This window comes from Cydia pomonella, chromosome 17, assembly GCF_033807575.1.
Source record: "Cydia pomonella isolate Wapato2018A chromosome 17, ilCydPomo1, whole genome shotgun sequence".
NCBI classification, from domain to species: Eukaryota; Metazoa; Arthropoda; class Insecta; order Lepidoptera; family Tortricidae; genus Cydia; species Cydia pomonella.
In genome coordinates this window covers 20,061,123-20,205,301 of record NC_084719.1, presented here as the reverse complement: position 1 = coordinate 20,205,301, position 144,179 = coordinate 20,061,123, and the positions used below count along the sequence as shown (strand labels likewise).

At 36.6% G+C, this 144,179-nt stretch overlaps 2 protein-coding genes across 2 annotated transcripts; both read left to right on the top strand.

Moving 5' to 3' along the window:
• The first annotated feature begins 34,599 nt into the window (after positions 1–34,599).
• Positions 34,600–142,012, top strand: LOC133526805 (limbic system-associated membrane protein-like). The gene is made up of 7 exons (XM_061863592.1): positions 34,600–34,769; positions 57,703–57,895; positions 64,981–65,117; positions 84,407–84,617; positions 96,540–96,639; positions 131,453–131,610; positions 137,343–142,012. Exons 2-7 carry the CDS (start codon positions 57,856–57,858, stop codon positions 137,606–137,608), a joined length of 912 nt encoding a protein of 303 aa, XP_061719576.1. The 5' UTR covers positions 34,600–34,769; positions 57,703–57,855; the 3' UTR covers positions 137,609–142,012.
• Positions 124,663–130,922, top strand: LOC133526796 (uncharacterized). Its single transcript, XM_061863576.1, has 2 exons — positions 124,663–125,314; positions 125,532–130,922. Exon 2 carries the CDS (start codon positions 125,532–125,534, stop codon positions 130,524–130,526), a length of 4,995 nt encoding a protein of 1,664 aa, XP_061719560.1. The 5' UTR covers positions 124,663–125,314; the 3' UTR covers positions 130,527–130,922.
• Positions 142,013–144,179: the final 2,167 nt, after the last annotated feature.

The window sequence follows — 144,179 nt, the reverse complement described above, 5'->3', positions numbered from 1 at the left end:
TAGGACCGATTATCTTTGTCTGGTATTCGTTTGAGCTGCTAAAAATAGAGCGAGTACACTACTCGCTCTAATTTCTTTGTAAAACAGTTTTTAGCTACGAAAACTAGTGTATATATATTTATATCTATGTTTATATTTCTATTAATAAATTTAAATACCCATATGTATAATTATAATATAGGATACAAGTTTCAATTATTTACTTGCGTAATAATTGAACCATAGTTTACTTTTTTGTACATGTGTTTGTTTGCATGTCTTACTTTTTTTATTCTTAATTGTCCAAATGTTTAGGAAGATATCCATTTGAGAGAGAGAGAGAGAGGGATAAGTTCTCCTTTGTAAATTGCAAATATTCTGTTTTCTGTATCTTAACTTGTCTACATACATACAAAACTAGTAACAGTACTCTAATTTTAATTATAGGATATGAATTCGAACCGATTCATGTCTAAACATTTTATTTATTACACCTTTTATTTCGGAATGTTTTTAAACGAAAGCATAACTTTGATTGTATGGTGGATGAGTTCATGTGAATGTTAACTGCTGACAAGAATGTAGCACCACAAAACATTCTCTTGACAGCTACATGTGTATTGAGTTCCTCAACTTCATTTCGAGTTAGTAGAACTTCGAATTGTGACGTGGGTAAGACGTTTCCTAATGTGAGACCTATTTACATTCCTGAACACCATTTGTATTAGGTACACAAGGTATTGCTACGATCTTGACAACCACAAATATTTGGCTATGAGAAAATGTAGTGTTTCATTTAAATAATTCAAGTTATTTATTACAAGTTTAGTAATTAATTACACACTTTTAAAACTGTTAATAAAACTAAACTAATCCTATCTTAACCTATGGGGTCTAAATTATATCTACAAATGTCTCCTTTGCCGCTACCATTTGGTAATGTATAAGTCTGGCCGCATTTTTTCGATTTAAAGCATCGTATGGTCCTGTAGAACTAAGATGGTCGGCTCTTTATCATTTGTCACCATGCCTGTCACGTTCTAACAAGTATGTAAGCGCGAAAGTGACGGGTATAGCGACAAGTGATAAAAATGGAACCATGCTGCCATGGCTGGTTTTGATATATTATGTCCCTGAAGACGCTAATTGATGCATGCGAAATGAAGTCTGGAAAATAATCTAATCTAATGAACAAACCCAGCTCAACGTTGCCGTCAATTGAAAATTAGGGTTGACGAAAATCTTCTTCTTCTTCAACCTAGTGTTTTCCCGGCCTAGCACCTGGGTCCGCTTTCCTACTTAATCTTCTCCACTTTGCCTGGTCTTCGGCATCCTCATGTGTGAGATTGTTCTCTTCCATGTCCGCTATCTAACGTCCAGCCAGTGCTTCTTAGGCCTACCGCGGCCGCGTGATCTAGGGCCTTGGTCAGTGACGTTGAGGCATCTATTTCCAAAATACGTACCTTAAATTTTAGTACACCTTTACTAACGTTAAAATCAATATCTTTGATACGATTCGTTCAAAAATAGACTCTTTTTTGATCCTTCATTCGGTAGGTTAAGTCATTAATGTTTGCAATTAAAAATCAATAATTTTTTATATAATTTAATTTAATGTATCAAAATATTCTTATAATTAATTTCATTCAGATTGCATATTTTTTAATTAAAATATTCAATGAAATGTTTAATTCAATCGTTTTTCAATGTCTCTATGTTCTAATTTAAATATGGCAATTCTGTGTTCACAACTTTGACAGTTTATAGAGCTTTTAAAACTTACGGTTGTTATCCGATTCCCCAACGACTATTCACTTCGCCATTTTTTTTGTATTTCTTGTAATTTGGAAGTAAACCAGCGTTTATACTACAGTCCACTCTTATTTTACACCTTTACAACACCTGAGACCAGCGAAGATTTTACAATCTTGGATACCGAGCATTGCACGGAAAACATACAAAAACTCCAAAAATGCGCGTTTTCCCAGAAATAATACCTAGATCGATTTTTCGCCCCTGAAAACCCCCAAATAGCAAATTTCATCGAAATTGTTAGAGCCGTTTCCGAGACCCCTGAAATATATAAGAATTGCTCGTTCCAAGGTATAAGATGATTCCACTATACCTAACTTGTATCATAGACTTTCAGTAATTAAACTTTTAGGGATAAGGTTTAACTATAATTTTCATAATAAATAGACAATAGAAAAATTTGGCGGCGTGCGTGATACCAGCTTTTGTGCCGCTCCTTCGCCATGCTGCGCGGCACGGCGGTGCCACGCCGCTGCATGGGTTCTTCGACGAACAGTTTTTAGTTAAATGTAGTGATCATAGTCTCCTAACCATGTTCTACCTAGTTTTTGAAATAATTAAATTACAAATTACATTAATTAAGTAATAGAGGGCTTACCGCGAACGTGTTGCCTCTCTGTCGCACTTGTAAATTGGCACGTAAGTGTGACAGAGAACACGCCGAACGTGGTTCACGGTAGGCCCTATGTTAACATTATTTCACGAAGAACACAAAATCGCAGTATTTTCCGAAACCATTAATGTTCGCTAAACGTATATGAGAATCAAATTAGCTTTTAATACCTTCTTTTAATTGTTTTCGTTCAATCTACATTAAATGCACTATAATAATGTACAATCGCATATTTAGCAGATTTTTTTCATCACTTTGAGTAGCTTACATTAGAATTTAACTTACATCTTCAGTTTCAATTAGAGCGCTCCGAAACGATTCCTCTCCTAGTATAAGTTCATTTCAATGTTTTGACGCGATTACATACTGTATACGCTGTAGGTATACATTTTGAATGCTTAAATGCCTAATATAGCATATTTATATAAGTTACTTAAATTAGTTCGTTCCCTCAAGAATTAGGTATACCTTCTACGAATAAGAAGGTGTAAAGTGCTTTGCCGTACGCCTCAATCCAAATAGCGAGAATAACTAGTTATGATACTTTGTGTGATAATATCGACACGTTATTAGGTAAATTAAACTTTATTTTTCTATATAAATCGTTTTTATTTGAAATTTATGTCTCGTTATATAGATCTTTTATTTTTGTAAATAATAGACTACGAATTGAAAAGATGGAATACTAGGAAAACTTAGAAATTAAATTATAGAAAAAATATTGGGATCAAGATTGTTTATTATAGCTCAATACACTTTAGCTGCCAATTTTATTATCCTATTGCGATAACATTCATCGGCGCAAATCATTTTTCATCGACCATACATAATAAGCGCGTCGATGCTCGTTAAAACTTGAATGCTGTCTTTACTAGGTAATGCTAAGCGTGTAGCTTACAGATCGTGTCATTCACGACGACACAAGCCTTGACTCGTAATGTCATTTATTTTCATTTTCATTTATTAATTGCATTCCATGGTACATACAGATGTTATCTTAAATTAAATTTTCACAACATGGACCCTGAGTCGGGTATAGCAAGTTAACCTTATTAACTAAATACTTAAAATTACCTTACAAAACATATTATTACCTATTGCCTAATATCTAAATTTAGTAGTCTACGTATACTTCCGAAAATAATTTAAAATACATTACAATTATTCGTTTTAATAGTAGTTATTCAATATAAATAACTATACTAATAATAATAAAACGGATTAAAATATTATATTAAAAAAATGCAGGGATGTCAATAAACAAATAATAATAATCGAATTTAAAATGTCGCGAGTCTTACTAACACTAATTTCTAATAATAACTAGCGTGTAATTAGCTAAATAATAATAATGTCAATTCATTAAATCATTCCATTACATTGAGACAAAGGTAAAAGATGAAAAAAAAATAACTTTCAACAACTTTAATAGAATCTGGGATTTTATTATATATTTTTATTGACTGGTAATAGGGCCCGTTTTAATAAATAGTTAATTTATGTCATGTAATTAAAGGTTAGATTTGACAAATCTGCGCGTCATCGTGGATGACACAATATATATACTCGCTTACATGCGCTGAAAGAACGCCAAAGCACTGCCATGGAATAAGTAGACAGCGCTGCCCGACATTCACTTGGAGCTGTTCGGCGTACCGTAAATAATCCTCTTGGGTCAACAAACAGCGCCCGCTCCATTTTTGTTTGATCGACTTTTAAGATATTCAAAAACTCCGAAACAAGGCTATCTGTGTGTCACGTGAGACAACAATAGCACGGAAACATGTTCCAGTACGCACGACCGCACAATACTGCCCGATATGGTGCAGCCATAAGCTACTGACATGTTGCGCCAAAAAGTCCTATCTCCATACACGTTTGCATATACTTGTGAGCTTTTAGGTCCAGATGAGACGTCGTGTCATAAAACCGTTGCTGAAATGAAGCCACGTACAGACCGCGAAACTTCGTTTACGGAGCGTTGGTGAACACGAGGTCTAATTTACTTATTGTTACATACGTATGGTGTAGTTTTATATTAGGTTTGTAGTTCGAATGTTTTTCGGCCGTCTCTTTCTCGTTTTCACGACAGATGGCACTAGTGACCGTCTAAGCTAAGTTTTCATCGACTTGAATAAAACAAAATGAAGGAGTGGCATTATAAAAGTCATATTTTTATAAAAATTTCACATGAATGATGACATTGCCACAATTTGTGATCAGAGTTAGCTTTGTCCGACTTTAAGACAATACTGGCCTATCAATGATTGGTTCACCTTTATTATGAACCACTTTACTTATTACATGCTACTTTATTCTTTAGCTCTTAAATGTCCCATGACTGGTGCCGTTACCATATCTTGGCTGCTTTGTTTCGATTTATTTAAAGGGGACATAAAATAACAATAATAACTTATTACATTATGTCACAAACACATTTGCAATGTCAGAAATCTATCTTCTCGATGCTCCGAAACATTTTTCTCCGATTCATTTGCCTAAATATCATTTGTCCAAATGCATTTTTTCCAAAAGCATTATTCAATCTAAACCTTAGAAAATTATCTTCTGAAATCAGATTTAAACTAATAGTCGAATGAAATATCGGATAAAAATTCTTTGGAAGTATGATTTTTAACCGAAACAAAATCTATTTGGTGTAACAAAGTGGAGATTCTTTTGAGGGCATCTCACGTTCTGACTATAGGAAAAAGTAGAAGAAATTTTATTTTGAAACGAAACTAATGGTTTTTTCTGTGAGGCAGGTTGTCCAAGTTGGCCAATCCATACAAAGGCCAAAAAAATTTCACTTTATGAAATTTTTCTTCTAGGTTTTTCTATTCAGTAGGGCTAAGATGGCCATCTCTTTATCAGTTATCACCATGCCTGTCACGTTCTAAAAAATATTTAAGCGCGAAAGTGACGGGTATACTGACAAGTGATTAAAATGGAACCATGCTGCCACCACAAAACACGACACCTAATATGCCCCCAGTATTTTTGTTACATACTGTGTTAATGAATAGGTTATATAGGAACCATAGACATGTTAACCAGCTAAAAAGCAACGAGAAGATAAACTTCATATAATAGCAGCAGCAGACGTTGCGGCTTTTACCAGCGAAAGTTTTAACTGCGTGCCGTTTACTCAAAATGCAAATTACAGGCTTCATACGGGGGAACGCCCCCCGGGATGTGATACAGAGGAACCCAATATTAAACCACACGATTACGCTATAAATTTCAACTCGGTTCTAGGTTAGTTTAGTGCAACACGTTTATACGTTTTTAAGCACCTGTACATAGTGTTGGTTAAGACTCGAGTCCTTTGCTTTGAAACTCGACTCAGTTTTTCTGACTCACATAATAAGTATAAACCCGAGTTCTTTTAAACTTGTTCGAGACTTGAGTCTTGTAGGGACTTGAGTCCTTTTCAGCGAACTCTCAATTTTTTGTTTGCAAATATTTCGAAATTCTTTGTCTTTAAGTATTAAGTTAGTTATAGCACACAAATAATACAATAACGCAAAATTTCTTTACTTTTATTTAGGTTAAACCTATGAAATTTTTGACGGAGTCTTTATTCGCAGGCTCGAGTCCTTAAAATACTCGGAAGCCTCGGGACTTAAAAGTTTTTTAAGCGCCGAGTTTCGTAAAAACGAGTCGAGTCTTCAAATTCAGACTCAGAAGAGTCGAGTTTCTAGTGTTTCTACCAACACTACCTGTACACTTCCAGAAGTTGTTAAACTGTGTACAACAAGTGGGGTTCGGGGTCTAATGGCAAAGCGGGAAACGAATATATTGCTACTTTTGTGAAAAACCTTTTGTACTAATTGTGTTAGTATTTATTTGAATAGCCTGACGTATAAATGAAGCAATACGCGTAGATATTTAAGACAATCAATTGTTGACATGACAGAAAGTGTTAAACATTTATTGTCAGTTAAATTATTATTTTAAGATAGATTTTTTGTTTGGTAAATGAAAACAAAAATAAATATGAAAAGTTTTGTTTTGGTTGGAAAAGTGGTATATTTTTTTCCGGCGTTCAAACGATATAAAGATCGCTTTGATTACATAATAGATATAAATTGAGGTAATACGTATTTAGAAATCTATTAATAACTAGCTTAAATTAAAAATAGGCCCTTAATGTTAATTGCTTTAATGTAAAGTACCAGCTCTTAAAATATCGATAGCAAATTTATCAGCACTTAATATCAAATTATCCATATCCAGTAATTAATATCAAATTCTGACACAAAATACAACCAAGTAAAAATAGGACTTTTGAAGAGTTTGTAGAATTACAACGATATTCTGCCGAAAACTAGTAGTTGGTTAAATATTAGTTGTATTCTAAGTTTGACGTGAAAGCGATTACTTATCATAACAACTTAAACAATTTATCAACAAGTTCAACAACACTTCAACACGATTTACTTATTTACCTACTTAACGGCTACCTGTCAAGATTATTACGTAAGTGCTTTCTTATAAGTTAAGGCGAATACATCAGTAAAGTGAAATATTTTGTGATTCACGTTCGATTATAATTGTATTCTTTGTTTAAGGTTCCGTACCCAAAGGGATCGTATTACTAAGACTCCGCTGTCCATCTCTCCCCAAACTGTATCTGATGAACTGTGATAGCTAGACAATTCAAATTTTCACAGATGACGTATTCTTTTGCCACTATAACGACAAATACTAAAAAGTACGGAACCCTCGGTGGGCGAGGCCGACTCGCACTTGTCCGGTGTTTCTTGTTAGCTTAGATAAATACTCGTCCGACCTAATTAAAAAAGCAAACTTTCATCCAAAACAAAACATATAACATTTTATTCTCGTAAGTGATAACTTAGGCGATGAATGAGATTACTTTGATAATAAGAGTATAAAGGCTTCAAAAGTCAAAAGTCAAAATATTCTTTATTCAAATAGGCCTAGCAACAAGCACTTTTAAATCGTCAAATTTTACAAATATCATCTTAATCTAAATATCAGAGCAATTTATTGATGCAGTTATTATTGTTCTAAAAAAAACATTGTACTATTATAGATATGGTAAACTTAATAATAAGAATTTCACAAAAGGATCGTCAAACATCAAAATTGTATAAAAATACTAGTCTAGAACCTTTCTAGAATAAAATCTAAATGTCAAATAATACGGTATATATATACATTGAATTATCAATTTCATCATTAATAACATAACAATAAATAATTCATTCTTTACAATCACACTTAATCCCACGGTGTTTCATCATTCATGTAGTCTTGTGTGCTATAATAGGCTTTAGAGATAAGCTTACGTTTTACATAATTTTTAAATTTACTAACAGACAATTCAGTTATAATATTAGGAAGTTTATTGTAAAATCTTACACAATTACCCATGAATGATTTCTTAATTTTATGGAGCCTAGTGAAGGGCACTGCGAGCTTATGCTTATTTCTAGTATTAATATTATGTATTTCACAGTTTTTCTTAAAAATGTCAATGTTTTTATGTACATACAGAATATTCTCATAAATATATTGACAGTGCACTGTCATTATGTTAATGTCCTTAAACTTATCTCTAAGTGTGTCGCTATGGTACATTTTATATATTGCACGAATAGCCCTCTTCTGCAGAACAAAAATGGTATTTATCTCTGAAGCACTGCCCCATAGTAAAATACCATATGACATAATGCTATGAAAGTAACTAAAGTAAACTAATCGAGCTGTTTTCACGTCTGTTAACTGACGGATCTTGCTCACTGCAAAAGCTGCAGAACTCAGTCTATTCGAGAGATTAGCAATATGGGGACCCCATTGTAGTTTAGAATCTAAAGTTATACCAAGAAAAACTGTGCTATCTACTAGTTCCAATTCCTCATCCTTGACAATGACACTTGTTTGCTCATTCCTTATGTGACTTGTAACAAACTTAATGCACTTAGTCTTTTTCTCATTTAACAATAAATTATTAACATTAAACCAATTTACTACTTTAGAAATAGCATTGTTTACATCACTGCAAGCTTGTTGCTGTCGTTTGACTTTGAAAATAAGTGAGGTATCGTCTGCAAACAATACTATGTCATGGTGGGTCTTTACAAGGTAAGGCAGGTCAATAATGTAGATAAGGAACAGGAACGGCCCCAATATTGATCCCTGCGGTACACCCATAGAGACCAATGACCCCGGTGATCGCTGTCCACTCACATCAACCCTTTGTATTCTACCGTGTAAGTAAGACTTTATTAAATTCAGTGCCGAGCCTCTTACTCCATAATAGTGCAGTTTCCTGATCAATGTTCCATGACAGACGCAATCGAAGGCCTTAGATAAGTCACAGAAGATACCTAAAGCATCCTGTGACTCCTCCCAGGCATCGAAGATCTGTTTAATTAGCTCAACACCAGCGTCGGTTGTTGAGCGACCCCGTGTAAAACCAAATTGTTTGTTGTGCATTAGATTATTAATGTTAAAATGTTTCAATAACTGACTCAAAACTATTTTTTCAAAAATTTTGCTGAATGTTGGTAACACTGATATCGGTCTAAAGTTAGTGGGGTCGGATGTGCTACCTGATTTAAATAAAGGAGTGACTTTACTATGTTTCATTAGATCAGGAAACTCACCGCAGTCAACACTGTTATTAAATATAACTACCAGGTCAGGCGCTACAACTTCTATTAAGGATTTGACAGTATGAACGGAGACTCCCCAAAGGTCACTAGTTTTTTTTACATTAATTGATTTAAACGCCTTTAATATATCTGAGGCACTCACATGTTCAAAATTAAGGTTTCTATTACATTCTGGGACATTCTCTTCTAACAGTGTATCGGCAGACGAGGGTGATGAATTTAAGTTCTTAGTTGTGGAAGCTGGTACCTCGGTGAAGAATTTTTCAAATTCTGTTGCTACATCTAAACTGGAATCTACGATTTTGTCATCAATTTTTAGTTTAAGATCTTTCATCCTCTGCTTTGATCTACCAGTCTCCACATTAATTACTTTCCACGTTGTTTTAATTATATCAGAGCTAGTTTTTATTGTTTGACTTAAATAATTACGCTTAGCGACATGGCAATCTATTTTAAACTTCTTCGAATATTGTTTAACATATTCCTTAAATTCATCACTCGTATTGAACCGCCGTTCCTCATACAAGGCATACAATGCACGTCTTCGTTGATGTAACTCTGCAGTAGCCCACTCACTAAAAACTGATGCATCACTAACCATGACCGATTTTGTAGTAAATATCGCATTATAATTTTCCATAAAAGTGTGAAAGAATGAATTATACATATCATTAGGACTCATGTTGGAAGACAGAAAGGGTAGCGCCTGAATTAAACTTTGTTTCATTCTTTCCACGCGGTCAGAGGTTACTGGTACAAAAGTTATTTGTTTTCGCAAGGTATTTTTCCTTACAGCCTCAAAAACCATTAATTGGCCTAAGTGGTCTGATTCTAACTTGCTGATTACATTTTTAGCGGTAGGAAAAATATCAGTGAAAATATTATCTATACAGGTGGCACTAGTGGCAGTCACTCTAGTAGGCTCCATAAACATGTGGTTGAGATTACATGATTTGAAAAGATTCAACAATCTACAACTTACTGTTGAATTTTCCAAAATATTTACATTATAGTCGCCGCATATAAGTAATTTCTTACTAGAAGGTGATATTTTAAGTAGGACGGATTCCATTATGCTTTCAAATATTTCAAAATTACTTAAAGGCGGCCTATACACACAGACAACAATAAATTGCTCCAGTTCTACTGCACTTAGTTCTATAGTCCGCTCAACAGACATGGATACAATGTCCTTACGTTCCTTAAATTTTAACTGACTATTTAATATAATTAATGACCCACCATGTATGGAACTAAATCTGGTAAACGAACTGCCCACCTGGTGATTATTAAATTGAGGCATTAATTCATTATTATTCAACCAATGTTCAGTAATACATAAAATATCAATATTATAATCATTCAAAAAAAGTTCAATCTGTAAATCTTTTCCTCTAATACATTGAATGTTTTGATGCACCAGGTGGATGTACATTCCATGTTTGCAGTATTTTTCATCAGATTTACTAAAAGCTAAATTGCCAGAGACAGATTCTTTTGTCTTAAGAGCTAATTTAAATTATTGGTTATGACTGGAACCAAAACCAAGTTCATACCGGTCTGCTCAATAGAAGCAGGATAAACTGCCAAATTTTTGGCAGAAATGTCAAACAAATATGATAGCGACAAAGCTATTTGTCTTTTATAATAATTTGAAAGGTATAACTTACCTTTAGTCCAAAAAACCATAGGCATATGGTATTTGCTAACAAATTTGTTAGTGTCAATTATACTAAACTTATCACTATATGTACAAAGATTATATAAAAATATATTTAACTTACACCTAGTGTTATTTTCTGCCTCTGACATTTGATCACAATAGGGGAATGTGAAAATAATAATTTCATTCACTATAAGTGTCTTTAATTGTTCAAAAATTTTTATTAAATTATTTTTATTCACATTACCCCTATTCCCCATAAGAATAAGCAGTGTTGTCTTTGAATTAATAGTACTATCATTTAAAATTCGTTTTGAGAGATTTTCAAGGCTACTATGAGGCAGACAATTGTTGATTGTACTAAGTCCCTTTAAGTAATAGTTTAAAAATGTGCTCATATTGCTTCCAATTTCATCACAGTACATAATGACATTAGGTTCAGGTGTGCTTTGTTGTGTAGTGTGGAAGGAGCTATTATCATTTTGTTGTGATGGAGTCAAACTGTCACACAGGTTCGGCTCGAGTGCTCCACTCGACGAATGACCATTCATTTGCATACAAGCACATGACTGGCCATTGGTCAGAGACTCAACCCGCTCTGAATTTTGCCTAATTTGGGATATTAAATCATCCATGGCTAAAGAATATTCATTGATAACTTTTTTTGAACTCTCATTTATTGCATCTAAGGATTTAATTGAATCCTCCAAACTCTGAACTTTTAATTTTAATGTCTGTGTGTCAGTTTCATATTGTAATTTACTATGTTCTAACTGAGCAGAGTATAAATCTAACTTATCCACTAAGCTTACATTAACTTTACAAAATCTCAATTTTTTAAAAAACAATTTATTTATTTTTGACAGCTTTTGTTTTTTTTTAATTTAATATATTTCTTTAGTTTGTTTCCGCTGCAACTTACTAACCTTGGTGTGGTGGTATCATTGGCTAAATCTGTAGTGGCCACAGGGTTTTCAATTGGTGCGGTAACCAACTGAGAGTCGGGCCGAACCAGTTCTTCGAATAAGGTCCGAGTGTGTGCTGCTGCTATATTGTTTTGGGCCTCCTGTAGCTCGTAGATTTGTTCGTGGGCGTCGTGCAGTGCTCTCTCCAATGAGTTGATATCCTTCAGGGCCTGCTCATAGGCAGCACTACACTCAGTGAACCTGTCAACCGTCTCCTGAAGCCGGGCCCGCTCTGAATTTACATTATTATAGTCAGTTTCTAAAGAACACAGTTCTTTCATGCAAATATATGTTATCACGAAATGGTAGTTTTACCAAGCTCGAAGTCCATTTTTAGGGTTTCGTAGTCACCTGGAAAACCTTATATGTAGTTTCGCCATGTCCGTCTGTCCGTTCGTCCGCGGCTTTGCTCCGTGATCGCGAGTGCTATAAATCTGCAATTTAGCAGGGATACATGAATCATGCAATGTAAATAGACCGGTAACACAAAAATAAGAAATTTTTAGTGTACCCATACATTTTTTTTTTTAATTTTCGCATTAACCCAAGGTTGTGGAGTATCGTTGGAAGGGTCTCCGAAAAGGGTTTTCAGAGACCCTTATACGTTTCGGTTTCGATAAAGTTAATATTTTCGGAAAAAATCGCTCCGAAATAGAAAACTTTAGAACCATGAATCAAAAAATCGTGAAACAAAAGCTTAATAAATACTTTCAATGAAAACTATAGCGAAAAAATCTCTTCTTAGTAAAAACACGTACAAAGCGCTGCAAAGGTACTCCTTTAGTCCTTTATACTTGTAATGTACATAATAATTAATAATATCCCCCGTTTGACCTATTCTGACAGAATGGTAACTTCGAAACCCTATACTAAGCATGGTCCGACATGCATTTGGCCGGTTTTTATTATCTTTTAGTTAGACCACATATCAGAACTTGTACTTTTGGTGCGTTGTTTCATCCACTTCTATTGATGCTGACTGTACCTACGTGTAGATGCTTTGCGTATAATAATCTTCCTTTTGATTTACGAACCATGACGAGATTGAGGATGCGTTGCGAAAAAATTCTTCAGCGATATAAAAATAAATTTAACTTGAGAACTCCCGTGAGACTTAGATAAATATATTATGTTTTAAACACACAAATATTAAGAATAAATATGAGAAAAAAATTATGACGGTGTAATAGTATATGATTTTTGAGTTATCGAATTTTGTTTCACACCTAGAAGTAAAAAACCTTCTGTCAATTTTTTTAGGTGGTTGGATCAAGGGTCAGATGCAGAAGGCGGTGATCTTAGAGACGGCGCGAATAGTCCGGCGGATCCTCTCACTGCGGCCCTGACCACCGGCAGCTTGGGCCCAACCTACTACCGGCGGCACCCTAGGTTAGGTTGCTCCCGGAGTGCAACCCGTTGTTTTTTTTTATATTTTACTTTTATATTAATATTATAAATAACCTAATCCAAGATATTAAATGAATAAAGGGAAAAAAATAAAAATTACCGAGCCTCTCACCAAGTTCCTTAATGTGTAATTTATTCTACTTTTTCATGACCATTAATCTATTGCCAGATAAAAGTAAAACTGATATTGAATTCGTGTATAAAAATTGTATTTCCAAACTGGGAAAATCTGAACCAAATAATGGGAGAGGTATGGGCATTGTGAATGTCATCTCGCTTTGTGTGGTAGGGCACAGCCGGTGGATGTCATTCCAGATCTAGAGCAGAGCCCAACTGGGGAAGTACCTCCACCTTACAGAAAACAGCAGCCAAATAACACTAGACCCTACTCATAGTGTTGTGTTCCTGCCGGTGAGTAAGGTTGCCAGAGCTCAACGAGGGGGGGTCGGGTTTGGGGTCGGCAACGCGCATGTGACTCCTCTGGAGTTGCGGGCGTACATAGGCTACGGAGACTGCTTACCATCAGGCGGGCCGTATGCTTGTTTGCCACCGAGGTAGTATAAAAAAAAAATGGGAATTTGTTGACCAAAATTCATACATTAATAATATTGATTAATGTAAAGAGAAGGTAACGCAAAGGTAAATGCCTTATTTTCTTATGAAATCGGAAGACAATCAAGGACTATTAAGTTACTGTAATTAAGAATAATGACATTAGTTATTTATTGAACAAAGCTATCGGGATTGATAGTCTAATTAAGCCTCTTTCTCTATCACAATACAGACAATCAAAATAATGGTATTATATTCTATTCTAATATATATATATAATATGTATTTTGTATTGTATGTTTGACTTCACGTTTAATTTTTTCATTATTATTTGTTATTATTTTTTCCTGCACCAACATACACAAATGTCTCTGTTTGACCCAATGGTTGACTGGTAGAGAATGCCTTTTGGCATTAAGTTCGCCATTTGTACATTTTTCTTTATGTGTGCAATAAAGTTTAAATAAATAAAAAAAAAATATATATGTATGTATATGTATTTATATATCTTTTTTATTTGTATATGATATATTGTTTAGTTTTGTGTTTATTCTGTGCTAGACTTCTATTATTGCATCTGGGACACCTACTGACATAACATTTTTTTTTTAATTCCGCTACCTAAAGGTTGTCTGGAAGAGATCGCTTTTTAGCGATAAGACCGCCTGTTGTTTACCTCTTCTTTATGTGTTGTATTATTTGTACTGTTTCTGTATTGAGGTGCGCAATAAAGTATATTTGTATTTGTATTCTAAACTAAGCATTTTACGAAGAAGTGTCAAAAACTTATTTACTACAAAAATTATAATGGCGCTAATAAGTGTTTTTTTTACTCTTTATTACCACAGAAGGAAATTTCTAGAAATACCGCTGCGCTGTTTAGTTTTGGCTTCTTGGCGTATTGAGTCAAACGAACAATGAAAACAAAATATTTCGGGTAACAGATGCTGAGAAATGGTGCATCTAGATTGCCTAGATTTTATTTATTTTATTATAATACTTTTTGTGTTGTCTTAATGTGCCATGTGTGTGTGTGTTTTATGTTATTTGTAAATTCTATGTCACTAACCCCAATTAATTTTAAGATTCGATGTACTGTACTAACACTATATGGATCTCCCTAGATTCGATACAAATAAATAATTGAAATTAATAATTACAATTAACGAATAAAAAATCAATTAAACAATATATTTGAAATGACAAAGAGTTATCTAGATTTAGCTTGACGTCATATTATTATGTCGTCTATCATTGGTACCAAAGTTACACCCTATTTTTATATTTAAAAAAAAAGTAAAATAAGCAGTGTTCATCCTTAAAAGTAACGATATTCAACAGTACATCGTGCAACGAGGGGGATAAGTGAAATATAGGACACGAGGCAGGGTGATAATTCCTGACAGCCGCAGACTGGAGGGAATTATAGTCCCGAGTTTGCAATATTCTGACCGCCGGAGTTATAGCTCCCTAAGGAGTTATAGATTTTTTATTCACAATCCATAACTCCCACGGGAACAAGATACCTAGGCCTTTGTTCTTTAATACTCCTGCATGAAATACGATCTGTTTCGAGCAAGTGTGATGAAAAATATTTTAACCTAGCTATTTAAAAACCTTAAGTTTTAAATTTTAATTTTAATTTTAGTTAAATTTTATTTATTAATTTATTAATAGCTTAAGTCTAAATGTCTTACTGTACTTATATTGTTCATCCTAAGATACTGGAATAAGCTGTGGTTACCTATAATTGGACAAACATCTACCCTTAATGTTATGTAAGCTACAGATTATTTTTTCTCTGATGTAATTGTCTGTTGGTGATCCTAAATAAATTAAAAAAAAAAAAAAGTGTTTTTGTTACTTTTTTTATGGAAAATAAATGCAACATCCTCAGACTATGATAACAAGGGAATCGTAACATATGTGCTTAATTTGTTTTGAACTACCTACTTATATAAAAACTGCGTCAATCAAAACTTTCTTTTCGAACTTTTCCCTACGACGTAATGAAGATGAGAACTTGTTATTTGTATTTATATCGTATTGAAAAAACACACCCTGAACAATGGGCAAATTCAACTACTTCTTTGGTAAGGACTGGTAACATGACTGACTGTATTTTGCTCTCTCTCTCTCAACTTATATTTTATCCTAGTCGTGTCCTCAGGTTATGAATATTATTTGGATCTGTTATAGAAATGATCTGTCGCTGTCAAAAATCCAGATCCAATTCATATCGTGTTATTGCAATCAGAATAAGCCTTCTGATGCTGTCACTAGGTGGAGCTGCAACCATCCAGTCATTTTTATAAAAGATATCGATATCATAGGCAATTAATACCATTACTCCAAAGAGTGGATACAAACATAAATTTCCTGATAACCAGCCATATAAGATCTGGAGCAGATTTAACAACTTGTTACTCTTTTCATCTTGAATATTGCTTGAAGAAGATGCTGATTAGTGCTTGCGAAATCAAGTGAAATTAGTTTGTGAAATGCGCTCCTGTCACCAAGTTTATCGTGAAGGTCGTATCATAATTAGTTCAAAACCTTGACACATTGTTATAGAAAAGAATAGAAGAAGCTTTATTAAAAAACGCTTAATTTAAACTTAACTAAAAGCACTAATATGGTATCATTATAAAGCGTCACTGTAATGGTCTCCACTCAGCTACATGTCAAGGAACCTTTGGAGACCCCGACGCTGGTCTTCCGTGGAAACCCTTCCGAGAGAGCGCAACTAGAATACTACAAACTATACTAATTAAATATAATTGTATGTGAATTAATTTGCAAGAAAGTTAAATTATAAAAATATAGTTTTAACACCCACAATAAAACTGTAACAACTCTTGATGTTAAAGGGTTGCATTTAATGAATCTGCAAAATATTCCTATTTTGCTGAACAAAAATATATATTGGTTTCTGTAAAGGTTGCAGTTCTAACCATACCTAACCCACGGCCCGATTCAAAGAATGAGATACGATAACGATAAGTTCTGGTTTAGATAAGTTCTCATTTAGATGTCGTAGAATTGACAAAATCAGCTTGATTCGGTAAACCAATGTCACATTGACGTTAGAAATATCGTAGATAGATCTTATTGGGATCACAACAGAATCGAAATAAACGTCAATTTTGACATGTCATTTAGTTATCGATCGTTTAAAGATATTTCTAAGATCTTAAACGTGTCTTAATCATTCTTAGAATCGGGCCGCCACTTTTCCATTAGCAGTTGGTGTCAAACAGGTAATCATCGGATGAGATGCATGCACACGATTAGCTGGTTGTGTCATGTGTACTGATTTCGCTCCGCCTGCAACTCTGCCAATTTTTCAAATCAAACGTAACTTATTATAATACATACATACATATAATCACGCCTATTTCCCGAAGGGGTAGGCAGAGACCACGGATTTCCACTTGCTACGATCCTGACATACCTCTTTCGCTTCCTTCACTTTCATGACATTCCTCATACACGCTTGTCGCTTTAGGGTGCTCTTGACCTGGCCCTTCTTCAGGATTTCCCCGATTTGATCAAAGTCCGCCGAGGTCTACCCCTTCCAGCTCCCTCCTCTACTCCTCTCTTATACACTCTCTTTGTTAACCTTCTTTCACTCATTATTTCCACTTATTATAATATATCAGACTACCATTCCTTTAATATGCATACCTCTCAATTAAACTGCTTAAAGACATATTTTAAGTAATTATTTTGCAGCTCGACTATTTATTAAGCAGATAAATTATAACAGAAGCATATCGATATTGGTTATAATGTTGACCATTTGTGAATTGTTTGCTAAACAAGATTTGTAGCTTGATTTTTATTTATTGTCAGCAAAATGTTTGTATGCTGTCCGAATGATTTAAAGGTATTTTTTTTTCAAATCAGTTTTTAAAACGGCTGATCTTTTTTTTATAGAACATTATTACACAAAATCGTGTGTAATTATGGCTCAATAAGGCTTGTGCTGAGGGTAATATATAAATACTTATTAATACTTACATAGAAAACATCCATGTCATGAGTGTTTTTAGTCATGACTCAGGGACAAATATCCGTGCTTAACACACGAATAAATGCCCTTACCGGGATTTGAACCCGGGACCATCGGCTTCATGGGCAGAGTCTCGTACTTCCCATTATTAAATATCAATCGGGCTCATGCTTTGACTGTTTTATATAAATTTTCTAACGTTGATGTCTAAAGTAATCTACTACTAAAGTATATCGCGATTAACAGTTTTCTATTGAAATAATTAAAGTAAATATTTTAATAATATAAGTAATACTTGTTATAAGAGTCAACTTGTATATCTTTGTTAGTTCGCAAATAGTTCAATAGATTTAAAACTAGTACTAAAATACACAAAGCCTAAGAATTACTTGAGAGTTTAAGTACTCAAAGAGACAATGCGATAGGTATACTTCAATACTCAACTTTCTTTTATGTTACAAGATCTGATTTATTATTACTTATAAGTAAAGGTTTATATTTTTTGTCATAAAATCTTACAGATTTTACCTATTGTTTCCCGATTAATTGTTCTTTTGTCTGAGTATTGTTGAAATTAATAAAGAATAAATTGCAATTTACAATTATAAAAATACTTTATGATTTGCTACTTTTTATAATTGATGACGAAGAAGACCGTTAAAATATTAATGTAGATAAAGTAAGTATGTTTGGTAATTAACGTTAGAAGGAAGTATTTACATACAATAACAATATACATAATGGATATAACTGTACTAAGGATTACTATTACTAGCTTAAATCTAAAATAGGCCCTTGAGGCATTGGGGGCAAAGGATGCTGGCGGCAGCGGCACGGAGTTTCCTCGTTGTATCGCAATGTACATTGTGCGAGGAAGTCCCCTGCTGACTTATACAGACTACTTGTGCTGTAGGTACATTGTCTGCCTATTGATGTCGATGGTTCTGGGTTCAAAACCCGATAAGGGCTTTTATTTGTGTGATAAGTATTAATATTAATTTGTTCCTGACTCATGGGTGTTTTCTATGTTTTTAAGTATTTATATATATATACATATCATCGTCAGAATAGCGACAACAAATGCCTTATTTAAGGTAGAAATTAGTCAATTTGTGTAATTATATTCTATAATATTTATTTTGAACCTAATGGCTGCTAACTATATTAGAAACGATGGAAGTACGAATAGAACAGTAAAAATCTTTGAATGTCTAAAGAAGCGTAAATGTACGAGTACATATTATTGTTACTTCGGCAAAAACCTTAATCTGTCGTTTAAAAGAAAGGACTTAAGCGACAAGCAATTGGTAATCAATTACGACGTTTTGTCAAAAGTCTCAAACTACTTCCCAATAAACTGGGTAATGCTTCGAGAAACTTCACTAATGTCTCTAATTTTGATGTAACTCCTCTGGAGTTGCAGGCGTACATACGCTACGGAGACTGCTTACCATCAGGCGGGCCGTATGCTTGTTTGCCACCGACGTAGTATTAAAAAAAACTCGGTTTCACAAAAAGTATCTGTGCAGGAATTGTAGTCAGTTACCTACTTTTTTCCCTACAAAGTTTGTAGTTACAATGTCTTTATTGATTGAAAATAAATGCATTTAATTCCATTTATGTTCATTAATTTCATAAATCTTTATACCGTATAGGCTGCACTCTTTAAACTTACCAGTATTTGTTCAACGACTTTTAAAAATAACTTGTATTTTGATGTTTAGTACACTTTAAAGCTTATTTTCAGACGCAATGTATTGACAATTTTGTTATGTTTAAGGCGTGACAAGCAACGTCAATTTCAATGAAGCGCATCATGCTTACTTGAATAATAAACTATCTTTATCTTTATGATGATGGCGTACATTGAAGATAATGTTTAATTTGTATGAAACATAGGATGTCTGAAGACTGTTAAAAGTTATAGAACAGGAGTGTCACCATTTGAGGAGCACAATCTATGTTTTAATTATTAAATTTGCTCGTGTTACACGCCCCGCTCGGTTTATTTCAATAACCCTAGTTTGTGGTAGAAGCGTTGTTAATAGAATCGGCACGTGAAATATCAAGGATATGCTCAGCTAAGATCAGTTTCAACGTAATTAAACCTAGTTAATGCTATAAACTAAAATTAGCTGTACCGATTAATATAAATCCGCTACACGCCATGGTATGTAGTTATAATTTCATTAAAATATTAAGCTTTACGACGAAAACGCTCGAATAAAACAGCTATCCGATACATTCAATTATATTGTAATTTGATGTATTATTTAATAATACAAAAGTATTACTTTGCTAATCCGTGAAATAATAACGTTCTAGTCATCAGTGCTAACCCGTTATACTTACTTGCGTGTTTTTGCATGCAATCTATGTTGCCACCCTCCCAACGCAAAAAAAAACACCGCCAAAAGTACAAAACTCGACACGTGTTTCGCCTCTCTACGGGCCAACAACCATACCCACGATACGACGTAGTATCGTGGGTATGGGTATGGAACCCTCGGTGGCCGAGTCCGACTCGCACTTTTTAGTACTTAAGACTCAAATAAAATTAATGCAGGTACCTAACTTATTTATTTATTTATTTTAAACTTTATTGCATAAATACAAGTAAAACGTACAATAGGCGGACATAATGCATTATGAGGCTTTGTCTTCCAGTCAACCACTGGGCCGAACAGAAATTTGCTGTGTGTGTGAAAAGAAAATGTTCCAAAATTAAATATTAAGTCTAAAACTAATAGGCCAATACACAAACTGATAGGTAATATAATTATATATATAATACATTTATAAACTATACAAATAAACATTATAAATCTTCTTCTTCACGTACCATCTCCGTCCAGGAGGTTGGCGACCATATGCTTATATGTCTCTCTATTTTCAGTCATGCGAATTAATTTATCTATGCTCTTCACTTTTAACCAGTCTATTTTTAGTCCATGATGTGCGCCTTCTACCACGACCACGCTTCCCTTCAATTTTTCCATCAATTATTAATTTCAGTAGGTTGCATTTATTGTTCCTATATATATGTCCAAAATACGCTGCTTTTCTTTTCTTAATTGTTGACTACTTCTAGATCTTTTTTCATGATTTCCAAAACTCTGATATTAGTTATCCTATCAGTCCATTTTACTTTGAGCATCCTTCGATAAATCCACATTTCAAAAGCTCTTAGCTTGTTGACTAAATTCTTTTTCAAGGTCCAGCTTTCGGAACCATACATAAGAATTACATAAATACATATATAAATAAATTAATTTAATTATCCCTCCCTGGCAACGGGAATGCACATATTTTTTGGCCACCGTGTATACATAAATATATTTACCCTACCGGATGCGCCATATAAACTTGTAAATTATAAACTTTATGAATAAGAAATAGAAAACATCTTTGTCGTTGCCTAACAATTCCAATTTAGCTATATTGTCTCTGCCACGTGTTTCTACTTACACCAGCAACCTACTTACTTGTAAATGCTTGTGTTGTTTCTCTTTCCTTCATATTGCAAATGAAAATGACGCAGCTATTGGTGCAAATACAAGGGGGATGTGTGTAAACGTGAGGATAATTACCTGTACCTTTCAGACTGAGATGGAAAATGTTTGAATAATTCTTTGTTCTAATAGTGACTTTATTTAAAAAAGGAATGGATTATTTATTTTGGGTGAATAACCGACAGGTTTTTTTCTCTTTGTATTTCAAAACAATAGGAAGTCAATTTAAATGAGAAAAATAAATTCAACGAATATTTTGATTTTGCGAACAATTTTAAGATAAATATCGTTTTAACAAATAAATAAACAAAGCTTTTGTATCCAGAATTCGCGAGTAAAGATTTACTTCCTTTATTCATTGTAGGTCTTAGGTTTGAGAGTTTTTATAATATGAATATAAACGTAAGATATAAAAAAAAACTGACAAAAGAATACAAAATACATTCATACATATAATCACACCTATTTCCTGGAGGGGTAGGCAGAGAACAAGGATTTACACTTGTTATGATCCTGGCATACCGGACGACCGGTTTGGCCTAGTGGGTAGTGACCCTGCCTACGAAGCTGATGGTCCCGGGTTCAAATCCTGGTAAGGGCATTTATTCGTGTGATGAGCATGGATATTTGTTCCTGAGTCATGGGTGTTTTCTATGTATTTATGTGTTTATAAATATTTATATATTATATATATCGTTGTCTAAGTACCCTCAACACAAGCCTTATTGAATTGAGCTTACTGTGGGACTTAGTCAATTTGTGTAATAATGTCCTATAAAATTATATTATTTTTATATTATATACCTCTTGCGCTTCCTTCACTTTCACAACATTCTTCATACATGCTCGTCGGTTTAGGGACTTTAGGGTGCTCTTGACCTGGCCTTTGTTAGCCTTCTTTCACTCATTCTTCCCGCGTGTCCAAACCATCTCAACATACCTTTCACAATTGTATTATGAATAAGAATAAAAATAAGAAAGTTTTTACTGTCCATCGTATAGGTATACATGTAGATGATCTGTACCCCTAGTGTAAATAAATTCGATTTCGAAACGTTACGTACGCGTTTGCGTTTAGTCTCATTTTGTATTGGATTTAGAAACAGCGCGCCAAGCGGGACGTTTTGGAAACTCAAAATCCTATACAAAATGAGACTTAACGCAAACGCGTTCGTCACGTTATGATGTCGATAAAATTTACACTAGGGGTACTGTACAAAAAAAATGGTATCCGCAGCTGCCCTTTCCAAACGTACTATAGAATTATTAAGACGCTTATAAACTAAATACCTAAAACTACATTACCTACAATATTTACTTTTTTTTATGTAGTAGGCTGCAAACGAGCAGACGAGCCGCCTGATTGGAAGCAGTCATCGCCGCTCGTGGACATAAGCAACATCGGAGGAGCCACTTATGCGTTGCCAACCTTTGAGAACCCTAAATACCAGCAGATATCTTGAAGAACCCCATGTCATAGCGCAAGGGAAACACCTCAGAAGGTAGCTCATTCCACAACTTGCACGTTCTGGGAAAAAACGAGCGAGATGCCCGCTTGTTCTTGATTTGCCACGTGTCGAGAAAGTGAGGATGAACTTTGTTGCCACATGCTTCATCAAAAAATTCTTTAAGATTGTAGTACAGTTTCTCAAACAGCTACCTATACTTTAAAATATTACCTGTCAACATTTTTTATTCATTAGGAAGTTCATTAAAAACACGTATTGCCTTTAAAAATGTGCTCTTCTAAATACATCGTATTGTTAGCAACTGTTATCATTCATGATTCTCGAATAACAAAATTTATTCTTATTACTTACACGAATAAATCTATCCCATCCCTACCAGGTACCTGATTACATAACTTGATATCTCGTAAACAGATTAATCCCTCACCAGCTTGAGTTAATGCTCTAATGAAAATAGCAACCCTCGCTCGTTTATATCCCTATACGGGTTATATTGCTTCTTACGACGTGTGATATATGTCTTATAATTATATATTTAGGTGACGGATGATTTGAAGTGTAGAAAATCCACATTGTGATGTTAAGTCAAAGCACGTGTTACGGGATTAGTACATTTTATTTATACATGTATACTTATTGTGTGTGTGTGTGTGTGTGTGTGTGTGTGTGTGTGTGTGTGTGTGTGTGTGTGTGTGTGTGTGTGTGTGTGTGTGTGTGTGTGTGTGTGTGTGTGTGTGTGTGTGTGTGTGTGTTGTATGGACGCACCAAGGAGGCCGTGCATAAAATCCGTGTAGCACAGAGAGCCATTGAGCACGCCATGCTCGGTATCAAGCTTCAAGATCGAGTAAGGAATGCTGAGATTCGTCGCCGCACCAAGGTGCGAGACGTGGGTTGCGTCATTACCAAACTAAAATGGAGTTGGACGGGACATGTTGCTAGGCAGAGTGATGGCAGGTGGACTAAAATGTTAACGGAATGATGGCCGCTTTCGGATGAAAGAAGCCTCTGGCGTCCGTTGGCTCGTTGGGTGGACGACATTCGGAAGATTGCGTGTCACTTCTGGATGAGATTAGCTCAGGACCGGGATAAGTGGCGTACTGGAAGAGAGGCCTATGCGCAGCAGTGGGCGATAAAGGGCTAATATGATGATGATTATCTGTGTCGCAAAATATGTATTTTAGATTTAAAAAAACTCTAATGTAAACATTGTTTCTGACCACGCTAAGCTTGCACTTGCACCGAATTAACACTGAAAATCGGCCCAATTCGAACTTTTAGATATGTGTATTTCAGTGTCAAAATTGACGTTTTTGGTTAAAGATATGTCACTTTTGACACTGACAGATCAGTATCATATCGGAAAGAGATCGAATAACTAAAACTCAAATTGACCTGTTACTCACTTTTATTTGTATACGACATTTTTTTCAGTTTAAATGTAAGTGTATTTAGGTATAATGTGAATAAATCTAACTATTTTAAGGTTTCAGTGGATAAATTTATATAAATATGTGACTTAAAGAAACACAAATACCAATATTTGGTATGTTCTAAGCTTGTGTATTACACGTACTAAAGTCCAAACGAAACAATTCCCTCCACTGTACTAGACCGAATTATTCCTTACTGATTCTGGTCTTAGTACAATTTAGTACACTACACGGGAAACGGAACGAGAGCGAGAAGTGATATTGACAGCACAGCGATCGCAGAGATCCGACCGGACTATCGCCGAGCGCGTGCAATGAATAGTACGAGTATCGAAGACAAAGGAGAAGTTTCTCTTGTCTTACCACAAACTACGCAGATGCTCCCTCAAATACGAAGCATACAAACTGTCAGGCCCTTTGTACAACATGTATTAGTTCATATCAACTTAAACCGACCTTAAGGAGGCCAACTTAAACTTACATTTACGCGTCAAAATGATATCTAAATGGTGTACCTATTTCTGTTAGCATTCACACGTGCGAAAAAAGTACGAGCAAAATTCACACGTAAATAGACCGCAGGCCAGGAGCATATATCGTCGTCATCGCTTCCCGGTTGATACTCTGTCAGATGATAGTTTAGAATCATATCATGAATTAAAAAAAATAGTCAGCCGGTTGTATCGGAATTGAAAGTCCGTCAGTTGATCACATGAACATGTGAAAAAAAAATCGGTCATCGTCCCCCGATTGATATTGTATCAGGTGAATGTTTAGATGCTATTTTAAATTAAAAAAACCGTCAGTCGGTTGTATAGCGGTGGAAAGACCGTCAGCTGGTCGCATTAACATGTAAAAAATACGCGCTTTAACATTTATATCGGCAAAGTATGCGCATTCCGTAAGGCCTTTATTGAAATGCCTGATGGAATGCTACATGCAAAGTTTCATGATTTTGTTATGACTATCATAAGAAGGTAAAGCACTTATTTTTTGCACGTTTATGCGAGCAGCTGAATACCTTCCCACCGCGATGTAACTGGCTGAAGATTTTTTTAACTCACAAATAGCATCTGACAAAGTATCAAACGGGATGCGATGACCAATTTTGTTTTTTTTACATGTTTCGGTGGCTGCCATTCTTCAACCCACCAACGGAGCAGCAGCTGACATACATGAAGAATCATCATACATAGCCGTTAAGCACAATACGAGTTATCACCCGGGAGACGATTAACCAATCGCGATTGGTCATGGAAATCTTTTCCTGGCTCGCGGTCTAAAATAACATCATTTAACATTGACAAATATTGACTCATTGGGTTACTTACGTTCGTATTGACCTCCAGGTATATTGTAGTCAGTTTCGAAGGCGACAGTTTACCAAAAACATGCTTTTATAGTATAATTATGATGTAATTGTATGTTACACTAATATTAAATGAGTGTATAATTAAATGTTACACTAATTATAAATGAATGTAAATGCGAATGAGGTGAAAAGAGACTTTTGTAAACGAATTGACTTGTTATTTTATAATTTTTAAGAAAAAAAACCGACCTCAATGAGGGAGACCGGTGAAAGAACAATTATTGTTGAATTTGGCTTTCATACAATAAAATTAAACAGACAGCGTCCTACGCCTAATTATGTAGAAAAGGAGGTAACATGTTTTTTTTTGTCACTGCACCCACCTTGACACATTTTAGGTAAGAGTTCCATTCTGATCGTCATCAGCAGTTCCACTTCATCAAATGTCACTTTTTTAAATGTTAATGCTTGATTTGTTAAAGAAAATACAATAATCAATACATGTATGCATTTCACATTTGAAGAGTTCTCTCGATTCCTCATGGATCTCATCATCAGAACTGAGTTTTGGCAAAAACGGGACCAATTTGTATATATGTAGATTTAAACAAACAAATAATTTCCAAAAAAATACATACGTACCGAATTGATAACCTCCTCCTTTTGAAATCTTGAAGTCGGTTAAAAATACAATGTAAAGTATTAATATTATAAAAAGATTATGCATACAAACAGGGATCGGAAACCGGTATTTTTGTATGGGAACGAAAACGGTATTTTTTCGTTCTTTGTTAATTATTTCATTCCTAATCGGGCAATCTAATAATACGAAGTCGTTATCTAAAAACACAACTGAGTCCTACATTTTGAGTATAAAATAAACCGAAATATATGGTTATTTCGATGTTTTTGCAAAAAACCGGTTCCGATCCCTGCATGCAAATGATACCTTGTTAAACAAAATTATGCTAGAATAAAAGGCTTTTTTCATTTGATTGTTAATAATAGAGTCCGAATATAGGAGGATGGGCAGACAACACGTGATATCGTTGCTTTGTAATTAAAATGACAGGTTAAACATATCAATTGTTATTTTTTTACGTCAACCTTATAAACTCGGTACTACATCCAATTAGTGATATGAGAGGCCGATGCTGATTCAACAATTATGTTAAGGTTTTGTTTGATCTTACATTTATATTGTTTGGTACGCGCAAAATGCACTGTTTGTCGTATCATTAGCTGTCTCGCTTGCACTTACTCCGACGTGCGAATCGGACGCAGTATGCCATGCCCCTACGGTTGCTTGTCTGTTGTTGTTCGCAAGACTCAATTGCGTATAGCAAACTTTATGCAACCGTGTAACTATTCAGTATTGTCACTAGTTGAAATCCCGGTTCCGATAAACTACTAAATATGTAGTTAATTATGTTTGCACAAAGTTGGCTCGATCGAGTTTATAAACTTGACGTTTATGTACGTTCCTTAGGACAGTCCACAGTACAGTCACGTCTGAAAATATAGAAACGGACGAAAAAGTGCCAAACAATTTAACACCTTAATATAAGCGCAATAAGGTCGTGTATATATATTTTTGGGACTTTGGTCGTATCGATATTTTCAGTCGTGACTGTACATTGTACAAGATTGCCTGTCAAACTGTCAAATATCAAAAGTGCGAACAAAATCGGAATGATGTAAAATGTCATTGGAAGCATTGAATTCAGAAATAATATGCTATTGTGTAAATTATTCGCTGTTGTTGCTATAAACAGTAACAGCAGTATATTCCAAGATATATTTATTTATTTAAAAAATTAAAATGAGGCCTATATAATAATAAATAGCTCACAGACTAAAATATATACTTATGCATTTTATAAACTTAAAACTAAACAGGTAGGCGACAAAACAGCGTGGCTCCGTTAAATATTCTGGTCTTGTGTTGGATTCAGCAATATGCCACGGAACCTCCGTCGGCACACTCGATGGTGCGCCTGCTGCGCTATCGGCACATGAACCACAAAAAAGTTACATTTAACTTTGGCGCGATCGAAGCTGCAACGCCCGCAGCGAGGAGCCGGTCTTATGCTTGCGGTGTAATTAGGCACCACCATTAACCACCATATATCCTGAATACGATCAGTGCACTAACCATTCGTTTTGATCACGTAGCCCCGTTTATTCATTTGTAGTTCACTTCTTTCGGACTCATGAAATGTTCATATACGTGCATTGATTTATTATTGTTACTGGCACGGAGAACCAGTATTTTGCGCCATCAGCACCCGATTTTCTTTACATACTCAATGTCGGTATCGCCCGGAACGCAAATCTGCACCCTAGTCTACTCCAGCTTACACACGATGATTTTGTGGCCATCCAGCTCTACGAAGTCCTGACTGATTTTTAGTGTCACGAGTATTTAAAAAAAACGGAAAATCAATAATATGATGCAGCAAGATGATAAACACTTATGAATGTTACGGTTTATTCATAACATTATAATATAAAGACAAAAATGTAAAAAAAAACGGACTAATGGCCATTGTCTAATACTAATCGACCATGGGGTTAAATAGAGATATGTTAATATGGTGCAAGGACTAGGAAAAACTATAATTATATTGCTATAAACTATAAATTTGTACAAGGCTATTAAAAACTGGTTGCTTGTTTCAACATTTCCAACAACAAAGCCATAGTTTGGTCATTAATTACGTAAGAATCCTAGTAAAGTCTCATATAATGAAGTCAATCAATCGTTTTAATTAACCGTGTCGGGTCAAAGGTATGCCATCAAAAACATTACTTGTAAAAAACAAGTTTCGAAAAGGTAAGCATTTGACCCACAATCTCACCTGGTGATAAGTGCTGATGCAGTCTAGGATGGAACATGCGTATCTAAAAGTCTATTCACTCTCGATAAAAAAAAACTAAGTTATAGTAGACTGGGAATAGATTTGCAGAAATTGAATTTCACTCCTTAGCCGTTCGCATGATAAAGCAGGATGCGTAGCGTATAGTGCGAATCAGCGGCAGAGTAACCACCCTTAGGTGGGTGATATTTGAGTATTTCCTTGATTAATATACTAAACACTAATTTTATTCTAAATTTGAAGCTTCTATGTCTGCTAAAAGTACCTTAGAGTTTTGATGATCGGTCAGTCAGTGAGTGAGTGACAAAATTAAGAAACTTTGACTAGTTATAATTCTTAAACTACTGGTTCAAATTGAATGAAATTTGAAATTTACTGATATTCAGCTTAGGTACTGTAAATTGAGGCTTCCTTTTGTTCACAACGAAGTTATAGGGGGGCCGAAAATGGCCTGAACTGCTTCAAGAGATGATACGGCCATGCTTTTCTTTTGCACGACTTGGCGGGGGCACAGCCCAGCCGTGCCTCCAGATAATAAGTTGTTAGGTATAAAATTTCTTCAAAATATTAAATTATTTCATAAAAACATTTGCCCATGACAAGACTGATTGCAAAAAGAAAGTCACTGACAAGTAATATATAAGCTACAAATATTTAACTTATCTTTAGGGCTAAGATGGTTGGTTTTTTATCATCTGTCATCATGCCTGTCACGTTCTAACAAGTATGTAAGTGCGAAAGTGACGCATGACATTACAAGTGATAAAAATGCGACCATGATACCGCCGCTGAATATAAAAAAAATAACACTATTGGATATTTAATTATATGGTAACGTAAAGAGATTGCTTGAGGTAATTTAATAATGAAATTACCTCAAGGAGAGTCTCTAAATTATTAAGACACTTACCCTTTTATTCATAAACGTGTACTAAAGTTACGATGCCGCTAATAATCGTTTGTCCCTTTCCGACGTATTGGTATGATGGAAAGGGACAAACGATTATTAGCGGCATCGTAACTTTAGTACACGTTTATGAATAAGGGGGTTAATATTTTCTTCGGTTACCACAATAGTTACTCATGAAATTAAATAAAACTATTTTAACGGACGTTTCGAACACTTAACAATTTCGTAGTCAATGGCAGACAGGAAAAATACGAGTATATTCAACTCTGTCAAAATCACAATGTGCAAAAGTTAACCAAAAAAACATGAAAAAAAAGTTGTAAGGCTGGTTATACATATATGTATATAGCCATATGCAAAATACGCTCATAAAACTACATACAAATATTTTTATTTCCATTATAAGATGGACTACTGAATACCAAAATAGTTTTATTTTATCGCTATACTTGTCGTTTTTTTTTTATATGAACGACTTTACCAATTTAGCATCAACATTATTTTTAAATTTAGTAGGTAAGCGCGTCTATGCGTGGGATCGGACATTAGACTATAATGATATAAGTCATTTTCTCCTAAATGTCAAAACGTTTTGTCATTTAAGAGTATTAAAAAAGTCTGTTTCACCTTTGCATGACGTCATAATATAAAGCTAAAGGAGTCAGACTAAATAATGACTAGATTGATTTTCTTTATGACAATGTCTGGTGGGCACTGAAGGTGAAGAATGAGCCACAAGTCTACATTGACATTATCCTAGACATGTACCGCGATTTGTTTTCTGTAAGGACCTCCGTTGGTGACACAAAACCCTTCCCGATCACAGTGGGTGTTCACCAAGGCTCCGCTCTAAGTCCCTTTCTGTTTAGTGTGGTGCTTGACGTCGTCACGGCGGAGATACGAGACCCACCGCCATGGTTGCTCATGTATGCAAACGACATTGCACTGACAGACGAGGATAAACAGGTATTAGAGCGAAAGGTGAACCAGTGGAAGGGTTCGCTATAAAATGGAGGTCCTAAGCTAAATGTCGCAAAGACCGAGTACATGGCCTGCGGAAGTACGGATTCCACTCCCTTCAATATACACTGAAAAAAATAGATAGCCGAACTGGTTTTGTAACTTTACTAAATAACTAAACTACGGTTATAAGAAAATAAACTTTGCATAAATTTACAAACTTATTTTGTAGTGTATACCCAGTACCTGAACACTGATAGCCAAACACGGTTTTGTAACATATAACACATAGTTCGCAAGTCCCAATTTTTGTGTAAACAGTAACCAAAATTTTGTTACAGTTATGCAAACATTTCTTTCAGTGTAGGGAACGTGCCTGCCGTGAAATGGACAAATTTAAATACCTGGGATAAGTACTGCATGAGTCCGGGACCATTGATCACGACATCAACGCGGCTTGGTCTAAATGGTGGGAGGTCACAGGAGTCATCTGCGATCGCAGAATACCGCTTAGACTCAAAAGGCTAGACTTTAGGCGCCGAGACGTGCTTTTAGATAAAATCAAGAACGTTCTTATGGTGTTATTAGAATAATGATGTGTCTCTGGTATATTGTGACCAACGCTATCAGTACTCAGAGTGAACAGTGATCCAGTGAGGCTAATATGAACTTAAGGTAAACTTTGTGTGAGGAATGGGGTCGCTATAAGGGGAGGTTTGGAGGCGACTATTAACCTCAAGAAACCAGGTGGATAATCATGTGATACTCATGTTATATGTAGGTCATACAGTCGGACACCAGCACAACTCATATCGTCATCTCACTAACATCCAGGCCTCGTATAGGTATGTAGTACATTTACATATCGCTTTCCAGTATCCGTAAAAGCATTAGCTCATTCGATAGGTTAATAAATATGGTGAGCTTGATGACACTTTGCGTAACAGAGATGAAGATGCTGCGGTGGAAGTGTGGTGTAACGCGCGCTGACCACATTCGCAACGAATACATCCGTGGTAGTCTTGCAGTCCGTGACGTAGCGGAGAAGCCCCAAGAATGTCGCCTCCGGTGGTTCAGCCACGTTTATCGCAGGCCAACTGACCACGTAGTAAGCATGTGCCTTCACCTAGCCCTTGACGGCCCCCGACCCCGTGGCAGACCAAAAAATCGATGGCTTGATGTCGTGAATGCGGATATGAGCATAAACGGGCTCACACGAGAGGACGCCCAGGATTGCGCAAAGTGGAGGAAACCAAGTAGGAAAGCGGGCCCTGGCAAAGGCCGGGGTAACGCTAGGTAGAAGAGAATGTCCGATCCCTAATAGTGTAGGCAGTCTGCACAATATTAAAAATAAACTAAACTATTACATTATTCTATTTCTAGTCACATCTGCCATTAATTATCTTTGTGAATACTTTGAGTTTTTGAAACTTATCTACCAGTATCACCACTGCTGTTTTATTAAAACCATTTTAATTATTTTTTTATTACAGTTTTATCATCGAATAACCAGCTCGAACTCTAAAATATAGCATTTAAAACGGGCAACATAAAAATAAATTCACGTTAAAAAAGTTTACGACAGACGATCAGTTCAAGTTAAATTAAAACTTGTGAAATATGTCTGCTCTTTGAAGCCATGAAACTAAGCTCTTTAACTGGTTTTATTCACTCAAATATGTTACTTTTAAAATGACGTAATAGCCGCTTAAATTCTATGATATTGCTGTGTTTCAACGACAGGCAAAAAATAATAATGGCCGTGCAGTTGCAAGGCGTCAAATAAATCCATAGTAATTTAGCGTTTCCGTAAAACATGAAACAATAAAAAAATTACAAGCTTTTTAAAAGGGGCTTATACGAAATTGTAGTTTTATATTGAATTATTACACTTTAATTATTACATTTTAATAAAAGGCAAAGGTCATGAAAAAATTCACACAACTACATTTGCAAGGGCAGACTAACCATAATCTTAAAAGATTAATGTTGGCTCGATAGAAAAAAGTCACAATTCCATTTATTTTCAGTTATAAATATATCGTTAACCTGCACATCATAGTATTTTAATATATAACAATACAAAATATATAATGTCAACATTACTGTTTGTAACCATATTAAAGTCTTGTGAAGTGGCCGCTTGAACTAGTTTAAGTATTAAAGACAATACAATTTTATTCCGTCACATGTACCGAGTACAGTGGCGAGAGAGTACCTCGGCCGAGTGCTCGGTTCGTGTGTACTTTGTGACGAGTACTCGGCCTAGCAAACTGACAAGCGAGTCACTTGGACCTTGTTTTGTTGACTAGGCCGAGTGCCCCCGCACTCCTTTCAGTATACCCCGCGCCAACTCGCTCGCCACTCGACAAGTAAGAATACGACCACACGTTACTTGCCGGTAGGGTTCGGCGAGGGGCGATTTTGTTTCTTTTTGCTATTCATGTTGACGGACTGACGAATCGCTCGAAAGTGATTGAGAAGCAAAATGCGTGTAAACACCTGCTCAGCCACCCTACCACACCCCACTCTCTCGCCCGAGTACCAATTTGCTGTCTCGCCACTGAACTCAGTAAATGTGATCAGCGGTGGCAGCATGGTTCCATTTTTAGGGTTCCGTAGCCAAATGGCAAAAAACGGAACCCTTATAGATTCGTCATATCCGTCTGTCTGTCCGTTTATGTCACAGCCACTTTTTTTCCGAAACTATAAGAACTATACTGTTCAAACTTGGTAAGTAGATGTATTCTATGAACCGCATTAAGATTTTCACACAAAAATAGAAACAAAAAAACAATAAATTTTGAGGGTTCCCCATACTTAGAACTGAAACTCAAAAAATCTTTATTCATCAAACCCATACGTGTGGTGTATCTATAGATAGGTCTTCAAAAATGATATTGAAGTTTATAATATCATTTTTTTCTAAACTGAATAGTTTGCGCGAGAGACACTTCCAAAGTGGTAAAATGTGTCCCCCCCCCCCCTGTAACTTTTAAAATAACAGAATGATAAAACAAAAAATATATATATGATATACATTACCATGAAAACTTCACCGAAAATTGGTTTGAATGAGATCTAGTAAGTAGTTTTTTTAAGACGTCATAAATGGTACGGAACCCTTCATGGGCGAGTCCGACTCGAACTTGGCCGCTTTTTTATCACTTGTTGCTATGCCCGTCACTTTCACGCTTACATACTTATTAGAACGTCACAGGCATGGTGACAAATGCTAGCCTTACAGGGCATAATGTCTCGCAACAGTAATACAGCTGCAGTGGACATCTAAATGTTAATGGTTAATTTTGTGACATCGATCGTTTGAGATGTCACAAAAGTCTGCTGAAAGTATGTTAAAGTAATTAGCCCCTGCAATTCAACTATAATATCAGATTGCTTTAAGAGATTTAGAAGTAAATCACTTAGACAAGTTTCAGGTTTGGCTGTGAAACTTACCAGACAATATTATCTAATCGCAAACCCTGACTAAAACTTTATTTAATTTAAACAACTGTAATTACATTAGGCTAGGTAAATTTTTGTGTCTATGTTAACAAATCTTATTTACTTTTATCCTTAATTTACTATTAACCTAATTATTTTAAATAGGATACCTAGAGCAAAATTAAGATTCCACAATTTGTTATGATTTAAAACTGTTTTTGTATCAAAAGCAGTTCTAAATTGACAGACCTTGACGATCGTTACTTGATTTCGTATGCACCAATTAGCGTGAGCGATTTTCAAGATCGTGTCAAAACAAGTTCAAAATCATAACTTTGACGACTGTTCTAGCCGAGTGGGTAACCCTGTCTATGAAGCCGATAGTTCTGGGTTCAAATCCCGCTAAGGGCATTTATTTGTGTGATGAGCACGGATATGTTTCTGAGTCTTGGGGGGTGATTTCTAAGTATTTATATATTATATGTATTGTTGTCTGAGTACCTACAACACAAAGCCTTTTTGAGCTTACTGTGGGGCTTAGTCAAGTTGTGTCATAATGTACAGTCGAGGAAATTGATTCTTTAGCAGTTAACGTGTCACGTTACAATGGACAGCTCTTACCATAAGTATGTACAGCCAAATTTACTTGAACCGCAAGTTGCTAAAGAATCAATTTCCGCGACCGTACATTAATATTTATTTCCATAAAAAAACTAATTGCTAAATCTGAATCCGTTTCCATATTTTTCTGAAATATTAAACGGAGGTCGATTTTATTTTACCCATATCGAATAGAACTATATACTCATAGCGGTGTCTACATTCGGATGATTAACTTATGACGTAACTATAACATATATTATGGTTACACAATTACATAAAATTCGCTAGATTGAAAACTGAATCGTAAAAATCTAACCTTACCTTAATCTACTTGATGATTGCTCACAACGAGCAACCAGAATTATAATCCCAGACCTTTTTCTTCGCTCGAACAATCGTAAGGCGCGCTTCACAATGGTCATAAGGGATGCTTCGAAGTTCGAAAGGCGCATGCACGGCCCGCCGCCCGCGGCCGCCGACGCCAGTTCTACCGCGATCGCGAACCGCGTCACGCCTCCACGTCGCGAAATGTAAACAGTTTAACCTAAAAGTGCGAAGTGACTGGTGAAAAAGTTTAAAACCAGGAAGCTCACGGTGCGTACGGTTAAGTAAAACGTTGTGTATGAGTAACGTTAGCGCTCGCTAATTAAGCGTTATTTGTGATGATTATTATTTATATTTATTGGAGTCTACTCGTATTATTTATATAAATATGGGCTATTTATATTAAGATTTAATTACAAAATAGTTATATTGCAACCAGTGTTAAGCGGATATTTAATAGGTAATTATTTTACATATTTTTTTTAAATCCTACGTCTATGAGTGATATTAAATTTAAATTGAAAAAAAAAATGGGAAAATTCATAGCTTCTGGCAAGATTCGAACTCGCGAACTTTCAGATCGGTGTTTCGGAAGGTCGTGAGTTCGAATAATAAAAAAAATCGTTTAATATAAATAAAATAAAATAAATTGTTTTACTTTTTTTTTTTGACAGGTTTTGACTATGTTCCTACCTATTTCAGATAAAGATATAAAATCGATTTATTTATGCATTCACTACAACAGTGAAATCACATTTCTTATCATTTTAAATGGCAAAAAACCGTAGAATAGCCCAAAAATAAGTGGAATAATAATGGAAAGCCAACATTAATCAGCAGTTATCACGCGAGCTTGTTCTTCAGCCGTGATGGCTCGTTTGTTAATTTTATCGCGTTTGTCACTGTGGCTTTGGAACATTAATAGGAGTAGCGTATTTTTATCGGCCGTTGCCATAAATCTTGGTTTATTACACGTTAAGATAACGCTCCGAAGGCACGGTAGGTATTTAAACAATATTGTAAGCAGCCATTTTGATAAGTCTACAAACAAGTTACAAGCTTATAACCGGTCTATATAGGTGTTTTTTTTTTTCACTGGCCATTCTCTGCGTAGTGAATAGGTTATACTGAACAATTTTTATTATAGGATCAATGTTGAAATCGATTAAAAAAATTGCCAAAATGTGTTAAACAGCAGTGGCGGATCGTTCAAAGAACTCGAATCCCATCGGCTTGTCTAATTTCAGCCCGTTGAGTAGTTTCACGATCGATTCATGGAGAAAAGGAAAGCAAAATTAGCTCCGGGTTCCCTACGAATATTTGTGACGCACCGCCACTGTTAAACAGACAATTTTTTTCGCGATTTCGGCATTGGTCTCATAGTAAAAATTGTTCAGTATGGCCTATAAATTCACTACGCAGATTTTGACTGATGAAAAAAACTACAGCCTTTATATACTATACTGCTCACAACGAGTATACTGCTCTGACTTGCTGCATGAGTTGCGTTCTCGCGCGCGACTCCATACATCTAGCGCGACTTCAAGTATGGACTCGCGCGCGAGAACGCAACTGATGCTAGCCGGTCAGATGGGTCTGGGTGTAGGTGAAGACTCTTACAAGAAGGTTTCACAAGTCCCCATGCTAGCGACAAATTACTGCAGATTGCTGCATAATAGCTGCGGCATAGATTAATATATGTTATTACTGAGCTGCAGGTTAGGGATAACACACAAACCATTTCACAAAAATAAACAGGGAAAACGCAATATCTCACCACTATCTCACTTATACTTACAAGGTCCATCTATAAAAAAAACCGATCGATAAGATCAGGACCAGATGAGCTGCTTGTTATTGTTGAACGTACAATTATTTTTTGTTCATTTGCAAGATTAAATCCAGTTCAAATTTAAAATTAAGAGGACAAGTAGATGATTCTCCATTCAAAAAACATCCGCATTTTCATCTCTGATTTACAAATAAGTATAGAAAAAATAGCGACCGAATGAGCACCACAGATCAGCCGAGGCAGAGGCAGGCCAAAAACGAGATGCCGAGACGACCTGGACTCATTTTGTGGCGACTGGCGGGAGCATGCACAAAACCGTGACGAGTGGCGGAAGACAGGGGAGGCCTTTGCCAGCAGTAGGACACAATGTAGGCTATTAAAAAAATATAAAATATTACAAATTCATATACCGGGTGTTTCCTGTAACAGGAGCAGGTACTCCTCAAACTGACCAACATTTGTTCAACAACTTTGAAAAATAACTTAAGTTTTGATTTTTATTACACATTGGATTTAATTCTAAGACGCAATGTATTGCGAATTTTGTTATGTTTAAAGCGTGACAAGTAACGTCAAACACATTGATGTCGGCGTACATTGACAATAATATTAAATTTGTATGAAAAACTTGAAATCTAAAGATTTCATCATTTTTAAAAGTTGTTAATCTAAAGTTATATCGTTTTAGGAGTACAATATGTGGTTTAATTATTTGCTCGTGTTACAGAAAACACTCGGTGTAATCTAACTATGCCCCTTTGATTCGATAATTTTATGGAAGCTTCCAAAAATTGTGTCGCTCTTAAGCGATAACCAATTATTTGAAACAAAATCAAATCACGACAACTTAGGACAGTTTAACACAAATGCTGATCCTGAAATTCACATTCACATCAAAACGACGTTAACATTACATATTGGCAAAATGATTTATCATACTTCAGCCAAACTACTGCTTTTGAAAGCCAAGCCTTTTGAATGTGAGATGAAAAAGGCAACAGGAAAAATATTGAAAGGTATTTTCAAGGCACTTTCGGAAGGTCCGCAACGTCATATAATTTTGCCTAATATGCCAAGAATATTTTCTCAAATATTATTTTCTCTTTTGTGCTGTAACTGTGAACATTGTTTTTCCATTTACAGACTGTCAATATTTTTGTTTTCTAATATAATCATGATTTTGTTTTTAATCATCGTCGCAAATATTTAAATTCATAAATAAGTATTTTGATATTTATTAATTAAGAGACGGACGAACAGCGGAGTCTTAGTAATAGGCCCGGTTTTTCCCTTTGGGTACGCCACCCTAAAAAAGATTCGTTTCGATGTACCTTCACTCATATTTAGGCTGCTTTTCCACTGCGGTGGAGATGAGCGGAAATGAGAAGAGGCGTGCGGGAAGCAATATCATGTTACTTTAGTTCTGTTTTAAGTGTTTTATTTTATTGTGTTTTATTGGGTGCTGGTGGCCTAGTGACTTGCAATCCGGAGGTCGCGGGTTCAAACCCCGGCTTGTACCAATGCGGTTTTCATATCAAATATCATTTGATATTACTTATCTGTTTCGTTATTTATAAGATCGATTGGGTAACTTGTGTACAATACGAATATTTTCTTTGTTTTTGTCTCATTAGATAATCGTCGGAACTTTTAGCTTACGTGACTGTGGGGAATAGAAAAAAATATTTCGCGTGACAGATGTTATTATTCTTGTTAACATTATATAATTCTCCAAGAGGAGTAAAAATATATTAAATAAGCCCTGCAAATCGTATTTGTCGAGTATTCAAACGGCGTCTCGCAGATCTTCGTGGATAAAATATTCAAGATTTCCGGATCTTCGTAATAGTCTGTTGGTTATTGAAGTACCAACTTCGCAGTGGTATGACTTTTGCTCACAAGACTTGAGATTACTTTAGACGCTATACTATCGAAAACTTTACTTTTTGCAAGCTGTGTACATTTTTACTTCGCTGTACAGCTTGCAAAATAATTATGATTATATGATATTCATTGTTGACTACTTAAATTAAGTAGGTAAGATTAATATATTTTATTTACAATAACAGTATAAATAATGGATATTATATAGAGTGGTGTTACTGTAACTGAATTAAATCTAAAATAGGCCCTTCTGGAATTGTACCAAGGATGCTGGCGGCATTTTCTCGTTGTATCGCAATGCTGATACGATGTGCAAGGAAGCCGCTAGCTCTTCGGTCACCAATTACGTCAACCAGACGCTTCGCGATTTTTGCAAAAAACTTGTGCGCGCTAGGACCCCATGGAAGGGGCTCTTACCGAGGCTCTTATATTTATTACGTTTCAAAATTTCGGCGTTTTCTAGCACTGCGGCCGCTTTTACATTAATCTGTTGAAGCCAGTGTATCTACGCAGATATCATCCCACACTAACAGCCGTCCCAGGCTCCAAGGAGCCAAGGACACCCCATCAGGTCTCTTACCATCATCCCTGATAATGTCAGTCGGATCAATAATAGCAGGCACATTGATGGTGGCAATAGACCGACGGATTATTTCATTAAGCGACGCATGTCTTGAAAAACGACCTGCACTTTTTTGACAAGATAATCCAAATCTCATATTTATTTCATAATACTCACAGTTTATATCACTTGCAACAGTAGTATATAAATATGAACCCTGCACTGCGACTAGCGTCCAAGCAAAATCAGATTTCTTTCATTTTAAGAACGAAGCATTTCTCTTTACAGGCCAATTCGAACGTAGACTGACATCAGAATGATATCAAAATTATCTCATTTAGTTATCCCGCGTCTCGCTCGCGTCGCACCAATACTTGAACGGACAAGACTTGTACTTAGTACGATCGGAATGCGCGATAACTAAATAACATGGACCCGGGTCGCTTAAACTGCGTCCAAAAGAGAGGTCTGGCATTGTAAATGTCACCTCGCTTTATGTGGTAGAGCACAGCCAGTGGATGTCATTCCAGATCTAGAGCAGAGCCCAACTGGGGAAGTACCTCCACCTTACAGAAAACAGCAACCAAATAACACTAGACCCTACTCATAGTGTTGTGTTCTTGCCGGTGAGGAAGGTTGCCAGAGCTCAACGAGGGGGGGCGGGTTTAGGGTCGGCGCACGTAACTCCTCTGGACTCGCAGGCGTACATAAGCTACGGACACTGCTTACCATCAAGCGGGCTGTATGCTTGTTTGCCATCGACGTAGTATAAAAAAAAACATCATTTAGATATCATTCTGATGTCAGTGTACTTTCGAATTGTCCTGCTAGTTAATCCCACTTCAATCCACAACTTTTGTTTTGAGCTTAATACGAAAGCTGGAGCTTTATAACCCGGACCTTTGCGATTTATTTTTTCCCCTCTTTGGGACACAATTTGTCTTGTTTCCAAGAAAGTTTATGTCGGTCAGTCGTTTGACCCTTAATAACTGCTACATCTAAGTCACATCAATAAAGTAGAGACGCTCTGGCCTAGTGGGTAGTGACCCTGCCTATGAAGCCGATGGTCCTGTGTTCGAATCCCGGTAAGGGCATTTATTTGTGCGATGAACACAGTTATTTGTCTTGTATTTGATGACCAGTACCCCTAGTGTAACTTTGATCGACATTATAACGTGACGAACGCGTTTGCGTTAAGTCTCATTTTGTATAGGATTTTGAGTTTCCAAAACGTCCCGCTTGGCGCGCTCTTTCGAAATCCAATACAAAATGAGACTAAACGCAAACGCGTACGTCACGTTTGGAAATCGAATTTAGTTACACTAGGGGTACAGTTTGGCCTAGTGGGTAGTGACTCTGCCTACGAAGCCGATGGTCCCGGGTTCAAATCCTGGTAACGGCATTTATTTGTGTGATGAGCATGAATATTTGTTCCTGAGTCATGGGTGTTTTCTATGTATTTAAGTATTTATAAATATTTATATATTATATATATCGTTGTCTAAGTACCCTCAACACAAGCCTTATTGAGCTTACTGAGGGACTTTGTCAATTTGTGTAATAATGTCCTATAATATTTATTTATTTATTATTATTTGTTCCTGAGTCATGGGTGTTCTCGAATAAGTACTTATATGTATTTATCTGTATACGTACGTACGTATATCGTCGCCTAGGACCCATAGTGCCAGCTTTGCTTAGCTTGGGACTAGGTCGATCTGTATAAGATTGCCCCCAAAATATTTATTTCCATATAGATTTTTGTACATTCGTACAGTCGCATAATTATACAGGGTGATTTCTGGGTCGTGATCCAGAACCACTTTTTATGACTCTGTAAATGATCCACATTATCATATAGTAGTTTCGAGTCGACAATTGGCGAGAGGTCGCACAGGACCGAGAAAAGTGGCGCTGTCTTGTGTCGGAGGCCAAGTCTCATTTTGGGTCGCTGAGCCAACGGAGTAAGTAAGTGGATTAAAAGATAATTAGTCAAATGTTTGTTATTTTTTAAGTAAAATTAATCTTATACTAAGAAATCATGATCACATATGACTTTTGACATACGCTGTAGGGTAATTCCACGAGACTGTAACGTGAGTTACCAATTCTTTCGTGTGTTTTTACAGCTCTCTTGAGCAGACCGAGTAATCGAATGAGTGATAAAAGTAAAACGGTTATTATTTAATTATTCAATCTGTACCTTTTTCTGTGCCAATGTAATAAATAAGTAAGTAGATAATCCAATCAATATCGAATTGAAATTGAAATGGAAAATTTAACTTATTTACGGCCTCCCTTTCACCCTTTTAAAGGATACTCAGACAGAGTTCGGAAACAAACATCTGTTTGGAAATTATTGTAATTTTAAATAATTAGGCGCTTTCCTTTCGGTTAACAACCCAATTTAAGGTTACGTTCGAATATAGACTGTATTATCGTTGCGGTTGCTGTGAGGCAACAGGAAATGGACTATTGACATTGTCAATCCAAAGAGATTGTAAAATTAGTGAGAGTTTTGAACGATCCAATCCGGACAGCAATGCGGCAACAACAACAACGCAATTAGCCGCCCGTTTCAACCTTGCAGCAGCATACTTCTGCCATCAACACTTCATTTTATTTAATTAAAGCAAAATTTAAAAAAAAACATCTCTTCAGGCCAGACTCGAACTTGCGACCTTTTGGAACACCGGGCCAACCTAACGATGCACAAGATTTGAAACCACACTGTATAAGAAAGTAAATACAGCCTAGAGATTTCATACGAGTAGTATCCTATGCATTATTCTCGAACTTAACTTTAAAACGAGGCTCTCCACTGTTTGCACCCAACGTGTACTTGGATTTTTCGGCCATCTGAGCAGAAGGCCAGTCTGGAGAAGCTTATAATCACTGGCCACATGGGAAAGAAGCGTATGGCTATCATCGTTAGATGAGAAGAATAAAGTTAGGGACAAAAACCACATTATAGGCGAGCATACACACTGGGCCCAAAATAGAGCGGCTTGGAGAGCACTGATGAAGAGTGTCCACAGTTATCACGTCATTCAGCCATGAGGATAGGACAAAGGAGATATCCCATATATTATTGAAAAAGAAATATCGGTACAATAATGTTTATTTTTGTCAACACAACTGAACAATAAACATATCGATTAAGCAATAAAAAAGTCACAAACCCATTTAAAAAGTATAAATTTCCGTGTCAAAAACAGCTTGAACTTCAACAATCTCGTTCCTCAACTTAACGAAATGGCTTTAAAATGTTTAAAGACGTGGATAAGGCGTCACGTGTCAAACAAATGGGAGTTTTCGTTACAAATAGCACTTCCGTGACCTCATTTGTAAGTCGACGGCCAAGCGTCGCCTAGTCGCTTCTTGGATGAGACTTGGTGGCCTATTCAGACAATAATTTCTTGTTATACAACGGTTTTTTTAATGATATAAGAGGCAGGAACCGGTTTATAAAATACCGGTAAACACTGTTTTTTTCAGGTTTCCTCCGAACTTTTATAAGAACGCGAACGTTTTAAGTACTATATTGTAACGTAAAAAAACGATTTATTCGACGAGCAACGAAACGGTCGGTCGGCCTGGTGCTGTGGCACATAAATATAGACACCGACATAGGAAGAAACCGGTTTTTATTGCTCTAAATCGGTTAATTTTATAAGAACTGTTCTCATAAAAACCGGCTTAACAATAACAGTTTTTCGAGCGAAACCGAAATTAAAAGTGTGCAAAGTAAGCGAATGCGAATGCGAATACGTCAGTAGATGACGTAAGCTATGTTAGTTTTCTCGGCGTTGAATTAGATACACATTTAAATTGGAAGGCGCATATAAATAAGAAAAAAAAAAAAAAATTCTAGTAGATGCTATGCTTTATCGATATTGTCAGAAACTTGCTCCGAAAAAATTGTTATCAGTGCATATTATGGAACAGTCTACCCATTACTTACGTATGGAGTAATTTTTTGAGGAAATTCTGTTGATGTTGATAAAACATTTATATTGCAGAAAAGATGCTTAAAAACTGTTATTAGAATGTACATGGATGAATCGCTACGTGAAGTGTTTAGGGAGAAGCGCTTTTTGACCCTTACCGGTATTTATATATTAGAATTAAGCCTATTTGTAAAAAAACACCCTCAATATTTCACAAAGCGTTCATGCAAAGAAAATATCAGATCACAATATAAGTACAATATGGTACTTCCGAGAACTAGCACCTCGATATATAAAAAAAGCACGTTAATATCTGCTATTAATGTCTTCAACCATCTGCCAAACGAAATAAAAAGCCTCGAAGGAAATACTTTTAAAAGATGCTTAAAAAACTTTTTAATAGACAAAGTCTTCTATAATTTAAAAGAATTTTATAACTATGTAAACCTAAATGTATATTAAAATATAGTTTAAGATAAAATATTAAAACCTAGTTTAAGTTAAAAATAATTGTATACCCGAGAAGGGTAAAACTGTTGATACTCATCAAAAAATGTACCTAATAGTCATATTCTTGTACCTACACAGTTTGCACAATAAATATTTCTGATTTCTGATTCTGATTCTGATTTCTGAAAGTACATGATAACGTTAAGGATTTTTTTCCGGTTTTCGAGCCTAGATAATTGGTAAACTAGCAGACTAATCGGTTGATGGTAAGCAATTTACCGTAGTGGGTTGCCGACGACGTCGTGTTTTATTATGAGTCTATTAATCATACAATCAAACTAATTCTAAAGATTTGTGGAGCGATGGAATACACCACTGCCCACTTTTATTATTTGTTATATAACTTATATATTACTCATAAAACTTAGGGGCTTAGCTCAAAGCTAAAAACGAACGACCATTACCCAAACCAATCGCCAAAAACCGCTAACGTATTAAATCTAGTTTATTAATGTTTGTGATAGATTTACCAACTAAGCTGGGAGTCAAGTAACCATGACGAGAAAATGTTCAACGTGATCGATCTTTGCATTTGATTATATAAACGGCTTTTTTTTTTCCTTTGCATAAGTTACCCGTAACTGAAATCGAGGTGATTTTTTAATATTACACAAACTTTTTTGCTAAATTTAACTTTTATTAACATTTTTGCCGGCAACAGGATAAAACGTTCGAATAATGATTCAGAACTCATTCGGCTCCGCACAATGCCTCGTTTGCACTCTCGTGACTGATAATAGTGATAATTATTATTTTTTCATTCCACAAAAAAGAGAATTTTACGGCCAGTCATAAAAACCCTCGATTATGCATGGCCCCATTTCTAAATAATTGTATTTACATAACACTTGCCGAAAATTGTTCAAGTTTTATGCGTTGTGCGTGTGAAACCCGATAATACCATTTAACCACTTTTTATTTAGAATCGCCACTATTATTGTATATCACATTAAGTCTAGTTTAAAGAAAAAAAGGATAAAACAATGTAAAACATGTAAGTATATGTACAAAGGTGTGGTGAAGTTATCCCTATATATATATCTCTTCCAGTTAATCTTTCAGAAATGAGAAAGGAACAAAAACTAAGGTGAGAAATAACTGAATACTATTTTTTAGTTCTCATGCTCTGAAAGATGGTCATTGTTGTTTTTGAAAAAAGTGAAAAAAATGATACTTTTCTGCACCAGAGCATTTTACTTTCGAACTACGATTTTTGTACCGTAAGAAATTGAAATTGGTCTTAAATGAATTTGTGATTCAATTTCCATACTGATATTTAACTCCCCATTCCATAAATAACGATAGTATTATCTAAATGGTCAATTGAAAGTATCCTCAAAAAATGCTTAAAAATATACTTAGGGATGTTTAAAAATACATACATATTATTTTACTTTCCTCGTATTCGAAATTTAAAGCAGAGTACTTACTCAAGTGAAATACATCATTTCAGCCTCGGACTATTGGCGCTCTCACTGCGTTTGGGCACTAAACTACATCGCCAGAAATGAGTGCCTTTCATCCCTTGGTTAACAATCTACTATTTTTATATAATGAAAACAGACAAGTCTACCTACGATAAACATGACTAAAAATACACTTAAAGTATTAGTATACGAAAGTAAAAGCTCCTTCATATCATTTCCAATATTTTCCATTCCCCCTTTGATACGAGTATCATATTTGCAAAGTACATTTTCATATCACGCAAACACGCGAGATGTATTGTCGTGGTTCTTATAAAAAGCTCACTTGGTAATACGATTTAGCTGGTTTGCTACACTAAAGAGCTGAGAGTTGTGTAGAAATAAGAAAGAAATTGGTAGTGACGTGTATAAATAAATATTTGGAAAAAAATCTTAATGCTTTTACTATGGGTACTAGGCGATAATATACTTAAATAGATACCTTACTTAAGCTAATAAAGAGAATATAAGGGAGGGATCTGGAAGGGGTAGACCTCGGCGGACTTTCTCTGATAAAATTGGGGAAATTCTGAAGAAAGGCTAGGTCAAGAGCAACTTAAATGGGCGAGCGTGTATCAGAAATGTTATGAAAGTGAAGGAAGTGAAAGAGGTATGTCAGGATCGTAGCAAGTGGAAATCCGTGGTCTCTGACTACCCCTCCGGGAAATAGGCGTGATTATATGTATGTATGTAGATACATATAAGAATATATTCAAGAACAAATTTTCGTTATAAACAGACAAACAAATGCTTACTAAGATTCAAACTTTAGTTAAACTAAGTAAATATTTAATTGTCTCTTATGTATATTGAAAGAAGTCTGAAGTCGATTTTTTTGTGTAAACGTGACAAAACAATTCAATTAAAAAGGAATAGAAAGTAAAACGCTACTTAGTTGTACTGGTAATTGGCTGCAGAGTTTTCTAGACATTTTATTTCATTAAGTTAATTAACGTGTCTTTCTAACAAAATAATTATAATATATAATAATTCAGCCTATATACGTCCCACTGTTGGGCACAGGCCTCCTCTCATGCGCGAGAGGGCTCGAGCTATAGTCCCCACGCTAGCCCAATGTCATTTGATATTTACCACTAGCTTTTCGGTGAAGGAAAACATCGTAAGGAAACCTGCACACATCTGCGAAGGAATTCAACGGTGTATGTGAAGTCCCCAATCCGCATTGGGCTAGCGTGGAGACTATAGCTCGAGCCCTCTCGCGCATGAGAGGAGGCCTGTGCCCAGCAGTGGGACGTATATAGGCTGAATTATTATATATTATAATTGTTTTGTTAGAAAGACACGTTAATTAACTTAATGAAATAAAAAGTCTAGAAAACTCTGCAGCCAATTACCAGTACAACTAAGTAGCGTTTTACTTTCTATTCCTTTTTAATTGAATTGTTTTGTCACGTTTACACAAAAAAATCGACTTCAGACTTCTTTCAATATACATAAGAGACAATTAAATATTTACTTAGTTTAGGTATGGAATTTAAATTATTTTAAGCAACAGATATTAATGTATTTTTTTGGTATTCAATTTTATCTTATTTACAGACATAGAAGTTTTTGTGGCAAAATAAAGTGTTTGACAAAATGAAATATCGACGTCTGTTATCGATGTTACCTTAACGTTACCTAATACCTATATTTTATGAAGTGAAGCAAAGTACACAACACGTTCAATATCTTCTTTAATATTGGTTGTTTTTTATTCTTTTAGCACTGTATACTACGGTTTATGTTTTTATATCTAAGTACAAAATAAATGTAATAAAGATAATATTATGTAAAGATTTGTAATAAATTTTTATTCTTGAAATTTCTCGGTAATTAACAGCAAGTAGAATTTACATACCTATCTTAATTATTAATCTATGGCTGTCAGTATGATAACAGATTTATCGATGTTAATTTTTTTCAAACACTCGTTTTTGCCACAAAAACTTCTATGTCTGCTCATTTATGAGCAAGTTGATTTTAAAATATAGATTTATGCATAGTAATTCAGGACAGACTGCATAGTTATCTATGTAACACCCAAGCTAGAATAAGTTTAAATGAATAAATTGTATCTTATCTTAGTAAATTTTTATTGCCATTGGACGGGATTATTTAAATGTATTAGTTAAATTTTCAAATTACTTTCCATCCTAAGGATTTAAGTGGCACTTTCCACTCGGGTGTTTGTATTAGCAGTTTACTTTCCGAGAATGAGCGATGGAGCGAACGCTTCGAGTGTCGATAGATGAATAAAAATGAAAAATTAAGTACGGGTTTTTTTCTCTAATTAATGTTTTTTTTTAATGTACAGTCAAGTGCACATATTTTTGAGTAAGATGTGTACACCCATATTTTTACACTTGACTGTACTTCTGACAAAAACTTATAGCATTCATTAGGTTACTGGCTTGGGATTAGATGTTTTCCTTCACCGAAAAGCGACTGGTAAATATCAAATGATATTTCGTACATAAGCTCCGAAAAACTCATTGGTACAAGCCGGGGTTGGAAGTTTTGAACCCGCGACCTCTGGATTGCAAGTCACACGCTCTTACCACTAGGCCGCCAGCGCTTCCACAAAATACAATACTATAGAACCTAAACCTAAACCTACCTAAACGTTGTTTGGAAGATATCGCTTTTACACCGATAAAACCGCCTGTTGTTTACCTCTGCTCGTGTTGCTGTTTCCTTTTGTATTGCTTCTTCTATTGAGGTGTGCAATAAAGAGTAAAACTAACCATGTAATAAAATATTCCGGTTATTTTCCACGTGAAACAAGAATAGTTCACGAATCTATCGCAACGTTTGCTTTATTCACTTCAAACGCTGAACGACTATTCGAATTTCCCGCACAAGCGTACAAAACAAACGTCGAATCCGTAAGAAATTTAAAGAGAATAAACGGTTCATGTCACTTTCACCTACGTTTATCGATAACTTCATACGGCTGCGGTTTTATTCAATTGTTTTTTTTTTTTCACGGCGTCGCGTTTATTTTATGAGATTGCGTGCACATAATACGTTTTAACTGTTAAAATTATGTTAGACATAAATCGTTATTCTGATTTGTTTATTAGTTTAAAAAGATTAGGAACCTGAGGCATTTATAAAATATTTTACCGAAAAAGTTTTATTTTATTTGGGGTGATTCCAAACATTTCCTTGTCATGAAAAAGTTAAGCACAGATACACGATTGCATGTTAGGGCGTACCCCGAAAGCGACGTCCAGGTGAAGGATGTATACACTAATGCGAATAAGAAAGAAAAATATACTAGGGCGTTCCCCGCAAGCGACGGACTAAGCACACAATGTTCGCGTACCATTGACAACCTAAGGATCGCTACCTGGAATCTAGGCTCATTAACTGGGCGCAGTAGTGAGCTGAGCGAAATCCTTCGAAGAAGAAATATCCACGCCTGTTGTATACAGGAGACAAGATGGAAAGGTTCAAAGTCGAGAGATATTGGACTAGGGTATAAACTTATTTATCATGGCCTAGATGCAAAACGAAATGGAGTGGCTATCGTCCTGAGTGATATCCTCAAGGATAGAGTAATAAACGTAGATAGAAAATCAGACCGCCTTATCGCAGTGAAGATAGCGCTGGACAGTCAGTTACCAATAAATCTGCTTATGCCCCTCAAGTTGGATGCTCACTAGAAGAGAAAAAATCGTTCTGGGAAGATTTTGATGATTTATTAATGTCAATAAAAACTGGAGAACACAAGATAATAGGAGGCGATCTCAATGGCCATATTGGAACCACGGTGGAAACCTACAAGAGCGTGCATGGTGGCTATGGTTTTGGAAGTATAAACCCTCAGGGAATAGAAATACTAGATTTTGCAACAAGACATGATCTACATTTGGTAAACACATATTTTAAGAAGAAAGAACATCATTTAATAACTTATAAAAGCGGCGGAAGGACTTCACAAATAGATTTCATACTTGGAGATAAAAGTCTAAGACGTTGTTTCCGAGACTGTAAAGTTATACCTGGTGAATCTTTGACCGCACAGCACAGATTATTATTAACAAAATTTAAGCTTCCCAAACCTATCCGACATATAACCGATAAAACAGAAAGAGTCAAATGGGTAAATCTGATCGGCGAAAAGGGCGGCATACTGATTAAAACACTGAATAATTATTTAGAGGAAGATATAAATGTAGAATATAAAATAAGTTCAGATATGTGGCTCAAGTTTGAAGAGAAGTGTAAAGCACAAGCGAAAATTTGTTAAGGTGTCTCTAAAGGTATTATCAAAGATAAAGATCCCAGTTGGCGGAACAGAACCACTAAACAAGCTATCCAAAACAAGAAAGACCTTTTTAAGACATGGCAAAGTAGCCGCTCTAACGAAGACCATGAAAACTACAAAAAAGCTAAATTAGAAACTAAAAGAACGGTTGCACAAGAAAGAGCTGCTGCCAGGGTGGGTTTCTATAACAAAATCGAAACGGCTAAGGAGGACACTGAACTATTCAAAATTGCAAAACAACGTTTTCGAAATACTTTGGATATCAAAACTAATAAATATATCAAGGACAAATTAGGGAACCTTCTTACCTCTGATGAAGCCATAAAAACGCGGTGGAGGGATTACTTTGATGAACTCTCAAATGAAGAATTTCCTAGTGAGGCACTACCAGATTTAATACCTACCTCTGGACCGATTCCAGCTATTAGTGAAGATGAAGTGATACTCGCAGTAAGAAAGATGAAGAATAGGAAAGCAGTTGGCCCCGATGAAACCCCGGCCGAAATCTGGAAAATGCTGGGTAATATTGGAATTAACTGGCTAACGAAATTATTCAACCTTATTCTCTCAATTGGTAGTATTCCTAATTCCTGGCGAAATAGTTACTTGGCACCTTTTTTCAAAAATAAAGGAGATGTTAGCGAATGTGCAAATTACAGAGGAATCAAATTAACATCACACACCCTCAAAATTTGGGAGCGAATTATAAGTAGACGTATACTAGACCAAATAACACTATCTGAAAATCAATTTGGCTTCACAGCAAATAAGTCGACTTCAGATGCTATTCACGCATTGCGAATCGTTATGGAAAAACACAGAGCAAATAAAGAGAACCTGCATGTTGTCTTTATTGATTTAGAAAAGGCCTTTGACAGAGTTCCCCGAAAATTAGTGTGGCAAGCGATCAGGGCGCAAAACATTCCCGAAAAATATATCAGCATAATCAGGGACATGTATCACAACTGCACAACTCGAGTCAAAAGCCCAGCTGGCCTTAGCGAACCGTTCGAAGTCCAAGTTGGTGTTCATCAGGGATCCACTTTAAGCCCTTTACTGTTTAATTTAGTAATAGATTATTTAACCAAGGATATACAACTGCCGGTGCCATGGTGTATGCTATACGCGGACGACGTAGTACTCTTAACCAAGTCAGCTGAAGACATGCAGACCCAACTTACATCCTGGACTAAGGCATTGGAACAAAATGGCCTCAAGATTAGCAGAAGCAAAACCGAGTACATGCAATGCAAATTTTCTACCGAAGTCCAAGACGACAGAGACGTGTGCATCGGAGAACATCCTGTACCTAAGGTAACAAAGTTTAAATACCTAGGATCTGTCATCTCATCCGATGCCAATATAGATGCAGACGTCTCCCACAGAACACAAGCGGCATGGCTCAAATGGCGAAGCTTATCAGGGGTTCTATGTGACAACCGTATGCCCATTAAAGCGAAAGGAAAGGTGTATAAAACGGCCGTGAGACCTGCCATGCTATATGGCTCTGAGTGCTGGGCCATAAAGAAATACCACGAGCAAACCCTTCACGTAAATGAGATGAAGATGCTACGCTGGGCTGGTGGTGTCACAAGACTAGACCGGATAAGAAACGAGTACGTTCGCGGAAGTTTCAAAGTGGCTCCAATTCAAGACAAACTCCTTGAATCTCGTCTACGATGGTACGGCCACACTCGAAGAAGAGGAAATGACCATATAGTAAACATTGCGCTAAGCCTTCCCGAACGCCCTAGAGGAAGTGGCAGGCCAAAATCCACATGGTGGTCCAATATTAGAAACGACCTGAAGAACCTGAACATCGAAGAACAGACAACCCAGAACCGACCACTCTGGCGCAAATTGACAAGGAGACCCGACCCCACATAGGTGGGATAAGGGAAGGAAGAAGAAGAGGGGTGATTCCAAACAAATGACACCGTCCTGTCAATGATTCTTTTTTGTTACGTAAAACGGGATTTAATTTTATCGCGTTGTCGACGTCTAAATAGGTTTTATATATTTTTTATACCTATTGTCTATGTTTTACTTATTGTATAATGATTTTGTTTGTTAGTTGTCATAAATATTTACTGGAATCCGGTTGTTTCGTTGCTCTCCTCAGCTGTCCGTAAATAATGTTCCCTATTCCCGGACACGCGTACAATAATTAATAGAACACTTTTTTTCGTTGTCGGACGCCCATCTCCAGCATCTTCTAATGATGCCTCGTAGAGAGGCGAATCAAGTGTCGAGTTTTGTACTTTTGGTGGTAGTTTGTTATATTTCAGCGCGATTTTTCTTACTACCCGCAATTGATTTTGTTTATCATCTTCAACGTACTTCGCACTATTATGGTAGTCTTTCACACAGCCCACAACACTCACATTGTGTAGTTTTTCAACCAGCGATATTCGTTTACGCTTACGTTTAGAAATATTGCTTGTTAAGTTTTTCTACACCAGCACTTCTTTTTATCAACTAAACGCGCTTCAATATAAGATCATAATAGCAGTGTTATTATGTTTTTTATTTTTATTTATTTAGAACACAAACAGTCACATATACAAATGGATTTGAAGTACAATGTAGAGTACTTAACATACTTAAGAATCATAGACCTGGAGGTTCATTATTAAGTACATAATGTTAACATACATACCAACAGCATAAAGAAAATGAAATCATGAGCCATACTTACTTACTTATGAATATTCATACAATACACTAAAATTGTTGCATTTTTTTAATGTTGATTTCTACGCAAAGATCCACAAACTAATTTAATTTACTGTTGTGTAGGTATTCAGTCTTTTTTTTATCATTTTAGGTATTTGCTTGCTGTCTTAGAATAAATATTGTGCGCAACGGTTATACATAATTTGATCTTAAATCAATAGCTAAAGATACAAAACGAGACTAGTCGAGAACTCTTATTATATACCTGTTGCACAAAATACTATAATATTCCTTCACTAGTATAATGTATAAAAACGCAAAAGTTGAAATCAAATTAAAGTATTTAAACTTTTTAAGGGATATTTTATTATTCGCCCATTATTCATTTCCAACTCAATTCAAACTCCAAGTCCGCTTTATTGGGCAGATAATGCGGTTGAATGAAATAACATGAAATGAAAAATCTTTATTTTCTGGCAACTATGGGCCCATAGATACATACCTTAAAACTAGCATACATATTATAAAATATATCTTTATAAACTAAAACACACATTATGACTGCGATACATACCTACCACCAATTGTATCGGCAGTGACATAAACGCTATCGAGAAGATAACTTACTTTCTATGCATCTCGCTCGTACTCGTATATAAGTGCGAGCGAGATGTATAGCAAGTAAAACGTTCTCGATAGCGTATATGTCAGTTTTGACACTGTCAGTGACTCATGGTACGGGTACAGCGAGCCGGCACCCTTCGCCAAAACTCCTCCTTTGTGTTGTTAAGTCACTGAGTTGTGGGTACGTTGTTGAAAATACATTACTTTTCAAATTTGAATCACCAGGTGAGACAAAATATCATATACATCTACAAAATAAATAGGAGCGGTCCTCACAAACTTTTCATTTGATCTCAACTATTGGAAAGCAAAATATAAATTGCAAATACCGCCCTTGATCATTCATACGTAAGTTATTGGAACGAATTGGATTTGATTTTAACGGTATCCATTTTATAATAACGGATATTTCATTAACTAGTTGCAATTGAAGTGCCAGGTGAAATATATTTGGATCAGATTAATTATATTATGAAAACTGTAGCGTGCAGTACAACAACGCGAGGCGGGCGCTGTTCCGCCTGCCCCGCTGGTGCAGCGCGAGCGCCATGTTCACGCAGGGGCGCGCGCCGGGCTGGGACGCGCTGCAACGTGCGAGGAGCGCCACTGCCAGAAAGGCCATCTACGCCTCTTCCAACACGCTACTGTCGGCGGTTAGAGAGTGGGACACCAGCACGAGCGCTGGAGGGGCTACCACAAGCCTGTCGTGATGGGTTCGGGGTGATCCGGGTCGCAGTCCATTAATTTAATTTAATATGTTATTTAAAGTGTGTCTCTTTATTGAATTGTTTTGTATTATATAATGTAATTAGTTTTAAATATGTATGGGAATTATTCATTCATTCATAATCGAGAGTTAAGTGGGTTAGATCTACTATTTCTTGACGTTTTTCTGTCGCTTAGCTTATTAGAAGAATTTGTATAGGTACCTTCTACTAACACATTTACGAAAGGGGCTTATAACTACCACAAAATTTGTGGTACACAAATCAACACACACACACACACACACTCACTGCTAACGACCCGTTAGGGGAATACTCTGTTCGTAGGCGCTTGTCGCTACTAAACGGAAAAACAACGTTCTCGGCTACGTTCGTAGCGCTCGCAGTGAAAGCACTAAAAGGCTTAAAATTAGGTTTAAAAGAGTGACTCAGGAGCACCCTAATAACTTCAACTAAGTATAAAAAGCACAAATGGTATAAATTATAACAATATGGTTTGGAATGCAATGAAAAAGCAATACTAGATCACGTGTCACGTCAAATGGAATAGGCCGGACAATCGATAGTTATATAATATCAATTTGAATGGCCACTACTAGGTTGCGTGGACTTATCATAAATTCATATTTGCATCGTAGACAAATTAAGCGTTGCAAGCAGCTTTTTACTTTTTTGATTTAATATTGAAATATTATTTTAAATTTTACGCAGTTATAATTTTCTCAGCTTACTATGGTTAAAGTATGGAATTTGACGAATGCCTCTTACACTCCGGCCGAGTTCCAATCCGGAACTTAGTACAAGCTTTTATTTGACTTGCCCTGTTAGTATGTATGGGACAAATCTTGCGAGTTAAATTTGACTTACTTCCCGGTTTCCGATGAAGCTGAAAATTTGCATACATATGTAAGTCGGTTAACAATGCAATATTATGGTACATATATATATGGATCAAGCTGATCTGATGATGGAGACAGGAGGTAGCCATAGGAACTTTGTGATAAAACAACGCAACCTAATTGTGTTTGGTATTTTTAGAATTTTCTCGATGAGTATTAGTTGCCTGTGAAAAAAAAAAGTACAGTCAGCGATAAAAGCTTGTACCAAAAATGAAATTTTTGCCAAAAACTTATTTACATTCAAACAACAATAAAAATATTGACAACTAACCCTTTAAATCCCTAATGCCCGTAGCGTCAAAAAAGTTTACGGTATACTTTGCCAAAGTAACGCACTCTAACGCCTTGATAATAGAGGCGTGTTCAGATATTTGTGAGCACATTGGCCGCTCCGATATATCTGATGGCCGTACGTGCTATTAAAGTCAAGGTCTGAATTTGTTAATTTATCTATGCGTAATATTTTTGGTTATGAAAAATGTGGATTAATGTAGACTTGGATATTATTTTATCTTATAATTATCGGGGGCCCTTGGGGATACACTTCGACCTAGGTATAGAGATTTTTTTTGTACAATTACCCCCTTAGGAAAGATCGATCAACTACTAAAGAGCTTTTTCGACCAGCTCCATGTGCCGGATGATGGAGCTCATGGGTAGCATTATGACTTCCTTTGGTTCCAGATAGCCTACTCCAAAGTCCCATTCTTTGTCTGGCGAGGGCGTGACATTCACATATTAGATATAGACTTGGATATGACTTCCTGTTTGAGCGCCATTTTGATAATCACGCCTCGTGATTAATTACTTTGTTTTTTGCTCATTAATATTCTTTAAAGTGTAATATCGATAGCTTATTATACAGTAAACTAATGTAGTAGTGTGCAGTGAATGAAGAATTAATCTTGAAACGCGTTTAACCACCATTTTGGAGTCAACGGCCGGTAGTCCACGTGCTACTGGTAAAGCTCAGCTATCGCTTTACAAGTGCTGATGAAATCACCGTACACTGTCTTGTACTAACCGTACAATTTTAGTCACTATAACCGTACAAAGCTCCTAATACCTTGATAATGGCGAAATAGTCCCACTGGACTGAAGCCATATTTTAAAGAAGAAGAAAAAAGACTTGGATATTCAATAGTTATTAAAATAAAAATAACAAATTACGTGCAATAAATATTAAGCTTAAAATGCCTTTTTATCAGTGTAAAATTTTAATGTGGTAATACAGCGCAAAACATGAAAGAGTCAAGTGGTCGCTGTGGTCCGTGGAGTGTTTGCTGAACATGACGTGGGGTAAAAAATGGTTGTAGCATGTAAATTTGATTTTAAAAATGGCTGCTTTGCAATGTTTCGTGAATATTTGTGCGATCGTCGACAGGGCTTGCAGAATATTTGCCATTTATCGGGTCTTACGGGAATATGTGACTTAAAAGGGTGTGGTATTTTGGCGGTTTCGTGGGAATCTGCCGAATTCTAGTTACATCAGAACATGCGACATAACAGAAAACTGTGTCGCCAAAATAATTTTAAGCTTTATTTTTTAGTCTGTAAGGGCCTTAGTTGCCTGATAATAAATTGTATTTAATTCTAATTAAATAAATGAAAATGCCTTTGTTAATATAATGTACGTAAATACTATTGGATTATCTAAATATATGTTAGAAGAACGTATAACATTTATTTTTCTTCTAACAAATAGTGCTACTATTGTCATGTGAACAACGACCCGGAATAACATAACAAAAAACCGGCCAAGTGCAAGTCGGACTCGCGCACGAAGGGTTCCGTACCATTATCTATAAAAACGGCAAAAAAGAACACGTTTGTTGTATGGGAGCCTTCTTAAATATTTATTTTATTCTGTTTTTTAGTATTTGTTGTTATAGTGGTAACAAGAATACATCACCTGTGAAAATTTCAGATATCTCACTATCACTGTTCATGAGATACAGCCTGGTGACAGACGGACGGAGAGCGGAGTCTTAGTAATAGGATCCCGTTTTACCCTTTACGTAACCCTAAAAAAAATACCACCAGTATACGAGTAAATTAACTGCTGGCTTAATGGTACGCATCTATTAGACTTCTTTACAAACAAAGATTTACTTAGCAAATCCTTATTTAATAAGGGAACTTTTACCTACATGTCAAGCTGTTTTAAAGTAATAAAAAATCATCGAATATTATAAAATACAATTATTAATATCAATCCAATAAAATATTAATACATAATTATAATTATATAAAAATATATTATTGTTAATCATGTAGTAATATTTAATTTAATTGATAGTATATAATTGTATTTTATAATATTTGGTGACCTAAATAAATGTGTCTATAATTTCTAAATGTGGAAATATTAATAAATCTAAAATTTAAAAAAAACAGACAATTATTGATAAATCTAAATTTCTTTAGAGATATAAATTCTCTTACTGTGAGAACTAAAAATAAAATGTAGGTTTGATAACCACTTCATTCATTTTACTGTTCCTCAATTCGTTAAGTTGTTAATCATACATAAGGCAACTCCGCTCCGCCCCGTAAAGCGGTAGTGAATTAACTTTGAAAACTAATCCAAAGTACGGTTATACCATTACCGCAAGTGAATAAAAATGTCATAGATTTTTTTAATGAATTTAATTTCATTGACATTACTACGTCCTACGACTGTTGGTAAATTTAATGATATTTTATAAGAGTTTCTGATAAAATTATTATAATATACATGACATGTAGGTGCTTGATAATCCGGTAATTAAAAATTCACCCCGTATTTTTAGTTTAATTAATTGACCCAGGTGATTTGAGCTGGGTGAACAGAGTCAACTACAGGGATTAATGGAACTGCTAGATTATTGCATTTGTATGGGAAATGAAAGCTTTTTATAGAAAATAAATTCTACATATCACATACAACCGCTCTGTTATCCGCGTTAAGCTGTGTAAACTGCCGGATTGCCGGATTACTGAGCGTACCGGATTGGTGACTAAGTAATACACAGCGCCACCTATATTTTAAACAAGTACCTGAAACAAATTTCATTGAAAGACTTCAGGTTGTATTACTTAAAATAATTTAATTCTCGTCCAATATGTATCGATACATTAAACATGAAAATTAGACAATCAATAGTGAAAATCATCAGCGCAACTTTTTTAAAACATCGAAATTGGCGCCAAAGCAAACCTTTAAAAAAAACTAAAGCAGTTCTCGCTGGCAAATAAATTGCCTAAATAAATAACAAACTTATAATAAAATTTAAATCTTCTGTAATAATATTATTAACAATATTTTGAACATTCTGATATTTATATCAATCTTATTTATCCAATCAATTAAATATTTTCCATTGTAACTTTTTTAAAGTAAACCATCATTTACCTATGCCAGGATATTGAGATTTGGCTAAGAAAACATTGATCTCTATTTCTATGACATTAAGGTTGTTTTCACATTGGTAACAATAATGCTGTAATAAGTTGGTTGTTACTCGAATATAATATTACTAATATACAATGGGGTTGGCCGGTCGAAGTATTAAACAGATGGCGCCATCATAGCTTGCCCTGTCAATCCCTCGAATTGTGTCAAATTCTTGTTTTTTTTTGGAATTTTGTGACCTGGATTCCAGTACTTTAAGCCAAATCTCATAGAACAAAACTAGAGACAGGGGCAAGCTATGATGGCGCCATCTATGCAAACCTTTGACAGTTGCCAACCCCATTGATTGACAAAACATGCAAGATTCATACTTCTATACAACAAATTCCATGAACTTTTAACAATGAATCTTACATACCTAACCTATTTTTCTCCCTTGTTTCAGAACTCACATTTTTAGACTTCCAAATCCACCTTCAGTGATTGACTATGAGAGAATAAGCGAAAAACAATGTCCGGACGCAGGGCGAAGTGTCTGAGTGTCGAGTGTTGTGCACAGTGAACTGTGAAGTGCCTGGAACATGTGAAGCCGAGCACGATGTGGACGGCTGAGCTTAGCTGTATTATCATATTGTTCGGTAAGTTTGCACTTTTACTTTCGCGACGGCCTTTTACGGATAAAATGTGCCTTCGTTTCGTAATGTAGTCTGTTCCTATTTTTTATACGAACTAATTCCGCTGTCAAATCTTGTTAATTTTTGGCATATGCCTACTTACATCTTTTCTTTTCATTTCATATCATGTCATATCATTTCATTTTATATCATTTATTGAATGCCATCCATGGTATTACAAGGTATTTTCATTTCGCTGTTGCGTACGATTGTCACCTTGGCTAGGCCCCCAGGTCTGTCTCATAGTGATACGATTCTAGGTGATTTTACCTGATGAAAATCTTGTCAATTTCTTAAAACAGAATGGACCTCTAAAACTGTGTTCACGGTGCGTTAGTTGCATTTACTTATAGGAAGCGGGCATAAATTGTAGGGGGCAGCACTGGAGACGTCAAAGTTTCGGCGTGAGGTGTAAATGTGAAGTATTTCCAATGTACCGCAAGATGGCAGAACCTACTATGCACAAGAAAACGTACGAGAACGGTAGATGGCAGCACTTGCTTTGCCATGTTGTGACATGGCAGACCTAACGGCACGGTCTTTATATGCATGCGTCTGTTATGCAGACGTAGACGGCTTTTAGCTAGTCGCTACTCACAAGTGAACTCGAATCAAATACGTGTTTACTATAGCTAATTCAAAATCATGTCACAAATTCATTAAATTGCATGCATAATTTTTTTTTATATTAAAAAAAATAGAGACATTTTCGGTTTCTAGTTGGCATATATAAACATTTCCCGGAAATACCAATTTTAATTACCGTTTGTTAACGTCAATTATTTGTTTGGTTTGTTCATAATAATTATTGAAATCGCTAGCCTAAAGTGGATATTGAACTTTGAAAATCGTAACTTGGTTCGAAATTAGTTTAATATTACTCTTAGTACGTCTTGCTCGTACGTGGACGTGTCCGAGAAAGATACTTATGTATACTTTTTGTGTATTAATTGACCGATGAAGAAGCATTTTTTTTCTCAATGTTGACTTTGGACACATGCATTTGATATGATATGCTATAAAATTTGATGGTTTTTATTTCAGTTCGAGTACATTTTTTGTTAAGAAGGAAGAATATTAGCTTTGCGATCGTAACGAAATAACGATACTTTTTCTAAGGAATTCCATTTCGGGAAAAAACGGTTTCCACTAACTAAATCTTAAAAAATCATAGGTTTATTGGAAAAACAAAAATATTTTTTGGTTTTGCAAAAAAAAAAACATTTTCGAATAAAATGCAAAAAGATGACCAATTCGGTCAGGATCTTTATCATACACATAAAAGTGAAAAAGTATTTTTTATACTACGTCTGTGGCTAACAAGCATATGGCCCGCCTGATGGTAAGCGTATATATGGTAACTCCTGAGGTATTAGGAGTACATGCACGTTGCCGACCCTAACACCCCACACCCTCGTTGAGCTCTGGCAATCTTACTCACCGGCAGGAACATAACAATAGTAGGGTCTAATGTTAATTGGCTGCGGTTTCTGTGAGGTTGAAGTACTTCCCCAGTTAGGTTCTACTCTAGATCTAGAATAACATCTGCTGTGCTGTGCCCTACCACACAAAGCCATATCACATTCACAGTGCCCATACCTCTCTTTTGGACGTAGTTTAAGGACGTACCCGGGTCTAAGTTTAATCTTAATTTGTCATTTCTCGCAATGTTTCGCTTGCATCAATTTATACAGCACAAAACGAGATGCACTGTGAGTAACGTCAAAATAAAATCATATCAAAAACTGATTCGTAACTTTCAAATGCCGCTCCTAAATTACGCGGGTTATTTTCAGTATACCTGTTTCCATCTGAATTCATTCTAACTAATAGGGTTCTGCTGTGTCATACGCAGTTACATGAACTTTACGAGTAAAACATGAGTTTCGAGATAATTACGTTTAAAGTTTTAATGATTTATATATTATATATATCGTTGTCTAAGTACCCTCAACACAAGCCTTATTGAGCTTACTGTGGGACTTAGTCAATTTGTGTAATAAAGTCCTATAATATATATATATATATTTAATGATTCAAAATCTGTCATTGTTGGTGATTCATCGTAATTATTTTTTATTATATAATGTACATGTAGGAAATATGGTTACGGAATAGGTTTTAAATATGTTTTTCTTATAATTGAATAGTTTTCATTGTTTTTGAGTTAAGGAGTTCCGCATGACCAACTCGTCTGTACTATATTGATCACCGTCGTCGTTTAACTTAACTATAGACTTATTTTATATGCATTTTACAAACGATTGTACTTGATTCATCGGCTAGACATGCGTAACTCCAGTAACTTAAGAAACAATAGTAGTATTTTGGTTAGAGAGTTGCGCGTGATACGGCAACATACCTATTACATTACAGTGAGTAAGTATTTTTTTTCTTTTTCTATTTAAGGGACATTAATGAAACAAAAAATTATGTCACTTGTATTATTTTATAACCTCTTGAGCGGCAAAACAATATTTAAATATTTGCCCCATGCGTTGCGCAGCCTCGACCTCGAGACGGCAAGTTTTCAATATTAAAATGGCGGCCGCCGCATGCGCGGTTGTTGGATAGCGTCGTTAGTACAGTCAGCATCAATAGTAGCGGATGAAACAACGCGCCAAAAGTATGTGATATTCCGGTTAACTTTTCCAAATATAGATAAATCTCTAAAGTTTACATTCAAAAGTATATGTTTTATCGTCTTAATTGTTCTACATATAGAACCACCAGTTTTTGTTAAGCTGTTTCAGAATTTTTGAAACCTTGTTTGATCTGATCCTTTAGATGCTGACTGTACAACAGCCGGAGTGTGACTTGTTTGCGAGTGCAATCGGACGACTGATGACTGAGTGTAAGAGAGTGATAGAGCGAGAGATGCCTGTAAGTAGTATTTTATAATGTGATTATGTAGATACTTTTGTACTCAATTACTGTCTCCCAATTTGTGCCGCTGTGGCTTTAGCTGTTAAGGTGCAATTGTAAACTGATTAAATAAATAAACAAATAAACAAAAATAAACAGCATATGTAATTAAGCGCGGTTACGCTAAATCAAAAGTGCAGCAGAAAAAAGCTTAATACCCTTACATAATATGTTAACATAATACTTACGCGTCTTTGAATAAAAACTGAGATTAATAGACCATGACAACGCCATCGAGGCCAATTCTGATTCACCAATTTATTATGGTTTTGATATCACGTAAGATACACGTCTCACAGTGTATTTTACGCCCACACGCGAGATATCTATTATGTCTAATGAAAGGGAGGTCACTTCTAACATTCATTTTGATGTGAAAATATATCTAAATGACGCCAGTTTTTATTATAATACGCTCATCCTCAATGTCAATGCCTCCCGGAGCCTTAAGCTCCAGTGTTGTATAACTTGTAAAAAAAAAACTCCGAATAATCTAACTAATTGTACCTAATTAATAAGTGGTGAACGGTGTTGGTCACACATACTGTAAACAGTGTTTAAAATACTTTATATTTAAGCCTTTCTTGTAGTGACTGTTTGTTTACCTAAATAAATAAATAAAAAAATCCTTTTCGCTCGTACGTGTTCGTGCATGTATTAGCGCAAGCAAAATGTACAGGGATTGATAACTAAAAAAACATCATTTAGATATTATTTTAATATTAGTAAGTTTGAATTGGCCCCACGGCTTCAAGTGTAATTCTTTCGCATCAATAAGCGTGAGCTATCGTCAAGGTTGTCTCAAAAAAAGATCAAAGTCGTATCAAATTGATGAAACAGCATCGGCCTGACCGCCCACGCACAAAAGAACAGTGTTAATCACGCGAAAGGCATTGTTTCTATTAACCCCAACCAACAGTCATGCCTAAACGCAATTTCACTACAAATCCAGACAAATGAGACTCTTTTATCTCACAAAAAAAATCCTTTTCAATAAGCTGAATACAAAATGAAATATTTACAAAACGGCCCGGATAATGTCCAAAAAGTGGGATATAAAAAATAACGGCACGTGACGGGAAACAAAGTACGTTTTTATCGTGGGAAGGGATCGCTCTAATGGACTCTGTGTTTGGACGTAATCGGATGAAATCGGTGGGTTTCGGGAGAGTAGAGTTGGTAAGAACCCGAGTTTGTTAACTCTAAATTAAAGAACTCCAATCGTTATTAGGCGACTCAGCGTTAAAAAAACTTCCGAGTATTTTAAGTCCCGAGTCGACTCCTTTATTGAGCTTTTAAGTACAACTTAAAAAGACTCGAGTCTTCAAATAAAGACTTCGAAAAAAAATGTATAGGTTTTATCTACGCGTGCAAAGGAAAAATGTTTGTGCATAACCCATAATTTAATGTGGAGACAATGCCTTTTAGAAAACATTTTGAGAATTCTCTTTAAATGGCTCAAGTCTTTATAAAACACTTAGGTGTCGATAAGGACTCAAGTTTCAACTTAATGACTGGTATGAGTCTGAAAGACTGAGTACAGTCTTAAAGCAGAGGACTCAAACTTGAGTCTTAGCCAACATTAGGCGGTTGTGCAATCGGCATTAATAACAGATGACGGACGACAACATGCCAAATTTTGCCAAGCCCTAATTATTTTACAAATAGGTATCAGTAAAAATAGAAAGTGTTCTACAAGGTAATTATCATCATTCTCTCCTCACCGTGTCTGATGACAGCGACTTGGTCACTAATAGTAGTTATTTACGATACAAGTGCAAAGAAGTGGAAAATTCGCAAATCACCGACCGAAGGGAGTATTTGAAATCGACACGAATTGTAAATTACCTAACCGCACGTGTAGGCATCGTACAATTACATTTTCGACATAGACACGGAATGTGCTTATTCCCTCCCGCACTAGTCCGGTAACGTAGCACTATATTAGAGCAAGATCCCAGAGCCGCCAGACCTTACTTATTTTCTCATGAGTAAAATGTATGGGATAATATAGTGCTAGTATCACACTCACTGCAGGCTACAGGTCAGCACCCCTCCAGCGAAATTATAAATGATAGCCACTTGTGGTCTGGCCTTTAGTTCGTCACTAAGATAATGACACCTTGCACCCCTCTCACTCGAACGACTACGTTTATATCTCCGTAATTTACGTTTATCTGGGGGCACGTTAGTGCCCCCGCCAACACGAGCTAATCAAAGCGCAAGGGCACCTTTTCTCGAAGCGTTTTGTCTTATTTTTAACCCTCATAACTTGTGTTTGAATTATATCAGATAAATAAATCTCGGGATGTAATGTCAATAGTGGACTTATTAAACATATAAAGTTTATTTTCTGTGTATGTGCTTACAAATAAATATTTACTATTTCTTTTTCAATTTTCTATTTCAGTTATACATTAGAAAGGCTAATATAAACCTATGCGAACTCTCTTTTTTTTATACTTCGTCGGTGGCAAACAAGCATACGGCCTGCCTGATGGTAAGCAGTCTCCGTAGCCTATGTACACCTGCAACTCCAGAGGAGTTACATGCGCGTTGCCGACCCTAACCCCACCCCCCTCGTTGAGCTCTGGCAACCTTACTCACCGGCAGGAACACAACACTATGAGTAGGGTCAAGGTTAGGGTCTTCCAGCTAACCTATAAAATAACCAAAAATTATACCTACCTAAAGTAATTTAATAGAACTCGTAAGGACAGTCATCATCACAAGTAGCGGATCAAACAAGGTTTCAAAAGTATCTACCATTCTGTTACAGCTTCACGAAATGTGGTAGTTCTATATGTAGAACAATTGAGACGTTAAAAGATATACTTTTGAACGTAAATTTTAGAGATTTATAATTATTTGGAAAAGTTATCCGGAATATTAGATACTTTTGGCGCGTTGTTTCATCCGCTACTATTGATGCTGACTGTAATACTGATTACTACCATCCACATAAGTAGAAACATTATTGTAGTATTACATAGTTGTCCCATCCCTGCGAATACCAAGCGTAATAGCCTTGCTAGTGATTCCTATTAATGCAATGCGTGCCATACGGAAATGCGGACGCATCGGCATGCTGATTGCTGTAAATTTGTACACAGCTCTCTCGAGGGCATTGGGTATCCAACTAAGCTTCTGAGGCTCTAAGCGTCCGTCCATAAATACATGAAAGACAGTTGTTTTTAATGTTAAGTCGTCACGTTTTAGTGTTAGTCGTTCGTTGTTTCCAAAGGAGTTCGACAGGACAGCGTCTTAGCTCCTACCCTGTTTTGTATAAAGGTAGTTTTCGTTTATTTTACATTTGGTGAAAACCAACAAACGACCTGCATATGAAGGCCGGCGGAAGGATATTTAACATAATATATCTCTCCTCAAATCAAAAAGAAACCGCGAGGATATTTTCGTCGACAGCATTATATATGCCGAGGACGCAGCCTTCGTTGCTAACTCCAAACACGAGCTCCAGTCAATGGTGAGTCAATTCTTAGAGGCAGGTTCCCTGTTTGCCATGTCTATAAACATGAGGTCACATAGTTGGCCCCAGCTATTTCGCTCAATGGCACGCTGTTAGAAGTCCTTGACTGATTTTTCTAACGTGTCCATAACGAAGAACCCGCTCGATGTTCAAAGAAACGATCCAACAGATTTGGCACTTAATCTTCTTCCTAGCGTTGTCCCGGCATATTTCCACGGCTCATGGGAGCCTGGGGTTCGCTTGACAACTAATCCCAAGAATTGGCGTAGGCACTAGTTTTTACGAAAACGACTGCCATCTGACCTTCCAACCCAGAATTAGGTACAGCGAGTTTCAAAATTACATGGACACATTATAAATGAATTCATTGATAAAGTGGCCATACAATTTTGCAGATAAGTGTACGAAAACTGTTTTAGGACAATTTTACCAAGTTATCCTTGTCACTCTTTTTTATATGCACTATCTCTTGCCAGACACCTTTAAGGCCTTATGATTTTTCCTCAAAAAACACATTTTGCGCACCGTCCATTCTATTGCTATGAATCTTTAAATCATTCGGTTTAGGCTAATTTCCCTAAATTAGCAGTTAAATAACTTGCAGACAGAAGCTTTTACATACCATTTCTTCCGACAGGGGTATCAGCAGACGGCGGGGGCTGGGAGCCGCTCGGGCAGCCGTACTTCGACAACAGCACGAAGCGGGAAGCTACCGCCGCCGTGGGCCAGCCGGCATACCTGCACTGCCGAGTTAGGAACCTAGCGGATAGAGCGGTGAGTGATAACTGATTCCTAAGTGTTTTATTTTCTCAACATATTTTAGTATCACAGCTGGTTATTGGCGTCCACACTTTTTCTTCATCCGGTCCTGTTTATTTTTGTTCCGCCGTCTCCTTTTCCGTTTGACTACCCCGACGGCCATCAGTGGTGTCCCGTGGGTCCCAATCAATTCCCATTTTGTCCGGAAGTGCATGTGACGGGAAGAGTATTAGGAATGAATGTAGAGAGCAATGTAAACGAAAAGGTGGATAAACTGTGTGCGGGATGAAAATAGAAATTAAGGATATGAATGATGAGATAACGGACTAGAGAGCTACATGAACAAAGGGCAAACGAATTATGTGGTACCTTCGTGTTGTATATTCTTGTTTACTAATTATTTTATTAAATTGAATTCAATACAATTATTCATTTGTATCGAATCTTGGGAGATCCATATAGTGTTAGTACAGTACAACGAAATCTTAAAATTAATTGGGGTTAGTGACATAGAATTTACAAATAACTTACACATACACATGGCACATTAAGACAACACAAAAAGTAGCATAATAAATAATAAAATAAAATCTGGGCAATCTTTTTTTTTTAATATTATAGGACATTATTACACAAATTGACTAAGTCCCACTGTAAGCTCAATAACGCTTGTGTTGAGGGTACTTAGACAACGATATATATAATATATAAATATTTATAAATACTTAAATACATAGAAAACACCCATGACTCAGGAACAAATATCCATGCTCATCACACGAATAAATGCCCTTACCAGGATAGGAACCCGGGACCATCGGCTTCATAGGCAGGGTCACTACCCACGAGGCCAGACCGGTCGCACACTCTCCGAAATGTATCCTGTAAAAGATCGTTAGGCTGGCAACCTTGCGACGATGCTCCAGACTTTGGAGTCGAGCATTCGTCAGATCGTCATCATTAATGATTCTCTTGGCTCTCCTCTCGACTGATTCGAGAGCAAGCTGGTATTTTGCTGAACCATCCCACGGATGTGAACAGTGTGATGTCTGATAATATGACAAAATGAAAGCAGTTTTACATTATATTATTAAAAAAGAACACGAATATTTTAGGCTATGCTAACGTTAAATCATTAATAATATAATTTTAAATCTAGGTGGATTTAGAACAACCTAAGGCATGTTTCATACAAGTTTCAAAACTAAACTAATTTAAGGATAAAAACGATGATAAACAATAAGGGACTTTTTGAAGATAAAAATATAAAGTAGGCACCAATGAAGTTACATCAGAAGCCTTTACGAAATTTAAGGGACTGCTTATTTCTATTTTCTCTAGAAAATGGAACGTCTCATATAACATTAATAACGCAATGAGAAAACTAAGCCTCACGGGTATAGTGACTCGCGGTCTGACCAAACATAGATACGTGGAACGTCGCGGGGATATTTGGTTGCACTTAATCTAATAGGTTTTTTGATGTGTGGGTTTATTTCTAATATGCTCTTAAATTATTGAGATAAGAATAAACCTAAACCTACCTAGACAAATGTCAAGTTCGCAAAGCAATAACTATTTTAAACAAGGCCCTACGCTATACGCCAAATAAATCCATTTTATGCCAAAAATGCCTTACATTATTTTGAAAACAGTTAATACTTTTCAAACTGCTGAATCGATTTCTATTAAACTTAGCTAAGAACCACCGCAATAAAAACTCGATTTCACGAAAATAAAATCGCATCGAAATCAGTCTATCCGTTGGAAAGCTACGATGCCACAGACAGATGAAAAGACAGACGGACAGACGATATATACATTAGAGTCAAACATACGAGTATAACACCCCCGACCGTGGGTCATTTTACGCGAACATTTCGGGTCACGTTTAACTCCCCATAACTTTATGTTTTTGACCTACCCAATTGCAATTTTCTTGTTAGAGTACCTTCTAGTTACTAAATCCTGAATTTAAAAACCACTATCTTTACCACTGACTCATCATCAAAAAGTTTGACTATCTCGAGATGACCTAGAAAGTTGAAATTTGACATCCAGCTAAGTAATTATGTGGAGACAAAACAAAAACTGAAACCAGTTTTTTTTCACATTTTGAGTATTTATACCTACTTACTACTTAGGTACTTACTTGACAAACCGTAAATATTATATCTCACCAGAAACATAAAATGTGAAAGAATGTTAAAAAAGAACGTCTCACTTCTTTTATAAGCGAAACCGTTAACGAACTTGGCATTCTTTCACATTTATTTTTTTGGTAGGATTGATTCTACACACGCTCTCTCAATGTTTAGGGTTAATAAAAGGAATCGCATGGCAGTTCAAAGTGTTCCACAGAGCCGTCTTATGTTTCGTTAACACGTTTCTATAATTGAGAGGCGTTACGTAAAGACGTTGTTACAGAAGCAAAACATTTCTCAGGATCCTTTCGCTAAAATACGCTCAGATTTTGAGCAAAGATTTTGTGTTGCACCACCACGTATTCATCACCGCGTGTTTGATTTAGCACACCGCAAGTCAAGCAATTGCGCGTGAACGCCCTTCTGTATGAACACTCCAATAAGTTGCCATATGTTTGATAGCTCGGGTCACGACTCTCGATGGATAAGTACACAAACTAGGCCGTGGTCAGGGGGGAGTAAAATCAATCTTTAATCTCAGTGCAATTCCGCGTTCCTTATCATTAACAAAACTAAATTAAAAGCTTAATAAAGTAGATGACTTTCCACTTAATGTAAATTTTTAGCGGCAAATAAACCCGGTCGCTAAAAGTCAAGTTTTTCGAACGTGGTATTTTTTTCATTATTACACTTTGACCCGATGACTGGTCATTGTGGTTTCTTTTGAGGTTTCAAACACTCGGTATTATAACGAGTTTAAAAATTTGAGTTAAAAAAGAAACTGCGTTATGAGCTAGCTCTATACAGAGTGTTTGAAACCTCAATTTTTTAAATTAGTGCTCTCGCTTTATTTCTTTATACATTTATGGACCTATGAATTCTCTGCTAGATTTTTGTTTATTGTAGAATTATGTAGTTGGGTCATGAGTTCTGTTACAAAGGTTTTGACTGATAAAATGAAATGTCAACAAAGCTTTTAATAAAAAAGTTTTCCATGATTTGAAAGCTGTTTTATACTGATCAAAACGTAATATAATAAGACTACAATTTAGATCGCGTCATTATTTACTAATTTACTTTGGGATTTGGATTTGGGATTTTGAAAAATTATACTTTACAAGAGGAAGTAAAAATTTGTATCACATTAATAAATTAGGTAGAATTGTTTATTTGTATGAACCTACATTTTTTTATCACCGGCATTTAGTTCTCCGACAAGTCTGTACTTCACCTAATACCCTTCAAACTCAGCGTACTTTTCAATGACGTAATTTTTGAGTGGCAATCAGAGCCATCGAGTAGGTTTGCTAAAACACGTATAATTCCAATTTTGGCACTAACTAAATTGGGATCAAAATCACCTTGAACAGGTCTCGTATTACATAGAGTAATGCAAAACTGAGACAGCAAATTACGTTAAATAACATTGTAAGTAATTCGGCATTAAATAAGCTTTTAACCCATATATATATGAATAATAAGGGATCTGTACCTATAGCTTATTTATCAGTCAAAACCTTTGTAACAGAACTTATGACCTGAGTAAGTATAAATACAATAACTAAGGGATCCGTCCAGTTGGACCCTTAGTTATGTTCAAAAAGCGTCACGTCGAGGTATGAGTATGACTAATGGTAATGAGTATAACCTACATTTAACATAACATAACCTACATATCATAACCTCACGCTCATGCAAACAGTATCAGTTTAGCATTATTTTATTTAAACAGTATAACATGTTAGTGATGCAACAATTTCGGCAGAATAAATTTAGTTTCACAATATAACTTCTGCTAACAAATTGCTTTGTTGGCCGTTTTAGCCTAAATTATTTGAATTGAATTGGAAATATTGTAGCAAAGATGATAAAATAAAAGGAATGTTTAGGCATAATAAAGGATTTTAAGAAAGGAGTAGAACGAATGTTTTTAAAGAGGTCCTCTGAGTTTGCACGTCCATTTTCTACGGTGTTTTCCACATAAATCTATCACGGTTAAAGTCATTTAGCCATTCAGTCACACAAACGGTTAGTTTGCCTGGTTTTGTTTGTCGTTCCAATACAAAGCTAGAGTAACTATGCGGGGTCAATCCGTGCCGGGGAACTCTTGTTTTATGCGTTGTTTGTTTTGCTGCGTTTTGTACAACAAGCCAATAAACAAGAATGTAGCAGAGATTACTTGATTCGATTATACTAGCCGTACTATTTGGGCGATATGTGCTATTCAATTTATTACATACATATTTAATAAAATAAAATAAAAACTATTATCACATAAAAAATAATACACAAATACGGTCCATGCAAAATTTTAATTACCGCAACTTTAAAAATATTCCATTTTGTGTGTAAGTTTTCCGCACAGATGCAAATTAGCAATATGCTTCGTCCCAAATAAACCGATCATGATATCCGCAACAGGCTTCGTCATTTTAAAATAATAATTTAAGCTAAATGAAATAACCGTCACGAACCGTACTTTTTTATACGACGTCGGTGGCAAATAAGTAGACGGCCGCCTGATGGTAAGCAGTCTCCGTGGCCTATGTACGCCTGCAACTCCGGAGAAGTTACATGCGCGTTGCCGACCCTTACACTCCACGATCTCGTTGAACTCTGGCAACCTTACTCACCGGCAGGAACACAACACTATGAATATAGTACTTTATATGCAGATGACGTTACTCTTTTGTTCTCAAATGAAAATACATATGAAAAAATGCAAGAACATATAAACAGTGTACTAACAAACATTTTAAAATGGCTAAACAGTCTTAACCTCCATGTCAACCTAGATAAAACTAAACTTATACAATTTAGAAATTATAAAACTGTGCCTGAATCTATTGTAGCGTCAAATGCGAATACGTCAGTAGATGACATAAGCCATATTAGTTTTCTCGGCGTTGAAATAGATACACATTTAAATTGGAAGGCACATATAAATGAGCTAAATAAAAAAAATTCTAGTAGATGCTATGCTTTATCGATATTGTCAGAAACTTGCTGCGAAAAAATTGTTATCAGTGCATATTATGGAACAGTCTACCCATTACTGACGTACGGAGTAATTTTTTGGGGAAATTCTGTTGATGTTGATAAAACATTTATATTGCAGAAAAGATGCTTAAAAACTGTTTTTAGAATGTACATGGATGAATCGCTACGTGAAGTGTTTAGAGAGAAGCGCTTTTTGACCCTTACCGGTATTTATATATTAGAATTAAGCCTATTTGTAAAAAAACACCCTGAATATTTCACAAAGCGTTCATGCAAAGAAAATATCAGATCACAATATAAGTACAATATGGTACTTCCGAGAACTAACACCTCAATATATAAATAAAAAGCGGCCAAGTGCGAGTCGGACTCGCGCATGAAGGGTTCCGTACAATTTAAGACGTATTAAAAAAAAATCTTCTTACTAGATCTTGTTCAACATTTTACCACTTTGGACACACATTTTACCACTTTGGAAGTGTCTTTCGCGCAAACTATTCAGTTTAGAAAAAAATTATATTAGGAACCTAAATATCATTTTTGAAGACCTATCCATAGATACCCCACACGTATATGTTTGATGAAAAAAAAATTTTTAAAATTTTATGACGTATTAAAAAAAAAAACTACTCACTAGATCTCGTTCAAACCAATTTTCAGTGGAAGTTTGTATGGTAATGTATATCATATATTTTTTTTTAGATTTTTCATTCTGTTATTTTAGAAGTTACAGGGGGGAGGGACACTTTTTTTCACTTTGGAAGGTTCTCTCGCGCAAACTATTCAGTTTAGAAAAAAAATGATATTAGAAACCTCAATATCATTTTTGAAGACCTATCCATAGATACCCCACACGTATGGGTTTGATGAAAAAAGATTTTTTGAGTTTCAGTTCTAAGTATGGGGAACCCCCAAAGTTTATTGTTTTTTTTTTTCTATTTTTGTGTGAAAATCTTAATGCGGTTCATAGAATACATCCACTTACTAAGTTTGAAGTACAGCTCTTATAGTTTCGGAAAAAAGTGGCTGTGACAGAATCGGACAGACAGACGGACATGACGAATCTATAAGGGTTCCGTTTTTTGCCATTTAGCTACGGAACCCTAAAAAAGTACGTTCATATCTGCTATTAATGTCTTCAACCATCTGCCAAACGAAATAAAAAGCCTCGAAGGAAATACTTTTAAAAGATGCTTAAAAAACTTTATAACTATGTAAACCTAAATGTATATTAAAATATAGTTTAAGATAAAATATTAAAACCTAGTTTAAGTTAAAAATAATTGTATACCCGAGAAGGGTAAAACTGTTGATACTCATCAAAAAATGTACCTAAGTCATATTCTTGTACCTACACAGTTTGCACAATAAATATTTCTGATTCTGATTCTGATTCTGATTCTGATTCTTATTCTGATTCTGATTCTGATTCTGATTCTGATTCTGAATAGGGTCTAGTGTTATTACTTCCCCGCTTGGGCATTACTCTAGATCTGAAATGACATCCTATATGCTGTGCCTCTCTTTTGGACGTAGTTTAAGGATATGCTCGGTCCTGGTGCCCTGGTACCCGGTACAACTATCCACATCACTAAATTTAATTAAATAAATTAATTTCAAAATTTGATTGACTTAATCAACCGCCTGTCTATATTACCTAACATCTTGTTATTTCAAATGTAACAGGTAACACGTTTGGATATTCTTTGACTGCTTTATTCATTGTTATCAAGTGTATATATATAAATATCTAAGTGTAAGTGATTTATATTGATAGACAATTTGTTTTTACATTTTTACCTCACTCTATCTATCGTCACAAATATCCTACTAAAACAGAAAAAAGGATCTATTTCTATACACATTCAAAGGGAAAAGCAAAAAGATTAGCATTCAACGTACTCAGAAATTATAATTAATTCTTCTAATTAGGTAAGTAATATAATGTAGGAAAAAAGTTAATGGAAACCAGTCAGTCAATCATCAGACCAACAGAAAATCACGATCAAAAGGCAAACCCGAATAAATCTGGGAAAAAAAGCTGTTTATTAATATATTATTATACACGCTACACTCAAGTACTCGCTTTATGTAATCTGGGCCCTATTTTCCGCATTGCTTTGAACACTTTACTATTAAACACCAATAAGTAATCCAGCGAACGTGAATGTTTTGCCAAAATTAGACGCTTGATTAAGCGGAATTGGTCTGCAATACATTCGATTAACGTGTCGACATACTTGGAGTTTGCTGCGTCCCGTATTTGTCAAACGTTTGGCAAATATACTGGAGTTATACTGGATGTACTGGGAAATTATTGCAGTAGCAATGGCTGGATGTTTGATTTAGACGAGTAGTCGACTTCAGAGTGCCCGCTCTGAATGTTAGTTAAGCGAGCGAAATTTTGGGGTAAAACACAAGTGGCGCAATCTTGTAATAGAGAAATTCCATTTTTTCACAGTCCTAAATTTATTTTTATCATGCAGATACGTCCTCGAGCGATGCTACAATTTTTATTATATTAAAGGAAAAATGAACCCCAAAACAAGCCCGGTGGCGGTGGCTATAATTTTTTTTTTAGTGTGGGCACGCACCTACCTACGTAATATTACTGAAGTATTCTTAATATAACGCGGATCTCCGATGCCGTTAAGATAGAACATTCTTACGGTAAATGTCTACGCGTCTTGTCGCTAAGCGGGTTAAACAAAAAAGACGGAATAAAGAATTGCACGCTTCTGGTGAGTTTGGGGAGTTCAATGTTCCGAAAGGTCCTAGGTCTTGCTCGAAAAAAAATTAATCATAGTAATTTACAGTAAATTGAGTTTTTCTTCAGTGTTTATTTTTAGCAGCAGCTCATCTAAGTTAGTCGGACTTTACAAAAGGCAATCTAAAAACAGATACCACAGGAAATGTATTTTATTTATAAAAGGTATTTATCAATCAATCAACTGTCATTCAATTTATTCCAATTCAATTATCCCAAAAAGGGCATTACGAGTTTGGAATATCGACATTTCGGAATATTTGAAATTCATTTTTTTATTTAACGTCGGACTGAAGATTCGGGTTCGGTTTTGGTTTTGGCAGGTTTCGCCCAAAAAAATTATGTGTTAAGATGTACGGGCTTAGGTTCAGTTTCGGTCAAAAAATTGCCGAACCAAAGCTGCACTAAAAGTGTTGTCGGTAGTGTCCGACCGAAGTTTTCGGCATAAAAATCATGTTTCGACCGATAGTTCGAAGTCGGCCGAAACTAGAAAAAACGGAACCTTCGGTTTCGGCAAAATATCCAGTTTCGGTCGGACACAACTTATATTCTTTCGGTTCCCTGACTGAAGAAGAGTAAATAACTGGCATATATTTTTTTTTTAGAACTAGACGTTACAGGTGTAGCAGAGTGTAAAGCCACCTTAATATATAGAGTGTGACGCCGCCTTAACAAAATAGTCGCTGACAGCTATGACATTGACTCCGACACTTTTCGCTATTGACAGCTACACGTACTGCATCTCGCTCCTTTCCTAAAATATGTTACTATTTTTAAGTAAAGGATTTATATAAAATACACCACCATTGAAGACTCTAGACGTTGTTTTATTCAAAACACATAAACAACAAAAAAAAAATATATAAAAATATCATGTTTTTAGAACTGTTGAAAATGCCCGAACACAGTTATTTTGGGAAACAATTTCGATTTCAATTCCAAGGTAGAATCAAAGTGCTCCATAAAATACACCATTTTTAATTTACAATGGACATTATTACAAAGAGCACGGATATACTTTGACATTTAATGTGGTCGGATCACGAGCTCCATCCGAATTTGTATTCGAGGCGTCTCGTTCGAGGTTTTAAAACTTTCTTCCGCGGTTTAAAGCGGAGACGGAACTAACTGGATATAACTGGATATCCTATTCTTTGGCGGCGCTCGAGTTTTATGGGTCAAGCCCAGATCAAGCGGATTGAATTCATTGTGTAATAAAATGTAATGGATACGTAACTATTTTAAATTTTTGATTACAACACTTCAGCAGTGGCAGCACGGTTCCATTTTTATCGCTTGTCACTATGCCCGTCACTTCTACTCTTACATACTTATTAGAACGTGACAGGCATGGTGACAAATGATATAGAGCCGACCATCTTAGCCCTACAGTATGTGATTATTGATATAAATACATATACTTATATGTAGATACATACATTAAATACATGAAATCAGATGAACTAACAAAGCAGAAACACATAGATTTTCCAGTACTGCCAGCAAAGTGCTTTCTTAAGGATTGTTAAAAGCAAACAGTGTCCGTTTAATTTTGACAGGGAGACTATTCGCCGCGAGCTGCCTGAATATAGAAAGAATCGGACATGTAACCAGTTCGGTGAGATGGTATAGACAGAGATAGATTACCAGAAGAGCGAAGCTGACAGACACAAGAGACACATAAAAGTGGAAGACAGATTTTAGATATTCGGGGGACTGAGGGTCGTTAAGAACAGAAAAGAGGGTGCAGAGCATGCGATGTTGCGCTGAATACGAATAGGAAGCCAACCATTCTAAGAGCGGAATGAGGAGACATTTACGGAAACAGTAAACAGAAGGAGAGATTATGATGGGTTAGTTAATTTGTATGTAGTTTATTAAATATCGAACACTCGTACTCATACAATTTAGGTATCTGTATTATCTGACACAAAAGGATCCTATTTTAATTTTAACCGACTTAAAAAAAGGAGGGATTTTTTTTTTTTTGTATGTTACTCGATATCTCCGAGAATCGTGAACCGATTTTCAATTTTTTTTAATCGAACGGGTATAACCCCGAGATGGTCCCGTTGGCACCAAGTTGGGGTCTGATGATGGGATCTTGGAGAAATCGAGGGCACTCTTCAAATGTTATAGGTACATTTATGGCGCTTTTGGTAATATTTGAAGTCGGTTTTATTTTTTGTTAAAAAGTTATAATTATTTGGTTGTAATTGTAAGCGAAGTTTATATTAGTTTTTAAATGAGTCAACATTATAGTTATATTTTATCGAATACCAATTTTATCCAAGCATAGCACTAAATGTCATTAAAATTCACTCTGGACAGTAATTAGACAAATAGTTCGACTAACTAGCACAGTACCCTAATGGTAAGTCGGTTCTGAATTCCCATTAGTGCTTACCACTGCAGTTGACGGTAACAACTAAATACGAGGCAAATCACTTACTTGAATTAATGTGTTTGGTGACAGACGGGATGGAATGTTTAACATAATTTGGTACAGTCGAGTTCACGCACATATTTACATGCTAAAGTTTGAAAAATATTATTACATTTACGCGTTTCTATAATTTATTAGACATAGACAATAAGACAGACAATTTTTGGAACTTTGGCATGTAAAAATTTTTGTCAACTCGACCGTACCTTACAGTGTAGGTATCTTTAAATCTAATCTTTTGTGCCATGATATTTCAATCATATAGGACTCTAATAACAATCCGGTTAGTAATTATATTTCAATTTTGAGCGCAGGCAAGAGGTTCATAAGTGGACAATTGGCTGATATTACGATTATGAGTGATGAGTTCGTCACAAGATGATCATAATTATATGTGATTTTGAAGAAAGGGAATGAAAACAGTGATTATATAATTTATAGAAAAAAGTGAGCATAGACAGCCTGTCATTATCAGTACTTAAAATGAGATATAAGTTATAGTATTATAATTATGTGTTATACTACCATTACGATTCGGTGCTAACATAATGATTATATTATATTATATTATATAATATAATAAAATAATAATTCAGCCTATATACGTCCCACTGCTGGGCACAGGCCTCCTCTCATGTGCGAGAGGGCTCGGGCCATAGTCCCCACGCTAGCCCAATGCGGATTGGGGACTTCACATACATCTTTGAATTTCTTCGCAGATGTATGCAGGTTTCCGAAAAGCTAGTGGTAAATATCAAATGATATTTCGTACATAAGTTCCGAAAAACTCATTGGTACGAGCCAGGATTTGAACCCGCGACCTCCGGATTGAAAGTCGGACGTCATATCCACTGGGCCACCACCATTAATATATAACCACCATATAATATTATATGATACGAGTATTATATTATAATAGGTGATAATTATGGTATATTTTTGACCCCCACATTGCTAGGTTTAAGAAATGCTTGGCTGACTTCCTTTTATCCTCTTTTCTTACTGACCGATGACATCTGCTTTGACTCTCTAAGTTTGTCTAATTTTAAATTTGTGATACATTGTAATGTTTAGATAGTTATTTGTTCTCTGTTTTTTTACTGTAGCTATGACATGGTGTTGAATTAATTTGTAACTTTTCCGCTAACTTGTTAAGCATATTGTGTACACTTGTTTTGGATCCCGTGCTAGTTTTTAAGCCATAATATGGAATAATTGTATGTTTCTCATGACATTGTACGATATCTGTTTAGTGTATCCAATAAAAAAATAAAATAAGATGATCAGAAGATTTACATTGTCTATCTCACCTCACGTTTAAAAATTTTAAAATATTTCCAAAGTAATTTAAACGCGAAACACGTGGACAATTTGCCAACAGAAAATGCACTTAGCGCACACAGAGAAAATCTCAAACAAATTGATAGACTCCCTCCGAAAATAGCTTCCGTGCAAATGCTTTTTATGTGATTTTTTGTCGCCGTAAATAAAATCGGCAGGTCAAAGGTGAATCGACGCAATCTAGAGGGAATGAGTCGGCCTCTTCACTAGCAATTTGGCCACTATTCACTCGCCGTTCGCATCGGAAGCCACATAAAAGGTTACCCACTCTCCTGGCACTGTATTACTGAGGGTGGGCAAGCATTCGACTCGTCCGAACCAGAGCAGCCTGCGCCTTAGATACTCGTAGCAAAAGTTAAAAACCGGAGTCTTATTAAACTGGAGTATCTGAGTAGAACTCTCGGCTGTGGTCTGTGCGGGTGAATAATCTGCTGAATAGTTTTTTACTGCTAAAAAGGCAATCTTTTTATGGGTCATTCTCAATTTATATGACTGCGGTCAGACTCAACTACGGCTAACTTTTCATACATTTTAGTATGGTTTTACGGAGTATTTATAGACGCAGGCACAAATCTGGAGAATGATCCTTATCCCCTAGTTATTATATACTGAAAGTGTGATTTTGCAAGAGTTTCTCTCAAAAATTGGAACTTTAAGCTTATCTAATAACATTCTAAAAATAAAATATTAGCTATTAGCTTTTGCCCGCGGCTTCGCACGCGTACTAAGCAAAAAAAAAGTTCTCACTTTGACCCGTATGTTTGTATGAACGCATGTAGGTATGTATGTATGTCCGCGAGTATTAGATTTAGAATCATGTTCTGAAAAATGCATGAAGTGTTCAACAACTTTGTACTTGTTAAAGTACTTCCTTATGAACAACATTTTTTGCCATGTTTGAAGGTGGTAGCAATAGAACCAAACTTTGAAGTGAACTTACACGGGAGCACGTCATATAGAACTGACCGTGGGAGAAACAGTCCAGTCGTAATATCTATTAGGATAACGCGGGTCTCGTTCTATTCCTCAGAAGCTAAAATAGAACCCTTATAGGAGCACGTGTGGCTGTCTGTCAATCCATTTGTTACAACCAATTTGCTCCGAAACTACTGGACCGATTGAATTGCAATTTGGCAAAAATACTTTCAACATTTTTCATGTCCACAATAAATGTTACAAAATCATTCAATGTCATTTTCGTAAATAACGTCCCAAAAAACAATAAAAAGGCACCCATATTGATATTTAGTCATTTCAACCCCATCGCACCCTAACAGGGGATTTGTATTTTACGTCCACTTCGTTAGATTTTACAATCGTTGTTATTTTCGTAATCAGCGACCCGATAAGTCATAGAAATAATTAATGTTGATTTATAGACTTTGTCACCATATTTCTCCCTTTTAGGGGTTTAATTATCAAAAAACCTGAAACACTCATTTATTGTTAGGAATACTCTTGTAAAGTTTCTAATAAAATAGTCTAACTAATCTTGTTTCCCCATACAAACTTTGGACCCCAATTTCGACCCCTTAAGAAGTGAATTTAAAAACATCCAAAATAACGTTGAATTTCCGTGTGTATAAGATTTTTCAGGCTAAAGTTTTATCGCTGATGATAATCATTAGATAGGTTGTTGCCGTGGGAGTCTGAGAGACCAGGATAGAAATTTATTTACCTTTTATTAAACTTCTTAAAAATCTTAACAATATCATTAAGTTATATCCTGTCTATCTAGGAAAACAGACTAGTTTTAAATTGATTAGATGGTACGGTAACATTCGGAGGTTAACTGCAGCTGCATTACTGTTGCCACATTGCCGTTGCCGCGTTGATATCGCCGCTGTTTCTGTCAATTTCCTTGATAAAATGATTGGACGTCATAATTGTGAACATTACTAATTTTATAGTTCGTGTCATTCACGATGAGGCACAGATTTGTCAAATTTAACCTTTTATTAAAGGTTTACATTACGAGTCAAGGCACGCGTCTTCATGACTAACACGATCTAAATCAAGTAAATTGATAGATGCAGCGCCCGCGTCAAGGCGGCAGCAGTAATGTCGCAACAGTACGCCGCTACCGTCGCATCAGCCGCAGTTGTCAGGATGACGGGTGTATATCAACAAATGGATCTTCGGTATACGTCAGGAGTTAGAGAGGCAGTCATTAGCTAGAACTGGAAATGCACCCACCAACCTGACGTCAGGATGGCGGGCGTCATTTATTTCTTAAATATCTCTGGAGTTTAAAGAGAACATTGCATCAATTTTGGCGCACATTTGGAACATTGCTAGCACTAACACCTGATATATACCGCAGCTCCATTTGTTGATATACACCCGTCATCCTGACACCCACGCCATCCGTACATCACCTTAACTCATGTATTTTAGTTGGTTACACCATGTTAGCTAAGCAAAAATGCTTAGTAATATTATAAGTAGCTATATTAATTTAGTTAGATTAGTAGGATATAGTTTGTATATATTCACATTCTAAATAATGGAAAGTTTTCCATATAAATTTAGTGTTCGATATCAATCGACTAATTGTTGAAGATTCGTATCGCGTAGGTAATGTGCGTTCATTTCTATGATAGCTAAGGCAATTTCATTACAACCAAACTGAATAAAAAATATCCGTCCCAAACGGCATTTGTTTGTCGAAATTCGAAAAAACATTTTGTATTGGGCCTAGATACGCATGCAACGAAGAGAAAAAGCATTGTATCTGGGTTTGCATCATTTTGTAAATGTATTTATTCAGTTCGATTCATCGATGAGGGCTATTAATATAATAATAATTCAGCCTATAAACGTCCCACTGCTGGCACAGGCCTCCTCCCATGTGCGAGAGGGCTCGGGCTATAGTCACCACGCTAGCCCAATGCGGATTGGGGACTTCACATACACCTTTGAATTTCTTCGCAAATTTATGCAGGTTTCCTCACGATGTTTTCCTTCACCGAAAAGCTAGTGGTAAATATCAAATGATATTTCGTACATAAGTTCCGAAAAACTCATTGGTACGAGCCACGATTTGAACCCGCGACCTCCGGATTGAAAGTCGGACGTCATATCACTACCGCTTTTCGGATGAGGGCTTTATTTCTTTACCATACACATACCATAAACTCTCTTTGATTCGTTCAAAAACCGCAAATTAAGGCCAGCATAAAGATTAACTGTTTCGTTAGAACAATTTTTTTACTGTGAAAATATCATGAAGCCAATATTGCGTAATAATAACGTCCGATTTAATGATGACTCAGTATCAGTTGAAACGACGTTTTATTTAAAATGAAATATCAATGGGGTCGATATTTAACAGATGGCGCTATCATAGCTTGCCCTATCAACCCCTAGAATTGTATCAAATTCATGTTTTTGTAGGATAGTTCTCTATGCCCTGGATGCCCTTTAAGCCAAATCTCATAGAACAAAATTAGAGGCTAATGTAAATATTTGGTACCTACCAAATGTTTACATAGATGTCGCTATGGTCGGCATGGTTGGATGGAGTTGGCACTTGCTAACCCTATAGCAAACAGTGTGATCATATGCCACAATGGCGGTCGTGTGCATTAACGTCACAGAAAATATGAGGAGAACGTAATTCTAGTAACGTAGTCTATTTTATAAATACCTTTGTATTCCACTTTGACAGAATAGTGAGTTAAGGTGATGTTCAGATGGCAACTGCAGCTGCATTACTGCTGCGATATTACTGATGCGGCCTTTACGTAAGAGCTGTATTATCAATTTCCTTATTAAAAGGAGTGATGGATATAATGGTGCCAGCCGCAACAGCGTCCTAGCAATGATCGCAGACCGGCTGGACTGCCCCTATTTGAATCACTGTATAAGTGTTCACCATAGATATAAGAAGTAAGGAGATTTATAACGAAGCATAATTTCAACGAGTCTCGCTGTCTCCAACTGTCCCCCACCACATCATTAAAGGCGTGGCCAGACAACCAACTCACGCGCTGTGATTGGCCAAACCGCGCGCTGTAGGAGCCTAGAGCGGCGGCACTAGAGTGAGGACAATTCGATAGAGCTATCGATATTTTACATGTTCTGAACATGACCTTAGAGTTTTGACATTTTTGTTTTAAGTAATAATTGCCATAGACTTAATTTATATTCCTTTAAATTTTTGACCTTATTTACGAGCTAAGAATTTTAAGGTACGTGTAAGGTATATTAGTTGATCCATAAGTTCTCTCACAAAGGTTTTTACTGATAAAATGTAATACAAAGCTTTTAATTTAAAAAAAAAACATGTACCATGATGCGAAAGCTTGTTTATGCTTAACTAATCAAATTGGTTTAAATTTTAGTCATTATTTGATGTAATGTTTGTTTAAATTGTTTACTTTGGGATTGTCGTTAGACGTGAGCGCTTCATTAAAAAAATAGTTTCAGTTTATTATAGCATATTTCGTCACCAATTGAAAGCAATTCCAGCATGTTACATAGAGTTATGAAGAACTGCGAAAGCAAGTTATAGTAAATTATATTGTAAGTATAATGCACCATTAAATAAGCTTTTAAATCATATGTACGAATAATAAGGAAAGAGTAATCATAATTATCAGTAAAAATCTTTCTGATAGAACTTTTGGATCGACTAAGTATAACAATATACTATTATTTTAAACATATTTATATTCTATCGTTATATAAATGAGGTGAAGTGTAACTGGAAACATTTTTCTTGAAAATGATCCAAACAAATAACACTTTTCTCGCTCGTAAACCAGTTAGGGCCCTCTACCTGTAGCATCTATCCATTTTTTTTAAATACTCGAATTTTTCGGGAAACTGAAAAAAATTGCAATCATGAACATATTTGATTATACCTAGTGCAGTTATTCGAATCGTTGCTAAGAACCTGAATAAAATATACTTATAGGTATAAACTATAATGTTATAAATAAATTGTACTTAATTAAATCAGTTTATTTTTTGGCTTACCTATTCGATTTTTAATCCAAATTAATAAGTATTAAATTAAACATTAGGTGCATATAAAATAATTGTAAAATTTTACTTGAAAAATAATTACTTTCATTCACACTATATCCAAACATTTTTATCGATAACGCTCAAAGATCAATTATATGCACGAGCACCACTCTACTTCGCGGTGTCAATGAAGGGAGCGGTTGGCGGTCGTACCAAGATATAATAATGCCCCTGTGAATATCGTTAGCGGTTTAATGCATTGCGCCGTTGCTATGGACACTACAAATAGTTTTCCATGCCAAAGCGTCAATGTAGGATGCATAGATAAATTGCCACGCGTTTGTATGACAACATGGTCTGACTCAGAAAAATCATATGTCACTGGATTTATTTGTTAAAATGTGTGGTTTTATTGACTAATACGTGAAAAAAAATGTGGTATGTAACTCCATGATCCTTATAGTTTTTGGATGCACTCCTATTTCGACACAAAATAACGCTATAATTCGGCATTTCAATAAAATTGACGCGCACATTGTTCAATGACAGCTAATTTGCTACTGTCTTACGGCGGGCCGGTATGGCCACGATGTGGCCATGTCGCGGCGACACGCGCCACGCCTCCTTCAGCCATCTAGTACTTTCTATGATCTGAGGTGTTCACGTAGGTACAGGTGCCAGTAATTGATAAGTACTGACGGATTGACGGGTGTATTTTAATATTTAATTTATAACAAACTTTAATTTAATTTTTATTGTAATGTCTATTTTAATCCTATGTTAATATAATTTGTATTGTGTGGACCATTGTTGTCTATAAATAAATAAATTGATTGATTGATTGATAATATAATTATATACCCACAAAATGCACTGCAAAAGCATGAATTTAGGGATGACTCACGCTAGAACTTTCAGTGTTTGGGCCGAGGCGTCCGACACCTGATCACGACTGTGATCACGACATGCTTTCTATAAATACGGCCCGAATACGGATCGCTCTAGCGTGTGTCATTCTTAAAGGATCGCTCTTTTGCGATTCTGCACCGTTAGCGTATTTTGAGCAGCGGTGTGGAAGGAATGCAATAAAATCATGACGATTACGGCACATCAATGCGATTCCGTACCGTCGCCGTATTTTGAGCAGTGGTGTGGCCGATCCTCTATTCATTATTAAGTTGGAAATTTATTTATATTCAATTCAACATTTTTATTTCGAATAATACAATCCATATTAATGTTAGTTCTATGACACAGCAAAACTTATACATTTATGTTAGTGAATATAAACAGCAACAAAAAAAAAAACGAATTAAAAGCGGCGGAATGCGGCGAGCGGCGACGCATGCAGCCGTACCCTGCGCGCGAGCAAAGGCGAGTCCCAGCGCTGCGCCAGCACGCTTAGAATACTGTTTGGGCTATGGCGAAGACGGTCGGCAAACATAGTTGACGCACTGCAGGAACGCGATAACCAAAACAGCACTCTAAACACATTATTGTATTACACGCGCAGTACGTTGTATGCCCGTTTGGCAGTATTCTTTAAAAAGCGATAGCTTCACTTAATTACTACAACGAGCAAATCTGCGGGCCAGCATGTTACTACGAACACCCAACGCCCTGCGCTCCCTCTCTATGTCATCATTATCTGACATGTTTTGTGTTACCCAGTGGCCAAGGTACTCAAACTTCTGTACCACTTTTTAACCGGTAACACAAAAGGTATGAAACTAAGTGTAAAAATCAGAACACGGTTCCTTTAAAATACTATTCTCTCGTCGCCCAGATTGCATTGAAACATTTAAACCCCAAATACGACGTCGTGCTTGTGACCGCACGTAAAGCTTTCAAAGCTTTTACATTCTCACCCGTCACTTTGCACTTTAATTAGTCCACTAAATCCTGTAAAATATAATTCAGTTAGAGAAATTGTGCACTTCATTTAAGAGAGAAGATTAGTTTATACAGAGACCTCATCAAGTATAAATAAATAGTGTTGTGAATGCTGCCAAATTGTTGTTTAAGCTATATCTGCTAGACTAACAAAGTTGTATTTTCGTTTTTGTTGTCTTTGTATTATTACGACTTTTACAATGTAAAACAAGCTAACCAACAAATTTAAAGGGAATTTATAATACCTACCTACTGCGTCTATTCCATCAACAATGGTGTTGCGGACCTTTGGGAGGCGTGCGTAGAGGCCCTTTTGACACTTTAATGGGTAAGGGGTACGCCAAGCGGATACTGTTCTTGCCCGTGTCATGAATCGCACGCAGAGGCGACACCCGCAATGGTGAAATGAACTGGGCTTTCTTTTTCTTGAGGCTTGGTTAGGTTAGCTTTATTTCTTAGGTGTGAAATATTAAAACGTTCTGCAACATTCTGTGGTAAATAATGAAAAAATATTTGTATCGGTTTGAAGCATCATAAAAGCTGGAAATATTTATTTGTGAAGTTGTGAGCTGCGTAAGTTACGTTAAAAAAACGCCGATTCTGATGTAAAAAAAAAATTAAGTTTAGATTGTACTATAAACACGAAATATCAGAAACGGCCTCAATAATATCTGAAGTTTCTTAAAATCTCAATGCTGCCCTATGCACCGTATGCTTACGACTATCATTCTGTTCCCAGGTATCCTGGATCCGCAAACGAGACCTCCACATCCTCACCGTGGGCGTCCACACTTACAGCAGCGACGCGCGTTTCGCAGCGCTCCATGCAGACGGTTCCGACGAGTGGACACTGCGCGTGTCACCTGCACAGCCGAGAGACTCCGGCGCGTATGAGTGCCAGGTGTCCACTGAGCCTAAGATCAGTCTCTCGTTCCGGCTCACTGTAGTAGGTAAGCTGCCTATCTGATATGACTGTCTAGTCATTGCCACACTGTGTGTACGATGTTGACACGCGCGGCTCAGACGAGTGGAGCTGAAGATCAGTTTGTCTCTCAGACTCACTGCTGTAGCAGCAACAGACACCTTTTTAAGCCGTATGCAATCTCCAAATCCCCACCATACATAGGGTTACAATATATAAAATGGAATATCCAGACAAAAGTCCGAAGATTAGTTTGAAATTTGTGACATTTCCTGAATGATCATTTTTCCAAACCATTTTCCCGCAATCCTGACAAAAACCAACAACCCTGACATGTCAGGAGAAATCCTGACGTAAGGTAACCACAACCGTACAGGACTGCAGCGATAGAAATTCGCAGAGCTACACACTGACGGCTTGAACGAGTGACTCTGTTAAATAATTGTTAGTCAATAATGCAAATAGTTATTTGTGCAAATAAATAAAAACTTCATTATCATCTTGCATCGTGTTGTCCCAGCCTTTTGCCACGGCTCGTGAGAGCCTGGGATCCGCTTGGCAATTAAAAGAATTGGCGTTGTCAGTAGTTTTTATGAAAGCATCACCTGACCTTCTAACCCAGTATGCCTTATTGTGATTAGTCTCGTTCCCTTACGATGTTTTCCCTCACAGAAAAGCTACTGGTAATTATCAGAAGATATATCATACATGCCGAATGCCGAATGAGTTGTGGGGCAAAGTCACTACAGAGTGGGAGCCCGAAAACTCGAATCGGGGATCTGGCAGACCTCACCGGCGATGGCGGGATGAACTGGACTCCTTCTTGAAGGAGTGGCCAGACATAGCACTGGACAGAGATCAGTGGAGAGATTGGGGGGGAGGCCTTTGCCCAGCAGTGGGACACGACAGGCTCCAAATAATAATAATAATAATATCATACATAATACCCGAAAATATCACTGCTATGAGCCTAGATTACAGCTGAGCTACCAGCGCTCTTTCAAGAACATCTTGCAGACATAATATATAGAGACAAAAACTAGTTTAATACAAATTTCAAGCAGATGGAGTTCCAGATAGTTGCTATTATTAAATAGGAGTTGAACCTATAACCTTCGGAAAATATTCCCATAAGGATTCCTTATACAACGTAAGTGCTGCGTAAATATTACATCTTCTGGGTTATCTGTAATGGGGTGTCGAAGAGAAGCATTAAAAATGTACGGATTGTACGTTTTGGCTGTATAAGTAAAAGAGAGTAAGTAGTACGGGAAAATGTTTTTATATTTATTATTCAAATATAGCTAAAATCGAAAATGAAATAATAATAATAATAAAATACTTTATTGTGCACTACAAAGAAACATACATGTTACAAACAAAAAAAAGGACATAAGTAAGTAGGTAACAACAGGCGGACTTATCGCTAAAAAGCGATCTCTTCCAGACAACCTTCAGATAGCGATTCAGTGGCTAGAAATAAAGTTATTGGGCAGTGCAAAACCACATAAGTGTAAAGCCACAATAAAAAATATAAACGTCGAACATTCAATCCTAAATACTTATTTACGAATTAAGAAGATAATGTAAAGCGAATTGTAAAATTTAATGGTGCAATGATGGTGTCCCCGTGCTTCTAATACCATTTAATAATATAAATTATAATAATATATAGTTTGACACAAATTTATTGTTACGTTTTAATGATTCATTTGATAATATTTTGGAATATTTTTGAATTTAAATAGCTGATATTAAATAAATAAATAAATATTATAGGACATTATTACACAAATTGATTAAGTCCCACAGTAAGCTCAATAAGGCTTGTGTTGAGGGTACTTAGACAACGATATATATAATGTATTAATATTTATAAATACTTAAATACATAGAAAACACCCATGATTCAGGAACAAATATCCATGCTCATCACACGAATAAATGCCCTTACCAGGATTTGAACCCGGGACCATCAGCTTCGTAGGCAGGGTCACTACCCACTAGGCCAAACCGGTCGTCCACATTACACACAATGTCATGTCGGTCGTGAGGTCGTGACATTAAATTCCCTCATACACACTGTAAATGATATATTATTCTAAAATTGTCAGGCCCAATTTCTCTACTCCTTTTATATTCGTATCCAAACGATCGATCAAAGAAAGTAACTTGAGTTTCAATTCTCATTAAGAGCCTATTATTGTTTCCAATTTAGAAAGTATTTAAATATCTGAAAGCCAATCCTGTTTTAAGACTTTGTTATGGTTTTATTATTACAAGCTTTTATTTAGTTTCACCTGTCCCGTTGTCTGTCTGTCGGTCTGTAATCAAATCTTGCAAGTTAAATTTGACCCACTTCTCGGTTTCCGATGAAAATGAAAATTTTCATACATATGTAAAGTCGGGTGACAATGCAATGTTATGACACCATCGAGCTGATCTGATAAAGGAGGTGATGATGGAGAACATAGGAACTCCGTGATAAAACAACGCAACCTAATTGTGTTTGGGGTTTTTAGAAGTGTCTCGATGAGTATTAGTTGTCTGTGAAAAGAAAAGTACAGTCCGCTTTAAAAGCTTCTACCAAAAATTAAATTTTTGTCTAAAAATTATTTTGATACTACCTTATAGATCGCTTACGCTGATCAGTGCATACAAATGAGGTGAAAGTCGTTTGTGGGCTTACTAAATTAGTAAGTTAAATGTGTTGCAGAAATTTGTTTATTACAATTGAATTAAATATCTTTGACAGAAATACTTTTGTTATATTGCTTGTCGCATATTATTACTTCGAAGAATTTCTTTTCGCATAATATTATTTGGCAGGAAACCCCACTTAGAAAATTCTGTCAAATGAATATTATGCGAAATGACTAATATGGCAAGTATATTATTAATGCGAAAGTATCATTCGAGTAAAAGTTTTCCTGCGATACGTGTAATGACATAGACATAGACATATACATAATTTATTAGTAAAAAGACATTACAGGTCACAATTTCATACTTTATTTATACACATCTTATATCTATCAATTGAATACTAAACGATCAAATTAAATTAATTAATTATATTACACTATTCTTTATAATCTAGAAATTCTTGAAAACTATAAAAGCTTTGTTTGACGAGCCAATTTTTTTTGAAGGAACTAAGCTTTACCGCTTCTGTGATAGAGACTGGCAGCTTGTTGTATACTACCGGACCAGCAACATACACAGTCTTTCCGGTTTTTTTTAATTTTATAGGAGATTGTTTTTAACAAGTGCGCGTTTCGGGTGACCCGGGCAGCGCCATCGCCTCGCTTGCCGTATAGCGACATGTTCTTCCTAGCAAATACAGCTATTTGAAGAATGAATAGGGATGGTAGTGTTAGGATCCCGAGTGCTTTAAAATGTGGTCTAGCGCTGTCGTCGTATCTAGCGCGGGCTAGTGTGCGCACGGCGCGATTTTGCAGTCGAAACACGCGCTCCCATTCCGCTGCTCGTCCCCAGAACTCCAAACCATATTGAATTGGGACCGTGCGAAGTGCGTGGTGGGGGTAAGTACAGCGATCCCAGCGGTGGTAAAAATTTGAACCAACTGCGGATAGCGTCTTTAACATTTCGTACAATTATATGGCTCGAAATGAAACTTTGATTTACGATTACTTCTGAAATATTCATTTAAATTGTATAGTGTAAGGGACCATTGTAATCTGTATGAAATGCTTAATATAACTAATGTATTTATTTTGATAATTGTTAATAATGTATCCATGTAAATAGCTTTGCAAATGCCACATATTACGTGATCTTTTTCTAGAAGTTAAGAATGGATATAGTAAGTTATCCTTAAAAGATAGACATTTCACATTGCGGACTTTTTTGTAGACGTATGAATGAGAAACAACCCCATCATACATTGTGTTGTTATAGCTCAAACGGATTAGGCAGCGTTTTCGATTAAAGCTCCTAGCCAGCGTGATTTCATCGTTACATCAGCGACAACATCGTTATATTTCAAACAATTTATACAAAACCTTAACAAGTTATATACTTAAGCCTTCCTCAAGAATCACTCTATTGATAAATGAAAGTCGTATGAAAATCCGTTCAGTAGTTTTTAGTTTTGGAGTAGTTTTATAAGATGTAGTGAATTGACGTTTCCCCTAGAATTGCGGACACTAGGTTGCGTGACAGTCGTGCACGCTCCCAATAATCGCTTGTATACTCGCGAAATGTATTTTTGTCAAATTCTATTCTGCCAGATAAAACCCGTCGTTCGTGATATGCGCCCCAATAACCAAAACGATCCTCAATAATAAATAATAAATATTTGGGGACGATCTTACACAGATCGACTTAGCCCCAAACGAAGCAAAGCCTGTACTATGGGAAATAGGCGACGATATATTATGTACATACGTATTTTTTTTTATACTAGGTCGGTGGCAAACAAGCATACGGCCCGCCTGATGGTAAGCAGTATCCGTAGCCTATGTACGCCTGCAACTCCAGAGGAGTTACATGCGCGTTGCCGACCCTAACCCCCGCCCGCCCCTCGTTGAGCTCTGGCAACCTTACTCACCGGCAGGAACACAACACTATGAGTAGGAAATAGATAAATACATACGTATATACATAGAAAACACCCATGACTCAGGAACAAAAACCTTTAACAAATAAATGCCCTTACCGGGATTCGAACCCGGCTCCATCGGCTTCACAGGCAGGATCACTACTCAGTAACAAAGGTCATAACAAAACCAGATCAAAATCATAACAAATAGGGAATATTACGCGAAACTCCGCGTAGAGGGCGCCACTACCATAATCCATCACAATCTGAGGGTCTACCGCGAAACAAGAAAATCGAAATTTCGTTATCTAACCTCTCTATCACTCTTGCATCATCATTCGCTTGCCCTTATCCCATTCATTTGGGGTCGGCGCAGCATGTCTTTTTCTTCCATATCTTTCTGTCACCCGTCATCTCATCATTCACTCGCGTTCGTTTCATGTCATCTCTCACACAATCCATCCACCTTTTTCTAGGTTTTCCTCTCCCGTTCCATCCCTCCACATTCATTCGTAATACCTTTCTCGTCACATGACTTTCATCCCTCCGCATCACATGCCCATACCACGCTAGGCGATTCGCTCTTACTTTATCTATTATGGGTGCAACTTTCAGGCTTCCTCTTATATACTCATTCCTTATCCTATCCATTCTTGTCACACCACACATCCATCTTAACATTCTCATTTCCGCTACGTGCAATCTCTTTTCATCCGTCACTTTTAGGGCCCAACACTCTGATCCATACATGACGACAGGTCTTATGATGGCTTTATAAATTTTACCCTTCAGTCGGAGGGGCATCCGGGCGTCACAAATTGTTCCCGTGACCTGTCGCCATTTCATCCAACCTGTGCTAATCCGGTTTTTCACGTCACGGTCAATATTGCCATCGCACTGCACGAGCGAACCGAGGTACTTGAAGTCTGAGCAGACCGGCAATGTAACGCCATCGAGTTCTATGGCAGCGAAACCGGAGAGACCGCCGAAATCGCAGAACATATGTTCAGTTTTAGATCTGCTGATCTTCAGGCCAACATTCTCCAGTTTCCGCCGCCATTCCTCAAGTCTGCTCTGTACCTCGAGTCCGTCTTCACCCACAAGCACAATGTCATCAGCGAAAAGCATACACCAGGGTGCCTCCTCCTGTATATCCGACGACAGAGCATCCATAATAAGCAGAAAGAGGTAGGGACTCAGAGCCGATCCCTGATGCAAGCCTACCGTGACACTGAATCTGTCGGTGGTGCCGGCAGTTGACCGGACGCGTGTACAACAACGGTTGTACATCGACCGAATTAGCTCCACATACTTCCCAGGCACGCATTTCTCTTTCAGAGCCCACCACAAAACCTCTCGGGGTACTCTGTCGTATGCCTTTTCGAGGTCCACAAACACCATATGCAGGTTCCTTTTTGCACGTCTATATCTTTCGCACAGTTGGCGAAGTGCAAAAATGGCGTCTGTTGTACCTCTTCCTGGCATAAAGCCGAATTGGTTTTGTGTTATATCACTCTCGTCTCTCAGGCGTCTCTCTATCACTTTTTCCCATATTTTCATGCTATGTGACATGAGCTTTATTCCTCTATAGTTGTTGCATTCCTGTACATCCCCTTTGTTTTTAAATATGGGCACCAGCATGCTGTCGCACCATTCGTCGGGAATGGTTTCTTCATGCAACAACTTATTGAAGAACAAAGTCAGCCACTTACATCCATCCTCACGCAATAACTTCCATACTTCTCCTGGTATATCATCTGGTCCTACGGATTTTCCATTTTTCATACTTCTCACAGCCACTCTTACTTCATCCATGCATATTTCTCTCACTACACCCATATTTATCAGTTTGTGATTCAGTACCCTGCTCCAATCATTCTCTTCATTCATTAACCTTTCAAAGTAGCCTTTCCAACGTTCTCTTATGACTTCATCTTTTGTTAGCACCTTTCCTGCATCATCTTTCACACACTCTATCACTCTTGCATATTCGAGCGATTAAGAGGCAGATAACAAAATTTCGATTTTCGCGATTCCCGGTAGGCCATTTGTAAAAAAACCGCCTTGATGCATCAGTGTCATATATTATTATCTGTAAAATCTTGTCAAAAAACAGCACGGTATGTATAAGTTACTTACGGTATTTTAGTTTTAATTTAGTTTGCTATTTAGTTTTTTTTACCTCCTAATTATTTAATTTAAGTTTCATTTCTCCACTACCTAAAGATTGTCTAGAAGAGATCGCTCTGTAGCGATAAGGCCGCCTGTTGTTTACCTCTATCTTCATGTATTTTATGTGTTTCCATGTACATTTTTTCAGAGGTTGTGCAATAAAGAGGATTTGTTACTCTATGGTCTATGAAAGGTGCTAGTGCTGCACTCTGGCGGCAGAACATTGCAGTATTACTCCCTATTGGTAAATTAAAATCGACATCCAGGACAGCACTTATTGGTGTGTGAGATGCCTAATGATGAATAAAGCCCACTTGCACCATTCCACTAACCCGGGGTTAATCGGTTAAACCTGGAGTTACCATGGTTACCAGACACTGGCTACAATTTGACACTGGCTTAACGGTTTAACCAGTTAATCCCGGGTTAGTGGGATGGTTCAAGTGGACCTAAAGTGGAAATAAAAATGAGATTAATTTGCCTTCTGCCTTCCAAAACAAAATGCAAAATAAAACATTAATAGCCCTCGGAAAGCAATAAGGTCGCAGTTGGAATTCCTGGCCCAAATGTTTCATCCAAATTATTCTGCTGGACCGAATTTTACACGACATTTTATTAGTTAAATGTTAGATTTATTAGCAAAGAGCTAGTACTGCTTTTAATTCATTTATTTTATTTAAAAAAATTATGTAAATAATAATAAAACACAATTTCTTATTGCGATATACAAATGTTCAAATTCGAATCTAATTTTAACTGACATGAACATTTACGGCCCGATTCGAAAAATGAGATACGATAACGATAAGTTCTGGTTTAGATAATTTCTCATTTAGATATCGTTTGTATGTCGTATAATTGACAGAAGCAGCTCGATTGGGGCAACCAATGTGAATTTGACGTTGGAAATATCGTAGATAGATCTTATTGGGATCACAGCGGAATCGAAATAAACGTCAATTTTGATGTTGAACATGTCTTAATCGTTCTTCGAATCGGGCCGTAATTTTACATGTTTTAGAAAGCGTAGCATGCCAATCCGAGTTTTAGTTATTCGATCTGTTTCCGATATAATACTGATCTGTCAGTACTATATCGGTCAGTCAGCCAGTGTCAGAAATTAACGTTTTTGGTTGAAAATGTCACTTCTGACACAGAAAGATCAGTATCATATCGCAAACATATCGAATAACTAAAACTCGAATTCTGCAGGTCTCGATTTTTATGTCGCGCGAGTGATTAGAATTGAATATGAAATGGGTGCTTTAAATAAAATTAAATTGGGTGATATAAACGGCCTGATTTAAATTTTAAGATGCATCAAATATTAGGTCTAGATACAATATGGATCGGGTAGGTCAGTGTCAAAAGTGACGTTTTTGTTTAAAGAAACGTCACTTATGACACTGTTCCTATCCATATCGTATCTAGACCTAATATTTGACGTATCTTGTAGTTCGAATCGGGCTAAAATAGGCGATATACAATGTAATTTTCATTATTTATTAATGAAATATTAAAACATGGAATATCTATTATGTGTAACAAGTAATAATAAATCAATGTTTTAATGAAGTGCCGTGTTAAAACTCCTCTATCACCTTTATTGTAATATTTAATTAAATAAACAAAGTATAATTTTACATTGTCAGGTATGTTAATGCTGTGAATTAATCAAGCTTATATTTAAGGGCAGGTTTATAGTTACACAACCAATATCGATGTTAACATCAGATTTAAATGACCTCAATTTATTTAAAATAATCAATATATACCTCAGGTATTTATTGTACAACAATGTAAAAATGGCTGACATAATGGTATTTACGAATATTATGACATTGGCATAATATTTTTATGACACTGAAAACGTAATGTGGTGGGTCACAAATTAGTTTATTCCATTGTATATTAAGGTAAACGAATTCTTGAATGTTGTTTATTTATTTTTTGTAAAGCATATTTTATTTACAATAACATTATACATATATCTAGCTTAAATCTAAAATAGGCCCTTGAGGCATTGTACCAAGGATGCTGGTGTCATTTTCTCTTTGTATCGCAATACTGAAACTTTGTGCGAGGAAGCCGCCAGCTCTACGGTCACCAGTTACGTCAACCAGACGTTACGCGTTTTCTGCAAAAAAACTTGTGTGCGCTGGCATCTGGGACCCCACGGACTTAAAATTTCAACGCCAAATAAATTGTAGATAATGATACTTAATTACCTCGGCTCTTATATTGATTACGTTTCAAATTTGCATTTAATTATTTATTTAATCTTTATTGCACATAAGAAAATATACGGTACAAAAGGCATTCTCTACCAGTCAACCTTTAGGCCAAGCAGATAAGTTGTAGGCGGTGCAAAAACATTTGGTATAGATGATACAATTAGGTACCTGTACGAACACAATACAACCACAAGAAATACACAAATATAAACATACATATATGAGAAGTGCCGTGTAGCGATAGGCTTGTATAGCCATAAGGGGAAATGCATTGGCCGTCTCAACCGGTCTTGATACAGCGTTGCAACAATCATCCATCAGGGATGCAGTAGCCATTGATGATGACCAGAGCCCGTACATTTCATGCCGTTGACAGAAAAATGACGTCACGCTACATAGAGTATGATTCCAATTAGTATTTTCGTAATAATTAATAATTTGTTAACCTCTTTGGTTAGCTGATACATATACTTGACAATCAGTAAAGAAACGTCTAACTGACTTTCATCTTATTAGAACTCGACGAATTAATACATTATTGATGTATTAAATAATACATATTTTTGTATTTTAACAGCGTATTTCACGTAAAAAGTATTTATTTTTCTACGCGTCAAAGTAATTTATCTAAATTTGTAGTGTTGTAAAAAAACTGCCTGTATGTTAAATTACGTCATTTTTGCGTCAAAGGCATGAAAAGTACGGGCCATGATGATGACATACACACTTATGAAATCAGATAAACTTACAAAACAGAAACACTAGCATTTTCAGTACTGATCTGTGAGAACACATACATAAACATGCGACAAATTTATGTATTAATATAACGTTCAACTATAAAAAGATCCCATTTCGATAAACGAAAGAAAAACAATAGATTTTATAGGCAATTTTACGATTCCACTAAGTTACGGTCATGTTCATATCATGGTCGTAAAAGTGAAAGAACTTGTATCATACAATCGATATCTGATAACCAACGGTTTGTTATCACTATTGTTTCGAAGTTATTGCCTTTAGTTTGCTACCCCTGATACGCGTAGCTTGCTACGCAAACCGCTACGAGAGTTACGAGCGTGTAGAAGCTCTACGCTGCTTTGCTACGAAGCTTGTACAATAGAATATTAATATGCTCTTACTCGTTAAGTTACAGTCTATTAAATCTAAGTATGAACAAGCGTTTTATTACCTGAATTATTCAATAACGTTTTTTAAAAGGTTTCGTGAATACTTTTAATAGAGTTTCTATTACAGTTTAACCTTTTGAACGTTAATAACACCTAAACTCGTCGTTACTAGTCATGATAGCGTCAAGGACTATAGGATAGGATTACAAGGTTACCTAAATTATTAAATTACGTTTTTTAAAAGGTTTCGAGAATACGTTTAATAGTTTCTATTACAGTTTAACCTTTTGAACGCCAAGAACACCTAAAATCGTCGTTACTAGTCGTGACCACAGCGCCAACGACTATAGGTGTTATGGCGGACGCTGTCAAAGTAACCTTCACACTTTCAAGTAAGGTTTACATTAACTCGCTTGCGCACGGGACCTTGGCATTTGAGCGATATTTGTGGTTATGACATAAAGCGGTCAAAAGGTTAAAATTTCCTAAAACTCCAAATACAGACATTGGTGAAGAAAATTGAGTGAATGGTTTAGAACTAGGATGCTTGGGAGCATTGTTGTTGCGAGTTATTTCTTTGATTATACATTCATTCTATATAAATATTTATTACCTATACTTATTGATTTAGAGCATTTAACCAACTGGAGTCTCCTTTAAGAGCTTACCCCTCCGTCGAAAAGCTCGACCAATGGTCATATACATTGTATGGACTAACATTTATCTGCTATGGCTATTTGTACGTTACGTAAGCTTATTGAAATTAAGATTAAACTTCAAATAATATAAGGTTGTTAACTGTATTCAATATAAATTATTTGACGTCATGCTTGAAATAAAGGACCTGAACACTATTTTTAGACACAATGTCTATTTTATAAATCGTATAGAACTGTAAAGATTAGGTAACTTGTCTGTGACGTCATTTGGCTAGAATTTCATATAACGATGCTATAATCTTAGAATAATTTTTAAAAGTGGAAATATTACTGCGTTGCGTAAGACTAGTTACAGTGGAGGTTTAAAAAATGCAACGCTCTTACTATATTTCTATATCGCTAGGGTCCCATATGGTGGAAATATTCGCTGGCTATGGATGAGGTCTTGGTGGCTCAGTTGGCAGAGCGCTGGAGTATAGACCCAGAGGCCGTGAGTTCACGTCTCATCCAAGGCAGTAATTTTTCCACTTTTAAAATGTATTCTAAGCTTAACTTTTGTGTTATTTCGACTCTGAATCACGAGGACTTTTTATTGAAAGAAAGAAAAAAATGTCAGCAGTTTTTCATACACATTTTGGATGTTAGTTTTGTGACTGTCCATATATTATGATGTATGCGAAAATGCGTCACAGAACTATTTTTGGGAAAGAAAAAAATTATCTTTGAATCGATAGTCTTCGTGTATTAGTAAGGTTGGGGTGGGGTCATTATTTCGTCAAAATTATATTTTTCTTCGGGGCACTTAAAAAAACCGGCCAAGTGCGAGTCGGAAATTCCGTACCATTACGCAAAAAACGTTACGTTACATTACGTATTTTGTTGTTACAGCGGCAACAGAAATACATCATATGTAAAAAATTCAACTGTCAGTCTGGTGACAGATAGACAGACGGACAGTGGTTTTTGTGATATGGTCTCGTTTTTATCCTTTGGGTACGGAACCCTAAAAGCCAATGTAATTTTTGCTTCAGAAATGTTAATTACATTTAAGGGGTCGCTATCGCCCTTTACAAATTTAGACCATCCATACTATATGATTTTTTTTCTATTTTTTATACTACGTTGTTCTACTACTACACTATGTTCTGAAAATCCTCATATATGTAAATTTAAATATTTGTATTGTTGCAGTATCAAAAGCGGAGATTCTGTCCGGGCCCGAGCTGTTTGTGCGCGCGGGCTCCGATATCAACCTCACCTGCGTCGCTAAATACGCTCCTGATCCTCCCAGGTAAATTCATTTATTACACTAACCTTTAACATATGTCATGGATTTTTTTTTTTTTTTTTTTTTTTTCTTCTGCCAAACCACAGAGTGGTTTGTTGGCAGACGAAGCTCCTATAATATGCAAGCATGTAGTCTATATGTTACTTATATTTTTATCTATTTAACCTCTTACCGCATAGGACAGTCTGATGGTCATAAAGCTCTTTATGCAAAGACTCCGGCTGGAGCAAATAGGTATGGAAACTTATCAAAAGACGATTCCAAATTATAACAGGGATGTTTACTGGTCATTACGGGGTCAAAGCAGTTTGGGCCAAGTTTGGGCCAAGGGACACTGACAACACCCATTGTCAAATGGCGAAGAGGAAGAGAGAGTAAAACACCTAATGTGTGAATGTCACGCCTTCGCCAGACAAACAATGAAGGACTTTGGAGCAGGCTATCTGGAACCAAAGGAATAAATAAATAAATAAATAAATAAATATTATAGGACATTGTTTCACAAATTGACTAAGTCCCACAGTAAGCTCAATAAGGCTTGTGTTGAAGGTACTTAGACAACGATATATATAATATATAAATATTAATAAATACTTAAATACATAGAAAACACCCATGACTCGGGAACAAATATCCAAAATAAAAAATAGGAATTCAAAATGCTATCCATGAGCTCAATCATCCGGCTTATGAAAGATGGTTGGAAAAGCTCTTGAGTAGTTGAACGGATCTTTCCTAAGAGGGTATTTACACAAAAGAACAGGGAGGGAGGGAGGTAATTTTAGTATCTTTATATTGCATGGCACTCATGTACATATAGATCTACTGAAGTCTATTTTATTGAAATCCGCTTAATAGTTTAGGAGCCAGAAGAAAAAATATGATTTCATATTTGGAATCCTCTCAAGGCGGTTGGTTTAATTTTACTTTGATAAAACAAGTGTAAACAGGTTGAGAAGGGTAAGAGGAATCTATCGATACGTCAGTTAAAAAAATCCATCCAGTATCCTTAGCTGCAGTGTGAACTGATTCATTAGTTAAACCCATAACCCTACTTTCTGGTTAAGTCGCAGTCGAGTAAAATGTTAATATTAGGGTGGATCACGTAGAAGTGTATCATCAAGGGCCCTCGAAAAATAGATATGATAAGATAACCTTTAACTCATTCACTGCCAGCAACCCGCTAGGTGGGTTCTCTGTAGGCGGTTTTCGCTACATGAAGGTTCTCCATGATATCGGCTACGCTGGTAGCGCATAACTCGTGCTGGCACTGGATGAGTTAAAAAAAGTATGAACTACACAAAAAATCAGTATAAAACATCATAATTGTATAGATCGTGTTATTCGCGAAGACACATGCCTTGACTCGTATAGTCATGTTATTAAGGGTTATATTTGATAAATCTGTGCGTCATCGTAGATGACACGAACTAGACGGTTTTTATCAACAGTTTTCACTTTACCAAATGATGCTTTGTGTCGTTCCAATATGAAGTCCAATTCAAACTAACATTTTAACATTAAAATGATATCTAAATGATGTCGTTTAGTTATGTTGCTTCCGGGACATCATGATAGTATTGATAGTATTTTATACGGTTTTCCCTGTCACACAATGTTGTATAACATTTTATAAGAGCCTTTGTGGGAGCACCATTAAATTATCATTCGTGCGTCCATTTTATTCGAACTCGTACACGATGATATCATTTTGATGTCAGTGTACGTTCGAATTGGCCTCATTAACTAAATTGCTTTAACATTAAAAATGTATCACGAGAATCAAGTAATCGTGTGGCTCGTGTATCAATAAAATTGTAACCATTACTCAACCGTTCAATAAAAAAAAAGCGGCCAAGTGCGAGTCGGACTCGCCCATGAAGGGTTCCGAACCATTTATGACGTATTAAAAAAACTACTCACTAGATCTGGTTTAAACCAATTTTCGGTGGAAGTTTGCATGGTAATGTATATCATATATTTTTTTTAGATTTTTCATTCAGTTATTTTAGAAGTTACAGGGGGGGGGACACACTTTTTTTCACTTTGGAAGTGTCTCTCGCGCAAACTATTCAGTTTAGAAAAAATGATATTAGAAACCTAAATATCATTTTTGAAGACCTATCCCTAGATACCCCACACGTATGGGTTTGATGAACAAAAAAAATATTTTTTTAATTTTATAACGTATTAAAAAAAAACTACTTACTAGATCTCGTTCAAACCAATTTTCGGTGGAAGTTTGCATGGCAATGTATATCATATATTTTTTTTAGATTGTTCATTTGGTTATTTTAGAAGTTACGGGGGGGGGGGGGGGGCACACATTTTTCCACTTTGGAAGAGTCTCTCGCGCAAACTATTCAGTTTAGAAAAAAATGATATTAGAAACCTCAATATCATTTTTAAAGACCTATCCATAGATACCCCATACGTATGGGTTTTATGAAAAAAGATTTTTTGAGTTTCAGTTCTAAGTATGGGGAACCCCCAATTTTTTTTGATTTTTTTCTATTTTTGTGTAAACATCTTAATGCGGTTCATAGAATACATCTACTTACCAAGTTTGAACAGTATACCTCTTATAGTTTCGGAAAAAAGTGGCTGTGACATAATCGGACAGACAGACGGACATGACGAATCTATAAGGGTTCCGTTTTTTGCTATTTGGCTACGGAACCCTAAAAACGTCCAAGTCCAAGTCGGACTCGCACATCGAAGGTTCTGTAGGATTTGGTAATACTACTTGAGTTGATAAACTATAAAAATACCGAATAAAATAACATAGGAAGCTAACTGCGCGGCTAGCACATAATTACACGTGGGATAGCTCGCGCCGCAAAAGACAGCCGTAGCCGTCACAATTTTCTATCTCGATCTATCAATTTCTCGATTTTAGTACCATGAATTCGTAAATTGAAAAACGAGAGAGGCATCCCGTGCGCGACATAGGCAGTGTGGCCATCTATCAATAGATCAAACTATCCCGTACCGTAAAGCGTAGATAGGGAATGCAATAACCGGGCGTTTTTCATTACCGGTAATTTACCGACGCGAGGTCCCACTAACCGGTTAACCGGTAAATTACCGGTTATACGTTTATGAAATAAAAAACATTGATTTTGCTTTATTATTGATTGTGTCCTTATTTTCGTCAGTAACCTTTAAAAGTAATCAACAGCACGTTATAGAAACATCGACAAAACAAAATAATGAAAATAAACTATAAACATTAAACAAGATATATTTACTAATCATATTAAATAAAAAATCAAACATGTATCATTTCAAAGCGAAATGAACTTGTACATTAAATAAGCAATTTCAAACTTTTTTAATTCTTTAAAAACCGCAGTAATCAAGGGTAACAAAAATTATAACTAAAGAGTGACAGTCGTCATTTAAATGTCGTACAAGTTTGCATTTACTCATCTATCAATATAATATTGTTATTAAAGTAACTAAAACCGTAATCAACATTCATTAAAATCTAGTAAATATAAGAAAAAAAAATTAACAGCAAGATTAGTTTCATATCATTTTAACACTAGTTACTTTAAAATTGCACTTTAAGAGGCCGTTATCGATTTTAGTCGCAAAAATGTCAAATTGATAGATTAAGCGCATGAAATTGTACACCTTTTGTTAACTATTAAAAATAACAAGTACTGGTCTCTTTTAGCACGTCTTGTTATCTTTCATTATAATAAATATTTTTTTTTAAAACAGACTCACTTAATTAGTAATGTTTTTTTTCCTGATGGACGTTTAGGTAAACGCGCGAAAAGCAGTGATTTTGTCGATCGTATTTGTAAATTTCGTTAAGTTTGGACTGCTAAAAATGGTAATTTTGTATTACACATATCCTGTACTTCAACTTTAATAAACTACATTTTTGTTACTATAAATTTGAAGTAGTGTAAATGAAAGTTAGACGAAATCAATTTTCTCCAGAAATTACTTCAAAACAAGTGACAATTTCTCTGAAAATTTACTTAATTTCAACGTAATTTTGATACTTAAACAATCTACAACATTTGCTGAAACTGTTCTTATACATCATTTTGTATAATTGACTACCATAATTTATATCAATTTTTAAAAACTATCCCTTCTCGTCACCTATTACCGGGGACGCACGCTTGCGACCTCAATATTAAAAGGCAAGATGAAAAAACGTGCTAATAGAAACCAATACTTGTTATTTAGATATTACGTAACAAAAGGTGTACAATTCCAACGACTAAATCTATCAATTTAAAATTTTTGCTCTAAAATCGTTACCGGGCTCTTAAGATAGGAGTTGGAATCAGGAACATGTCATCATCAGATCATTCTGTTAATTATATATAAAATAATTGCGTTTGTTAAATATCTAGGCGATTAATTAGAACGTTGCTTAGACATTCGTGAACGATATCTTGAACACAAGTAACCAGCGGTAGAAAATGTTCTTTCGCATTCCACACTTGTCGGACACTACACACTAAAACAAAGGACACTGAACATAGTAAGGCGGGTCGGGTAAGGGTGGCGAGAAGGGAAAGGGCGAGGGATTAGCGACCACTCATTTGTCACAAAACATTGCTTCCTAGTTCCTACTCCGACGAGATCATAAGATGCAGAAAAGTAAGTATTTTAAGTGTCTCTTCGTAATCGTAAACCGTAGTAATTGTTTTTTTTTGTAAGTACGAAGACAGGTGGGCTAATTCTACAGGTTATTACATTTTTATTTGCCTATACAACGTTCGGTAAATTCCCGGTTACGGCTGGAAATTACCGGTATTTTACCGACTGTAATATTGGTCAAATTACCGGGTAACCGGTTAACCGGTTAACCGGTTAGCATTCCCTAAGCGTAGAACTGTCAACCGAGAAAAATTGTCGTCTTGGCATTTGTCCGCAAGACAGCGGGTTATCGCGCGGGTTTTATGCTACCTATTAAAGCTAAAGCTCTATGTCGCGGCGTTTTCTCGCCTGTCGACTGTCGCGCCTATCATATGCAAGCCGTGCACCAAACGTAAATTATCCAACACATATACAAGAATACCTACTTAAGCAGATCGTAATACCAGGCTTTCAACTACATGTCTCCGCAGAGTTCTTGAATTCTTCCGACACATAGCCAGGAAGACTGGAGGCAACCTGGAAGAACTTATGGTAACTGGTTCGTTGGAAACAAAGGGAAAAATCGGCCGCAGTCTAACGCGATCATCTGACCAGCATGGTTGCATTTTTATCACCTGTCACTATGCCTCTCACTTTCACACTTACATACTTGTTAGAACGTGACAGGCATGCAACCGTGCTTAGCCTGATGTTAGAAAATTGCTATACATCAAGGTCCACGATGCCTTCGCAAGAGGTCGGAAGCTCTGGAAATCTGCCATCCGGAGTCATGTGATCTATGTGAGGAGTTCACGACCCTTAGCACTGAGAAGACCGAAACGAGGAAGGAGGGTATATAAGTACAAATCAAAATCGGCCTCACGGGCAGAGTAAAATTAAGTATTACTCAAGCTAGAATGGTCTGGGTCCAGGTTGAGACGTTCGCCATTTCCTTTCCTATAGAAAGCATGGCGTGATCCCCATCATTTCATTTCATTTCATTTATTCCTTTATAAAACAATAGTTTTATACATCAAAAATTACACACATACATATTATATACATACATACATATAGTGTCACAGTATGTCACATTTAAACCTATTTATATCTATAATTAATTTACAAAACATATCAACAACAAAATATATTAAAATAAAATATTAGATATATAAAATGTTAGGTAGTTACAATTGTTATTAGAGTGAGTTTTTAGATGCGTAGTGTTTGTAGGTAAATTACATTATTTTTTTTCTTACTTATACTCATCCATTTTTTTTCTTACTTACACTTATCATAGAAAACGAAGTGTCGGACGCTTCGGACCGGACCCGGTTTCTAGTTTGAGTAATTTTTTAATGCTTCCTTTTATTTCCCTTTGAGGTACGAGTACAAAACCCTAAAAACATACACGGTTATTGATTTGGCATCAGATAAAAGAATAGATGCCCAAGACTGATACCGCGTCGGTTCAATTTATATTATCATACATGTGACATGCACAGTAGTATTTATTTATTTCGGCACAGTATCATAACATTCATAACTTAACTTAGTTGTCATAGTCGTTACTGACTTCGTAAGAGGAGAGTCTACTCGTATTTGTTGTGTCTATACATATAGTGTTCGATTATATATTGTAAAACTCCTAGTCCGAGCTGCACTTTTTAGTTGAAATTTGAAATAAAATACCTCCAAAGGAGTATTGCACTAATACAAAAAATACTTTGCAATTTTGATAACAAAAAATAAGACCTCCCTGGGAATCAAAATGCTTGTTGAGTGTATAGAATATAAAATGATCTATGACGCGTACACGGCAATGAAGCAGACGATTTTTTGTAGCTTCTTACTCTATGGTAGCAAACAACCGTACATACGATCCATCTGATTACGAGCGGCTGTCGCAACTCTAGTAGTGATGATGCTGATGTTTAATGGTGACGTTTGGATTGCGATCGCAGCTGCATAACTGTTGTTGTCACTATCGATTTCCTTGAAAAAATGAGTGACGGATTGATTGTTCTAATCTCAGTAATAATAATAAGATAAATAAATTCATTTATTTCGACCAACTTGGTATCATATTACATAAACTAGTATTAATATACTAACTTGTATTGTTGTTTGTAGTGGCGTTTGTGTACAAACAAACGCTACTACAAACAAACGCACTCATTTCATGAATACAACACAAATCACATCAACGTCACCCTAAATGTTGGCTTTCTTACTGTTCTAAAGTTAACCGATTGTACTGTGTCGTCTGCGACATCGTTAAGCAATATCAAGGTCGTATATAAATATCGTTGAACCGGTATATGCCTAGCAACGAGCAACCGATCTGAATCATGCTTACAGAAGGGTCAATAGTACCGCAAGAGTACACATATCGAAAAAAAGCATAAGGTATTAAGTCATAAGTCATAAGTCATAAGTAATTTATTAGTAAAACCAATTTACACGTTACAATCGACGCATATCAATATTAATATTCTTTAATGTTTTATATAAATATATTGAGACTTGGCCATCGCACTAAATAATTGAATTTACATGTGTTTTCAGGCGATTGAATTTACACGTGTTTTCAGGCGATGGCCAAGTCTCAATATATTTATATAAAACATTAAAGAATTTTAATATTGATATGCGTCACTATAAGATGCTGTTAATTATTACGTAACAACTTAATGCTTCGAGTACGGAGATTCCAGACACAATTGATTTTCAATTGTTATGGACCACGATCGTGGTCTTAGAGACTGGACGTATTAAGACAGAAAGTCGCTTAAGTACAGACTGAATAAATTAATAACCGACTTGGTATTACATGGATCTCACAACTTTTTACCGCAGAACAACTGAGTTACGAGACTTGGTTTTTTTGACAAGTATTGTTTTTGATGGGATCTCATTTCTTTTTGTATTTTGTAGACAGTTCTACTTTTTTTCCTTTTCGGTACCTTCTACTTATTGTATATATGTATAAATAAAACATAAAACATCGTTACGAATAAAGCCAATATTGAAAAATTTAACTGAAGACTTGGCTGCATGGGCTTAATTTTCTTTGCGGTCTTTTCTAGATTTTTTAGTTTTTCCTTGATTCATACACCAAACACTACTTATATTCCAAATTTGAAGCTTCTAGGTCTGCTAGAAGTGCCTTAGAATTTTGATTATCGGTGAGTCAGTGAGTGACAAAATTAAGAAATTTGACCCGTTATAATTCTTAAAATACTGGTTGAAATTGAATGAAATTTGAAATATACCGTGTCTTTACAATGCCTGCATGGTTACTGAAAATTTCAGTCTTCTAGTTTTATCCACAACGAAGTTACAGGGGGTCGAAAATGGTCTGAATTGCTTCGAGAAAAGGATGGTACGGCCGTGCTTTTTTGCTCGACTTGGTGGGGGCACTGCCGTGCCCCCAGATATAGCATTATTGAAATGAATTTCTTTTTTTTAAATATGTGACTTTCCATCACAGAAGGGTCCTTATAAGGACATAAGGATAATAAGGACGTTTCCATCTGAAACTCCAACAGAAATTCTGATAGAAACGTCCTTATTGCAGATGAAGCATAAGGACCCTCTGATAGAATGCCACATATTTTATCGGCACAGTGCAAACAAACATTTTTTTTATATTCTTATTGTTTCATAAAATTATTGACTGGAATTTTATCACCAATTTTTTTCTGACATAATCTAAAAAGATTACTTGCATAAAAGAAAATTTATAAGAATAAGAAAAAGACGCTACATTTTGTTTAAAAAGACGATACAAAGCATTTCAGTTCCTGCAAAATAAATCAGTACAATAGACTGAAAATGACACCGCACACACACTATAATGGAAACATGTTGTCGTGTACACATACACATACGCTATAAACATGATAAGCTTATTTCAGATAAAAGGGTCGGTTGGGGTCCCTAAGTGAGGCATTCTTTGCCTATCACAGTATAATGGTCTTCTGTGTCTGAGATCTTTCAACGAGACCTTCAATTTGAATATTGATAGGGTGATACGCCTTGCGCGGTGGGCTACAATAATCAATGGGGTTTTTTTACGATCCTGACATAATGTTTGGTTCTTAAGGATAAAGTATTGTTAGTATCTTAAATATTATATTTCGTACAGTGAATATGTATGTATTTTAATATATGTATGTATATGTATTGTATTGTATTGTATTGTATTCGGGCGATTTTTCCGCAACTCGACGACTTGCGCCTATTTTGCGTGATATGTTGGGGGTGGGCTAGTCCTGCCAGCCCAGCTCCTCGAGGAATCCTATCAAACCTTTGATGTTGAGTAGGACCTCGGGGAGGTCTCTCGGAGATCCGAGATGTTTAGCCCTGTATGGAGTCACTCCGCTGCATTCCAGCACCACGTGAGAGGCTGTTTCTTCTGTCTCCATGCAACCTCGGCATAGGGGACTGTCTGTGACACCTGTTGTGAAAAGATGTTTGTTAAATAGTCCATGACCTGTTATGACACTGGTTACCATACTCAGTCGGACCTTCCCTAGTTGCAGGAGCGCCCTTGTGAGTTTTCCGTTGATGCCAGGCATGGCTTCTTTTGCCTGTCTGCATCCAGTCTGGTTCAGCCAGTGTTCTGTGTGTAGTTTCCCTGTACGTGCCAGCAGCATTGAGCGTACCTTGCTAAATGGTATCGGAAGAATCGGTTCCGGACCAATCGCCCCCGCATTCGATCCTTGCCTGGCAAGCTCGTCCGCAGCATCGTTACCTCGGGATCCACTGTGTCCCTTGATCCATTGTAGGGTGATCTTGTTATTATGACATACCTCCATTAGTCGTTCGTGGCATTCGTGTATAAGTTTGGATGTAACTACCTCTATATGGCTATTTAGAGCCATTAAGACTGCTCTACTGTCGGAGAGTATGCGGATGGAGGATCCTACTTCCTTCCTTGCAGTGATGGCAGCCGCCGCGTTTATGATGCCCATGCACTCAGCTTGGAATACCGAGTTATGGGCTCCTAGCGGAGTGGTGATTGACATGTTCAGGTCTTCTGAGAAGGTTCCAGAGCCCGATCCGCTGTCTGTTTTGGACCCATCAGTGAAGATTCTCAGCTCCCGGGGATTGAGTCCTTCCTGATTGTCGTCCTCATATAACTGTATTTTGTACCTTTTATCGAAGATAGCTTGTTTGTGAATCCGGTCCGTGCCTGACCTAAGCACTGGAAATTCGTCATACACCTTTTCCAGGCATTTTGTGTGAAGAGCTCCTGTGATGTTAGACCATATCTTGAGGGTTCGCAACCTTACCGCTGAGAGACTGGCCTCTTGTTGTATGTGTAGGTGCAGCGGTGGAAGGTTTAGCATGACCTCCATGGCTGCAGTCGGGGTAGACCTCGTGCAGCCAGTGGTGGCCGCGCATGCGAGCCTTTGAAGTCTTTGTAGTTTGTCTCGTACGTTGCCTAGGTTTGTTCTTGGCCACCAAACCAGAGCACCGTAACAGAGTAAGGGGCGGATTATTGTCTTATAGAGCCAGAGGGTAATTTTCGGGTTGAGTCCCCACCTCTTACCAATCATCCTTCTGCACTGCCAGAAGACAATTCCCGCCTTGTCTATCCGTTTGTTGATGTGGTTGTTCCAATTGAGTTTATTGTCGAGAGTTAGTCCTAAGTACTTAACTTCATCGGACAGCTGTAGCTCAGTTTGGAAAAGTGTTGGTCTGGTAAAGTTGCCAAGCGCCCTTTTATTGGTGAACATTACCATTTCTGTTTTGGTGGGGTTTACTGATAGGTCAAATTCTCTACACCAGCGTTCTACGATCCGGAGAGCTAACTGGGTGAGGTCGCATACTGTACTGGCGAATTTACCTGATATTAAAATTGCCAGATCGTCGGCGTAGCCTATTGTGTAGAAGTGTTCCTCGTTCAGTTTAGTTATAAGGTTGTTAACGACTAGGTTCCACAACAGAGGTGACAGGACTCCCCCTTGGGGGCATCCTCGCACTGCCGCTACGGCCTGCGGTTGACCTGCATACCTTATAGTCCTTTTGTTTAGCATGTTCATGATCCACTTTGTTAGTCCGGGTTCCGCACCGTGGCTATCCAAGGCGTTCCCTATACTGGTAAAGTGGGTCTTGTCAAAAGCGCCCTCGATGTCAATGAAAGTGCCGAGGCACAGTTCCTTGTCATGGATGGCTCTCTCAATGCGGCTTACAACCATGTGTAGAGCCGACTCTGTGGATTTACCTGAGCTGTACGCGTGCTGGTTGTTGTGCATCGGTATGTTCTTCAGCGTTCGATCCCTCAGATCTCTGTCACACAGTTTTTCCAGTGTTTTCAGTAGGAATGATGTGAGACTGATGGGCCTGAAGGATTTGGCAGCTGTGTAGTCATTCTTACCTGGTTTTGGTATGAAAATCACGTTCACTTCCCTCCATCTCCTGGGCACGTACCCCCAGGCTAGGCAGGCTGCCATGATGTCGGTCAGGATTTCCTGGATGAGTCCTAGACCCCACTGTAGGAGAGCAGGGAAGATCCCATCCGGACCAGCCGCCTTGTAGGGATGGAAGCTGTCTATGGCCCACCTGAGTTTCTCGGCGGTGACGATCCTGTGCGCCATTTGCCAGTTGTTGTCTGTTGTGCTGTATTCCTCGTCCTGCTGGCCTTCATCGGCGAGACTTACGCATCCTGGAAAATGGGTTTCCAGGAGGAGGCGCTGGGTCTCTGCAGGGGAGGATGTGTATGTGCCGTCGGGTTTCCGCAGTGAGCCCAGTTGTGATGTGGGCTTGTGCGCTAAGGTTTTCCTTACCCGGTTGGCGTGGTCTAGTGTTTCGATGCTGCTGCAGAAGTTCCTCCATGATAGGGATCTCCAATACCGCAGCCTTTTTTTGTACTTAGCCTTGGCTTCATAGTAGTTATCCCAGTCCACTTCGGCCGTTGTGTTCATGGCCCTGTTGAAGAGTCTCCTGGTTTTCCGCCGGAGTCTCTCCAGTTCTGGACCCCACCACTGGTGACCCGTTATGGCCGTCCTTGACGGTGGGTTTAAGGGGCACGCCTTGTGGTAGCTGTTTACTAGGGCATCAGTTAAGTTGTTTACCTGCTGTTCTATTTGAATCGGTTCCCGAAGGTCAACCCTCGGAGGAAGCAGGTCGAGGCTTTCACCCTTCTATATGTATATGTATTTATATATCTTTTTTATATTTGTATATGATAATTATATTGTTTAGTTTTGTGTTTATTCTGTGCTAGACTTCTTTTATTGCATCTGGAACACCTACTGACATAACATTTTTTTATTTTATTCCGCTACCTAAAGGTTGTCTGGAAGAGATCGCTTTTTAGCGATAAGACCGCCTGTTGTTTACCTCTTCTTTATGTGTTGTATTATTTGTACTGTTTCTGTATTGAGGTGTGCAATAAAGTATATTTGTATTGTATTGTATTGTATGAATTTTAAATGTATTTTTTTTAATGAAGTTTGTTGAAGACTGCGATCTCAGCGAAATGACTTACAATTTCGCAAAGCACATGTGACTGTTTGTGTTCTAAATAAATAAATAAATAAAAATTAGCACCCATCACGCGTGTCCTCATTAGCTCTATCATTTACAATATCGTGCCTTTATAGTATCCCGGTAAACTTTATAATAAGATTCCGATGAATATAAAAAACGCTCGCACCAAATTGGGATTTATATTGAAACTGAAGTCGTTTCTAATCCGGAAGGCCTATTATTCCGTAGCTGAATTCTTGGATGAATAGCCTATTAATGTATTAATTTTAATTATTCTTTATAATGACATATTTTGTATTTTTATTGTTGTATCTTCCTTTGTACTAATGTAATTATGTTTGACATCCATCTTGCACCTATGTACCTAATAAAAATGTAACACTGACAATGTATAATTAATACAAATAAACGAATACGAATACGAATAGTAAGTATTTTAGTAGCAATAAAGTGTTTGCTTTTGGCAATATTGTAAGTTATTAAAATCAAGCAACCAACATAATATGTGTATGGGGACTAACAGCCCATACAATATTGTTTATGTTTGACGTTAGCCAAACATATGTAATACTAATACATCGGGTATTATGTTCTCAGTTTGCAATAACATGAATACACAATTTTGCATGGAAAGACCAATACCTTAGGTAAGATGGGGTAAATGAAACACTGGGGCACGACAAACAGTGTAAGGATTTCCTACCAGTGTTAAGCGAGAAAAATAAATTTACTTAGCCCATATGAGCTTACATATTTATTACTGCTAGTTTTACTATTACGGGGATGTTGTCTAGAGAGATAAATCTTTAACCATATTCATAAACAATTAAAACGAGTCATTGTGTTTGATACTGTTATATACTAAACACCCCTATAATGGAACAGGCACCAGTAATGGGATGGTATAGACAAATCCTGTAAAACAAGTATTTACCATCAGTTTATAAACGTTGACAACATTCTACCATAAACAAGAGCCAAAGCTGCTTAAGTTTAATTTTTCATTGATATTTGTTAGTTTGAAAATTAATAACGCAAAAAACCATAGTTTTAATTTGTATTGAAACCAATTGCAGTAGCTTTTATTAAATATATAGAAATCATAGGGGACAAATTGCATATTTAACTTTTAAAGCATAAGGCGACAGAAATTTTGCAGATATCGGTGAAAAATCAAAAATATCCCAATTTTTCCCTTAAATGATTGCTGCTATTAACATATCTCAACGCCTGCCATATTTTTTATTTCTTTTCATTTGGACTGACTCTTAATAAAAGTTTATTTTTGCTATGATATGAACAAAAGGTTCATCATTCACAAAACACACTCTATATCAATTTTGAACGGACAAATATTCCAAAAATTGATTAAATGAATTTTAACTACCGTGAATACTGCGAATATTTTTTGTATAAAGATTAAATGCAGTCTGTTATTCACTGTTATCCATAAAAATATTAATTCTTGGAAATTTACTATTGGTTGTTTTCATATAAATCAAGCAAATATTCCTTATTTTAGCTGTAAATATTCCCACAAAACCCAGAAAATTCAAAAAAAAAAAACAGTCACAATGAGGAAGTTTAAAGAATTTATAGTAGGTAGATAGATATTATAAGTAGGTAGATATTATATATCCTACTTATAATGCTCGAGTACCTTTTTTACGAGTTAAAAAACGAAATTGCTTAATATAAGACTTACACAATTTGACTAGGCACCTAATACTTTGGAAAACTTTATTGAATAAAAATACAACAACTAATTATATTGGTAGCCTCCAAGAAAAAAACACAAACTAGCAAATAACCAAGTCCACACATAGCACACGAGGCAAATGGCCCATGCTCGCACGGTAACGTCGGTCGTTTACAGGGAGCTTGGCTGCCAGCTACCACGCGAGGCAAGCCCACGCCCATTTTCTCGGTTGCGGATTCAAGATGGCGGCATATAATCAGCTGGTACTTATATCCAGCTATTTTTAGTGATACAAAAAAGGGAAGAATCGTTTATTCGTAAATAAAAAACGGATTATGTTTTTCAATAATTATGTGAAAGAAAAGGATCCGGTTATATACATATTGTAGGTTGCAAATCAAATTCGCAACCAGCATAATTATCTTACAGCTAAGAATAAAAAAATCGATATAAAGCGATGTCAGTTTGCCGTCACTGATCTTTATTTAGTCCAGCGGCGGTATCATGGTCGCATTTTTATCACTTGTCATGTCATGCGTCACTTTCCCACTTACATACTTGTTAGAACGTGACAGGTATGGTGACAAATAACCATGGTATGATCTGTCACCATGCTTGATAAAGATCCGATTGATAAAGAGCCTGTAGGGCTAAGATGGTAGGTTCTTTATCATTTGTCACCATGCCTGTCACGTTCTAACAAGTATGTAAGTGCGAAAGTGACAGGCATACTGGCAAAGTGATAAAAATGGTACCATGCTGCTGTTTTGGAAGCTTGAAGCAAACGCTCTGGGGCCGTACTTAAGTCTGAATAGGTACTGCTTGTATTGAAACATTTAGTGCGATTGCTGAACCTCAAACGTAAACAAAAAGTCGTTTCTTAAAATGTTGTTCCAGTGTCGTAGTTCAATTGTAATGCAAATAATGAGCGCTGGCGTTTTTACAAAAGTTTTTCGAGAAACATGACATCTCAAGCAATGAAGACCGTGAGAGAGACTAGACCTTTATTTTTGACTAAGTAGTATTTAGAACTTAAACACCTTTTTTATTATAAACATAATGCAAATACATGCATGTTATAAGTAATCTTTAAAATGAAAAATCTTTATCCTTATTACGGTGTGAAGGATGAATGATGGTTCAATAAAATTGCCCATCAACTTATTGCCTCAATACGTGTCATAGTGGTATACAATTGATGAGATCTGTTGTCTTTAGTAAACAGTGGACTGAAGTTAATATAAATAAATACAAAAGAAAGTCACCCAAATAAATTCCAGTTGATACTTAATCCGCCGTACCTGGATTGAGGCCAAAACAAACCACTTTATCCCAGCGTTCCCCCTTCTTATTCACCCCAGTTTATTTTTACACCCAGGGAAAATCCTTAACGCGAACTTCCACAAAAAAGTACGATAAATTTTGTATGTACATAATTTTCTTCCGCTCCAAATAAGGTGAGCTGAACGAAATAAGGTCTAACCAGAGTATGTTTGCGATACAAACGCTTATTGCAGGCGAAGTTAACAAGATCATCGGATTGTTGGTTGTAAATCACGGGCAGAAGGCCGCATTGAATATTGATGATGCATCTATTCGTGGAAGCCATTTTTTGCCATTCCATGGCGGTTGGTGGTTAGATGATCATGTTCACTGATTCCTTAATTCGCACGTGCACTGATGTTTTTATTTAGGGGTTTATAACAGGTAACTGCCGGTTTTCTTACGAAATGTCGGTAATATCCCTACTGACGGCCCGATTCGAAGAATGATTAAGACACGTTTAATATCTTGGAAAGATCTTTTAAAGATCAGTAACTAAACGACATGTCAAAATTGACGTTTATTTTGATGCCGCTGTGATCCCAATAAGATCTATCTACGATATTTGTAACGTCAAAGTGACATCGGTTGCCCGAATGGAGCTGCTTCTGTCAATTATACGTCATACAAACGATATCTAAATGAGAACTTATCTAAACCAGAACTTATCGTTATCGTGTTTCTTCGAATCGGGCCGTAATATTATAAATGCTAAAGACAATCGGTCTCTCTGTTTCTTCACGCTTAAACCCCTGTACAGATTTAAATGAAAAGAATGGAGATAATTTGACTAGTATAAATATTTATAAATACTTAAATACATAGAAAACACCCATGACTCAAGAACAAATTCGTGCTCATCACACGAATAAATGCCTTTAACAGGATATGAATCCGGATCCATGATTTATTGGCAGGGTCACTACCCACTAGGCCAGACCGGTCGTCTGTTTGAGCTTAGTGAGTTAAGTTTGAGACTCGGGTAAGGACATTGGATAGGTTATGTCAATATTACGAGTAGACAGTGAATCATAAATGAGACACAGAAAAAGTTGTCCAACGCAAAAGTATCCCACGGATCCTTGATAGATTTATGTTAAGAAATAAATTCAAGTTACTTTGATAATGTAGCGCTAATTAAAATATAAGTCATATAAAGGTGATCATAATCCGCTTGAATTTAAACCGAATTGAATTGGTGTCGCTGAATGTAGGCTTGGATTTTGTGAGGCTCAAATTAATTTATTTATTCCAGCGAGCTGATGAAGTTTACACCGACCGCGAGTATTATGGGTTGTTTTATTGATTATAAATTCTGTTTTTAGTAAGGTAAGAAAATATACATTCATTCGGGACGGACACGAAACGTGTAAGAACATATACGAGGTGGCCAAAAAATATGTGCATTCCCGTTGCCAGGGAGGTTTTGGGACCATACATTTTAGCTTTTTCTATGGGAGGGTAAAAAAAAATCGCGATTTCTGGGTTGGTCCCATAGTAAAAGTTGCTCAGTATAAGCCCAAAACCTCCCTGACAACGGGAATGCACATATTTTTGGCCACCTTGTATACAGACAACAAAAAGCAGAACAAAGAACAACATTAAGTGTTCATCACGAAACGGACCCAACACAGCATTATACAAAAATAGAATCATTTTAAAACAGCAATGCAGCTTTTTAAAAATGTTTCTACATTTGTAAAATAATGTAAATATAGTTTAAAACGTGTACTTAGAGTACCTACCTTGACGATCTCATTATGTGTGCATATTTTTGTGTGTATTGATAAAAATTGTGTACCTACTGCTGTTGAGAAATAAATATATCTGAATCTGAATATATGAAACCAGCTATAGAAGCCGATTTTTTATTTCAAGCGCTCGATTTCGTGTGGCTTCTTTCAATATTAACTCCACTACTAAGCATTTAAATTCTACTAATATCATGGAAAATGATTGGTCCACTAGATTCCCAATGTCTATTACTAGTTTTTTTTAAATAGCATTTCGAAGTTTTCCACAGATTTTCGAGTGACGAAATCGACCGCTCGAGATTCAAAAATCGGTCCCCAGTCTTCCACTTCACTATACAGTCTTAGCTTCATTGGTGATTGGCAGGTAGTTCTTAGTTGGCCTGAATTATAGTGATTGACTTTTGTTAACTTTTACTAACAAAATAAAACATATTGAAACGCATTGAATTTACGAAATGATCCCAAGTCGATTAAGTAGTCTCTAGAACGATGCCTTTTGGGGTAAATTAGATAAACGCATTTATCCTTCCTGATTCGCTGGCGAACAATAGGCTATCCTACCCTCTTTGTATTCAGAAACAGAAAATCAATACCAATTCAGGAGGCCAATTCGAACTTACAAACTGATGTAAGTCCGCCTGTTGTTACCTACCAATGTGTATATGTTATCAATTTCTGTATCTGTTTTTTATGTAGTGTGCAATAAAGAATTTTATTATTATTATTATTATTAATTTTGATCTTATTTAAACTTTCACGATTTTTACTCGTTATTATATACTAAAACGGGACTTAATCCCGTATAATTGAGGTTTTAAATTTACCTGCCACGTTTTAAAGTTGGCGTTGTCGCCGTGGTCTCGAAGAAGACTGGCTAAAGTTGACATCAACTAATTCAAAATACGCGCTTAACGCCTACTAAATATCTATATTTTGATCTTATTTTTATCGTCCGTGCATGAATCCTGCTCAGAATACTAACAAAATTGGTGCAAGCCAGCTACACTGCACACTGTATACAGGAGCAAATACCTAGGGACTCCGTCCACACTAAACGAGGCGGTTAGCAACCTGAAAACATTGCTGGGCTTCATGGAGGAGCTGGGGTGGTTAGAGTAGCGCTACCTCGTTCCACGTAAAATAGGCATAAAACAATGGTTGTCGACATGCGGAAATTGCCCAGAAGTACTAATTAAGTAGCAATATTATTCTTGATAATGCTGACGCCATCATTGATGCTTATTTTTACGTACGTTTCTCTTCATCTCACTATTTATGTATGAGGTGGTTTATTTTTATCCTATCAAACAAAGTTGATCCAATTTTGTAGCGGGTACTGTTGTATCAAAATAAAACATTCGGCCCGATTCGAAAAATGAGATACGATAACGATAAGTTCTAGTTTAGATAAGTTCTCATTTAGATATCGTTTATACGTAGTATAATTGACAGAAGTAGCTCGATTTGGGCACTTTGACGTTAGAAATATCGTAGTTAGATCTTATTGGGATCACAGCGGAATCGAAATAAACGTCAATTTTGACATGTCGTTTAGTTATCGACATTTTAAAGATCTTTCTAAGATCTTAAACGTGTCTTAATCATTTTTCGAATTGAGCCGATTATATATTTTGAAACCCTCCTCATAATACCGTTGAAACTGTTGAAAGTTATTTTTATTAAAATTGTCGCTAATTATAGAATGACGAGTATTCCAAGAGACAAGGCGTATAATACGCCAACCATTATTATAGAGGTTAATCTATTAGCCATTCAATTATATGAGTTGAATAATTATTTTACCGTTATATTACATCGGTGAGATTTGGTAAGGGACCGAAACAGTAATATTAATAGTCTATCAATCATTGTTCCGATAGTCGTGTCAGCGAACGGTCTAATAGCGAAGAGTCTCGACCAACACCTAGAGAGACTCTCGCTGGGTGGCTGTATCAAGGGTCAGATGCAGAAGATTAGACGGTAATCTTGGACACGGCGCGTATATTGCGTCGGTTCCTCTCTCTCCGCGGCCCTGACCACCGGCAGCTCGGGCCCTGCATCGCTGCTGGTGGCACTCTAGGTTAGTTTTTTCGCAATGTATTCATATTTTGTATTCTTATGTATATGTTTTTATATTTTTACATACATGTTGCAAAAAACCTTACCAGTGATAAGAGATAAATAAGGAGAATAATAGTATATAAAATGGTAATACTACCTGTCATTATAGTTACCGATGTTATATTTTGTATTTCTAAATGCGTAGTAATGATTATTATTGATTTTACTTGATGTAATTCAATTATAGTAATGTTTCATAATAACTTAATTGGACAAGTCCATTTCAAGCTGGCACGTGGTTGAAAGTAGGTGTACGAAGTTGGGCCTATTATTAACTCTTCTTCTTCTTCCTCGCGTTGTCCCGGCATTTTGTCACGGCTGATGGGAGCCTGGGGTCCGCTTGATAACTAATCCCAAGATTTGGCGTAGGCACTAATTTTTACGAAAGCGACTGCCATCTGCCCTTCCAACCCAGAGGGTAAACTAGGCCTTGTTGGGATTAGTCCGGTTTCCTCACGATGTTTTCCTTCACCGAAAAGCGGCTGGTAAATATCAAATGATATTTCGTACATAAGTTCCGAAAAACTCATTGGTACGAGCCGGGGCTTGAACCCGCGACCTCCGGATTGCAAGTCGCACGCTCTTACCGCTAGGCCACCAGCGCTTATTGGGCCTATTATTAACTAGCTGTCGAATTTAATACTTTCGTTAGATTTGGATAAAATTTGGCTGGTTTTAAGAACTGTTCATTTTCGTGGGATAGTTACTGAACATCAAATTGTTCCAAAAAATAATGTTTTTTCACATCATGAAAATATCATACGTTTTAGAGAAAGTTTTCTTAGAATAGAAAATCTATCTATCCACCAAATTTGATCGAAATCGAACGCAAAAACAAATTCGCGACAAAATAAAATCGACATTTCCAATAGGTAAAATTAATATATTTCAAATTAAAATTCAGTTAGCATTTTAAGTATCTATTTATATATAAGAAATAGCTCGTTAGTATGGAGATACGTACGCATCTTTATACTAGCGAGCGAATTCTCATGCATATAAGTTTTTGGCAAAATTTTCATTTTTGGTACTTTTATCGCTGATTGCCTTCCACAGGCAATTAATACTCATCGAGACAATTCTAAAAACCCCAAACACAATTAGGTTGCGTTGTTTTATCACAGAGTTCCTGTGTCTACTTCCTGTCTCCATCATCAGATCAGCTCGATGGTACCATAATATTGCATTGTCACCCGACTTACATATGTATACAAATTTTCAGCTTCATTGGAAACCGGAAAGTGGGTCAAATTTACAGACAACGGGACAGGTGAAACTAAATAAAAGCTTGTCAATAAAAATGCGGTTCGATGCCAATAGACGTGATTCCAATGTATTATTGACAGCAAGAGTAAAAAGTCTCAATTACACTTACTGAGGCATCGCTTGGCGTAATATAGCTCTTACTTACATAGGTAACTACAGTTTTTAGGGTTTCGTGCCCAAAGGGTAAAACGAGACCCTATTACTAAGACCCCGCTGTTCGTCCGTCCGTCCGTCACCAGGCTGTATCTCATGAACCGTGATAATTGGACGGCTGAAATTTTCACAGATGATGTATTTCAATATTTGCAACCAAAGTAGATTACAGTAGACAAATGTAACTTAATTCTAGGTACATACATATCTACTAGGACCCGGATAGGGCTTAGCGAAATACAGAATATTCCTAATCTAGATTTCATACATACATCATTCATTTATAATTTTAGGTAAACTAAAATTATTCGTTAAAACTCAAATAAATCAAAATGAATGACGCACAATTCACTACAATTACGGTAATAATAATGGTAAAGATATGTATCTGTTGCCGCTATAACAACAAATACTAAAAATCAGAATAAAGTACATATTTAAGGCGCCTTCTATACAACAAACATATTTTTTTGCCGTTTTTATAGATAATGGTACGGAACCCTTCGTGCGCGAGTCCGACTCACACTTAGCCGGTTTTTAAGTTAAATCAGTAACCGTTTTGCAAACTACAAAATCCACTTTGATCTCAAAAAATCCTCATAAATTTTTCGTATGTCAGCGTATAGTAGTAAATTTGTAGTCTTTCAAGTTATTTCTTTACGTATATTGAATAAAGGGCGCGGGAGACAGCAATGCGCTCCGATATTGACATGAATGCGACATAAACACTGCGACGGCCGCTCCAGATCCGAAGAAAAGCTTACACGGACCACTTCTCGAAAGCTTTATTTCTATTGTCATTGCAAAGCAAAAGAGACCTTAAAACCAGGCATTTTAGGTCTAGTTCTTAGTGAACAAAGTAAGAGTAGCGCTTTTGATAGATCATTGTGTGCCAAGTGCAAACAAACGAGTCTTGTTATTAACTAACGTTCTTGAGCGAAATTACCTAAATACTAAGCTTTTGGATTGTTAGATTTTAGTACATATTATATTTTATTAAACGTTAATAATCGTTTAATTAATTTATTACATTACGTTGTCTATTAATGAATTACGTGAGGGCTAACGAAATTTGTAATTGTATCTATTGTAATCGAAATTTTCATTAGGCACTATATTAGACTGCCTGACTGAAATGTTTAGTGGATATTATTTAATATTACCCTTTTTACATTAAACAGGTATGTTAAAACACTGATATACATTTTCACAATTTTTGCACATTATTAAATTATGGTAACGGGACCATTGACTTATAAATCTAAGGGCCTTACGGACAATAAGAATGGGGCCAGTGCACACGAATTATAGCCATCGGGCAGTCTAACGCCGCAACGCGATTGGTCGTAACTAGTTGCGTTAAGGTGACAGTCCATTTCCAACTGCAGCTGCACTACCGTTGCGACATTACTGGTGCGACATTACTGCAGCGGCCGACTGCTGCTGCTTGCGGCGTGCAGTCGCGGCAGCGTTCGTCAGTTGACTGTCAATGTCAATGAGTTATGAATAATGTCACTGTCAGACGTATAAGTAAAATTACTAATTTACTTATTTGTATATTTTACAAGAAGAAGTAAGTGACGATAATGCTACATTGTATACGAAAATGAAAAACAGATTTGCCTTTCTACAAGAATCACAGTCAGTCTAAGGCAGTTACGCAATATTATTAAAAACCAGATATTGAAATGTGATCGTTTGTATGCCGATTAAATAAATAGCAATTTAACTTCAAATTGAAGAAATACAACCAAATTGCTCGAATGAAATTAATGCAGAGGAGCAAATATTTCTTAACTTAAGGTAAGTTAACATTTTGAAATTATCTTCCCCATCCTCTTGACTAAATGCGTGACCACCGCGCACACAGCAACCCGACTTGAGCGGGACTCATGTTACTCGTGATGGATACGGTGTACGCTGGTTTACAAAGAGATTCGTGTGTTTCGGAGATGGCAATGCGACACGTAAGAATAAATTCTCCAATGTAGACGTTCAGTGTTAGTAAAATATTACACATTTATATATCTTTCCGAGTTTTCATATTAAGCCAATTTTACATTCTTTAGGTACCTAACAGTGAAAAATAAATGAATAAATTGCTTTGTAAGAGCTATAATTGCGCAATTTACACTTAATATGGTCCAGTGTCCTATTTCAAACTGAAGCACAAATTTAAATCTTATAATGGCTCTTGTGTTGCAGGTGTCCATGGGCGACGGCACTCGTGGTCGGGGCAGATACAGTGTATGACTAGACCTTATAAAACTTGACGGGCGAGACAAGAAATCCTTTATGAAGAAAGCTATTTACGTCAGCCAAGGGGCTGATAGAAAGAATTTTGAATAAATTAATTGGAATAATACATATTTTCCTCGTGTTGAAGTGATGAAAAAATTTCGTGTAGCACTCTGTAGCAAAGTTTATTTAAGTCTCATTCCTTGAATCCCCGTAACTGTCAATACAATTTTACTTTTAAAACCGTTGTCACTTCTCTCGTGGTTCAATTTCGTAATCTTTCTTATGATTGAGTATCCATATACTACCATGTGTTAAACAACAACTTTGCCATTTATAATACATGGTAATATAACTTACTGATTGCTTCTATTAGCTCAGGAATGGCTTTGCTATGACAAAGTGAAAAAGTGTCACCATAAACGAGTTAAACGATATTATACGCCGTGGGCTGGTAAAACTTGATAATTTTTAAATTTGTATTCTTAATCGCATTTAGAGACCAAAATATCATACAAAGTTTTCTGAAATCGGTCTTCTTTTAGAGAAAACGCCTTTTTGGCTGGGGCGCTGTCTCTATGTGACTTGGTTTAGTTAGACATACCTTCTGACAAACATTACTGAACTAAAAAGAACACTCGCAATTTTGATCTATAGATGAATTAAGAAAACTTTACTTCTTCGTTGTGATGTTTTTTTTTTTCGCCAAGATGTAAAAAGAAATAACGTGTTGTGTGCAGAAATTTTCTTTTTTATCGGCTAAAAGAAAATAAAGAACATTTTTTTGCCGAATTTGACTAAACATTTTTTTGCTCCTCAGGAATGCGTGCTTAAAATCTGCCAGGTTTTACCAACCCACGATGTATATAATATGATATTACGACACTTTCACATTTTATCATGCCAAATTCACTGTGCCACGGTATGGTCAGCGAGCATTCAGTAATTAATCCTGTTAAATGCGAGAATCACTTAAACTTTTTTTCGGTCGGTGGCAAACAAGTATACGCGCCGCCTGGTGGCAAGCAGTCACCGTAGCCTAAGCACGCCTCCAACTCCAGAAGTGATACATGCGTGTTGCCGACCCTTTAAAAGCCTGTACACTTCTTTTTTGAAGAACCCATACAGTTGACCCTCATAAAAACCTCGGCAGGGAGCTCAAACTACAGTCGGAGCGCCCGGGGGAGGAAATTCCTCAAAAGCCACACAATGCGCGACCATTGTGGCCAATAAAAAAAATTGATCTACTATGGTTTCGTAGTATCCTAACACAAATACAGAAGATACAGAGTAAGCTATTTCATTCGAAACATTTTCTACTTTAATTCCGAAATCTATGGATAAGTCAGAGAAAAAGAGGAGAGAGAGAAAATTGCATACGACCACCCCGTTCAGTCTTAGAATCATCAAAGTAATATTATATTGTTACATTTGTATGCTGTGTGTACATGATTGTATGATGAACAGTTATTATACCTACATCGATCTTTTTCTAACATATAAGTGCGTCCTGTAATTTAGTAGTACATAGTAGAAGTAAAACTCTTAATTGTACAAAAATGAAAACAAAACAGGAAAAAAACACTCATCATTAGTACAAATGCGAACTAGTTTTCCAGTTTTTTCACTATCAGTCACGTAAATAATGTATATATATACATACATACATAGCTCCTATCTACTTATTGCCTACCATGAAAATCTTAATTTGATAATCGTATATTTGCCTCTCTATCGCTCTTGCCCTTTCGAGCTTATAGCTGTCCTCGGAAAAGTACGAAAAAATGAAAGCACAGTTTATTTAATGAATTGATCAGGAAACATTAAAAAAAAACAATAAGAGCCACGCCAGGATACAGAGGGCCTACCGCGAAACACAGAAACTATCGGGGTTGTTTATCCGTGGGTGTAATAAACTCCTTAGAATGTAGTGGTTATATCCTCTTTGCTTAGAGCTACTAATATCTGTGACCAAAGACATTTTTGTACAGGTGAAAGATTTGACGTGCGGCACGCAGCTGCAGTTGCGCTCCAAACACTAAAAATCGCCATGCTACGTGCAGTCGGTCTTGTCATCATTTTACTATGGAATTTGACAATAACACCGACGCATTCAGGCCGCTGCAGTACTGTCGGAGCAGTAGTGCAGCTGCGGTCGGAAATACGTTAAAATTACCATATTACGTGCAGTCGGTATTGTCATTGATTTTACTATGGAAATTGACAATAACACCAACGCGTTCAAGCCGCTGCAGTAATGTCGGAGCAGTAGTGCAGCTGCGGTCAGAAATGGACTGTCACCTTTAGACTGCACGATTGGCTCGAATTCGAGAGTGACACCACTGAACTATCGCCATTCTTAGTGCCCGTAAGGCCCGTCCTTATATATATGTCAATGAACGGGACTTAATCGCGTGTTAAATTTTAAATTTACCTCAAACGTTTCGAGGACGGCGTTGTCCCCGTGGTCTCGGAGAAGACTGGCTAAAGTGGACATCAACATCTTCTAGTCACGCCAGTTTTTCGAACTAGCCGCATTTGGTCTTGTTTATTGAAAACTTAATATTTCCTCTTTAGATAGAGATGTTGACTAACACTACGGAGAATAATTATATCAAACAGACAGTGACGTCACTCGGCCGTAATGTCATATTACCTGCTCTTTGTTGTAGTCTTTACTATGTAATTTATCGTGTCAGCCGTTACTTTCTTGCAACATGTGGAGCTTTGCTTTTATATTTTGTTTTTACTCGTATCCTTAATTCTTATTCAAGTCATAAGTTCTTGACTGATAATAAAAAAGCTATTGGTACAGATCCCTTATTAATCATATATATATGGGTTAAAATCTTATGTAATGCAGAATTGCTTACAATATAATTGACTTAATTTGCGGTCTCAGGTTTGCATAATTATATATACCTAATATTCGGAAAAATGTTATTAAAATACATGAAAAAAAAACTGTTCAAGGTGATTTTGATCCCTATTTATTTATTTTTCTTTTTCACATGATTGAACCTTTCATAAAACAAAAGCTGAATCTTTTTTTCATACATAATTTATGTGTATTAGACTGCCAAAAATGCGACTGTACGTGTTTTACCAAAACTACTAGTTGGATGGCAATCAAAAATTTGCGTGTCACTGAAAATTACCCTAAGTTTGAAGGGTATTAGCTGAAGTATAGACATGTCGGAGAACTAAATGCTGGTGATAAAATAACGTACTTATAAAGTAAGTTCATACAAACAAACAATTGTACCTATTTTATTAATGGGACACTGATTTTTACTCCCTTTTGTACGGTATAATTTTTGACAATCCAGCCGCGTATTCGAGTCTAACGACAATCCCAAAGTAAAGAAGTAGTTAATAAAGACGCGATCTAAATTTAAAACTTATTATATCACGTTTTAATCACTACAAAACAAGCTTTCAAATCATGGCAAATGTTTCCTATTAATAAAAGCTTGTTATTACATTCTGCAGTCTAAACATTTGTGACAGAACTTATGACCTAACTAAGTACAAAAATCAACTAGCCGGTCTGCCTAGCTTAGTGCTAAAATTACAGATTGACAGATTGTGTACTAGATTGGTCAATGAAACTAAGATTTTAGTAACTTGGAATGTGTTTCAACGATATTTGAACAACGCTTTTACGCATTGTATTTTTTTTATTTTATATAACGGTACTTAATCGCGTAGGTATAATTAAGTTTTAACATTTTCCATTTATCATCCAAAATTGTCTAACATATCGAGGATGGCATTCGCAATTCTTTTAGATTCGTGAAATTTTGAAATACGGAAACCAACATGTTACTTAGTAGTACTACTTTCTGAACAGCGGTTGTGGCATGGTCATATTTTTATCGCTTGCATGTCACCATGCCTGTCACTTTCTAACAAGTATGTAAGTGCGAAAGTAACAGGTAAAGTGGCCGGTGATAAAAATCCATCCATGCTACCACCGCAGCTTCTTTCTTTCCAATCACCACTTGGCCTGATTTGAACAATGCTTATATTAAGAAGTCACAGCGGTACAATACGGATCTGCCAGTGTCAAAACAAACGTCACTTTTGACACTAACACATATCGTACCGATGTAACTTCTTAAGCATTGTTCGAAACGGACCGACTGTCAAAAGGAATATCATTACAAAAATAGGCCAATTAGAACGTGCACCTAACATTAAACAGAGATATTTGAATCATATTGGTATCATATCAGTTAGCTGTCATTCGCGCATTCATTTCGTCTGACTTGTCCGTGCATGTACTCGTATTAGTGCGAGCGAGACAGGTTACTGATATGATTCCAATATGAATCAAATATCGGTTTGATGTTGGTTGGAGCTACATAAACTAATTACAGGACTAGATATACCTGATCCTATTACTCGTACAAGTACAAAATTTTAGAGCAATCTAGCTACTCGTTTTTATAATGAGAGAGTCACTGCGTTTGTACAGGGAACCTGAAGTATTTGTTACACTGTTCACAAATACAAAATATAAGATACTTTGTAATGCCGGAAATTGCTTTATTTATGAACATTTCGTATTAACTGGCTCAGTAAAAGGGGCGTTTGAAGAACATTGTGGCCGAGTTATATTCCAGTTTTGAAGTTAAATTGCGGACAAAAGCTGAATGAATGTGACACTTTAGAACATTAATATTGCTAAAAGGTAGTTTAAAAGAGTTTTTAATTCAAGCTATACGTTCGAAAAATTTGTAGTAATACCGGATACTAGATTTCCCAATAAAAAGTTATCAACTGATTGCGCTTTACGATTTTGATTAATCGAATAGTAGGTAGGTAGGTTGCGCATATGTGTAACCAAATAGAAAGTTTGAGTGAGTTTCGATCATCATACTTGTGACGTCTTGACTTCGTTGTATGACAAGGTGCTAAATAAAATACAGATTATGATCGTGTGCTTGCGGTCAGCCATCTCCACGCCATGACACTTCCTAACGGAGTGTTGACTTGCAGGTAGTTGGCAAATACACATTTATTGTGTAAACGTCACAATACTTTATATTATCATACTACAGTACAGTTGTTGCGACTGCAACTTAATATTATATAAAAATCAATGCAGTAGCTAAACGCAGCCGTCGGGCTCGGCTAGCATTCGGAGGCTTTTTAAAAGCACCAATAGGAGCGCTCCACATAATCTGTTTCGCGGCCAATTGGAAGCATTTAAATCTGAACCTTTGTACTGATCAAGTAAAATATTGCAAATCACTCTTGCATCATCCTCCATACTTTCAACACCTACTTTCTGCATTGAACCGTTTTGGCAAGAACCCTTGTAAACCAGTACCTTTGGGAAAATTATACTTCACTTCATTATAAATCGAAGTTTTATTTAAGTCGTCGAGATCCTGACCTGCACGGCGGCTACATATGGTCCTTCGCAGCCTTCAAGACAAGGGCAGACTTGACCAACAACGGGTTCATCGTGGAAGTGGACTTTGACCAATCTTCGCAACCGTCTTCGTTGTCTTCAGTTTCTTCGGCTTAGGAAGAACACGCAACAGACGTTGAAAACGAGGGGTCCCAGCGTTTACCGGCATAAGGAAAGCGTTCGTTGGACTTCCACCACATCAAGACATCAAGGACTTCAGTTCCAGTACATTGCATCACCTGAATACGTAGGACTAGACAGAGTGAGTTCGTTCCAATTTCCTTAAATTTCCCTTCTATACCTATTTTTCTTGGAATTAAGAATAGCTCTATACGTGTCAGGCACAAATAATTCATTTTCATACAAAATCATAATTCATCGCAATAAAATAGCTTAACTTCATATCAACTTTGTTATAAAAATCCTACTACATATTAAAAAGCCGTCTCCATCGCTTATTATCTTCGCCTCAGTAACATAATTTTTTTGCTAAATCATCACATTTCGCGCGCAGCTGCTTATCTACTCCGCTTCTTTGTTCTCGTCAGTTGCATTTTAACTCGTTAGTGTTCACACTTCTCTTACGCATAGGTAATTGCATTTTTAAATTTACGTATAATTCAAAATGGCGGACACGTTAAAGGAGTTAGTAAAGAAACGTGGCAGCTTAAAAGCTAAATTAACTTTGTTTAACACTTACATTAATGTGGCTAAAACGTGTGAAAAATTAAGTGAGTTACAAATAACGGAGTTGCAGTGTCGTTTAGATAAAATAGAATCGGTTTATCCAGAGTTTGACGCTTTACAGATGGAGATTGAAGCGTTAACTGAGAAACCCGACGAGGCATATGCGGAGCGGGAGCAGTTTGAAAGCCAGTTCTTTATGTTGGTCTCGACTGCTCGACTTCTTTTGAGTCCTACGGTGCAGTCGAGCGGCGGTCGGGCCGGATCCGAGTCCGCGGCTTCCACGTCATGCGGCGGCGGCCGGCATGACTTCGTTCGTCTGCCCAAGATTGATCTGCCTCACTTCGATGGGAACTATCAGCATTGGCTCGGCTTTAGAGATACGTATATTTCCCTTATTCATAATAATCCCGCTATCAACGACATAAGCAAATTTCACTATCTTCGTGCATCTTTGAAAAGCAGTGCCGCCCTTGTGATTCAAAGTCTTGATTTTAGCAGTGATAACTATCATAAAGCGTGGCAATTAGTTTCGGAGCGGTATGATAACCCGCGCCTTTTAATTAATAATCACATCCAGGCCTTGTTTAACCTTGAACCTATGCAACATGAATCGAGCTCTTTGTTACGTAACATGGTGGACGTAACTAATAAAAATTTGCGTGCGCTTGGCACCTTAGGGGAGCCTACTGACCATTGGGACACCTTAGTTATCTACATAATGTCTAAGAAGTTAGATCTAGTAACTAAGCGTGAGTGGGAGGAGCACAGAAACCTTTTAACAGGTTCGCCGACGTTGCAGCAATATATTACATTTTTAAACAACAGGGCCGACTTACTTGAATCTCTTGGCGATAATAACGTCAATAATAGTGGTCAAAAGATATCCAAACATAAATTTCAATTGCATTCACATAGCGAGCCACAAAAGACGCATAATTATCTTACAACTACTAATTCTTATCGCAAACCTATTGTTTGCCCTTATTGTAAGCATGACCATTTCTTATTTACATGCGAATCCTTTCGTAAATTAGATGTTGATAGTCGGATAAAAAATGTAAACACTTACTCAGTATGTAAGAACTGTCTTCGCCCGGGACACTTAGAAAAACAATGTGTGTTATCTCATTGTAAATATTGCAAACTTAAGCATAATACTCTTTTGCATAAACATGTTGACAAAGTATCTTCTAGCAGTGACGTTCCGGTGCCAGATGTTCACTTTAACGGCAATATACAAACAAAAGTGTTTACCCCTACTGAGACTTCCGGACTACTGTCCACAGCGTTGGTGCACGTGAGTGACGCGAACGGAGTGCTTCGTGAGGCGCGTCTGCTTCTGGACAACGGTGCTTCCTCCAACTTCGTGACGCGAGATCTGTGCAGACAGCTTGGGTTAGCGACAAGCAGCGCGGGAGCTACGATCACAGGTATCAATGAGCAGCTTTCACATTGTCCGGAGTCTTGCAATATTACAATTCAGTCACTCAATAGTAACTATACGACGACCGTAAACTGTTATGTTGCCGAAGTAATAAATAAATCTCTGCCGCCATGTCGCATAGATCTTACCAATATACCTATTCCTGCCGGCATCACATTGGCAGACCCATCATTTTATGAGCCTTCCGCTATTGATATTTTGGTCGGGGCGGAAGTATTTTGGGACGTCTTAGGTTCCGCGAATATAAAATTAGGTAAAAATAAACCTCAATTACGTGAAACATCGTTAGGTTGGATCGTGTGCGGTTCCATACCTGCCTACAATACAAATACAAACGAATCTTATTTTTGTTCGTTCCTCACACATAATGAGGAAACTAATCTTACCCGGTTTTGGGAATTAGACTCGGTGTCTTCTAAACATTGCATGTCTCAAGAAGAGCAAGCGTGCGAAAAAAGTTTCTTAGATAATACCACTCACGATCAAGATGGCCGCTTTGTTGTGACGTTACCTTTAAAAGAGTCACCGGATGTACTTGGCGACTCATATCAAATGGCCAAGCGCCGTTTCTTGGCATTGGAGAAACGGCTCGCACGCGATCCTGTCCTAAAAAACTTATATTTTGATTTTATTCGCGAATACATCGACTTAGGCCACATGAGCGAAAATCAATCATCATCATCATCATCATTTGAGCCACCAGAAAAATCATTTTTCTTTCCTCACCATGGAATTTTACGCTCAAATAAAAGTACGCCTCTTAGGGTCGTTTATGACGGTTCGGCCATCACGACTAGTGGCAAGTCCTTTAATGAAATTCAAATGGTTGGGCCGACTGTTCAGGATGATCTTCTGTCAATCTTATTACGCTTCAGACAGCATAAGTATGTTGTCTCAAGTGATGTTGAAAAAATGTATAGAGCGATATTAGTACAGCCTTCTCAACGCTCGTTACAACAAATCATATTTAGATTCGATCCTTCTGATCCATTAAAAACCTACAAATTGAACACCGTCACATACGGGACTGCGTGTGCACCTTATCTTGCAACGAAATGTCTTGTTTCTCTTGCCGATGAATGCCAAGACGTCCGTGTCAAACGTGCTATACAGCACGACTTTTATGTTGACGATTTTCTCAGTGGGAGCGACAGCGTGGATTCATTGGTTGAGATCAGTAAGGGTGTAGTCGCAACATTAGAATCTGCGAAGTTTAACCTGCGTAAATGGCAATCAAATTGTCCTGACCTATTGAAATCGATTCTCGAGCACAAAGAGGACAACAGCAAAGCTCTCAACCTTGATAGTACATCGCCTTCTAAAACCTTAGGTCTATACTGGCAAACAGAAACAGATAAACTTCTCTTTTCGATCGACATTAAAATTCCAGATAAAATCACAAAACGAAATATTTTGTCTGTCATAAGTCAAGTGTTTGACCCACTAGGCCTCGTTGGGCCTTGTATAGTGGAAGCTAAAATCATATTGCAGCGTCTTTGGCTTTTAAAGTGCGAATGGGACTCTGAGCTCCCATTAGACATAAAAAACGAATTTATTTCTTTTGCATCGTCACTTGCAAACTTAAACAAACTTAAAATAGATCGTTGGGTATTTAGTGACTCACCAATAGAAGTTCAGGTGCACGTATTTACAGATGCGTCAGAGCGTGCATACGGCACCTCTATCTATGTTAGGACTGTGGACGGTAGCGGAGCAGTTTGCGTTCGCCTTATAGCGTCAAAAAATAAGGTCTCCCCCCTTAAACCCTCCACAATACCAAGGCTGGAACTTTGCGGCGCGTTGCTTGGTGCAAGACTCTGGGCGAAGGTCATTTCGTCACTGACCGTGAAGGTTGATCATAGTTACTTTTGGTCTGACTCTATGATCGTGCTGGGCTGGCTCGCAGGGCCGTCTAATCGCCTGAAACCGTTCGTTCGCAACCGTGTGAATGAGATTCAAGAGAGCACTCGTGGACAAACATGGAGCTATGTACCCTCAAAGCTGAACCCGGCAGATCTAGTGTCACGAGGAATGAAGGCTGATGACCTCAGCATCTCCACACTATGGTGGACAGGTCCAGATTTTTTGCATCATTCCATTATTCAATTTCCTATGATACCTAATACAAACGCAGATAATCTGCCAGAAGTGTCATTACATACAAACGCACAGGCAAACATAAACGAAAATGACAATCTTATAACTAAACTTATCACTAACAATTCAAAACTTACAAAACTAATACGAATCGTAGCATATATTTACAGATTTATACATAATTGCAAAAATAAAAATAATAAAACCACATCAAATTTAACATATACAGAAATAAAATCAAGTAAAACTAAACTTCTACAACTCGCACAGCAGGAGTCATTTCCTGAAGATTACAAACTCTTATCTTTGGGCAAGCCCTTACAGTCGAAAAGTAGACTGCTTTCGTTAACACCCTTCTTAGACGATCAGAAATTAATACGTGTCGGTGGTCGTCTTAATAATGCTTATTATAGTTACGACATTAAGCACCCAATCTTATTGTGTAGCAGGCATCACCTTACCAAACTGCTGTTTGACATGCAACATATGGCATTATTGCACGCCCCACCTCAGCTGTTGCTAGCAAGCGTTCGGCAAAAATACTACCCACTCGGTGGAAGAAACCTGGCGCGCCACTTAGTGTATAAATGCGTTCGCTGCATCAGGTTCAAGGCTAGACCTTTTCAAGTATCAATGGGCAACTTGCCTATCGATAGGACACAGTTAGAATATCCCTTTTTGCACACGGGAATGGATTTTGCCGGACCAGTGCTGATAGCTGACCGTAAGGGTAGGGGTAGCAAAACAATTAAATCATATATATTGGTATTTGTTTGTCTTGCAGTCAAGGCTCTTCACTTGGAACTTGTCACAAGTCTAACGACAGAGTCGTTCCTTGCTGCTCTCCGCCGCTTCATGAGTCGTCGGGGAAAGCCTCAAACTCTTTATTGTGACAACGGAACTTCGTTTGTCGGGGCATCAAACGAACTTAGTAACTTTTTAAAACATAATCACGATAAGCTGCAGTCAGGTATGGCAGAAAACCTTATTAACTTTAAATTTAGCCCGGCTTACTCACCACACTTCGGCGGACTTTGGGAAGCCGCAGTAAAGTCAACCAAATATCATCTCAAACGCATTTTATCTCTTACACATTTAACGTATGAAGAATTAAATTGTTGCCTGATTCAGATTGAAGCGATTCTGAATTCTAGACCCCTTACCCCTTTATCTTCTGATCCATCTGATCTTACCTACCTATCACCCTCTCACTTCCTTATTGGACGTTCTCTTCTGTCAGTCCCACAAGAACCTCTGACTGAAGAAAACATCTCACGGCTCGAAAGGTTCCAGAGAGTTGAAAAACTCAAGCAACATTTCTGGAGCCGCTTTTCTAATGAGTATGTTACTCTCCTCCAGCATAAGACGAAGTGGCACACCTCGACGGACCAGCTGCAAGTCGGGACTATGGTCTTGGTCAAGGACCGCGCACTTCCACCTCTCCTGTGGCTGCTGGGACGCGTCACGAAGCTGTACCCGGGCACGGACAACGTCACCAGAGTCGCTGACATACGCACGAAGAAAGGAGTCATCCGTAGGGCGTATAACAACTTGTGCCCCCTCCCTATTACTTAACTTGTTATCATCTTCACTCTATTTAATTATTGTTCGATTTCTTAACTTCCATCTATTGTTCTTTGTTTTTTGTTGAGTATCTCAACGCCCGGGAGTATGTTGCGACTGCAACTTAATATTATATAAAAATCAATGCAGTAGCTAAACGCAGCCGTCGGGCTCGGCTAGCATTCGGAGGCTTTTTAAAAGCACCAATAGGAGCGCTCCACATAATCTGTTTCGCGGCCAATTGGAAGCATTTAAATCTGAACCTTTGTACTGATCAAGTAAAATATTGCAAATCACTCTTGCATCATCCTCCATACTTTCAACACCTACTTTCTGCATTGAACCGTTTTGGCAAGAACCCTTGTAAACCAGTACCTTTGGGAAAATTATACTTCACTTCATTATAAATCGAAGTTTTATTTAAGTCGTCGAGATCCTGACCTGCACGGCGGCTACAACAGTACTTCCCTTTGTCAAAGTGTAAAAGTTTGAGTGAGTTTCGATCATCATACTTGTGACGTCTTGACTTCGTTGTATGACAAGGTGCTAAATAAAATACAGATTATGATCGTGTGCTTGCGGTCAGCCATCTCCACGCCATGACACTTCCCAACGGAGTGTTGACTTGCAGGTAGTTGGCAAATACACATTTATTGTGTAAACGTCACAATACTTTATATTATCATACTACAGTACAGTACTTCCCTTTGTCATATGGATGTGTTTTTCGACATTTCTAAGTGCGGTGTATTTCGGTAGTGGAGATTTCTACCACTTACCTCAGAGTCACTCTATTTTAATATAGTTCGTAGCATAAACAACAAAGTTTAAACTATTTAAACTCTATCTAAGAAGTGATATCTTTCACGAAACTCAAGTACTTATATACTGTACCTAGGAGTAATTGACTAAAATATTTATGTTTCGTATTGTTTCAGTTTCATCTACTGGTACCGTGGCGACCAGGTGGTGAACTACGCGCAGCGCGGCGGCATCAGCGTGGAGACAGAACAACGTACGCGTACGAGCCGGCTTCTCATAGCGCGCGCTGCGCCGCATGACTCGGGGAACTATACGTGTGCTCCAAGCAGCTCCGGTTAGTACCTATCCATAGTTATCAGCAGAACGATGTACCGCGTGGAGACAGTAGAATTCAAAATTTAAAAATGTATCCTGTAAGTAGGCTTCAAGGGCTTGCACAAGTCAATACAACATTTTCAGACAGTAAAAATGCACTTGAGACTACTGTTTAATTCGCTCACGGCGCGCATGATTTGGGGAACTATAAGCTTGCTCCGGACTGGTCCGGTCAGTTCCTAATAGTTACTATGTGCCTAAGCGGCAAAATCGAACGTGTTGAGATTTTTCTCATTGCTTTTGTATGTCCGGATGTTCTCAGCTGATTCTCGCGAAATTTTGTGAACAGATTCAGTATTTAAATAGATTTTGGTTGCTTCGTTTTTTTTATAACTGTTAAAAATTATGGAAATTGGCATAGATGACTGACGTTCCATTAGCATCTATGGCAATTAAGACTATTGGGAGTGCGGTGTGATCATTATTAATATTATATATAAAAACAATCCTTACTTCTTTGAGTCGTTACTCGAAAAAGTAAGTATTTAGAGTATTTTTAGGGTTCCGTAGCCAAATGGCAAAAAACGGAACCCTTATACATTCGTCATGTCCGTCTGTCTGTCCGATTATGTCACAGCCACTTTTTTCCAAAACTTTAAGAGCTATACTGTTCAAACTTGGTAAGTAGATGTATTCTATGAACCGCATTAAGATGTTTACACAAAAATAGAAAAAAAAAACATTACATTTTGGGGGTTCCCCATACTTAGAACTGAAACTCAAAAAATCTTTTTTCATCAAACCCATACGTGTGGGGTATCTATGGATAGGTCTTTAAAAATGATATTGAGGTTTCTAATATAATTTTTTTCTAAACTGAATAGTTAGCGCGAGAGACACTTCCAAAGTGGAAAAATGTGTGCCCCCCCCCCCCCCCCCCGTAACCTTTAAAATAACAGAATGAAAAATCTAAAAAATATATATGATAATATACATTCTCATGCAAACATCCACCGAAAATTGGTTTGAACGAGATCTAGTAAGTAGTTTTTTTTAATACGTCATAAAATTTAAAAAAAAAAATCTTTTTCATCAAACCCATAACTAAATAGTTTGCGCGAGAGACACTTCCAAAGTGAAAAAAAGTGTCCCCCCCCCCCTGTAACTTCTAAAATAACAGAATGAAAAATCTAAAAAAAATATATGATATACATTACCATGCAAACTTCCACCGAAAATTGGTTTAAACCAGATCTAGTAAGTAGTTTTTTTTATACGTCATAAATGGTACGGAACCCTTCATGGGCGAGTCCGACTCGCAGTTGGCCGCTTTTTTAAACTTATGAATTTTAACGCGAGGTCTACAGCTCACAGATACACTAGTAATATATAATGTTGAAATTATTTACCAGGACAGCAGCAAAAAGGGTGATAGTTATTCTTTTTCCCCTTTACAATACATCCAACCCGGGACTTCAACGGAATGGAAACATTTGTTGCGCCTCAAAAATCTATAAATATTTCCCAATCATACGAGTATTTTCGGATCAACGCATATTTTACTCGTTTTTTTAAGGGCTGGATGAATCAATATTGTATTCGCCAAATCCCGTTATCGATGGTTCAGTTAATTGAAAACAAGGGTTGGCAAAACTGTGTACCCTAAATTGGCTTTTAATGCATAACTTCGTCTAAACTAGCATGAAGCCTGAACTGTATGATTTAAATCATACATCCACTATTAAATTGAATCACAGGATTTTAATATAATTTTTATAATAATTAAAATTATAAGACGCGAGTTGGCACAGTGGCTGTAAACAGACACTGGGTAGAAAGCGGCGCACGCCTCTGAACACTCCTGAGCCGCTCACACCGGTGATGCCCTTGAGCCATCCTAGATGTCGCTTTTTGTGGGAGCCCATCTTGTGGGGGCGAGTCCGGTTTTTTTATCCAATAGCCCAGTTATTTTAATCCATAGCTTTAACCCAATAGGTCAGTTCATTTTAGATTCCATCAACTCTTAAATAGTGTTTACACCCTGGCGTTGGCGGGTGCTGCCTCTGCGTGCGTCCCGTGACATGTGCAAGGGCAGCATCCGCTCCTTACATTTAATTAAAGTATCAAAAGGGCCTCAACTTCTTGGCTTCGGCTCCGCGCACGCCTCCCAAAGGTCCAGAGCACATTGTTCCGTGATGGGAAATACATAAAAATGATAAGGCAAAGTTGGAGACGGGTGGCGATGATAGGTTAGAATTTTTTAATTTGTATTTTAAAATATTTCTACTCGCACTCGGTTCTTTTTATTATGAATTATATTCCTTACTACTTTTAATTTGCTTATATTATAGGTATGCATCGTCATCGCATAACTAAATGTAATATGTTTTAGCTGGTAACTCAAAATTTAAGGTTATTTACGTCAAAATGGTAATACGTAATCTACATACTGCCAGAGTTATCTAATTTACATGTTTTTCGTCTCAATAAGAGGAAGTTACTACGGATAAAGTCAACTTTGTAATTTGTTTATATTAACCATCGCTACTTTAGGGCCAAATGCAAAAAATAAAAATAAACAATAAATACAGAATATAATAAGATTTATATATATATTTGTTAATTAATTGTACTCAATATTAAGTTTGTGTTAAATGTATTACTATAAATAAAGTTGACCTTTAGGTAAAACATACATAAAACTCGCTTCTAACGTGGAGTCACGGGACAGGCTTAGCCTAGTGTGACCCACAAAATTTATGTAAATGTATCTGACTGATTGATAAAAATAAAATTTTACTTTACTTTATATATATATATATGTATATATTTTTTTCTTGACAAGAAATATAACACTAAAATGCTATGCTTCTTGGTATTCTTCAAACAAAAACGTCACTGTTGCCACTGACACATCCAATACATATTGTATCTTTAGGAAATTTTTGACGTATCGCAAAGTTCGAATCGCGCCGATATGAGAACCGTATGAGGAAAGTCCTTCTAATGTGATTTATGCATTATGTTTATATTTGATATAGTCATTTTTCTATATTTTAAGTTATCTGTGTTTATTTTCCCTGCAAGTGTCCCTCTTATCCCATAATCCCTCTTACCCCACCTAACCTTACTTAGATTTTCGCGTACATATTCATTATAAAATTACTAGCAAAAGTAAAGCGATATGACGCATACCTAGATATCTTGTTGTACAAACGGAATTTCACTATTTGTTTTTCTTTGATACTACGCGTGAAATATTTCACGCGACAATACTTCAGTGAATTTCACAAACTGAAACGTTACACCACGCTGCCGCATACAATGTTAACCTAAAATTATTCTATGCAATAAAAAAGTGTCCGCTGACAATTTTGAATGATTCACGGTTAGTTTCACTAGACTTAAATAGACCGGGATATGGACCGTGATTTCCTTTTGAATTGTTTTCGAACTCCCGATATTTCGACACTTACCCGCTATCTTAAGTTACCCGTGAACAAGATGCATGTAACTGCGTTGAAATATCGGGAGCTCGAAAACAATACAAAACGTCATCACGGTCCATGCACCGATCGATTTAAGTCAAAGTGTCCTTTGTTTGCTACTTTTACAGAAAAACTATTAAATATTTATTCTTCTTCTTTTTAGTCGTTTCACTTATAACAAAGATACTTATCTGTGTATAATCGTTAAATATAAAATATAAAATATTATAAAATCGTTAAAAGCCACAAATATGAAAACAATTTTTTCCAAAGCACCGGTAAAGTTCCAATCATCAACATTTTTCAAGCCCGTGGTTGACATTCAAAACTACCGATTGTTCAGGCCATCCATTAATTTCGCGTATAAATCAGCGACTGCGGTTAGCTCACAGAGCGGATTCGCAAATCGCTTGAATAATACTGCATTTTGTAGACATCATCTGCATGCTGGCATAAATCGGCTAACTAAATTACACCAAATGAATCACTCGAATATAATAGCTCGAAGCAAAAACGTACTATATCACTTTACAACCTTTCCCCTTACGCTATTCATTAATTATAGTAAATTGCGAAGCTTAACAATAAATATGAAGTGTAATCATCAGATTGTTGTTTGTAATAAATGGGAAAGCCAATTCTCATTTTCGTTTATAAAATGGACGTATTTATTAACTGGCAAATAATAATTCCGTTGCTCAAGTCATTGGAACACTGGATACCAGGTTACAAAAATATTTTGTTTACTGGGGATTTTCTTTTGAAAGCATTACCGTGTTCCCATTGTACATTCACGGACTTTAATTGTTGAGCCATTTAGAGTTCAAGCTAACTTTCTCTATAGTTAAAGTCCGTAACCGTTAGATGTATTCGGGTAATGTCGTATGTCGTATAATTCCGAAAATCATTTCGGAATTATTTGACGGTTTTCGACATTCGGAAAAACCCGAATACACTTACGTGAAACTTTTAAAACCGTCATTTCACTCTGTCTTTACACCACACCACATGATACAATAAAGGTTATGTTCGGATGTCGACTGCAGTTGCATTTCTATTACGGCGACACTGCTGCCTCCGCTCTATCTTTCAATTTTCTTTATAAAATAAGTGACGTTCGCCGCCGCATTGCTACCGTTATTATGACGTTCATTCTTTCACTCATTTTATCACGGAACATGACAGACACAGCGGTGGCAACAACGACGTCGCAACACTAAAACATCTGCAGTTGCAACCATAAGTTAAAAGCTTAGGTTAAAAATTTAAATTCAGATACATGTAATTGCCTTTACACACCAAAATGAATCAGCTCCGTGCCTCAAACCTTAAACCTAAGGCAGTGTCTTACCTGAGCGAATAACTCGCGAACGCGTAGCGGCGCGGCGCGGGTGAATTCAATCCTTTGATACCTATGGAAGTGTCCTACGTGGGCGATCTCCAAATGCCGTTGGGCATCCGCGTCGTGTCGCATTCGCGAGTCATCGCCCACGTAAGCCGCGCTGTAACACAAGCGACAAGTCAAGCGAAGTCGAGCGATTTCGCTAAACTTCCCCAGACATACTGGCGCCATCGCACGACTTCACACTGGCGACTTGTGTCGCGCGCTGTTGCCAGACATGTTGAGCGAAGTCCGGCAACGTTGCACTAATTCATCCGACACGGTTCATTTGTCCCCTAGAGTGTATATCTGGTTTACACTCACAAAAAATTCACAGGCAACAAGAAACTTCCAAGCCACATTTCAGCACGTATATAATATGTATTTTTTTTCTTTAATATTAAGTTATATTTTCCTTAATGATATTCTTCTCACCTTAAGACCATGTCAAATATACAAAACACCAGCTTAAGTTACAATATACAGCCACATAACATATTTCGCAATTTACAAACAGAGTTAGATTATTTTGCTTAACAACGTCCGGACCCTAAAGTTGAGCTTGTTAAGGACTTAAAGACCTAGTTTATAAACTAGTGTTATTTTGTTTAACTACTAGGTCAAGCAAGGGGTTAAACTATTTCAAAAGCATAAATTTAACTGAAACGGATGTTCGTTTCGAATATTTCGTATTCACCGTATTCGCTAAAATTCGCCGGCGCTACTCAACTAAGTTAACAACGTTGTCAACCACCCAATCATAAATATTAATTGTGTCATATTCCTACTTGCTGTTTTATTTATTAACTTCGCTCAAACGGGTCAAGGCTCGCTTAGTAAACCTGTCACGTACCCGTCTTGAATGGCGTCATTTTGTTGCAGAGTCCGCCTCGGTAATAGTGCACGTACTGAGCGGAGAGCGGCCGGCAGCCATGCAAAGTTCTGGATCGTCCCCGCCAGGCCTCAACCGGGCGATCTTAGGCCTCGCCACCGCCACGACAGTCTTTAGGCCTCGTCTGTGGCTCGTATTCGTGCTCCCCGCCATCGCAAGCCAAGTCACCACCATCGCTCTCCTCGTGGCCATTGCACTAATCCCAGCCTTGGATCTCATCAACTATGTAGTAAGTGAAGACTTAAATTCGAGATGACCAATTTTCTTACAGAAGTTTTAAACATTAAGAGAATATATTCTAGTCATTTGTGTATTCAATTTCAACCATACCATTGTTGGATGTATTTAAATACAACGACTATAAAGTAGATAATTTTTTCGTGTTGATATTACGATTAAATCTTTATTGTCAAAATATTATCGTCAATTTTAATGGTAATTCTATAAAAAAACTTTGCTCATAGAAGCTCTGAGCCTGTTGAATTATTAAACATTTTAGGCTTTCTTTGTAATTTATGCTACTGTAGCGAAAAATGTGATCAGTTATTAAAAGAAAAAATTATCATACACCCATTCGTTCATATCAACTTGAAATGTATTACGGCAAGTTTTAACTTGACTTGTATAGTTTGATGCTTAAATATAAGGATAAAATTAATATGCTGAAGGATTTGTACAGTAATGTTAATAGTTTTAAACAAGTATAATAACTAATCATCGGTATTTTTGGAGAAAAATCGAACTCACAGAGATAACAAAGCTTTGAGCGATTACTAGTTTAATGAAAAGTTATAATAAGTTAGTTTATCGATATGGGAACTCATAATCTGCCATGGAAATTTTCCGCAAGAAATCAGAATCTTAAATAAATCAGGTTTGTATTTACTTAGTTGTGAGACGGCAACATATGATGAAATCTAAGTAGGTTACCGTGTCACTTTATAACATTTATGGACAGTTGATTTTCTGGCTTATACTTAACTGACTCTTCAATTCTTTTGTTTTTCCAACTAACTACCTTAATCTCGACGAGGATTACGAGCAAATGGATTCTGTTATTTGGATCAAAGATGAACCAAGATTCAATGCGAAGGGGCTTAACTGTGTTTAGGATGACTAAGCTGTTAGTTGTTTTAGATACCACGATCAGAACAAGTAGGCTAATCTGTGTGTTAAGGAAAATTCGCCTTATCTTGTTGTTTGCAAGCTATTGCCATGTTCTTTACCTCTAATTTATAATGTATTAAAACATAAAACAATAGTAGTCATCTGTTTTTCTTTTTATAAGTTTGGCACTGTTTTTAAATGATTCAGTGGTGGCAGCATGGTTCCATTTTTATCGCTTGTCACTATGCCCGTCACTTTTGCACTTACATACTTGTTAGAATGAGACAGGCATGGTGACAAATAATAAAGAGCCAACCATCTTAGCCCTACTGGTGTAGATGCCCAGGTTGTTCAACGGCAGATTTCCGATTTCAAATTTAAATAATTTTCGAACGCGAAATACCGGAGAGATGAAGGGGGAGAGGTGTTTCTTGAGTGTTGCGGATTGATTACTGTCAGTGGATCGCTGGCCAGCAGATCAGCGTTTATGCTATTGAGGCGAATAGTACTTAAAGAGTTTTCATTTAGTACGGTCTTCAAGTTTTGCATTAGTTTCTTATAATGCGAGAAATATCGGAAAAATGCATTGGTTGCGAAGGTTGACATTTAGATACTGTTATAAACTAAAAACGAATTCGCATTTCTCTTATTTTTACGAAATAAACAGTTTTAGTTTATAGTCTCGCTTTGTGTGGTAGGGCAAAGCACTGCGGATGTCATTCCAGATCTAGAACAGAGCCCAACTGGGGAAGTACCTCCACCTTACAGAAAACCGCAGCCAAATAACACTAGACCCTACTCATAGTGTTGTGTTCCTGCCGGTGAGTAAAGTTGCCAGCTTAACGAGGGGGGATTAGAGTCGGAAACGCGTATGTAACTCCTCTTGAGTTGCAAGCGTACATAGGATGTGGAGACTGCTTACCATCAGGCGGGCCGTATGCTTGTTTGCCACTGACGTAGTATAAAAAAATGTTTTTAGTTTTGAAATCAGAAAACTGCAGCTGGACACCCAGTATTTTAATAAACAACTTGAGATATGAGAAGGACACATAATGGTTGTACATATTTATATACATAGTTAACTTGACCCATGTTGAGATATAAAAATAACCGAGGGACGTTTCCCTCATTATTGTGCACAGGAATCAAGACTTTGTCCGCGATACTTGAGGTAATAATAAACTAAATTAAACTGGCTACATCTTTCCTTTGTGTTGAACTTAGACAGGATTCTTCATAGTTTGTTCTACCGGTGTAAACTTAATAACACACCTTCATTTATAGTTAGTTTTAACTTCTCCGAATAATTTTAAAACTATTTAATTAAATGTCGTTATTAAATATTAACTCAAATAATAATCCATTTTATATAATGTGTGGTCACAATGTGGACGATTTAGAAAACATATAATTGATTTTATTTTGTAATAAAATAAATAAGATTGCTGGTTTTAGGGTTCCGTGCGCAAAGAGTAAAACAGGACCCTATTACTAAGACTCCGCTGTCCATCCGTCTGTCTGTCTGCCTGTCTGTCTGTTTGTCGGTCTGTCACCAAGCTGTATCTCATGGACTATGATAGAAAGTTGACATTTTCACAGATGATGTATTTCTGTTGACGCTGTAGCAACAAATACTAAAAAGTACGGAACCCTCGGTGAGCGAGTCCGACTCGCACTTGTCCGGTTTTTTTGTTTTACCATGAGTAGATAAAATTAACAGTGAACGAGATGATATTATAACTGAACATATTAATTATATTAACACTTATGTTTAAAAATACATTTGTATATAAAAAAATCTTCTCGATTTTGAATACACTGTCAGTAAAGACATGTTGATTTTTTGCCTATATGTTTGTATGAAATTATGTATTTTCTAGTGTTAAAACTTGCCTAAGATAGACATAACTGTATCATAATGTTTAGCCGTAACTGTCTATTGCCCTTTTACCTTTAATATTTTAGACAATACCTATATTTTATTGTTAAGGATCGTGGACTCCATGGGTGCAAGGTGAAATGCATGACCATAACGTCTTAAAGACGATGATCTCTTTTTCAGCTTGAAACTAAATAGCAACCCAGTAGCCTCTGCATGAGTGCGTCACAATAGTATACAGGGTGATTTTGGGGTCGTGGAGCAAGAGAAAAAGACATCACACAGAATTCAAAGATGAGTCTAATGATGTTGCTCATTATTTATTATCACCAATAATTATGATTATTTTTCAGATGACAAGTAGAAGAAAACATGTTTGCGTACAGTTTGGTCACCCTACTCAATGTGACGTCTTGTCATTTTCCATACAGCGTATGTCAAAAGTCATAGGGTGACCATGATTACTTCATATAAGTTTAATTTTACTTGAAAAATAATAAAAATTAAACTAATTATCTTTCAATCAAATACTATCGTATGATAATGTAAATCATTTATAGATTCAGAAAAAGTGGTTCTGGATCACGACCCAGAAATCACCCTGTATATGCCCGCGCGAAACATATTACCCGGATTTTTCAAATTGCATTACTTAGAAAGGGATGGGCAGTATTCCGTGCGCGAGATACTGCCGCTGCGCACTCTTGCAAACGTGCGAGACGACAAACGAATGTTTTGCTGACAGATTTTATGACACACTTAAAAAAATCAAACAAGTTAAATCGAAATACGGACTCTCATTTATTCCAAAGAAACAGAAAATTAGTTTTCATGTTCGAAACAAAAAAACTACCAGTACCCCTAGTGTAAATTTAATCGACATGATAACGTGACGTACGCGTTTGCGTTAAGTCTCATTTTGTATAGGATTTTGAGTTTCCAAAACGTCCCGCTTGGCGCGCTCTTTCTAAATCCAATACAAAATGAGACTAAACGCAAACGCGTACGTCACGTTTCAAAATCGAATTTATTTACACTAGGGGTACAGTTTACCATTCTTTATCCTAAGGTAATCTAATAAAGTGTTGAATGCTTTACCCGTACTTAAGAAATACTATGTGACGTTCCATTCCCAAAAAAATTAAGGACCCTTTTTAGACATGGAAGGTACGGGTGCACATGGATCATAAAGACCCTTTGGATATGGATCGCCATATATATAAGCTCTCTTCTCATCAAACATTCAAACGTGGGCCTACTCTATTTTTATCAGCGCTAAAATTTACATTAACTTTGGCCTAATGAACGAACTTCGACAATGTTTGCATTCCAATTTTTTGTTTATTAATTTTTTATCAAGTTTAGGAATTGTACTTGTAAATAAATGTATATAATACATATTACATAAGACATGTAAATAAATAGAGTGTAAAATTAAACTTAGATCTAAAATTTAAAATTATTTGTAATTTCGTGACAGCCAAATATAATTTTGTGTATTTACTCAAGTTGGTTTAAAAGCGAATGTTTCAAACATCGCAGTCGGTTAAAAACTTAAAAGTAGATAATGAAATGGGTTGTGTAATAAACTATCAAAGTGTAGTTGTATTTAAAAAATGTTATTTAATGATTTGTAAGGATAATAACAGACTAGTCATAAATTATTCGAAAACATATCTAGTTTTATTTATAGCGCTAATAATCCCTTCAAATACAGTAAGTACCTATACTCTGTATCTTTAAGTATTTAAATAACAGTAAATAAACATTTTGTACATTTTCGGGTAGTTATAACATTTAATAGTTAACCAACCAAATACAAAACCGCCTGGATCTGTTACTGAACGACCTGACTAATATTTTCATCTACCCTCAACTGGTTTAAGGATCCATTTGAGGGTAGGTTTTGTCTACTTTTATTTTAATATCTAAAGATACAGAACTTGGCTCACGAGATAACCGCCATGTGGGATGTTGATTCCACGATTATAATATGATAGTTGTCAGCGAATGATCTCATATCGAAGTGTCTCGACCAACTAGCGACTAACACCTAGAGAGGCTCTCGCTAGATGCAGAATGCGATAATCTAGTAGGACACGGCGCCTATGGTAAGTAACGGCCCGCTTCGAACTTTAAGATACGTCAAATATTAGGTCTAGATACGATACGACGTACGAGTATCTTAAAGTTCAAATACGGCCGTGAGTCGGTTCCTCGCTCTTTGTGATCTTGATCACCACCGGCAGCTTGGGCCCTGCTCCGCTGCTGGTGGCACCCTAGGTTATCTAATGTGTTTAATTTTATTTTATATTGTTGTTATTCGTGTTCTATAATTAATATTTATACATGAGTAATAATATGAATTATTACTATCTTAACTTAAAACCTACGACAAAATCATCCTTAGTCATGGATGATTTCTATGTAGGTATATAAGTATATACTTAAATAATAAAAGATAAATTTATATTTATCTATTGTTATATGTATGTAAATAATTATATCGTCACCTTGTACCAATAGTACAATTAGTTTGGGGCTAGGTCGGTCTGTGCAAGATGGTTCCCAAATATTTATTTATTTAATAAAGAAATAATGCCCTAAAGAGAATATAATCTGAAAATTAAGTAGCAATTATCTTTTTGGTCCCTTTTCGTTTAATGAAGCATCCGAGATGGTAATTAAAAGGTAAAGCTCCCGGAAATAAGATTAAGACCCTTATTGCACTTAGGCGAGATACTCACTCAAGTCCGGGGCAATATTTATAGATTTTATGATGTTCAGCGGTGGCAGCATGGTTCCATTTTTATCACCTATCACTATGCCCGTCACTTTCGCACTGACATACTTGTTAGAACGTGACAGGCATGGTGACAAATGATAAACAGCCGACCATCTTAGCCCTACAGGTAATCATCGTTATTACTATAGAGAAGCCATACCAAAAAAACTAATTGTCACAAACGCAACCACAAAATTCATGGCGCTTAACGCGTTTAGGTCGCGAGATTCATGCTTCGCTTAAAGGCCTGACTGAACGCTCGAGTTGGGCATGCAGTAGGGCGCGGCATGTGGCGTGCATGTTCAACAAATGCAAACAGCCTGAGCGCACGCTACTCAAGTAACTTGTTAGCACGACGCCACACTGCACGCCCCGCCGAACGCTCCGCTTCGAGCGTCCACTCCTGAGTGGACGTTTTAGAGCCTGAGTGGACGCTCGAGTTGGACGTGCAGCGGGGCGGGCTGTAGTGTGTGTACTTGATATTTAAGACACAATAAACGTATAATCAAGACCAAGTAGTTCTCCCTTAACGCCCCACATCACATGGCGATCCTGCCAGGATTGTAATATATATTTATTTGGCAACTGATATTCTTTTATTGATTTTTAAAGTTTTTTTTTAAATCAATGCACACCTGTTTTATAAAATCAATCGCATGTAATTTAATTTGTTTTTATTAGATATTAATTGAGTTATTTTTATTGTGCTCCTTTTATTTTTATTGTATACTAAAATTAACTGTTCTTCTATTGAAAAAAAATAGATCATAATTTTAGAATAATTAATTTTAGAATAATCTATTTTTTTTTCCTTTTAAGGGAGAAGGTGTAGTGTGTGTACTTGTTATTTAAGACACAATAAACGTATACTCAAGACCAAGTAGTTCTCCCTTAACGCCCCACATCACAGGGCGTGCGGCTAGCATGTTAAACAAATGCAAACATATAGTAGCGGCCTCAATGCACGCTGATCAAATCATTTGTAAGCTCGACAACCCACTGCACGCCCCGCCGAATGCTCCGCTTCGAGCGTTCACTCAGGCTGGTTCTCTGTTC

Coding starts and splice junctions, on each gene's coding strand:
- LOC133526805 (XM_061863592.1), top strand. CDS start 57,856: ATGTGGACGGCTGAGCTTAGCTGTATTATCATATTGTTCG. Junction 65,118..84,406: donor GGAACCTAGCGGATAGAGCG/GTGAGTGATAAC, acceptor TTCTGTTCCCAG/GTATCCTGGATCCGCAAACG. Junction 96,640..131,452: donor TACGCTCCTGATCCTCCCAG/GTAAATTCATTT, acceptor GTATTGTTTCAG/TTTCATCTACTGGTACCGTG.
- LOC133526796 (XM_061863576.1), top strand. CDS start 125,532: ATGGAGATTGAAGCGTTAACTGAGAAACCCGACGAGGCATATGCGGAG.